This window comes from Phalacrocorax aristotelis, chromosome 11 (genome assembly GCF_949628215.1).
Source record: "Phalacrocorax aristotelis chromosome 11, bGulAri2.1, whole genome shotgun sequence".
In the NCBI taxonomy this organism is placed as follows: Eukaryota; Metazoa; Chordata; class Aves; order Suliformes; family Phalacrocoracidae; genus Phalacrocorax; species Phalacrocorax aristotelis.
Window position 1 is genome coordinate 11,434,780 of NC_134286.1, and position 112,332 is coordinate 11,547,111.

Consider the following 112,332-nt stretch of genomic DNA (forward strand, 5'->3'; position numbering starts at 1 on the left):
TCTGCAAATCAGGCATGCAATTCAAATTAGTTTAACACTCACATTACCCCAAAGTCTTGATAACTGAGCAGGAGGGAGTGTTAGATTTAGTTTGTCAAAATGTCTCCTACCTGTTTGTTTTGCAAGTCAGGTTGCTGTGCCTGTACAACTGTCACAGGTCTCGAAGGAACTGCTTGTTTAGTCTTCAGCAGGTTTAAGCACTGACAGCATTGAGAAGCCTGTGATGCAGGCTGCCCCTGAGATCCAGTGAAAAGGAGCAGGACATTGACTTAAGAGCAAAAAATGCAAGCTGTCATCTGTCCAGTCTGGCAAAGCAGCATCAGCGTGAGGTCCCTTGTGGAGAATATAAATTACAGAAGGAATGATTGCCTTGGCAAACAGAGCAGGGAAATAAGAAAACTTAAGGAAGATGGGGAGAGGTATCAGCCATGAAAGTCTAGGATTAGCAAAGGGATCTTTTGTGTATGAGGTAGGGAAACGTAAGGCGAGCTTTCAATTTGCCCCTGGAAGAGCCTGGTGTGGCCTGTTGGACATATAAGTCCTATGCATGCAGAAATCTATTCAGTCAAGTGCCTGGGCTGTTTTATGACTGCACATGGCAGTCAGTCCCTATTCAAGATTCTGTGATTTCAGCTCTACACAGATCTCGTTGTCCCACTCACTTCAGCCTGGAGGAAGAGTGTCTCCTTCAGCAAGTCCCAAACCAGGGCTAGCAATCTATGCACCATTCCTCTTTCAACATAACCTTTGCAACAAGATTTGTGCTGAGTTTTATTCAAATACATGTATTTGCCTAAAAGAATCCACCTCAAATACTACAGCTGCAGTAAATGTCAGGATCCCTTCCTCCTACAGCAATCCCAGGCAGAACGAAAGAGAGATGAGAAAGTTTACAAGTCAGTAGGTGGTCGTAGCTCTTGGCCCATGCTGCCACATATAGGTACCCATGTGGCACCATGCTGCATCAGTCAGAAGAGGTGTCCTTGCCAAGTGCATTCCCAAGCACAGTGGCTGCCAAGGGTCCTGGAGCAGCCCCTCCTGCCCTGGCTGGGCTCTTGGCCATGGTACACTCTGTGCCCAGAAGACCCAGGCTCCAGGGCTGCCTTTCAGACACCTTTCATCAGCACACTAAAGTCCTATTAGGAGAGAAAACCCTTTGTTGTCACATTGCTGGGGCAGTGCCAAGCTAGACAGTGCAGCCAACAGACCGAGAGACCTGAAGAGATCCAAGAGAAACTGGGTACAGCTTAGCAGCAAGCATGTGCCTGCCTCTTCAAGTCATAAGCAGTTAACATGCTGGAAGCAGAGGTCACTTTCCCTGGCTGACAGCTAAGCTCTTTCCATAAAGAGCCCTGATGTTGAGTTCATGCCAGCACCAGCAAAGAAGCTTAAACCACCCTTCAGACTTCCTGGGGAATCAGGACTTGGACTCCAGTGAGTTTCTGCTGGATCCCTTGTGATCTGTGGAGACCCTATTCTTCCATGATAGAGAACAGAATAACGTGGAGCAGTTTTCTCAGGAAACACTGCTCCTCCTCAGGCTCCTCAGCCATGTTCTCGCTCAGAAACATCACACAAGTGGTAAGACAACTGCACTGGGGAGGGGAAGAGGCAGGCTACGGTTCTCATTCAGTGTGACATTTTTCAGAGTCCCCTTTGATCTAAACAAATCTGAGGAAATTTTAGAGCAGTCAGGCAAATGGCAACATTATAGTCACGGTGCTCCCCAGCCACTTCCAGCCACTGATCACATTCCTCTCCCATTTGTGTCATATGGGGTCCCACACTTTGCCATACATCCCAGAGCCAGACGCGCCAGGCCTGACATTGCAGTGCTGGTAGATGAGGTGGACTGTCTCATCACCCACCCCACGGAAATGGCAGACCAGCTTGCCCAGCCAGTCACTGTCAAACCCTGAGAAATGAATCCTCTTCCCAGCCATCTCCTCTGCTGCCGTAGCTGCCATCTGCTTCATGTGCAGGCACCAGTGTGACCTGTGCAGCTCCACACAACCATAGTTGTGGTCCATGCTAACCAAGCTGCGGCCCTGGATCCAGCCTGTGGGCACCTGCATGCGCTGCACCCGAGCCCAAGGCATGGCCAGCCTGCTCATCCCCATCCCGTTGCCAGTGCCCTGTGCCAGCATCAAGAAACCCACCTTAATCTTCTTAGCCCCCTTCACATAGTCTTTGCCGTCATGAATGCAGCGGGCAGTGGTGAGGACATGCTGCTTAGACACCAGCGCGTCTGTGAAACCCATGGGGATCTTGATGGTGGCAGAGAAGGGTTAATTCATCAGGAAGTTGTTCCCACTGATGGAAAACCGCCTGTCTGCACCATAAATCTGCTGCTTGCGTCACACATGCCATCTCCGCTATCTCCTCTCTGCGCCACTCATCCAGGGGCTCACTTCCACCATGGTGAGGGTGCATGTGCCATTTGGATACACTGTCTCATAAAAGAGGTACTCCTGGAAGTCAGGGTGTCCTCCTGCCAGGCACAGGTGTCATCACAGCGTGCTGTCAGCTCCAGGAGGAGCTGTGACAAGATCCGTCCTTTGGGTAGCTGCAGTGTGGACCAGGGAACAAGAGTGGGAACCAGGTCACCAGCTGCAGCACTGGGAGGAAAGGAGAGCAAGAGAAGAGCAATCACCTGGCAGCAAGTCATCGTGCCAGACCTGCAAAGGCAAAGCAAGGAGACCATTAAGTCTGCATGATTAGAGAGTCAGCCACCTGCAGCAGCTTCGGGCCAGGAGGATTATCGGATGCCACAGCCTTGTGCCAGCTACTAGGTCGTCCATGCTTAAGGTGTTACCACAGAAAGCTGAAGGGTTGCAAACTGCCTGGAGCTGGGTGAGTAAGGAGTGATAGGAATCTCACCTAGCACTGGCTTTGATGTCCTGGAGCTCTTCTGGATGGTGAGAGCGCTGCTGCAGAAGTATATTGAGTTTGCTCTGTTGCACCAGTAACCCCATCTGCCCCAAGGTGGATTCCTCAGATTCCAGGGCTCAAGCTCCACTGATGGACACGTCCCACCCAGTAGCCTCTGCAGCTCCGCTCTGCCAGTCACCTGTGGAGAAGAGGAGCTGAGGTACCTGCTTGCCAGTCCTACAGGGAAGAAAAAGGTACGTTAACTCCTCAGGTTGAAGTATTTGGTGTTACAGAGCAGTGTGGCCCAGTCAGCCTATTTTAACTCCCAAACGGATCATGGTACCCAATTTAAAATTTAATCTGCTGCTACATCTCCATGTGCCAGGGCCACCCCTGTTCTGGCAGAGGGGCAGTGCAGGTCTGCGGTGCCAGTTCTCCTTCACATGGCTCAGTGGCACAGCCCTCCATCTCCATCCTGGCCTGAGACTGTGCAACCCACATGGGGTGCTCTCAGCAACCCCCCTGGAGGCGCTTCTTCAGTAAGCAGCTGGTGTGCAGAGAGCTGCTCCAACGCCTCTGCCAGGAAAGCCCTGTGTGCCCTAAAGGCAGCCAGGGTCTGCACCTGGACACGTAGCACTGCATGTGGTTATGAAAGCCGCAGGGGACTGCGTGGAGCCAGGCGGGGTGGGAGGCTACGAGCCACCAGCTCTTTGCACCCCAACCCACCAGCTGCATCCCCAGCATGGCCCACAGCCAGAGCATGTTGGCATCAGCTGGTGGCTGCAGCCTGGCCTCTGCTGCAATGCTGCCCTAACTGCCTGCCCCGTCAACAAGACTTGGGCCAAACGCAGCCAGAGCCAACAATGCTCCAGCTCCCCTTTAAGTCCAGGGGGGACAGCAACAGGGAGATCACAAACCAAGCCCTGGCTGTAGCAGTGGCCTGCCTGGGTGCCCCCCCCAGCACTACCGCCAGTAAGATAGCACTGAAACAGAAGCCAGCCCTGCCCATGCTCCTGCCCACGCTTGTGCCTGGTCTGCCCGGCAACCATGCAGCAGCAGAGGCACAGGCAGGGGAGCAGCTTCAGGCTTGTTTTGTTCCCTCCAGGGCTCTGCCAGCCGCTCTGCTGGGGCTGGAGCTGCCCCGGAGAGGCCCATGGACAGGCAGCAGGCAGGAACACAGCCTGTGCTGTGAATCTGGGTGGAAACTCCACAGCTGACAGAGCAAAAAACTAGGCACCTGTGTGCAGGGCTGGGGACCAGGCTCTGCTTTTTGCTGCATTTTCTCAAACTGGAAAATGGCCCCTTCCAGACTGGCATGGGAGGGGAAAGCCCACCCTGCAGCCCCCAACACCTGGCAGCCTTCACCTACGAACATGCTTCTCTCCTGGCCTCTTTCTGCATAATGGAGCCCTGGGTTGCTATCAGGGCATCTCATCAGGCCACACGCAGGCTGGCATGGCAGCAGTTAAAGCAGTGGGGGCAGCCAACGACATGCTGGAGCTCCACTGGGTATTATTCACCCACTAACAGATGCGCCAAGATGAGCTGTAACCCCAGCAGGGCCTGGGAAGCGTAGAGGCACTGCCCGGCAGAGGATGCCATGCCATCCCTGGCAGGCCTGCTAGCCCAGATGAGGTGGAAGGAGGCAGCAGGCAGAGGAAGGCAAGGTCCCACCAGAGCTGGCGCTCAGGACTGGGGCAGCCCCCCCCAGGCAGGCAGCCAAGGGCAGAGCACCCAGCACAGGGCCCAGGGGTAGACAGGTCTGCTGTGCTCCTGCCAGCACCTGCACCCGTGGTGGGATGGCACCAACGCACTGCACTGCACGGGCATGGACAGGCAGCTGCCAGACAGCTGCTTCCCCGAGGGGCTGCTATGGTGGGAGCTGCCCAGGGCTTCCAGCACCTTGCTCCATGTCCGGAGCTCTGCCAATCCCAGTCGGTGCCCAGGATGGGTTGCCAATACTCAGTGGGATGGCCTGGAGCCAGGCACTGACATGCCCATGGGCACAAACAGATCCACACAGAGCCATGGGTATGAATGAGCAAATATGCATGGGGACACCGGCACGAAGGCACGGGGGGGCTGCAGCAGTACTGAGCCAGGCAGCCAGGGCTGCAGCTGTATCGCACTGTATTGCCTGCTAGGTTTGGACAACAGCACCTGAACCCAGGTGCATGGATGCCAGGGGGACTGCGGGCTCAGGGCTCAGCAGGGGCCCATGTGCTGCTGCCAGCCAGAACATACCCACCAGGCAGGGTGGTGGGATGCAGTGCAGCACACTGAGGCACCAGCATGACCAGGAGAGCTGGAAGCACCTGTGAGGAGCCAGTGCCAGAAGTCAGCTGCACCTGAGGGCTGGAGCCTCAGTCTGTGGCAGGGCACCCTGGCCCGGGCAGCAGGGCAGGCAGTGCCCAGTGCAGGGCCAGAGCAGGTGCCTCAGCCTGTTTTAGCCTGGGCACAGCCCTGGGGCAGGGCTCACAGCTCCAGCCCAGGGGCTGAGCAGAGCTGATGGTTTGTGGCCCTTGCCACTGACCGTGTAGTGACCCTGCTCCACTGCCAGTAAACAGGGAGAGATGCCAAAACCATGCAAGATCCATCTGCTCTAAATTAGTTTATTTTGCAAAATAATCTGTCAGGGCTGATTTAGACCAGACCAGAATCTGGGAAATCATCTCACATGGATGCAGCCCAGGCTCTAGCCACGCTTTCTCTGCAGGCCATTGCTATAGCCTCTAGGAGATATTTCCAAGGTCTTTACTGCAGCTGTTGCCCTTGAGTGGTGTGGCACGCTCCCACACCGCACAGGGCCTGCAGGTGGGGCTGTGGCAGACTGGTGTCCTGCCCACAGGTACCAGCAGCGCTGGGTTGAGCTGGCCTGGAGCACTGTTCCGCAGTTCCTGGCTCACTGTCCCAGGGGACAGTGCGAGGGCTTGTGGCTCCAGCTGGCAAGTTTTGGGGAGGGAGCTCACCCAGCAGAGCCAACTGTGGCAGAGCCCTGCTCTGCGCTGGCACGGGCCTGGCACCTGAACTGGTAGCACGTGGGGTCCTGCCCAGGGGTCCACAACCACAGGGCATTAACATGAGCTGCGGCACGACTAACAGAGCCAAGCACTTAAAAAACATTTAGTTTAGTAGGTATAAAAATCAACATTAAAACACGAATTATGCAAAAGCATACGAGGTTGGACACTGGTACGGCTACATTATGCATCTTCCAGACACCCGAACTAGATGCTCACACCAAGCAGCATGGCTGGGGCAGCAAAGGGCTCAGCATGGGATGCAAATCCCAGGCACAGAGAGTGTTTTGGCCAGCTGAGCCCCATGCTGCCGGCAAGCACTGGACTACTGGCGGTACCAGAACAAGTGCCCCAAGCTTTGTCCACAGCTCCAGCCATGGTTGCCATGTACATGCACAGCACTTGGAAAGCACAGAGAAGAGGTTGTGACCACAGCCACATGGACAGACAAAACGAATACAGCTGCACCATCACGTGGGACCTCCTGTGCTCTGGGAAAGCAGCATTTCTGACAGCAGCTTCCACAGCGGGAGGGCCGTGCTGGTGTCACTGCCCCTCGGCAGGTTTTGGGGGATGGCAGAGACCAGCCCTGGGCCATCAGCACTCCCACCCGGCCTGGGGACTCATCTCTGTAACCTCTGCTCTGTGAGGGGAAAAGGCAGCGCACGACCCGGTTCCGCGGTCCTGACTCTGGGACTCGCTCCCCATGGGAGAGCAGATGAATATCCTGTGTAGATCATGATCTTGTCCCCGAGCAGCAATACTGGCAGAGGTCCACGGAGTGATGGTGCCCAGTCCCTCAGACTGCAGCAGCCCCGGGGCTGGGGTCCAGTCCAGGGTGGCCCAGAGGCTTTTCTACTCTGGCACAGCGTTCTTCTGCATTTTTCCCTTCCACGCTGTTCCGAATCCCATAGCCGAAGTAAATCATAAAACCTGCAGGACAGTTTCCGCAATGAAATGCACAGTGGCGGGCTGCCAGTGAAACAGCCCTCCAGGGGAGACTCTGTGGGCACCGCGCTTGCCTCCACAGCACACCTACCTATGCCCATCCAGATGGCAAACCGCACCCAGGTGCCACCACTCAGCTGCACCATCAGCAGGACGTTAATGAAGATGCTGAAGATTGGCAGGAGCGGGAGGAAAGGTACCTGTGGGGGACAAGAGGTGCCATGTCAGCTGTGCCTTGAGGGACCTGGCCAGGCTCAAGGATGCTCCTGGCCACAGAGGGATCCCACCCCCGCCACAGCCCAGAGAGCACCCAGAGCTTTCCTGGACAACGACTGCCTGGCAGTGAGCCATGGCAGACCCTGTAATGGCCCAGATCTGCCAGGTGTCCGCAGGTGTGCAGACACCGAGCTGCTGGGGGCTGCACTCACTTTGAAGTTCAAACGCGCGTTGCTCTGGGGCTGCCTCCAAATGATAATGGTGGGGATGAGCAGAGCCACAAAAAGCAGCACCAGGGCCGTGATCCAGCCCACATTGGCATCCTTCAGCGCCGTCACCTTGAGGGTCAGGACCACGCAGATGACCATGATCAGTGCAGCTGCAAGGGAGGGGGCACTCAGGGGGCTGCATGGCATGCGGCCTCCCTGGGATCCCAAGCCTCACCAGCGGCTGGGCTGAGGCACCCACTCCTCTCAGGCAGGTACGGGTCCAGCACATGCTGTCTCCAACACATACCCCAAAGCCTCAGGAAAGCACTTTGCCAGGGGAACCTGCTGACCAGCAAGCTGAGGGGAGCCTGAGCTCAGCTGGGCTCAAGCCCAGCTCTGACACTTACCCAGACCTGGCTGAGGCACCCGATTCTAGCTGCACAATGGAGCCATTGATGGATGCATCAAACCTCTCTGGCTGAGCCTGAGCACTCTTGGGGGGCCAGGGAACAACCCTCACTGGGTGGCCAGCCTGGTCCAGGCTTGTCACAGGGAGCTCCCGTGACCACCAGGACATGTCTGGCTTAGCACCCACATCCTCCATCAGACCCCATGTGCCCCAAACCTTAGCCATGCCCTGCACTTGGCACCCTTCTCAGGGCAGAGCAGGTCCAGTGCCTGCTGGCAATGCCAACAGCAGCTGGCAGCCTGTGCTGCCTGGCCCCTCTCGCCTGCCCAGTGTGCCCACCATCCCTTCCTGGCTCTGCAGAGACGTGCCAAAACACTCCAGCCCCTGGCAGAAGGGTACATCAGCTGCCAACTCCTGCTCACTCACCGATGACTGAGACGCAGATATAGACAATGCGCCCTGAGAGCGTGGTGGGGGTGTCTGCAGGTGGGTTGAAGAGCATTGCCAGGGTCAGCATCTCTTTCTGCTGGGCACTTGCGCTGGTGACAGTTGGGTTCATGATCACCCTCTCCTCCTCATTCCCATTCAGCTCCAGCATTTCCATGGTTTTCGGGGAGTTCAGCTGCCCGGACTGGTACCTGAGCAGATGGGACAGGCTGCAGCAGAGCCCGAGAAACTTCCCAGCCCAGAAGGGACAATGGGGAGCACCCTCATACCCCGCCTGCTCCTCCAGCCCCACATGCTGCTCTGGCAGTGGTCCCATGATGGCCACCCTACTGATGTGCCCAGAGGCACTGCACAGGTTCTTGTGAGCAGCCTCCATCTTGGGGGCTTGATGCTTCCCCAGGCTGTGTCCCCCTGGGAAAAAGCTGTGGCCACAAGCCCCGTGCTCGATGCAAGGCACAATCACCCTGGGCACTTCTACTTGAGGGGAGGCACCCACCGGAGGATGAGCACGCACACTGCCACCAGGGAGTAGGCCAGCAGTGTGCCAATTGACATGAGGTCCACGAGGTCCTTCAGGTCAAACAGGAAGGCCATCACCGCTGCAATGAGGACAAGCAGCATCAGCACGGCTCCAGACCACAACAGGGCCGAGCATGAGGCGGTAGCCAGGAGCCTTACCTGCAAGAAGCCCTGAGGTGATGGTGGCTGACAGAGGGGTCTTTGTGTGGCTGTTGATGCTGGAGAGGGACTTGAAGAGCAGCCCATCCTCTGCCATGGCATAGATCACACGGGGCATGGGGAACATAGAGCCCAGCAAGCTGCCATGGAGAGAGATGGCTCAGGGCATGCCAGGCAAGCTGTCCACACCCACCACCCAGACGGGGACGGGACCATCCCCATGCCAGGAGCCGGAGAGCAGCTGGATGGGGCAAACCCCCAGCCCAGCCAGGGTGCTGTGGTGCTGCTCCCTGTGCTGTGCCAGGTGGTGTCAGGAATGGAGCCAGTCCTACCTGGTGGAGAGGGCACAGAGCGAGCCGACAGCAACAGCGTAGCGGGCTGGCTCCCAGGCCACCTCCTTGAAAGCCTCAGGCAGGGGGCTGTCCTTGTTCAGGAGGAAGTAGGGTACCATTAGGGTCAGGGCTGCGGAGACCCCGAAATAAGCCACGAAGCAGATGAGGAGGGACACAATGATGCCAATGGGGATCGAGCGCTGTGGGTTTCTGGCTTCCTCCCCTGTGTGGAGACAAGAGGCAGCATCCGTTCCTGCTCTGCAGCACAGCATGGGGCAGCTGGCCCCAGGGGACAAGCCACAGCAGGGACTTTCCATGACAGCATGGGGCTGGCCAGCAGCAGACAGGGGCTATTGGAGAGGAGGGGTCCCCAGCAGTGCTGCTGCACTGGCAGAGGCTTCAGCACCGCCGAGAGTAGAGGCGCCTGGCTGCAGCCCTGGCTTCCAGGCACGTGGCTGTCCAGTAGCTGGGCTTGCAGCCCTCCCATCCATCTGGCCATATGACCCCACCAGCAGTTCCTGCTCTCCACAGAGCCCACCGAATGCAGATCCTCTGTATGTGTGGGCACAGCAACGCAGCCTTTGCAAAGGTGGGCACCCCCAGCCTTTGCAAAGGTGTGCTCTCCCACTGCACCACACTCTGCAGCAAGGGGCTCAGCAGCCGGTGTAGGAGGGAAGGAGGCAGGTGCTGGGCAGCCCCTGGGGGTGGAGAGGCACAGGCAGGGAGGTCAGGCAGAACAGCCTGTACCAGCCACCCACTAAGTAGATTCCTGGGGGAATGAGAGGAAATTAAGAGGGCTCCCTGCACTCCAGAGAGCAGCGGTTCTGCATGAACTCAGTCATTTAGAAAAATGTTGCTTGAGGCTGGGAAATAACCGGGAGGCACTAACAATAGCCAGCACTCTCACAGCCTTGAGTCAGCAGCAGAAAGGCTCCCCGCTGCCCTGGGAGCTGCCTGCGCAGGCATGCAGCCTTGCTCTCACCATGCGGTGCAGGGAGCCCCTTTTCTTGTGGCAGGGCAGGCTGTGAGCCCTTTTGTGCTGGCCCAGCTGGAGACAGAGCCACTACGGGGAAAACTCCCAGGAGCGGTGGGACAGGCTGTTTCCCATGCCATGGATCATCCTCCCTGGTGGGTCCCTGCCAGCCACCACCTGTGCTGGGGAAACGCTCACACTGCCCTTGACCAAGGCGGTACCTGTGGTGGCAATGCAGTCAAAGCCCACAAAGGCGTAGAAACAGGTTGCAGCACCGGTCAGGATCCCTTCCAGTCCAAAGGGGACAAACCCACCGGAGCCAAAGGCTTTTTCCCTGGAAAGGATCAAGGAGAGCAGCTGCCGTGGGGTGCATGGACAGTGGGCCGGTGCCAGCCCTGTGCTGGACCCTGGCCTGACACAGTTGCTCTCCTCACTTGGTGTCATCCAGAGGCTCCAGGTGTGAGCGGTTGATGTAGTCCTCCTCTGAGAGCTGCCAGTTCTTGATGTCTCCCTTCACGAAGCCAGCAATGATGACGAAGACCAGCACCATCAGGTTCACCACTGTGAAGATGTTGTTCACGAGGGCAGATTCACTGACACCGAAGGCCAGCAGTGCTGTGGGGATGGAAGGGGTGAGTGGGGACCTGCCGGGCTTCCATGCCACCACCCATGGTGCCACAGAGCTGCTCCTATGCACTCACCAGTGAGCAGCCCAATCAGGACCAAGGCAAAGAAGTCTGGGCGCTCAGCCAGCACCCCTGGCAAGTGCAGTGTGGTCTTGTTCATGAAGAAGGTGGAGATGTGGTTGCCAATGATGTTGTCGAATGCTGCGCTCCAGGCTCGAGCCACACTGGCCGTGCCTTGGTCGATGGCAAATCTTTGCATCAGTCTGAGCCCAGGGCAGGGCAGTGCCAGCCACGCCCACCCCAGCACCCACCTCCCTGCTGATCCCACCCCACACCCTACTCCTGCAGCACCACATGTTGCCCCCACAAGCCTCCCACGCTGCCAGTGTGGTGCTGGCAGGAGTCCGAGCACACGTGCCAGCACCCTGCGTGGCCCCATACCTATGACATAGGAGAGGATGAGGTTCCAGCCTGTTGTGAAAGCCCAGATCTCGCCGACAGTCACATAGCTGTAGAGGTAGGCAGAGCCAGTTTTGGGGACACGGGCCCCAAACTCTGCATAGCAGAGTCCTGCCAGTACCGACGAGAGAGCAGCCACCAGGAAGCAGAGGACAATTGAGGGACCAGCCATCTCCTTGGCCACCTCCCCGGCCAGCACATACACGCCAGCCCCCAGCGTGCTGCCCACCCCCAGGGCTATAAGGTCCAGCGTGGAGAGGCAGCGAGCAAAACGCGTGTCCTCGGAGCTCAGATCCACCACACGCCGACGGATCAGCTTCTTCCCAACACTGGTCATTTTTTCCCCAAACATCTTGTCCTCTTGTGGGTGGTGCTCAGCTGCTCAAAACCCCTGCAAGACAAGGGACTGTAGGAATGTGATGCTCAGTGTCGCGCAAGCAGAAGGACTCACACTGCAGGGAGCAAGGCTCACACTGTGGGGAGCAAGGCAGGTACTGATGCCCACAGAAGCTATGCCTGCTCCCAGCTGACCCATTGGCACCAAGCCCGGGCCACACTGGTGGGGCAGACTGTGGTGGCTCCCTCCAAGGCATTGTGGGGCTGTGTATACCCCACCTGTGCAGCCCTGCACCAAAGAGAGCAAGCCAGGGAGGAACCCAGCAAGTCCATGGTGGGAAACAGGCTCATTGCACAAGCCCTGTGTGGTCCCCACCGCGGGGTTCCTGAGCATGTCCCAGAGCTTGCCCACTGTCTCCCAGCAACTCCCCACTGATTTGGCAGCCTGGAGATTCCTCAGCCCAAACTTGACTGCTGGCACATCCCCCTGGCCTGCTGTGTGGGCGTGCACAGCAGCAATGGCAGGGAGACAAAGCATTCCTCCAGCAGAGGATTTGGCAGGTTGGGGTGACTCATTGGGACGCAGTCGTTACTCTTTTGCTTCCAACATCTGCACTACACCCTCGGCAGGGATGCATGGCCAGACACACAGTGTAGGCTCCTGGCACACATCTATCACTTGCCGAGCAGCCCGCAGGCTCTGCAGGTTGCAGTCACCCTAAATATGCGACACCCCCACTCCCCTTGCTCACTGCAGCCACCCATGCCCAGAAAGCTCTGGGAGATGAGCACCCTGTGGAGCAGACAGCCGGCACAGGGTAAGAGGAGCTGCAAGAAAAGCGGCTCCCAATGCCCACGGCCGTGGCTGATAGCCTGTGCTCAGCACTGGACCATCTGCCCACCAGTGCCTTCTCTGCACCAGCTGCTCCCTTCACTGGGAATGAAACAAGCTCCAGCCAGGTGCCTGCGGCAGAACCACGCTGCATGGATCACTGTAAGTACACACAAGGATAACTTTGCAACCCTTTTCCACTGAGGGGGATTTCCATGGTTGCAGTGGTAGCTACCAGCTCAGCTGCTTCCCCATAAGCAGCAAACCAGCCCGTTTCTGGAAAATCCTCCTCCTGAGCTGGCATGTGCCACATTTGGCCTTGGCCCAAGGCATCATCCCAGCCTGGAGCAGCCTCTGGGCCAGGTTTCAAGGGAACAACAAGTGCCCAGCAGTAGCACCCTCCCCAGCCACTGCCTGGACAGCTCTGGCTGCCTTGCCCAGCACTGCTCAGTTGCCCCAAGGATTTCTGATGCCCGACGTGAGCTCTGCAAACTGCAGAGAGCAGCGCAGAGAAAAAAGCGCGAGCGACACCGAACAGGAAGATGCAGGACAGCCTCCCCTTCCTACCGCCTGCGAGCCCTGGTGAAAGTTACACGTTAAGCACCCAGACCCACAGAGCACCCGTCAGAGCCGGCCTGGGGAAAGCTGCTCAGGCGGTCGGCTGGCCCCGGGGAGGCTCAGCCCACAGCCGGAGCCGCCTCTCGCAGGCAGCCGCTGTCACGCTGGCGCCCGAAATGGAGATCGCGCACCGAGCTACCGGCGGGGAGAGAGGAGAAGCAACGTGTCAGGCGACAGCTCCCGCCGGCGACAGCCTCCCGCCGCATCCCGCCACCCGCCCAATCCCGCCGCGGCTCTGGGTAGGTGCCGGGGGCCGCCAGCCCCCGCGGGGGCATCTCCAGCCCCACGGAGCTGTCAGCCACGCTTCGTCCCGCCCAGGAGCTCGGCGCTGCCCCGCGGACGGCGGGACCGGGACGGGGCGCCGCGGCAGGTCCCGGCCGCTGCCCGCACCCGCGCCACGTGGGGCCGGCGGCTGATGCAAGCGCGGCACCGGCTGCGCCAGGCCCCGCCCGACCCGGCGGCGGCGCCCGCCGCGACTCACCGGCGGCGGGGTTCTGCTCGACTCGGCTCGGCTCGGCTCGCTCCGGTGCGGTCCCGTTCAGCTCTGCTTCGCTTCGCTCCACTCCGCTCGCCCGAGACTGCCGCCGCTGCCGCCGAGGGGGTAGAAAGGCGACCCAGCTCCGCCCGCCAGAGCGCACCGCCCCGAGCCGAGCCCCGGAAACAGGCGCCCCCTCCGCTCCCCGCAAACCAGCCCCGCCACCCCAGCGGAAGCAACAGGCGAGCGGGACCAGCCCGGCGGCCGGTGCCGGGAGGGCCGTCCACCCGCAGTCCCACCCGTGCCCGGTTCCCCGCGCCCTGCCGCCCCGGGTCAGATTTAAAAAACAATATAAATTCAAGTCATAAATGCCACCGGGCCGGGAGAGCGGCAACGCCGAGCCCAGGGCAAGGGACTGTGCGGCCGGCGGCAGAGCCGTGCTCCCCCGGGAAAGGCTACGGAGGGGGAGGCTGGGGGTCCCCAAAGCCCAGACGTACCAGAGGGGGGCAAGAGCCTGCCCCGGCCCTGCCCCGCCGGGCTAGGAGCGAGGCGAGGGCTGGGGCGAAGTGGGGAGGCCAGCCCTGCCCCAGGGAGCGCGCCCGGAGCTCAGCCCCGACCCCCGTGTGCTCGGCAGGGAGCGAGTCCCAGCCAGCCCCCTCGCCGCTCCGCTCGACTCGGCTGCGGGAGCAACAGGCAGCTCTAAGTGATGGGAAACACCAGTCGCGGGAGAACTGTTTGGCACTCGGGCCGGCAGCCAGGAGCGAGGCGGGAGCCAGCACCCTTTCTCCAACACGCGGGCTGGGACCAGCCGCCCAGAAACCTGCTCCAGATGCAGTCGCGATGCCTGTCGTGAGCACCCATTCAAAAAGGCAGCGATGGAGGTGCGCCAGCCCCTCCCTAGCATCGCGGGCAAGGCCCTGCCTCAGCGCTGCTGCCGAGCTGTTCCAGCTGTTCACAGCAGGGCAGGCAGGAGGGGCAGGGTGCTACAGGCCCGGCGCTGGGTGCCTGCCCACCCCGCCTCACCCGGCGGTGCACACACCAGGGCCGGAGAGACAAAACGGCTGCGCTCAATCGGCAAAATGAGCTCAAGGTGATGGAAACAGTAACGGAGCACTCCGTGAGCGCAGCTTCCAGGCAGATGACGCAGTCTCTCCTCCCACTCTGAGCCCTTACAGATGAATGAACCGTGGCTCGGCAACGCCCGTTCCCCTCCCCACCAGGAAGGAAGCGACCTCAAGATACAGAAATCCCCCACAGCCTTGCCGTCAGCACTTCCTGCTCCTTCTTGGCTGCTTCAGGGCTTTGGCAAGGACCCCGCTGGGCCAAAGCCCTGCTGCCCGAGGCACTGCAGGCAGCACCATCGCTGAGGGTGCTCTTGGACAGGACTGGCAGCACCACGGGCACAGCAGGGCTCCGTGGGCTATGCCGCAGCCCGGCCAAGCAGAGGCTGGGTACCCAGAGTGGTGAGGGGGGGATGACACTAAGACTCGCCTACTCCCAGAAACCCTCTTGCAACAGCAGCCGTCAGGAGGCAGTTTCAGGCAGGGAGCAGCACTGGGGCACCGAATACAGCTCCAGCACCCAGACCTCACATGCAGCTCCACATCCATCTTCCCAGTGTCCCATCCTCACCTCCCAGTCTACCACCCTCTGTACTCCACCCCCCTTCAAGGCCCTGATCCAGCGGCTCAGGGCAAGGGCCGGGAGCAGGTGGAGGAATGGAACAAGCCAAGCACATGTCCCAACAGGAGCGGCTGGAAGGCAGACAGCGAAAGGGTGCACGCAGCCAGTGCCAGGGAGGGTGGGAGGTGGCTCCAGCCTGGAAAGGGGGCCAAAAGCCCTGCAGAAGCAAATCTGAATCAGCCCTCAGGGCCCCATCACCTTCCACAACTGGAACATAGAATCATAGAATATCTCCAGTCGGAAGGGTCCCATAAGGATCAGAGTCCAAATCCTTACACCTCACAGGACTACCAAAAGCTAAACCATATGCCTAAGAGCGTCATTCAGACACTCCTTGAACTCCGACAGGTCTGGTGCTGTGCCCACTTTCCTGGGGAGCCTGTTCCAGTGACCGACCACCTTCTCAGTGAAGAACCTTTTCCTAATGTCCAGTCTGAACTTCCCCTGACACAGCTGCATTCCATTTCCTCATGTCCTGTCACTGGTCACCAGAGAGAGGAGATCACCAGCTCCCCCTCTGCTGCCCACCTTGAGGAAAGTGTCAACTACCATGAGGTCACCCTTCAGCCTTCTCTTCTCCAAGCTGAACAAATCAAGTGACCTTCACCTCTCCTCATAAGTCTTGCCTTTCACCATCTTGGTCGCCCTCCTCCGGACACACTCTAATGGTTTGATGGCCTTCTTATAGTGAGGCGCCCAAACCCGCACACAGCAATTGAGATGGGGCCACACCAGTGCGGTGCAGAGCAGGACAATCACCTCCCTCAACCACCTAGCTATGCTGTGCTTGATGCACCCCAGGACACAGTTGGCCCTCTTGGCTGCCAGGGCACACTGTTGACTCATATTCAACTTGCCATCAACCCAAACCACCAGAGCTCTTTCTGTGGTGCTGCTCTCCAGCATCTTGTCCCCCAGTTTGTACATATAACCAGGATTACCCTGTTCCAGGTGGAGAATCCAGCTCTTGCTTTTGTTAAATTTCATACAGTTGGTGATTGCTCAGCTCTCTAGTCTACCCAGATCTCTCTGCAAGGTCTCTCCACTTTCAAAGGAGTCCACAGCTCCTTCTAGTTTAGTATCGTCACCAAACTTACTTAATGTACATTCCATTCCTGCATCCAGATCATTTATAAAAACATTAAAGAGTACTGGCCCTAAAATTGAGCCCTGGGGAGCCCCACTGGTAACTGACTGCCAGCCTGATGTAACCCCATCTACTATAACTCTTTGAGACCAACTTGTCAGCCATTTGCTCACCCAATGTATTATGGACTTGTCCAGTGGTGTGCTGGACAGTTTACCCTGCATACTGTGAGAGACAGTATCAAAAGCTTTGCTAAAATCAAAAAACACCATATCTACTGGCTTCTCTTGGTCAACTACATGGGTGACCTTGTCATAAGAGGAAATTAAGTTGGTTAAGCCGGACTTCCCCCTCGTGAACCTGTACTGGCTATGACCAATGACTGCGTTGTTCTCTCAAGTGTTTTTCAGTAACTCCCAGAATAACCTCCTCCATAATTTTAATTAGGCACTGAAGTGAGACTGACAGGCCTGTAATTCCAGGGTCTTCCTTCTTAAACTTCTCGAAAACTGGGACATTTGCCAGCTTCCAGTCGACTGGGACCTCTCCAGACTCCCAGGAACAATGAAAAATAATAGAGAGAGATCCCACGATAACATTGACCAGCTCTTTCAATACCCTGGGATGAATCCCATTGGGCCCCATAGATTTATGCACATCCAGCTAGAGCAGCAAGTCTCGAACAAGTTCATGGTTGGCTGGTAGTTTATCATACCCCCAGCCATGGTCATCCACACAGGGCTCTGGGAGTCCCAGGGTCCAACACTGGTGTTGAAGACAAGAGGCAAAGAAGGCATTAAATGTCTCTGCTTTGTCTACATCCATACTTGTGAGGTGACCAACCTCATCAAGCGATGGAGCAGTGTTGCCTCAGATTCTCCTTTTGGTATTAACATAGTTTAAAAAACCCTTTTTGGTGTACTTCAGAGTGCTGGTCAGCTTGAGCCTTGGCCACACTAATTTTCTCCCTACAATGGCAAACAGCATCTCTGTAGTCCTCCTGTGTTGCCTGTCCTTGCTTCCAGCGTCCATACACTTGCCTTTTCCACCTAAGTTCTAGAAGAAGATCCCTGTTCAACCAAGCCAGTCTTCTGCCCCACTTCTGACACTTTGGAATTGCCTGCTCCCGTGCTCTTAAGAGATGGCTCTTAAAAAGTGACCAGCATTCATGGACCCCAATACCTTCAAAAGCAGATTCCCAGGGGACCTTACTAACTAGTTCCTTCAACAGCCTGAAGTCTGCTCTCCCCATACCCAGGGTCAAAGTTTTGCTGGTAGTTTTTTCTCCTGTTGCCAAAGATTTGAAACTCAACTACTTTGTGGCCACTGTGACTGAGACAGCCACCAATCACCACCTCACCCATAAGCCCCTCTCTGTTTACAAACAACAAATACAAATCTAGCAGGGCACCTTTCCAAGTTGGTTCCTACCTGCACCAAGAAGTTATCTTCAACACACATGTACAGGGAACCCCTGCCAAACACTGCGCTAGGGTGCTCTGCTGTGGATCGTGCCAGCACCGGAGCTGCTCACCTCATCGACCTAGTGCCAAGCAGCGGTGGGACACAGCAGATGGAGCATCCCTGTGCAGCCACCCCTGTGCTCGATCAAGGGCAACTGCCTCAGGAAGGGGTGCGGGCTGCCTGCAGCACTCCAGGGCAGCCAGGAACACCAGCAGGAGATAACAGGGGAGTGGGAGAGGCCAGCCTTCCCGACCCAGCCTTGGGGTGCTGCCAGCACCAGAAAGCAGGACTCTCCAGGGCCTCACCCAGATGTAAGGCAGCGCAACAAGGTGCCTGCATCAACTTACCATAAAGAGAAGGCGGCAGGGCAGGGCTTCCTGCACTGGCAAGCAGGAACAGTGAGGGACTCTGTCCCAAGCACTGCTTCCCCACCACCTGCCCCCAGACACTGACACAAGTCACCAGCTAATAAAATGGTAAGTAGCAGGTAATGGCTGCAGAAGCCCAACATGCCATCAGCCAGCACTGGCTCTTCCCACCTCCAGCATGAAGATAGTTTAAGGCAGAAACCTGCCTGTACAGCTGCCTCCCACCACCACGTATCCAAGCATCCCACCTGGAAGCACCAGGTTTGTCCAGAAAGGCTTTCCCAGAGCCATGCTGTGCCTCCATCCACCCGCACCCACCTCCTCCACACAGCGGACCTCAAGTCCCTGGCTGAGCAGAACCAGCCACAGCTGGACACAGACCTGCCGTTTCTGCCCAGCCCTTTGAAAAACAGCAGGTTGCACTGGGCACTGGCCCTACCCCAGCAGACAGCAAGCATCACTGGGAAAAGACACCTTTATTTTAAATACAAGGAGTTTAAAAAAAATCATTCATTCAAGAGCTTCACAAATATCACTAGCCCAGTGGCTCAGGCAGCCAGAGGAGTGACTGTTGTGAGTCTGTCCCCGTGTCAGTCACTCCCTGAGTCACCAATCTCCTCCATTACTGCATCTTCCGGGCAGATTCCTGGGACCAACAGTAGTATCAAAGCACTGCTGCTCCCAGAACTCAGCACCTGCCCCATGGGGAAGGCTACAAGCTGGGTCCCTTCCACCTGGTAGCTCTCAGCTACACTGGCAAGGGATCAGCAGAGCATCCCTGCAGCCTGCCAAGGGGCGAGGGTTCACCCCAGTGAGGGAACGTACCTGCTGCTCTGAGCTGAGCCTGCAAGGAGGAGATTGTCTGGCAATAGGCTTCACACTGGGCAGTCTTGTCAGCTGCAGGCAGGAGGCAAGTAGGTGTGTGCTCAGCCTGCCCTGAACACCTCAACCCCAGTCTCTCTGGAGTGGCAGCTGCGATCTGCTCTACCCCTGAACAAGAAGCCAGCCCCATCCCCACAGAGCTGCAGGCCCTGGGCTCCAGATACAAGTGCTGGGGGTGTTGTCTGGATTGCAGGTATCCCATAACCCCCAGAACAGCCAGCCCCACATACCAAGCTCACCCTTCACTCGCTCCAGCTCTTTCTTTACACGCTTCAGCTCCTGGGACAGCTGATCACCTGCAGACTGGCAAGGGCAGGGTGTAAATGTGATGCAGGGAGTGGTCACCCCCACACAGTGACCCACAGTCCAGCCCCAGCACAGCCCTTCCCATGGAGGAGCATCTCTGCAGGCAACGCACACACACCAGTGGTTCTTGGGCTTGGGGAGTTCTGCTCACCCTTCTTAGCATGTTGGAGCAGGGCCCTGTTTTGACATTCACCCATTTCAGGAGCCTGGCGCTGTTGTAGCGCAGCCCAAGCTGAGTACCTGCTGGACCACTAACAGGGTGTGGTCATCGCAGCAGCGTGCCTTGGCAAAGGAGCCACTGTTCACTTAGTGAGCAACTGCCAGTGCCTGTGGGTCACAGGGATCCCTTTGACAGGATACAGCCACATAGCGAAGAGCCCTAAAACCACTGGCAAATGCACAAACATATATTGCAGGAAACTCACATCTTGGAGCCTTATCCTGCTGCAAGCTCTGCTCACCCCATCCTGGGGACAAGTCCAACATGTCAGGAGGTATAAAAGTGACATGACAAGCCACAGGGGTGAGCATCTTTCAAAAGCCCCTTAAAAAAATTAACTGGACAGAAGCCTGCAGCCCCCTGAGCAGCAGAGAAGTGGTAAAGCCACGCAGCAAACGCACAAGGTTTTGTGTAAACCCCAGGGAAAGGCTAAAACAGCTCAGGTGCCAGCCCAGAAATTGGAGGCCCCGGGTCCCATCATCTCCCCCTGCTGGCACAGCTAGCCCAAGCCACCAGCTGAACTGTCCGTGTGTCCGTGGTTCCAGGACACAAAAGGCTCTTACCTGCTCAGCAGGGACTGCATCCCCACACCTTCGAGTCGGGCTAGGCGCCAACTTGCTGGAAAATGAGGACCCCACACACACCCATGTCTGGTCAACCTTACCTGTGAAGAGAAGTGCCACCTCTTACTCTACAGTACTAGAAAACCTAACTGCCATCCCTGGCCCCACTTCAACCAGGCCCCAGAGCTGCTCCGGACCAGGGGCAGAACCTGTCCCAAGAGAGCCAAGCCCTTCCAGCCCAATGGCTGCTGCTGGCCTGGCCTGTACCAGTACTGCTGGGAAAAGGTGCTCCTGCATGGTCTAGCTCCCAGCAGCTCTGGGCTCCTGCTTGGAGTCTGCTCACACAGGGAGGGCAGACAGCTGCCCTGGGCAGGGCACAGCAGGGCAGGGCTGTCTCAGCAGAGTGGGGATGGCCTCCTTGCTTCCTCTACCCCTGCAGGGCCCAGGACTGCAGGCTGCCCAGCTGCAGTTCTTGGGGAAGGCTGTGCACCCTGCCTGCAGTGCAGGCTGGAGCACCACCAGGCACGCCTGTTCAGTGAGGACCCTACTGGGAAACAGCACTACCAAACAAGCAGCTGCCAGCTGCCCTAGGTAGCTGCACATGTTTTCCCATGGTCATCCTGACACAATGTGAGAATCCACCAGAGCCCAACGCAGAAATGTGAACTCTCCTCACTGCGTTACACTCACAGGACACTTAGTTTTCACCAGGTCTTTGGCAGTGAGGAGCCAGGAAAGCTCCAGAGGGGCTCCTTGCTACCGGGGAGCAAGCACTCCTGCGTGGGACCATGGCTCCATACTGCTCACCTGCCCCCAAGACAGTCCCTGCTGCAACCAGCTCTTCTTTGCTCTCACCGTTTTCCTTCAGCTCTTGGGTTATATTGCATATCAGCTCCTGTGTAGTTGATCCTGAAGTGGGGTCCAGGAAATGAAAGCAAAGAGCATCAAACCCTGCTCAGAGAGTACCCTGGCGGCAACATGCAGTGAGCAGGACTACTCTGTCCCACAGATGAGTTATAGCACCAGTTTGTTCAGGCTTTTTTGCCAGGTATCTCTCCAGGGAAAGGGAGTTTGCCTAGCCTTACTGCTCTGCGTTTCGCTTCCCCTCCTCTGAGCCCGAGCACCCGCTGCCCCCTCCTGTCCTTTCCCCAGGACCAGCCTTCACTCTGCAACCAAGTCCTGAATGTTCTCCCCAGGGCAGCAGCTCCCCCCTCCCACCACACCAGAGCCTCCAGGGCTTCTGCCCAGATTCACCCTTACCGACACAAAAGCGCTTGGGGGAAGACACTTTTCCCATCGGCCGCAGTCGGGAGCGAGAAGCCATGGTAGGAATCGCTGTAGAGAGCCTCCAGGAGGGCTGTCTGCGACCCCCAACCTTGACAGTGGCTGTAGTTGACAAACATTAGGCACAGAGGCTGCCACTCCAGAACAGCTATACCGCACCCCTCTTAAGGCAGCCCAGGGTTCAGCCAGGGTGCCTGTCCCAGGCCTGTGGGCACCAGCAGCCCCGCAACCCCATAAGACCATGGGGTGAGGGCTCCAAGCCAACAGGCTGCTAGCCCACATTGGTGGGAGTGCTAATTAATACAGCACTTGGGGCATAAGAGCATTTCCTGGGCTCCTACCTGTGCTTCCAGGGACTTCCCACTTCCCACACTCTGTCCCTGTCCCATGCCGCAGCCAGGCCTTCCCCCTTCTCCCTTCTAGCTACTGCATCAGTCCCCCCAGCCTTCCCCACTTCGCATGAGGCAGCTGGCAGGCGCAGAATTACTTTCCATCTCTGTGTCCCGGGGGCCGGGTTTGGGAACGGCGGAAGGTTGTGCCTGCTGCAGAGCCCCGCTGGGATGCTGAAGCCTGGACTTGGCAGCCGGCATCGGCTTCAGGTTGGTGCCTGAGGAAGACAGAAGGTTTTGCAGCCCCAGGGAAGTGGCCACTGTGATGGAGCTCTCTCCTGTGACCCGGCTCACCTCGGGGCTGGGGGAGCCTCGATCCCGGAGCACCGAGCCCCTTGCCGGCCTTGGGGAGCTCCAGACCCAGAGAGGCCCGTACCCGGGAGAGGCAGAGCCTGCCGCCGCCGCAGCCCGGGGACCGGGCAGGGGTGCGGGGGCGGCCCGCGGGGCCCGGTCCGCCGTAGGGGGACTGTCCGGCACCGCGACATGCTGCCTTACGGGACACGGGCTGTGGGCGGGCGAGGCGGGAGCTGGGCCGCGCTGCGCCGGGGCAACGGTCGGCAGCGGGCCGCGGGAGGCACCCGGGCTCCCCGCGGGTCGGGCCCGGGGTCGCGGCGGCCTCACAGCCAGCCGTGCTCGGGCGGGCAGCGGGCACGGCGCTGCCCGGGACCCCCTCCCCGAGGGGGACCGAGTCCTGCAGCGGCGTGGAGGTGACGGGCCCGGCAGCATCGGGCCACAGGGCGCTGCCTTCCCGCGGGCCCGGCGAGAGCTCCGCCGCAGCGGCGGCGCCGAGGCGCAGGCGGGTGGCGATGGCGCGGCACTCCTCCTCGAAGAAGCTGAGGTAGAGCGGGGAGAGCGGCGAGCGCGGGCCGCCTACATGCCGCAGCAGGTCGGGGCAGTCCGGCGAGCCGGAGCCCGCCAGCGGCCGCTCCGACCGCCTCATCCTCCGCGCCGACACCACCCTACCGTCGCTGCGCCGCGCCCACTGCCGCCAGGGCGGCCCGCCCGCCCCCGCGCCGCGCCCCCTGCCGCCGGGGAGGCCCGCCCGCCCCCCTCCCGCCCCCGCGCCCCCTGCCGCCGGGGAGGCCCGCCCGCCCCCCTCCCGCCCCCGCGCCCCCTGCCGCCGGGGAGGCCCGCCCGCCCCCCTCCCGCCCCCGCGCCCCCTGCCGCCGGGGAGGCCCGCCCGCCCCCCTCCCGCCCCAGCGCCCCCTGCCGCCGGGGAGGCCCGCCCGCCCCCCTCCCGCCCCAGCGCCCCCTGCCGCCGGGGAGGCCCGCCCGCCCCCCTCCCGCCCCAGCGCCCCCTGCCGCCGGGGAGGCCCGCCCGCCCCCCTCCCGCCCCAGCGCCCCCTGCCGCCGGGGAGGCCCGCCCGCCCCCCTCCCGCCCCAGCGCCCCCTGCCGCCGGGGAGGCCCGCCCGCCCCCCTCCCGCCCCAGCGCTCCCTGCCGCCGCGGCAGCCGCACGCCCCCCCCGCCCCGCAGCCCCCAGGACAAGGCAGAGACTTGGCTTCACAGTGGTTTAATGCGAACGGAACCGGGACGTTACACTGGATAGAGTTGGAGGCAGCTGGGTCGATAGCAGCCCCGCGGCAGGCCAGGCAGAAGGAAGGGGCCACCCCGAGCAGGGGCCGGCAGCGGCGGCGGGACAGGGGCTGAGCCCCACTGCAGGCACGGCCGCCTCCACCAGCACCAGACTCCAAACTGCCCCACAGCCCTTCCCGGGCCAAGCCAGCCCCCAGAGCAGTTTCCCCCCCGGTTTCAGCAACTTCTCGTCTTCCCTGAGAGCTGCCTCTCACCCAGCAGCACCAGTTCCTCACGAGAAAACCCAGGAGACATTAGGGAGGCCTCGGGGGATGTGCTTGGCAGGAACAGGAGGGCAGTTACTGCAGGCCTGTGCCCTGAGAAAGGCTGAACTGTGCCACCTCAGAGTGACCAAACACTTACAAACCAGCCAGCCTTGGCCAGAGGAGCCCCTGAGCTGAGACCCAACCTCGCTCACTGCAGCTGTGGCCGGTGGAGTAGCTCCAAAGGACAGTTCTGCTGCAGCAAGGCACAGCCTCATGGCCCCCTCAAGCTCTGAACACTTCCCTGACCAGCCTCATGTCTTCACTTCCACACAAGTAACTGCCTAGCTCACTGCAGAACAGGGAATAACACGCAAAAAGCCATTGTTACTTCTTCTGCTTCATAAGCAAATACCTAACCCAGGACTGACCAACCATTTCCTGCTGTCCCTTTCTGGAGGGGTGGCCTCACCCCAGGCCCCACTGCTGGGCTCCTCCTGTGGCAGCCATCACAGCCACAAATTACCACAGTCCCCACCAGCCCTCTCCTGCTCCTCCTCAGCCAGACCCATCTCCTCCCCTCTGCAGCTGGGGCACAGGATAAGGTCACCATGGCTCAGCTGAGCAGAGTGCTGCTGGAAACACCACCACACCAGCCCATGGCAGAGCAAGCTGTGGCGTTTTTTTAAACCCTGGGCCAAGGCATCACAGCAGACACTGCTACAGCCCAGGCTATCCCAGCTTCCACATGCCAAACTGCCCACGCAGAGTACCATGAGAGCTCACATCATGGAAACCCCTCGAGCTGCCAGCAGCACATTTAGAAAGAAGGGGGATTAACACTAATACACCAAACGGGTCTGTAATGCAGGAGGCTGAGAGCAGGGTTAGAGCAGGTCTTGGGTCTCAGCACTTCCCGACAGTGAAAAATGGGGGTTTCATGCAGGGTGAATGGGGCGGACAAGAGACCAACACACCCAGGCACCTACTCACTGTTTTGGATAAGCCTTACTAGAACTCTAATACCTGATGCGGTCACTGACCAACATGACAACTGCTATTCTTCTGAGACTCCTGCAGAGATGCTTGGGGCTGCACAGACAGGGGAGCGAAGGTCATCTCATACCTTCCTGTACAGGGAGAGAGGCAGCTCCTACACTGTAACGCCATAAGCAAGTTCCTGCTCCACACCTATTCCCATCTGCCCCTAGGTGTGGGACAACACACTCGCATAAATCTTCACACCTTTAGGCCAAGACCACAGCCCAGTAGAACAAGCTGCTGCCGGTTACAAAAGAGGAAAATACTGAACAAACTGGAAGGTTCAAGAGAGGAAAAGCTGGTTCAGAGAAGACAGATTTAGTGTAAAAATAAATGTCATTTTTGCAGGAGGGAGGGTGGAATGGAGGAAGACAGTGCCAGGTGCTCCTACTGGCGCACTTTCCCAGGGACGTAATTCCTATCAATAGTCTCCTCTTGCAGGAACATATGTAAGCAGCGCTCGTTCTGTGCCAGTGGGTGTCCAGCAATTCTGGAAGAAAATCATATGTGGAGGTTAGCACAGCCGCCACCAAGACTCCCAACCTCTGCTCTCTGTAGGCAGCGAGTAAGGCAGACGTCCTCGCTCACAGGTAGCCAGCTCCAAGCACACCCGCACTGGGCTCAGGCCAAGGTCACCGGATTGGTGTGCAACAGAGCCAGCAAGAGGTGCTTGAGCACAGGGTGTTCCCTCCCACACCATGTCTCGCAGCAGGGCACGAGCATCCTGAACCAATGCTACCCTGGCGGTGGGTCTCTGCAGCACAGCTATTCTGCTAATATTTGCTTCACTCTCAGAAGGGAGAGCTGAGCAGAACCCACCCTCAAGGCAGGACTTGCTTCAGAACCATGGTTTCATTACCCAGCTGCAGGCACCATTGTGCAGCAGATCAAGACTCCTTCCCAGTCAAGGCACAGCCCTCTTCTACCAGCAGTAGCCGGGAAGGCAGCACGCAGCAAAACCAAGACATCAAGCTTACTTGTTAATAAACTGTTCTAGTCCTTGTCTTCGCTCCTCAATGAAGGACTCCTCAAAGATGCCTTCGTCTCCTCGGAAGGGAAGCTGTCGTTTCAAAGCTTTTCCAGGCAGCGGTGGCACTACAATCTGAAAGCACAGAATCATCCTGTCAGCAGAATGGCCACCTGCAGGCAGACATTCTTTGCTGTTTGACACTGATCTCCAGCCCCATTACATGGATAGAGATCAACCCCAACAGCTGCCTACCACCACAGCCTCTCTTCTGAGCAGCTCAAGATTATCACTCTAACTCTTCCCATATGTCCTGGTTTCAGGAATAGGGAGGTCTGAGACAGGCCTCACCTTACTGTCTCGTTCCAGCTCATTCTTCAGCCATTCAAAGTCACTGTATCGTCTCCTCACACATGACTCCTTCAATTTGAAGATTGGGAGGTTTGTCTGTAACAAAGAGTAGTAGTTAATCTGCAGGTTGCTTTGGAAGCCAGATAGTGTTTCAACACATAATTGAAACCTGAAGCTGTGTTTAGAAAACCAAGCTCATTGAGAAGGAAGCATCACAAGAACACTCAGCTTCTTTATTCAGGACAGAGCACTAGAAACGAAGCCCTTCAGAATCAAGCAAGCACTTGCCAGGCTACTCAGAGCCAGCCATTCCCTCCCCCTCAAGTGACTATTTCAGGAACACACCCCCTCCCAGGGGCATGCGCTGGAACCAGGGCTCACAATACAAGAGAAGGCTGACTCTTTCTTTTTTTCCCCCGAGTTCACTCCATTTTGAAGTGATCTACAAGAGAGCTTCAGAGCAGCCTGCAGAGCAAAAGAACCTCTGACCCGACACAGGCATTTCCATAAAAGAATTAAGGGAGGAAATCTTGTCCCAGAAACTGTTCAAGGCCAAGCCTCTTGCTACAATCTTCTCTCAGAACAGATCGCCTACCCTAACAGGCGAGCAGCTTTTTCATTTCTGGCTTGTGTCACTGGAGGAATGTGCAGCAATTCCCCACTCTTCTCCCCCACCACTAGAGCCTAAAGACTGACAGCTACTTTAACTTCACCATTACCCTACTAACGCAGCCTGAAACATTCAAGGAACTGAGGCAGCAAAACCTTCTGACAAGCAGCACCCAGGTGAACACAGGTATTGCTGCTACGTGTTTAACTATATTCTTCTGAGGTCTGCAAAATAAAACCAGCTGCTTTCAAAGCATCTCCGCAAGAGCTAGTTTCAGTGGGACTAAGAGGTTCTCACTGCCACCTGCCAGGCACCCTTTGGCAGGCTGATGGAAACCAAGCATCAGAATAGGAAAAAGCAAACACCCAATTCTTCTGAAAGAGGGTGGAAATTGAGCAGTTAAATCATGCTACGAACAGAAGTCAATGCCAGCACCGTAACATATGCTGAAGTAGCTTGTTTCAGGGGAAGCTCAATTTTACTTGCTTCAGCTATAAGATACAGAACTGTGAAGAGGTCCCCAATTTGGCTTGGTTAAGGCCCAGTGAACAGAACCCTGCAAGAAGTCCTCAGCCTGCTACGCACACGGGCATAGCTGGATCACGGGCTCTTTGTAAAGTGATCAAGCTGACTCAGAAGTGATAGCTAGACTGCACTGTGATCAGCACCCAAGACACTGCTAGCTAGCTTTCCTCCCCTGCTTGAGATAACCAGCTGCATGCAGTCACACCCTGCTCAGCAACCACCCATCGGTGCCCAAGTGCCAGGCCTGGGGCTCTAGAGAGGGGACAGGAACAGGAGCCTGAGGCAGCACCCTCCTCGTCTTTGTGCATACCAGCCTTCGCTAGATGCCGAAGGACCCCGGCAAATTCACCAGCTGCGAACGCTCTGACCTTGAGCCCTGGCCCGCCGGAGAGCCGCAGGCAAGCTGCCAGCCCCAGCCTAGCACTGCCCGCTCGCAGGGCCGGCGCTCACCTCCTCAGCCCCCACCACCGCAGGCAAGCACAGCCCCTGCCTGGCTCCCCCGAGCCCCAGGAGCTACGCCCGAGCCGCAGGGGGCCGCCCGGGCCGGGCTCTCCGGGCACACACCGCCGCTCCCCGTCCCGACCGCGCAGGCCGCGCTCGGCCGCAGCGGCGAGACCACCCCAGCGCTCCCCCGGCCGCCGCGGCACCGCGCACCAAGGGCTGTCCCCCCCTCCCCGGCCGTACACTCGGCCACCGGGCAGCCCCGCCCCACCCGTGCCCCCCCGGCGCTCGGCAGCCCATGGCGGGCCCCGAGGCCTGGCACACACACAGAGACACCCCCACCCCCCCCCCGCCCAGGGACCGCAGGCCCCGTGGGGGCCGCACCCGCATCCGAAGCTCGTAGCTGGTGTATCTGGCGCGGCCCATGCCCACGGTCTGCGGGTTGAAGATGTCGATCTCGAGGAAGTTGCTGGGCGGCCCGTACGCGTCGGTCAGGTCCTGCGGCTTGGCGTTCAGGCGCCGGGTGTCCGCCACCGCCGCCTCCGACATGGTGGTGCCGCGCCCGGCCCGCCCCGCCCCGCCCTCTGCCGCAGCCCGCCCCGCCCCGCCCGCGCACGACGCGACGCCGCTTGCCCGCCGCCTGCATAACGCGGCGCGCATCCAGGGTTCCGGGCCCCTCAGCCACCGCCCCGCCCACGCATGCCAGCGGCGCCGCCTGCATAAGCAGAATGGGTATTCAGGGCGCGGGGCACGCCATGGCGCGGCCTCGGAACCTGCACGCTAGGCCCCTCTCGACGCTGCCCGCGCCGCCCGGGCAGCCCCAGGGGGCCCCCGCGGGGCGGCGTAGGGCCCGAGGCCGAGCCGGCTGCGCTGGGAACCGGGGCTGGGAACCGGGTCGCGATGCCGGAAAACGTGCATAGGGACTGCGCCATACAGTGTCCTGGGCGGGGCTAGCCCAGGGCGCTGTACGGCGCGGGGAGTGCAGGAGCCCCGGGTGCTGGTTGCCGCGGTTCTGAGGGACGGACGGTGATCGGGGCGCGGGCCCGTCACACCTTGCGCTGGGGCGTGTCCCGGAAACGTGCTCCCGTCCGTGGAGGGCTGGCGCACGAGAGCAGCACGGCCGGACCCGCACAACCCAGAGTGCCATAGCGCGATCTCGTACAGGCGGAAGAACAGTTCCCCCCGCAGAACTCCCGGCCCCGCCCGCGCGGGGGCAGTGGGCCCGCAGGCGGCTAGGGCTGTGCGCGGGTAGGGCAGATTATGTAAGCGCGGCCGGCGCGGTGCCCTTTGGGGAATGTAGTCGCGCGGGCGTGCCGTCTTGCCACGCTCACCCTCGGGGGCCACGCCACGCCCCCGGCGCGGGGGACGCTGGGTACTGTAGTCCGTCGGCCGGGACAGGCCGCCTACCGCCGCCACGCCGAGACTACCGCTCCCGACGTGCCCCGCGCGCGCAGGCGCGGGGCGCGGAGCTGCTCCCTGGTAAACAGAGCGGCGCGGCGGTGGTGGGGCCCGGGTCTCACAAAGGGGTGGCAGGCCGGGCTGATGCGCGGCGGTACAGCGACTCAGACCTGGCGGCGCTGAGGCGGGCGCCTATGGCGGAGGCAGGCGGCGCCGCGGCGGCGCCGGACATCGACCCTGACTTCGAGCCGCAAAGCCGGCCGCGCTCCTGCACCTGGCCGCTGCCGCGGCCTGAGCTGCCGGCGGCGCCGGCGGAGGCGGGCAGCGCGGCGGGCGCGGCGGAGGAGGGCGCAGGTGGCGCGGCGGCGGGGCCCGGGCGGGCCGAGGGGGCGCGGGCGGGCGGCGCGGCGGCGCGGAAGGGCGGCTCCCGGCGCAACGCCTGGGGCAACCAGTCCTATGCCGAGCTCATCAGCCAGGCCATCGAGAGCGCCCCCGAGAAGCGGCTCACGCTGGCGCAGATCTACGAGTGGATGGTTCGCTCCGTCCCCTACTTCAAGGACAAGGGTGACAGCAACAGCTCCGCCGGCTGGAAGGTACGGGACGGGACGGGGCGGGCGGCCGGGCCTGGCCTTCGGTGGAGCGCCCGCGGTGCGCTGGGGCCGGGGCGGGCTGTGCGGCCGGGTGGGGAGCGGCTGCCGGAGGCGCCTTCCTGCTGCCGAGCTGGTGCTGCCGCTTGCCCTGGCCTGCTGCCCTCCCCGCCGCGCAGCCCCGGGCTCACCTGTTGCTACTCGTCGCCAGCCGGGCTCTGCGCACTCGGCGTTGGTGCCAGCGCCTAATCCCCACGCTGCAGCGCGGCGGCCTGGGGTTCAGCTCTGCCGAAAGCCGCTTGGCTGGCGCGGGCTTGTCTGTCCGTGAGCGCGGGGTAGGCTCATCTCAGACCCAGCCCAAGCTCCAGCTCTGTGCAGCTGGAGCAGAGATGAGCGGGCTTTGGGTCGCCAGTTATGGCATGGCCCTGCGAGGCTGCTACTTGCATCCTTTGAGTTTGGGAAGTTTTCTAGGAAAGGAGCAAGGGTCATTTAAAAGGCCGTAGCGAAGCTTCTCTGTAAAGCAAAGCATCAGTTGGAGGGCTTTTAAATATAAGGCCGTGATTCTATGTCACCTGACTGTGCTAAAGCTCAGTATAAATCACTGTTTCATAGTAGGCATTCTTGGCTTCCAAGAGGCTCCCTTTAAAAAGGGTGCTGTGTCCCGGAGCAGTGCTGGTGGTGCGGCTGTGCAGGGACTAGGGAGCTCTGCTGGAATTGTGAAAACGGAAAGCAATATACTGCTCCAAAGTCACAGCATTGTCTTCTCCTCTTGCTCTGGAAGTAGGCACATGTGAAGTTCTGGTAAAAGAGCTAAACTCTGTTTCCGACCTCTGCAGGTGGCAGCCTGGTGTTCCCATTTTCTTTAGTCAAATGAAATCCAGCAAAGAGAAAGGGAGATGTGAGAGCTGGGTTGCGAAATAATGCCCCAGGCTATCCTGATATACGGCCGTAGATGCCACAGTGACTGGAGTCTGAAGAGTGTGATCTATCACTCTCGCTGCAGACTGGAGTTGCACTTAACGCTATGCTCTTGTTTGCAGTGTACCTCTCTGTTTGCGGTGTTGGTTAGCAGTTTGTCCATGCCGCAGTTCTGCGGCAGCTTGAGCCAGTGTGGTTTGGGGCTTCGTGACTCCAGCCATGCATTCCTCTACCTGTGTGACAAAACAGTAAGTCAGCACAGAGAGTTAATTTGGGGGTGGGGGGAGGAAGATAGCTTTTTCTGGTAAGTTAGCTTTCAGCTGGCTCAGTGGTCTGAAGTGGCACACTGTGTGCTTGCATGAGTGAGAATGTTTGCTTGAGGGAGGGTAGGAACTTGGTGAGGGAGGTGCTGCTGGTACAGGTCAATACAAAACTTTTCACCTTTCCCATTTATCTGGCTCACTGGCAGTCCCCAGAGAGTGCGTGTTAGTTTAACTAAAATTGGCTTCTTTTGTTTTTTGTTTTTTTTTTTAAATCCTTTGTGCAGGTTGAATCCTCCATATTAAGTCCTGATTTGGGATGGTGCTTGGGTGCATTTTCTTCTCCTTCAGAAGACTGTGTGGTCTCGCTGGAAAATAATCCTTGCTTCCTCAGCTAGGCATGCTGTCCTGGTCCTGCTGCTGCTGTGTGGAGTCACATTATTTTGGCAGACGGTTTATGGAACTGGTGCATTATGTCTTCTGGAATGTATCTGTATCTGTTTGGCAGTAGTGCCTGAGAGTAAAGCTCAGTGTGGCTTCCAAAACGTGTCCCCAGATATCGTGGGGAAGGTGGAATATAGTGAAGTGTCTTGCCAGACTGGATGCTGGAATAGGTAGACTTCTGTTTTGATTCAGTATGGCTATTCTTCCATTATATTAATTCCCGTATAATGGGACCATCAGTCTTTGGTTTTACTCTGTATTTTTATCACGTATGCTCTTGGAAAATATACAGTTGGATTCAACTTGCAGAAAGGCAGAGATGAGATATTGCGCACATATGAGAGTTAAGGTCCCTGCTTAGGTGCTGTTCCTGTAGCTGTTCTGTGATGACTTTTCACTGTGAAATTTGTTTGTAAGTTTTTCAGTCTGGGAATGGACTAACTCAGGCTGGCTGTAGTAGGGGAAGAGAACAGAAACTTCTTGCCAGGAAAGATGAGGGAGGGCAGAACAACAGCAGCTCTGGGGGGAATCAGCCTGCCTTATGATTAGAGCAGTTAAAAACTCTTGACTTTAACCAGCAAACAGAAAACCGTGCTAGAAATACAGTTGAAACTGTTTAAATGCCAGGGGAATTTCTCATTAAAACTTGTTTTTATTATTACCAAAAAATGTCAAAGTTTGGGTTGGTATGTAGGGGTATATGGTTAATCTTATGTGCCCAGGAGGGGCAAAGGGGGCTGTGGTGTACTCCCTCTGCTCCATTTTCTTCCCTGCTCACTCTCTCAAATCCTGTTGGCAGGGCTCGGCAGGATGCGTGCCCCATCATGTGTGACCACAGAGCTCTGACTTCTAGCCTTGCTATATGTTAACGTACAGTTATATAGATTTGCAAGAGGCTTTGTTTTACTTCAGTCTATTTGCATCAAGGTGCATTAGATGAAGGCAGGTTACACTTTTACAGTTTTAAAGATGTGGAATCAATCAAATCAGTTCAATTTGGTTTTGTGTACTTAGAGTAAATTTAATAGGCGCCTGTTTTATGGTTAAGACAAACTGAATAAACAAAAGATGCCTCTTCAGTTGAGGAATGGACCTGCCTGTTTTATGGACCTGCCTGGTTTTTTTTGTTTTCACTGTTCCTTGTTATTTTTAGAGCTGTGAAGCTCTGCTTGCATCTTTTTTTAACTTGTGAAGTAAAGGAAAAGCTTCTTGACTTTTCTTAGCTTTATTGATTTCTCAGTTTTGAACTGAATGAGTTTGGATAAGGGAAATTAATGTGGACCTGATGCTAAATGCTGAGGTAGTATTTTGATGCCTGTTAAGATAGTACAGCTCCTAGAATTTCAGTATTTCTGTGTTGTTTGGGCAGAGAGATACTGATATGTCCTATTCGTATGCAGTGTAGTTGTAACAGAGAATTTTAAATAGGAAATTAAAGAAAATGTCTTTAAAAACTTTTAAAAATCTACTTTAGTTAATATAAACCCCATAAACTCATTGTTGCTTCATAATTACTTCACAGCTGTCCTACTCCAGTATACAATTGAGGGAAATACAGCTGTTACAGACTGCCAGGGTGTAACCTCTGTGTATTCCGGAAGAATCTGTGTTTTCGAGGAAGGTGGTGTTTGCTGTTCTTGAACTGTTTCAAGCACTTTGTAAAGGACAGACTTGCTGGGTGTGCAGTCTGTCCTTTCCCTGCAGTAATTCAGCTGAAGTTAAGAATTAACGAGCCTGAAAGGCAGAAGTGTCCTTGCCAGGGGTGTGTCACAGGGCTTCTTTGTAATCCTCCCCATGGTGCTCTGCAAGCTGCTCCGTGGATAAGAGGATAATTCCTTCTGGCTTTGAGATTACTTGCAGGAGGAAGGTGTTGAGGATTTTTAATAAAATAGAAATGCATAAACCCCACTGAAGCAGTTTGCACTTGGTTGCTCATACTCATGGATGAGAGAAATACAACAAGTTTGAAGCACTGAGGAGCAATGTTAAGGACTAGTCTTTCTCAGTGAAATATTCTGTGTATTCTCCCAAAGCTGTTGTCTTTCCCTTTGTAGGAACAGAGTGACCTTTAAAACCATCCTTTTCACCCTCTAAAGACACTTCACTGAAGTGAAAAGCAGACGTTTCCTATGTGTGCAATGTAAAGGAAAGAACAGATAATTCTGCAGTATTACGTTACTCTGCATTCTGGTACTTCACATGCACTTCAGTTCAAACGTGTACATGTATGTACGTGTACTTATGTGCATCAACTCAAGTAGCTGAATTATGAATTAAAAATCACTAAGCATTCTGCTTGTCTGAAACAGAAGGTGTCATGCATCTGGAAACTCAGCTATCTCTTAATCTTCATTACAGTAGGCAGCATTTTACTTTAAACTCTTCCATTCCATGCTTGTGTTATATGCATATTGCCCGTAGTTGATGTTAACAGTTAACCAGATGGATCAGGAGACATGACTGAGGACTCTTAGGTGCTTCCTTGCATGTACCCTGTAATTCAGTTTGACTTTGCTGGCTTCCAGTGTCACAGGGCTGGCTCTGAAGGTCCCCAGCCTCTCCCAGAGCTGTGGATATCTGACCTTCTGGTAGAGCATGTGCAGAGCTCCCTCAGGTTGGAGCAGCTGTTCATCCTGCGGCCCTCTGAAACTCCTCTGTGAAAGAGTAATAGGCCGGTAGACAAAAGCAGGCTTGTCCATCTTCTGGATTCTGCTGTGCTGCAGCTGATAGGTTCTGCCAGGTTATCCTTAGACTTTGCAAATAAATTCCAGTTCAGTGGATACAAAATTATGTGAACATTTGGTAAAGATTAAAAGTTTAGCATTCATTGGTGTGTTGACTGCTGTTCAGCCAGCTTTTTTTCTGTAGTTAGATCTACAAAAAAGCAATGGTCAGTTCCTAAAATAGTCACATTAGCTGTTTGCTTATATCCGTCTGGACTGTGCTGGAGTGTCCCTGTATCCTTGAAGATATTTTAGGCTCAGACTTGTCAGAATTGTAACTTCTTAACATGGACAGGTAAGGGCCCAAATCACTATCAGGAGAGCTTTCTTTAGTTTCACAAAGAAACCCTTTATCTGGAAAGGAACATCTGGTGGGTTATGCAGCTTTGCTTTTTACTTTTGGTAATGATAATTTCAAGATTATGGTTTCAGAAGACATTAAAAATATATTTCCCCATCTTTGCTCTCTGAGGCATGACTGACTTACTTGATGCCATAAAGCAAAAGGAAACATAAAATTTAAACTCAGCATCTTAGCTCTGAGCAAAGTATAGTTCTGCCCGACCCTAAGCCTGATGCAGGTTTGTGCATAGGGGAGGTTCAGTCTAGAGTCTGGGTCTCTCTGCTGCACAGAGCCAGCAACCTCAGTCTGTGAAGAAAGGCTGCTACTTTCTGTTGACTGTGCTGAGAAAGCCCATAGTGTTTACTCCTAAGTTCACATGCCTGAAATTATACAATTCCCTGACATTAAAAATGAAGAATTTGCATTCTAAATTGAATTGGAATAGTGATGTCATTGTTGGTACTTAATTTAAGTCTGTTAATCTTTAGTGGTGTTGTTGGTGCTACTTCCTATTAAATTGGGATTATTTTGATTTCTTGGAAGCTGCTGTTCTGCAAGGGGAGGGGGGGTCTGGCTGTTTGAATCTAGAATAGCTGGGGGTGGGTGGAAGCTGCTGGACTCCTGACACTACCTTGTATGTCCCCAAATGCATCCATATGGTGTTAGTGGTGTGCTTAGTCCTGGCAGCTGGGACATGTTATCTGTCCCAGCTGCTGACAACCTAGCTGGGTTTCCTTAAAGCAGAGGGGGAAATAGCCAATGGAAGCTGAATGACAGTTGTTCAGAGGTTGCAGTGAAGAGTCTAGCATGGAAACCTGAGGAGCACGGGTGGCTTTTGTCCATCAGTCTTTCTTTTAACAGAATCATTTACTTTTTAATCCTGTTAGTCTTTAAATGGTCTGGCCACAGCAAGTAATCTGGCCTAGGTGAGGGCCGAGGAAGGCAGCTGGGCATGGCAGGGTGTTGTGGATGGGAGGATGGTGAAGTGCTGGGTGTGGAAGATGAGGCCGGTGGCAGTGCATAGGAGCAGGATGATGGTGCAGGTGTGGGGTCACTAGGTGTCTTATTTTTTAGGTGGGATAAAACTTATTGATGAGTGGTCAACTGTGGTGAGGGCCCACCATTGCAATGTAGTGACTTACACTTAGCCCTTGTTAAAGTGACATTCACGGCCCTTTTTCCCAAACAAGGTGTAATGCCCTGAATATGTATGGAAGTACAATTTTTTTTTTTTTAATTTGAAGCCTTATAAAGTGTAGTTGTCCCCTTCAGAAGTGGGGGAGAGCTTGTCTTCTGGTGGAGGTCCATCTGCCCTGTGCAATGCCGGTCAAATTACCTGAAGATTTTGCTACTACTCTTTCTTGCTCCCCACCAGTTTGTTCTGGAAACTGCTTTCCTGAAAGATCATTCCTTGTAGCATGGCTTAATTTTCGAGGCAGTCATTGGAGAAGGCTGTTCCTGGGCTGCTGGTATTACTTGTTCCAACAAGTTTTTTCTGCTCTATCTAATCCTGAACAGCTTTTGTTGTATATGCCTGCCTGTCTTGGTAAACTTGTAAATTGCCTCGGTCTTTGCTAGGATTTTCTTCTTCTGGGCTGCCATTGAAAGATTACAGAAAGGAAAATGTTCGTCCTAAGATGCAGCTCCCCGTCTGCCAAGCTTGACGTCTGTGCTCACGTGTGCCTTCTGGAAGAGGACTGCTGGGGAAATGTTTTAGCTCCCTGGCTCTGGAGCAGTTGTTTACTTGCTGGAGTGTAACTTTGCAAAATCTCTGCAACGAAGACTTTTTCCTGAAGCCTCCAGGGCCAAGTGGCTGGGTGAGTGCCGAGACAAGTGCTGACAAACGCAGCAGGTGGGGCGTTCTGCCCTTGCAGCCTCCCAAGAATGCCATGGGAAATGATAATTCGGCACAATTATAGGCCTGGCTTTGGAACACAGCCCTGTACTGGGATGTGACCATGTTCTTTGTATGCCTCTGAGGCAGTGAAAAGTGTATTACAGGCAGCTGCAGTGATTGCACATCTCTTCCCCCCGCCCCTGCCAGTCATTCTTGAGAGAGACTTTTTTTGTCAAGAAATCTGGTGCCTCGGTGTTTTGTAGTAGAAACTTGACATTTCCCAGGAGAATGGCCCTGGTGCTGGGGAGCAGTGATTGAAAATCCAGGCAAATGTGGGCAAGCACAAAATTTTCGAGGATAGCTACTGTTCTTTGTGTCTTTCTCAGCATAGCTTGTGCTTGGCCTGGAGTGCCCTGTTAGCACAGTTCATGCACTGCTGCTGTATGGATGAGCTCTTCCGGGCAAGGGTACAAGAGCCTACTTTTCTGCTTCTGTCACATGGTGCTTAGAAGAAAGTACATCACAGGAGGGTTAGCCTAAGCTTGTTTTTAGTGTGAAGGACCTTCAAGTCTGAACAAACCATCCTGAGTGTTCTGACCTGCTCTGATTAAAACTTCAGTTTTATGGTAGATAATCTCAGCCTTACTGACAAAGCCCTTTAGTCCCCTGGAAAGGCTGTCACCGGTATTCTGTCTTCTATATGACCCACTTGTGCATTTTCCATAGTATCTCGGTGTCTATGGCAGTTGTTCAGAAGGCTGACCGGGCAGGGTAATTGCTTGGTTGTGCTGCCAGTTCCTGTGGCTAATTCCCCATCCTGAGACCAAAGCACTGTTTGGTGCTGGGCAGGGTCCATAGCAGCACTGACACTGGTGTGGGAGCAGGCCTGCTGCAATGGCGAGGAGTGTTCCTGTCCTTTAAATAGGGCTAGGAGATTTTATTGAGGAAGATTTAATGTTGTAACTGAGGTTTAAGAAATAGTTTGGATATGCTGCTAGCCACACTTATATGGCTGGTCCATATATCCTAGCTTATACACACAGTGGTTGGGAGCTAGTGAATGGTCTACCCTTCAGCATACAATAAACATCTAGCCAAACTTTAATTTTTTGCGTAATATCTGTTGTTAATTTGAAAATGCTTTTGTCACAATCTGTGATGGATTAGAGATAAAGAATGGTATTTTTTCACTGCAATACTTAACATGCAGCTATAAAAACCTCTATAAGATATCTGAATAAACAGCAATAACAACCCCTAACTAGTTGTTGAAGGGGACCCTCAGCATTTAAGGATTCCTGCCTGTGCCTTTTCCTTCAGGTTGTGCTTCCTTACAGTCAAAGATGTTACAGAGCCAAGACCTTGTGTGGATTGCAGGTTCTCAGGCCAACTGGGATCCTCCCACGCTGCTGAAGCTGAGCATCTAAAAAGTTAGTCATCTATATGTTTCTGGTTTGAGTTGCTTAACGTGAAGAAGGGAAATACGTCAGGGTTGCCTGGGTGACTGAACTCTGTCATTTCCTCTCCTGTCAGGTTTGACCAGGAGTTCTGTGATTATTTTAGCATACTTGATTTGTCCCTCACTTTCTCCATGAGATTTGAGGGTGCCTTTCATATATTAGGTGTATGAAATCATTCTAGCAGATGCATTCTTGTGCCAAGGAGTGTGCAGTATGCAAGTGTGAATCTCTTGTGCTGTCTCACAGCACCCAGGCTGGTAGGTGCATTGGTTCAGTTGTACTTTGGGACTCGGGACTTGAGTCTCTGGTATGCAGGTGAGCTCAGTCATATGCAGGTGTGTTACAGCTCTGGGTGCCGTGGCGGTGGGCTGCCTTGCAAAGCGTGCAGGAGAGGTGCAAAAGTGGTAATTTAGGCATTGCATTTTTGACAGCATTTAACCCTAATATATGAAGCATTTGGTTTTTTTCCTCTGCCTCCAACCACACATGCTGTTCTCTTCCTTAGTTTTCAGTGCTCAACCCCTGCAGTGAGGTAGTTCAAAAAAACGGGCAGGAAGAGTAATTTTCAAGGAAGGGTTGGGCTGCTTTTCAGTTGGGTTAGCTCTCTGAACCACCTCATAGGGTCACAGATGCTTGTGCTTTGGGAGGAGGAGAGTTTGAAGATGAGGAAGAAAGGTGAGGGACAGCAATTGTCTGTTTCTACACCTGTAAGCCATTATGTCAGTTTAGCAGTAACATGTAAAAGCCCTCTGAGACTCTTTCATAAAAGATACCAGGCTTCGCATATCTGTGTTCATGTAAATCCTAGTCTTATTCCAAGATGTCTTATTTCAAGCTGGTTTTTGGCCAAAAAAACTAGAAAACTAGTTACTAAAATTGTCACTTGTATCCAAAGTCATGCTAATTTTCTTGTGGTTTCAGTGTTACTGAAATGCTTGCAGCAGTGCAGTGTGCTTTTGCTGACGCAGGAATTGAAACCTGGCTATAGGCACACATGAGAAGGAAACAGTATAGTTAGTTTTGAAATTTTAAAATCCTGAACCTATTGGTTTAAAGTTCCATTTTAGTAAACGCAGCTAAAAAGTGGGTGGTTATGAGACTCCAAGTGTATACTGTGTGTACAAGATATTGGGTCATTCCTGACAGGACTGGGTGTCATTCAGAGTTCACAGGTTACTTTCAGGAGAATAAATGAAGAATTAGTGACCACCTAGAGGTTCTTATTGCTGCAGCAGTATGGATTCAAAGTCATGCATTTAGCTGGGAATCAGGCAGGATTCTTCGGAAATGAAAGCAGCAGCCTTCTAGGAGACAAGATACCAGTCTTAATTACTTTTTTGAGACTTGAAGGCAAAGAAAGCTTTATTTAAAGAAGATGCCAGGCAAGAGTGTTGTATACCTATTATTGTGAACAACTCAAATAATAAATTTACTGACACATATTCCATCAGGCCCTGGCTCTGCAGTTATCCTTGGGGTGCTCTCCAAGTAAGAGCACATGGATCTTTTGGTACCAGTCACAACAAGCAGCCAGTCTTCTCCAAGTCCTCAACAGCCAAAGGTTAAACTGAAAGCTAATGCAGAATGATTGTCACATCTCCTTCCCTCTCCATGAAAACTTTCCACTTTGCCTGTATTGTTTATCTACATCTGCTTTGTTCTAGGATAGTACTTTTGGTGAGGTGGCCAAAATTAGCATGGTGAGGACTTGTCTGAGAGGAAAGGGTGGGGAGAGCGAAAGCAGCAGGCAGGAAAGAACTGTGTTCAGAGGTGGTGGGAAAGGATGATTCCTTTAACTGTTAACTTTATTCAGAATTAAGAGAGCATGCATGAAAACTGAAGGCTGCTATATATCTCTTAGTTTATATGGAAAAGATGCTGCTCTTGGACTGCTGTTATGCTACTAGTTAGCACATTTTAATGATGTATAATTTGACCTGAGCAAATTAAATGCAAATATCAAACAAATGTGCGACACAGGCCTTAAGGGGAGTTTATGGAGGAATGCGTTCAAACAGTGAGATTATGGTTTGCTGATTCTAAAATACCAGGTAGTTTATTAGTGGCAGGATGAAAATTCCATTTGATGATGGTGTACAGATATGTCAGCTTGCATTTTCCAGCAAAGCTAAACCAGAAGAGGGGAGTTGGAAGAGGCAAGGAACGTGTGCCTTGCCAAACAGAGAGGTGGGAGAGGCTAAAACTGGCACGTACTGTGTGGGAGTGCACTATCTGCTGAACATCTTACCCCCTTAGAAATGCACAGAGAGGAAAGCATACTGCTTCCTTGCAGTGAGGCTGGCAGGCTCCAGGATTACCAGGAGTCTTGTTCCATGAAGTTTCTCTTGTTTCTCTGGTTTTGGGATGAAGATGGTAATGGGCATACTGAATTAGAACTGTTTTGCCATTTCTCTTCACCCAGTCTATTTGATTCACTGCTATGCTGTGCTTGAATCTGTCTGAAAGCTGGCTGTATAAAAATTAAAAACTTCAGCCAGACTTATGCTGACTGGGGTTGGCAGAAGGGTAGGAGCAGCATTAGCTCAAATTCAGTTAGGCTCATGCTGAAGTTGCAAGCTGTACTTAGGAAATTGCTTGCTTGGTATATGGTATGCTTAGTTTTTGCAGACTCTGTATGGTCTTGAAAAGTTCTTTTGTGTTAGTATTTTGCTAGTTGGAAGCTGCTAGTTGTCATGGTAGTTTTACCCTTGGTACTGCCATGAGACATGGCACTGCTTGCTAGTGTTGTCAAGCATGTTCAGGCAGAAATAGCAGGTTTTCATGGGTATGTCTTTGTTATAACTTCCCTGGATACTGTCTGAATGCATTTATGCTTGTGAAGTTTCTAGGTGGCAGATGTGTCCTCATATCTTGGTGGTTTTTTTGTTTTGTTTTGTCTTTTTCAGAATTCTATTAGACATAACCTGTCCCTGCATAGCAAGTTCATTAAAGTCCATAATGAAGCCACAGGGAAGAGCTCTTGGTGGATGCTCAATCCTGAGGGTGGTAAAAGTGGAAAAGCACCAAGAAGAAGAGCTGCCTCCATGGACAACAGCAGCAAACTTGCAAAAGTCAGAGGTAAAGCATCCAAAAAGAAGCCTCCTCTCCAGTCTGCTCCAGAATCCACTGCTGACAGTCCTGGCTCCCAATTCCCTAAGTGGCCTGGGAGCCCGTCCTCAAGAAGCAATGAGGACTCTGACGTGTGGAACACCTTCCGGCCTCGAACCAGTTCTAATGCAAGCACCATTAGTGCCAGGCTTTCTCCTATCCTGACAGAGCAGGATGACCTCCATGATGAAGAGCTGCTTCCTTCTCTAGTGTACTCCAGTGCATCCAGCAATGTTCCACCAACTGTGACTGAGGAGCTTGAGCTCATCGATGGGTTAAATTTAATGTCTCCCAGCTCATCTGTGTTATCTACCCAGCAATCTGCCTCAAGTGGTCAGATCCAGAGAGATTCCAGCTTTTCATTGCAGAGCCCGAATGCAGCTGGTCAGACCACTACTTTTGGCAATTCCCTGTTTAACCCTGTTGATATCTCACTGCAAAGTTCTGTCAGCCATTTCTCTGCCCCTCAGACCTTGGAAGCCCTTCTGACACCCAGCTCTCCGCCTCCAAGGGATGTTATGATGACTCAGGTGGATCCAGTTCTCCCGCAGACTGGTAGCAGGATGAGCAGCCGAACTCTTCTGCTTCTAGGTGGACAAGCCACCCAGAGTAAGCTGAGCTCAAGCAATCCACGAGGAAAGCCTACAGAGCAGCAGGCAGAACCAGTCAGTGCCAGTGTTTTGCCATCAACGCTTCCCATAGCAACGTCTCCTCAAAACACTGCCAGCATCACCAGTTTGAAGGCTCCAGTTTCTGCAACAACTGCGCAGTCGGTCCAGCTGGGCAGTCCACTGCTTCTTTCTTCTGCTGGCCCTGCTCCCTTGGGATTGAACCAGGACAGGCTGCCCATTGACCTGGACATTGACATGTACATGGAGAACCTTGAATGTGATATGGATTACATAATCAACAGTGAACTCATGGATGGAGAAGGACTGGACTTTAATTTTGAACCCATTCTATCTACTCCCAGCTATCCCAGCACCTCGCAGGCCTCCAACCATACCTGGGTACCAAGTTAACTTCAGGAGCACAAAAAGGTAGGTGTAGTTATGTAAAATGCTACAGCTCTATAGTGGGAACAATCCTGTCTGGGATGATTTCTGTGCCCAACTCTGCAGCAGTTAAAGATACCTCTTTGGAAGTGCAGGTGCTCTTCTAGGAGACAGCTTCTGCAGGAGCCACATTCCCTTTTAGGAGGAGAAAAAGCTGTGTAAAGCTAGGTAGATTTAACTTACCAGGTAGTAACTTCTTTATGGAGTAGAGCAGCAACCTGAATGGAACTCTGTCTGTCGTTACCAAAGATGACTGAGTTACAGGACATTGGTCTCTGCCATGCAATGCCTATAGCTCAGAAGTTGACACGAGAGCATATGCTGATTCCATAAATAAAGATATGATTCTGTATATACAGAATGGTTGAACTGAGCTAAGCAAGCACATGCAGTGTTTCTATCCAGGTTATTATTATCCTTGCAAAGTTTTCTAGTACGTATAATTGCAAAGCATGTCTGTGTCATGACTGCCTGCTTTGCCCTATGTGTAGCAGGGCACAATCACTCTCAGTGATCAGACCTTCTGCCCTTCCCTTATCTGGGATAGCGTCTGTGAAGTCTGGTAAGCTGGTTCATCAGCAGTAACTGCTGAATTGCTTAGGTACCCATTATTGGAATGGGAGTGGGAAATGGGAGTCTGCAGTGTGGATGGAGATGGAAGAAGGAAGGATGTGTTAGTGCTATCCCATGCACAGCAAAGCTGCCTCTTCAGCAATCTTTCGTATTTGACCAAAATTTCTAGAGTCAGTTTGCAAAATAGTGTATATGAGAACAAGAGTTTAAAATGTCTTATTCTCTGAGGGTGTGACACCCTGATTTGAAGTTGTTTAACTGCTGAGGCAGTTGAAGAATTAGACAAATGGAGCCGAGGGCATACTTCACATTTGGAGCTCAGTTACCTAACAAAATGGACAGTTGATTTTATGGGCTGGAGCATAGGCTGGATATTTGTTGGCAAGTGGAAGTCTTGCCAAGAATAATTCCTGTTTAGGAGACAGATGCGATATTTGTTAGTGTTGCAAATTCAGCCCCTAATACTGACCAGCTAAGCAGTCAGAAGTAGGGGTAAACTGCAGATACTGCTTCAGTTGTGGGAAGCCCTTGAGCTTCAAAATGATGGAGGCTGAGTGAAATTATCATGTACTGGACCTTAATATTCTTTCCTAGGCACCTGAGTAACCTGGAGGTAGTTTGGACCAGGTGACCTCTGGAGGCCCATTTCAACTTAAATTTTCTGGTGATTGCTGCTGTGGTTTATGCTGGAGACCAGATATTAAGTTAAATATTTTTCTGCTTTGTCCCAGTACAGCCACTCTAGACAAGTGTCTTGGGTCCAGACAAAGTGAAACGCTGTCCTTGAGCTGGTGGTACTTAAGCCCTGTGAACATACTGATACACTATATATTGGCTTTTAAACATGGTTTAACTCCCTCTTATTCCAAGTCCCACCACACCGGTTAGGATTTCATTTATTAGTAACATTCTTCTGTCTGTATTTAACATATGCCTTTACTGTAGAAAGAGAGGATCAGTCAAGGTTTTCTGTTTCATTATAGGGATTTTTATAGTCTTGTGCATTGGTTAACTGTACTCTTGCTGAATTATTGAGTGGCTGTCTTAAGCTAAATATCCTAACTTCAGGTAGAATACGGAAACTCAGCTTTGATTTCAAAGACAAGTTTGGTTGACAAAACATGGGCATCCTTCACCCGTGTTACGACTGTTTGCAAGTTAGTGACAGCGGCTGTGTCCTTTTGAGTAGTGTTTTTCCTGGATATTGTTCTGAGCTTTTGTGTGGGTTGTGGGGGTTTTTTTTTTGTTTGGTTTTTTGGTGTGGGTTGTTTGAGGTTTTTTGGGGGGGTTTTTAATGCCATGCTAGGGCAGGCCATCACATCTAGGGAATACATTGACTTTGCAGGGGTGAAATGTTTTTCACAGGAGTGTTTTCAAAACATATACAAGCTGTCCTGCAGTCCTGAGTGCATTAATTACCTGGGCTGGATAGGTAAGACCTCTGTCTACAGAATATCAGGTATAGGCTTGAGGGTTTTTTTGAGAGTGTAAAGCAGAGAATCTGAGAGAATGTTTTATCAAAGGGTAGGGTCTAGTACTGGTGAACATGTGGCTATAATCAAATGCTTAAGAGGGAGAACATGAGCTCTTGACAGCATGGTTATGTTCTTGTTCCATGTTATTATTCCATATTTAACATGTGAATTGCTTAATCAAAACAGAGGGGCTATCCTGGATTTGCTTTGTTCCCGGCATGAAGTTGAAGTGATACTTTCTGGGAAATATGCTGGACACATGCTTACTAAGATAGGAGTGAGATCTGGAACAAGTCTTGAACCAGTATTGTGTTTCAGCAGAAAGCGTAGCTCCTACACGCCCCTCTGAACAATTCTTAACAGCAGTACTGCACTTGGAGAAGTAGTGATGCCCTGTTCAGTGAGCTTTGTTTCAAGCCTTTTATTATTCTATCCTTAGATTGTTTCCTTTTTGAGCTTTGCAAAGCTTTTCAGTTTTGCCTGTATCCTGGAATCCATGGAGCGGGATGAAGGGGAGCTTTCTCCCCAAAGGAGAGCATGTATTGTGTATAACGCTGCCAAGACAGAGAGGTGGGTCAGGTTTCTAAGAAAGCGGAAACAGGGTGCATATGGAGAAAAATAGGAGTGTTCCTGGGGGCCAGGAGGGACCCTGGGAAAAGAAGGCAGAGTGTTTTCTCAAATTTACAAGTTGCAAAACCAAGTAAGCTGCAGACATCAGTGTCGGTGAGGAGGTGAAGACTCTGTCATCTCTCCCTTCTCTGACTCTGTTCCTGCAGTGAGTTATTAGGGTCCCTGTTTGGAAATAACTGTTCAGGGAAAGCATGGCTTCCACTATATGTTGTTCTAGTGTGCCAGGCTTTTTCTCCTTTCATATCTTTTCTCTGAATGTGTTTTTTCCATGTTAAATTCACATTGGCAAAAGCTACTGTAAGTGATGGCTCACCTAAAGTTGTCCTTCTGAGGAGTTAATGTGGCTTAACCAGTAGCCTTCTGGGTCAGTTGTGGGTGTAACGGCAAGCAAAAATTGTTCATCAATAGATGTCAGTGATCACGCTCTGTAAATTGAAGAGCCAGAATGAAACTGGAGCTGGGGAAATATTTCTTTTTGTGGGCGGGAGAAGATCTTTAGGAATAAGTACTTGGTTTCTCTGCAGCACTTGGGAAGACACAGGCTAGTTGATGTTACCCATGGTGCTCAAAGCTGATGTGACTTTATTCCCTTCTTGCAAGTTAAATGCTAAAGAGCTTGTCCACAGCTTAACCAGGAGTCTCTTTGAACCCTGTGTCTCTTTACTTGGAGGTTAGAGATCAAACATGGAAACTTTGCCTCCGCCCAGCAGCGATGCAACATCCACAAATCTAGCTATTAGCCATACAGGAGAAAAGTCAACGTGTGAATACTTCCCTTGACTAGGAAAAATATAAATGCTGCAATTTCTGCTGCGGTTATCTGGTAGCTGTGGCTCACTTAGTTGTAAGCCTGCTGCTCACTGGTTGAGGCACTGGATGCGCAAGCCTTACAGAGTGACTTACGGGATCCGTAGTGAGCAAGGTCATGGAAGAAGGGTAGCCACAGCTGGAATTAGACCAAGGCATGCAGGTGCTCAATCACAGGCAACCAGTCTTGCCTTCAGCACTTAATGCATATGACCTTCATTCTGGTCCTGGGAAGTGTGGCTGGCCACCTGGCTGTCTCTGTGCAGCTCAGGGACTTTGGGCTTGCTCATCTACCTCTGTTATGTATTTCGCCAAACCAGTAGGAGGAATACTTGGGAATGGAATTGCCTCTTTTGTTCAGTGGTACAGTTTGTGCCTCATTGACAAGTGTAAAGTCCATCCACTCTTCTGGTGGACATTAGTTAATGACCTTTAGTTGTTCAGTTAGACTCCCTCTAGCTTCATAGCCTGGAGAACTCTCTATCCCTTACCCATCTTGGTCTGGACTCACAGCAAGAATGCTGTGCTCTAACTCCCCTTGGTCCAAACAGTGTATTTTTGTATACCAGGACATTAAATAAATAAAACCTCCATGAACTTGCAGTTTCCCAAAGTAGCCTGTTGCTCTGGTTTCTGTTTTAAGTTACTGTCTTTCCTTGTTCAGGGCTGATCTCCTCTTTTGGCTTCTTTCCCTTTCCACAAATTTATTTCATGCTCACTATTACTGAATGCAACTGTTTGGATGTCCTACATTTATCTCGCTATTCTGCCTTCCAAGGTGGATCATAGACCTATGGCAGAGGTTTTATGTCAGTGTTTTAGGTCTGCTTAGACCTATTCCAAGGCTTGTTTGAACAAGTTGTGGCAGCTTTGTTGAGGTGAGGCAGAAGACCTGAGAAGGGACCTTTAGGCTTGTGGGGGAATGAGAGATCTAGAAATGCTTAATTATTTGTAGGTAGATACAGGATTTCTTTAAGTGGGTGAGCATAAATGATTTCAGTGTGTGATCTCTAAAAATCCTGTTTTTAGGCTTTTCCTACAAATTTATATTTGTGGTTGCTTGAGATGAAGAATAATTTTCTTCTTCCTTGCTTTTTTCCTGCAGTGCCTCTGGTGTTAGCCAAGTCCTTTAAACCTCCTTATCTTGCAGAGCTTTGTTGGTGCTGTCAGCTTACAGAAGTCCTTACTTTTGACCTTTGTTCTTCCATTTTGTCTTTCTGTCTCAGTTGTACTCTGAAGCTTGGAGCTGAGCAGTTGCATCCTCCTCTTGACTCTCCATTGATCAAGGTCTCTTGTGATCTGTGTTTGTCTATTGCTGGAAGTCGGCATCCTCTGAGCAGCAGGGGCTGATTGATAGTAATTGACGTCTTATCTATGGATCCACAATTCCCACTGAAGCTGCAATCTAACCATTTACTCTTTATTTCTTCCTAGTGTCCTTCAGGTTTTGAACATCGGGTTCTGACTTCACTTCCCACCCCTGGCAGAGAAAAGAATGGAGCATGTTGGATTTGGTTTCCCTGCGCATCACGCCTTGGGCAGAAGGGGCTGCCCACCTGGGAAGAAGGGCCAACCTGCATCTGGCTGCAACAGGAAGAGTTTAAAAATCCTGTTATGTGCCACGGCTCTTCCTACAAACCTGACTCTGCCTTGGACCATCTGGAGAAACCCTGGGCTTTACATGTCCAAAGAGGAGCCCTAGTAAAAACCTTGGCCAGAAGACTCTGTGCCAGGCAATAGTGTTTTCCCATGTGAAGAGTTGGGTTTGCTGGAGGAATCCTTCAATGGCTGTCCTCTCTCTGCTATGGCAGAAAGTCTCCCAGTGCCTCGGACTGGAGGAGGGCTGGCTTTGCTCTCACTTGGCTTGCCCTCTGGGGCAAAGTGGTTGGATGTTTTTGTTAAGCCACCAGATGTGCACTTGGTATCCCACAGACTCGCAGAGGAATTGGAAGGAGCTTGTTGGTTGAAGCCCTATGGGAAAAGGGTGCGCTATTTCAGGGGTTGGTTTCATTGTGCCCATCTCTGGAGCACTCATCGTTGTTCTGCAGGGAAGGGTGGTGGTCGTGGTGTAGAAGGCTTCCTCTTGTCTACCTGAGTGGAACAGGAGGGCATTGAGTTTTTCACTGTGCCAACTGAGCCCCATTGAATCAGAAGCATGTTTTGAGAAGTCCCTATGCTGTTCTCAGCACTTTCCTGGTAGACCAGGCTGCTGTAAAATAAGCACAGGTGCTAATAGCTATTTCTGGGACATAAAAACATCATTTTGTTTTTTTTCTGATCTGTCTTGCTACAGCAGAGAAATGGAAAGCCTGGGTGTGGCCTTAACAGAGCCCTGGTTGCTTTTCAGAAGGGCATTTTCTATAGATGAAATATTTTTTTACTAATCTGGGAACTTTCTACAGTGAATATGAAACCAATGTTAAGTGTGTCCCTATTAGGCATATTAGGCATCTCTGCCTCTGAGAAGGTATCAGTGACAGACTTCTTTTTCAGAGCTGTATTAGCAACAAACACATTTGATGTTTGATAATGTATATGATTGAGGGGAAAGAATTGGCAGGTCCCTGTGGTTTCAAACCACCTTGGGGAAGAGTTGTACATTATTGTAATCTATATGTAAAAGTAGCTGCAAATTACCTAGAAGCTTTTCTAAACCTTTTTAAATATATATTATATATTTTAATTGAAAATGAGATTATTGGATTAAAAAAAAAACAACCCACACTTGCTGCATCTGTCCCCTTGATACCAGATAACACTACAGTATGGGAGGGGACAGGCCCAAGGCATTTTGGGCCAAGAAGATGAAAATGTAATTGGAAGAGTGGGAAGGGCACCACAGTATTACTGGGGAATGGCTGCTCTCCCCAGCACAGGCAGAAGGTGGCTGCGTGGCATGGCATTCAGCCACAGCTACTCGGTCTCTTTCCTCAGTTGGGCACTCCTGCCAAGCCACGAGCATGATGTTAGGGAATGCTAATCATTAACAGCGCACTCATTCTCAGCTAATCCCTTAAGTAGCTGGACTGCAGCTGATACAGATTCCCTAGTCTGCTAAGAAGAATGTATGGACTGGATTGTGCTAGATCTGCTGACACTCTGGGTAACCCTTATGGAGGGCACAATCAGTTGTATTTGGTAGCTCATTTTTTGGTTTCCAAAGGTTTTTGTTTTCTTGCTGAAGTTTCTGCTACTGCTGGGGAACTTGAAGCCGGCAGGATCCTGCCCTGTCTCTCTTCTTGCAGGACAGAAGCTAGGAGTTGAGGCTAGTTCAGAGCATTAGCTGGCACGTTCCTATCACCTTTTTGGTGTTTGCAGGGGCAGGTTCTGTGGGACACATGGTGCTTTCATGGTGTTCTGGTAGACTTGGTCTGGCAGGAAACCCCTCCAATCCTTTCTGAAGGTGGTGGTGGCTTCTGTTCAGAAGGTTTGTATCATGTAGTGCAGTGAGCCGTAGTGTTTTACCACCTTGTCTGCTCTGTTTTTATGGGGTTAATTTAATTTTCATTTGAGTGGAGATTGGAACAGGAGTGGTTTGTCTGGTTACCTGCAACAAGGGGTCTTCAACAGTCTTATTTTTTAGCATGCTGTGCCATCAGAGCCTTTGAATAGCTTGATAACCTTTTCTTTGAAGACTGTCTTCATGGCAGATCTCATGGTGATATGTTTCAAATTTATCCACAATCTGCCTATCTGGCCAGACCTCATTTTAACAAACAAACTTTTTTTTTTAGGACAGATCCTAAGCTGGGATCCCAGGTCTTGCAGACTTGAGTCATGCATGCACATTCTCACTGCAGTTTGTTCATTACACAAATGGGCAGATACCCTTTCCACAAACACCTGATGGCATGTGCCGTACATAAGAATCAGCCGTTCTGACCTGTATCTAATAGTTCTGGTAGGATTTGTGTTATTTGGCACATATGTCACTTTGTCAGCTTGGGCCCTGAGGAGAAATGAATCCCATGATCTCCAGAGCAAGTTGACTGGCTGCCTGTGCTTCACAGCCATGTATCAAAGGACAAGACGCCGGTACGTCTGGTCATGTTATATGTGAATCTCTAGCTCATTTTTCATGAAAATGGAGCCCAAAGCAATAGGAGAGACAATATTAGTAACCAGTGCTTCAGACCTACAAATCCAGCTTGAGCTGTTTCTGGCTGGGTTGATCTGTGGAGAAGAGGTGCTGTCTTCAGGCTGTCCCCTAGGTGTGACAGCACTGGGGACCTGGCCTGTTCTCTGGCTGCAGAGAGCCTGGCCCTGAGCAGTTGGGTAGTGCCCCAGGGAGATCTGACATACTCTCAGCTAGTACATCTTCACCCTGAAGGAGCTGCAGCCCAGGTACACCAAGGCTCATCATAGCTGGTGCCCTACAGTAAGAGTTCATAGGAGACCCTATACTTTTATTAAGGAGTAGAGCACCTATCTTATTTTTTTTTCCCCCCATATTCCCAGGCCAGACTCCTGGGGAATGGCCTGTCCTGGGGACAGCACTGGAGACAGGAGCACCTCTAACTGGAGTCCTGCTGTACCAGTGTGCTGACAAGGACGTCTCTGTCTTGTGGCAGTCTGTTCAGGTGGTGCTCTTGATCTCAACATAGGAGCTGTCAGTGGTTAAAGAAGAAGCCTGAGAGCATGCTAGTGCTGAGGATGGTGTCTGGAAGACTAATGGTGTTCCAGGAGTGCTCAATGAACCATAAATGTAATGTTGCAGGCTCAGGCAGGCAATTTAGCTTCTCGTTTGTATGTGTAGCAGGATAGCTTGGATCTTGGGCGTGGAGGGCAGGAATACAGAGAATTCAGGAGTTCTCCAGCCCCTTCTCAAATAACTTCTTTTCATAAACCTTTAGGTTTTTTAGCCTGGGATATTTCCTCATAGGACATGGGAGACTAAAGTTCCTAAACTGCTTGTTGAAAGGCTGTACCTGGCAGGGAGTTCCTCAATACTTGTCCAGTTTTTTGTATTCTTGCCCGAAGTGTTTGCTACTGACTGCTGCTGGATTCAGGATAGTGTCTTGGTGGATGTTTGTTCTGTGTTACCACCGCAGGCCCCATAGGCTAGTTTTTGCTCTAATGAAGGATTGGGCTGGGACTTTGAGAGCAGCTGTGAGCTGAGTGGGGAGGGAAGGGGCCAGTGACATGGGGAGTGATGCTCCTGGATAAGTGCCTGAGGGGAGTGGGCAGGGGATTCTTGGCATGAAGCCTTACATTGTGCTGTATGCATTTTCCTTGTCCTCACTGAGCTCAGGTAACAAGTTTCTTCATCACCAGAGGATCAAATGCCATTTTTCACAGCGTGAAGCCACGATGCAGCTCTGGGCTGTGAAGGATTCAGGTAACTAGGCCCATGGAGCCTAGGAGGGAGGCAGACTTGTTGCTTTTATTTACACCTGGGTTTAGCAAATTGCTTGAGCCTTCTTTATAACTTAAGCATATTTTACTATATTCCCAGCTTCCTGTGAGAGCTTGGAATATTGAAAGCTTCTTGGAGCCCTTAATTTTCCTTGTTGGTGTGTCTAAAAACATGTCATCCCCTACCCTGTGCTGCTTTAAAAACATCAGTTGAGTCATCCTGGTAAGTGAGAGGAATGAAAGCAGTGGGAGCGTTCCAGAGCCCGGGTGCATTCATAAACGAGGCTCATACTAGAAGCAAGTAGCACTAATCAGCTTTTCCAAAGGAAATGCCTAGAAAGCTTTTATGTAGATCATCATTTGTTAATTTTCTTACTTAGTTGCGTATTTATAGCCACATTCAAATGCTTCAGGGCTAGCCTTGCTCCAAGAATGAGAAACCTGTGTCTGGTGCCATGGGTAGGAGTGCCTTGGGGATGGAGTCCCGGACTGTCACCAAAACAATGTGCAAGTTTGGACCCATTATCAAAAAACCCACAACAAATCACTAAACTTTGGGACAGGAGCACGAACAGGGATAGCTTAGGGTTTGCTTCAGTTACATGTCTAATGAAAAACATGTTCTAATTAATGTGGGGAAAGGCAAGCAAGAGATGACTTCTGAAGCCTGAAAGATTTGGCCGTGTGAAAACGGTAGCATGTAGTAATCCATCACCACAGTTGCTCACCCTTCAAGAAAGGGATCCTCTCACTTCAGTAGCCTTTATGTCTCTCCCTGCATGCCGATATGTCTGTAGTCAATGGAAAACAGTCTCTGACGGAATCCAAATCACATCCAATATTGTGGTGTATAGCAGGGAGAAGAGACAGCAGAAGCTGAAGGTGAAAGAGCTGATGGTGTTGCATTTATGGTTCTCTGGCTAAGGCAGCCTTATGGTGTGTGGTAGAAGGGGATGTTCACAGCTGATACTGTGGTGCTACTCTGTGGTGCTCCCCAAGGTGACTTGAAGAGGTTTGGCTACATAGAAGATAGGTCACTTCTCCTGAAAGGAGCCTTCTTCATAAGGCAATGGGGGTGGTTCTGTGAAATGATGCTTCCAGCACAGTGGAGTCTTCACCTGGTGCAATCCCAGGAAGGGTTTCTGCATTGCTAGCACAGACGTCTGCTGCACGCAGGGCAGGCACCACTAGCTGACATAGTTTCCACCCCATAGCCTCTGCACTCTTTCAACCATTTCTCACAATAAATTTTTTTACATAATAAATCTCTGCTTTTGTTTGCTCTCTGTAGCAGTGTAACTTCTGAACCATTACAGGCTCTTTGTTACCATCTGTGCTAGCAAGACTGTAGAATGTGCTAGACTAGGGGGGAATGTTTGACAAATAAAAACCTGTAATCCTCTGCTCTGTGTCTCATGCAGTTTGTTCTGTTTCCCTGGTGAGGACCAGTTATTTTTGACTTGCCCTTGACTTCTTTCATCTGCCCTCCTCACCTGTTAGGGCAACCCCTTGGTGAAATGCTCCTTAGCTGCCCAGAGGCGGAAGGGTTGCAGGGTGAGAGCCCGCAAAGGCTCTGGTGTGCTCTGCAGCGTGTAGAGCCCCTTGTTACAACTTCTCACAAGCGGGTGGGGACCCGTGGGGTTGCTGAGCCCTAAAACTGACCCTGGGGAGCTTTAACTTCCGCAGGACTAGTCTAGGGTCATCCTAACTCCTTCATTCCTTGCCCTTCTAGACCTGAGTGCAGAAGATGAATTTTTTCATTTTATATAGCTATATTCAAACATCTTTGAGTGTCAGCATCTCTACTAGTTATCTCTAGGAATAAAGAAATGGATTTGCTGCTACTCTCTCCTTTCAGCCACCCCATCCACAAGCAGCTCTTGACACTTAATTAAGACAGATTAGCATATGAGTGACCTTTCATCTTTGCTTGCATACCCCAAATCCTCCATCAGAAAAAGGAAGGTTACTACAGATAGGGAGCATTTTTGATATTAGAAGATAATGGCTTGAAGCTGCCCATCAAAGGGGATGTGAATGTCAGAGTGGAAGCCAGGAGCTGGTCATTCCTTGGTTCTGCTTAGAGGTGTGTAAGTGGTAAGAGGCCCCTGGGCAGCAGAAGGCTTCAGCTAGGTACCTTAAGGGGTCCTTCCTTGACATAAAGCAAGTAGGAAGGCAGATACAGTCTGAGCCAGTGAAGCAGTTTGGAAGAAGCATGGTGGGACCCTTGAATCAAAATGGCATGTCATTCCAGCAGGTCTGCCTTCTCACAGCTGGGATGTGGCTGGAAAATTGCTGTCCCCTCTGCCCTGGGGGTGCTCTGTGCACCACAGATCAGAAGAGGCCTTGCAGAAGATGAGACCAGTTCAGAGCCTCCATCATATTGCTTTGGAGTGGAGGCTGGCAAGGAGATCAGCAAGAAATGGAGGAAGGGGTATAGAACACAGATTCCACTGGCCTGGTTAGACACATGGGAGAGCAAGTCAGGGATGTTTTTAAAACTATTGAGGAGAAAATCTCATTCATGAAGTTGCGTAGTATGTGTACAGCCAGAAAACTTGCATTTAAAACCTTGGATATCCAGTAATATCTGGTAAAGAATACCACTGAAAAATAATAATGTTAAAACAGTTAATGTGAATAACTCTGGAAGAGATCTTAAGGCTTCAAGATTTAAGCCAATCCCCAAAAATGGGGAATTAGGAAGAGATCCTTAGGGGAACTGTCTGTCCCTCATCTGTTGCTTGGGTACTTCTTAGGGCTTCCTGCAAGCACATAACAGAAGGTGCTGTGGGAAAAACAAAATGCCGAGGGTGGATTTTGCAGTTGTTGATTGGATCAGAGTGGATGCATTCAAAACTTGACATAGAACAGGGGACAATACATTCAGCTGATAACACTTTTTATGCTGATCTGAGCATTGGCCAAGGAGTGCAAAGCACAGAATAGATGCTAGGCTGGGACCTGGATGCCTTGGCTTAGGGTCACTGTCAGTGTGTGTCACAGTAGTCACCCAGTGTCCTGCTGTGTTCTGTCCTAACAGCTAGGTGGTTTCAGCACACCTTATTTGCAGGAGGTCAGCCTTTTCTGTAGTCTTAGAGACCTTGTAGGTCACCTGAGTTGTCACCGTAAGCATTTTGGCCTATGGAGTAGTTGCCTGCAGAGCAGCAGTACCTGAAGCCAGTGCAAAAACTTCACCAGCTTTTCTGCTCAGCTTAGTTTCTGGCCAGAGAGCTGCTTTGCCCTAGATGCTTGCTGGTTGATGAACACTTTTCCTGTGCCACTAGTGATGGGACCGCATCTGAAAGCATAGTGGGGAAGCCTGTTGCCCTACTTCATTTGGCTTTTGTGGTGGAGTAGCTGGTGTGTGGGGAAGGCAGGCTGAGGAATGGTGAGATGGTGGGTGCACACTGCCTGCTCCAGAGCTGTCATGGGGAGACAGCCTGTCCCCGGTTCCCATGTTTTTCCCTCTCCACTGCTATGGTAAGGTCAGTAGCCATAGGCCTGCCTTTTAATGGGTGGGTTGTAGGAGCTGTGATAGTAACCATTGCTGCAGCGCAGCCTGCTGTTCTCTGCAGACTCGGACACACCACTCCTCCCACGACACAGCTCAGGGACAGCTTGGCTGTTAGAAAAGCAGTCCTGGCTGTGCCTGCCAGCACGCCTTGCTGCTACAGACTGTTGCAAGGAACTCGGTGGCCACTTTGGACATATGCCTGCATCCTCCCCTCATTAATTCCAGGTAAGGTCACAGCGGCCTGGCTCCCATGTGGGTGTGCTGGACATCCTGGAGGGTTCCTGCCAAGGAGAGGCACCCCAGGCTCTGGCAGCTCTCCTCCTTCCAGCTGCAGAGCAATAGAGAGGAATATCCTAGTCTGAACAGATGAATGGTGCAGGGCACGCCAGGGCAGGGCCTCAAGCATTGAAGTTGCCAAACTTGTGGCATGGCACATGGCTTAGAGTCATCTGCTTACCTCAAATGGTGTAGTGTCTGCACTGCCTTTCCCAGGAAGCCTCTAAGTGTGGCCTCAGTGAGTGCAACAGCCCCAGAGCCTGGCTGGGCACAGGAAAGCAGCAGGGGGCATTGATAAAGTGAAGGACCAGCTCACAGGTTTCAAAAGCTAAGCTGTAGTTGCTGGTGTGGGTGTATAACTGCCCTCAAGTGTCTGGTCAACAAGACTCTTACAGGCTTCTCCAGTGACACAATCCCCCATACTTGAGTTATCTGCTACAAGACCTACTTGGGACATGCTTTGCTGGCTCCACAGGGATGGCAGTAGATGGTTGCTTCATCTTTTACTTTCTAGCTCTGAGATTATGTGAGGATGTTTTCTTTGTGTAGGGTAGCTGAGGCTGGTAGCCTCCCCTGGCCTTGCCAGCAGCTGTGCTCATTTCTGGTCAGGGTTGACAGACCACGGAGCCCTTCATCTTGCTGCTGTGACTAGTGCTTTTTCTGCAAGCTGGAGCAAGCGGCAGCTGCCTCGGCTCCTGCAAGGCCAGCTCTGCGCACAAGTGGGGGGCAGCCGCTGCGGGGGAGCAAAAGGGAACCTGCTTCATGTCTCCTGGGGACAGGCAGCCCTTCGCCCCCAGCCAGGACCATGCTGTTGCTGCCTGCTCCCTTCTCTCTCCCCAGCAGCATGGGGTAATGGTGGTGGTGAGGATGCTGCTGCGGAAAGCACACTGGGAGCTGCAGATGTGCTGCTTGCTTTGGGAGCAGCGAGTCCTGCAGAGAACCAGCTTCTGCAGCTCGTCCCAGCCCTGCAGCGGACAGAGCTGCTTTCGCAGGGACAGGGGAAAGGCTGGCAGAAAAGCTGGCAGGCAGCCAGGCTGCCACGGTTAATCAGAGTGCTGTGCCTGACAGTGAGTGGGACACCCAGCTGCCCGATTTGTGCCCAGCCCTTGCTGGGGCTCAATGATGGTAGAGCAGCACCTGTCCCAGTATTGTTGAGCCAATCTTGGTGGCAGCTGTCCCAGCACCTGTCATCCTGGCACTGGTACCACTGTCCTGGCACAAGTACTTACTCAGCCAGTACTGCCCAGCACCAGTCGTCCTGGCATTTTACTGCCCAGGCACCAGCTTGGCCCAGTACAAGCTGGCCCAGACGCAGTGCAGTTTCCTCCTGCCTGTGCTGCAGGGAGGGCACCTGCAGCATGGCTGGAGAAAGAGCTTGTCCTGGTTTCTGGCCTTGCTCACTGAGCACTTTTGAGTGTGAGCAAAACACTTCTTGCTGAGCCGCAGTAGCGGCACCTGCACCTTACCCGTCTGTGCCCAGGCACCTGTCAGGGAAGAAGCCAGCTCCTTCCTCCAGCACTCTCCTCCTTGCCAGAGCACCGCAGCCCCTTGAAAACCTTCCCTCTTTTTCTATTGAACATGCAGTGCTGCTGGAGTCACTCATCTGAGCATGGGAAGACACAGCTGACCTGAACAGGATGGGTCCAGCCTCAGTGACCAGCTGCAGGCTCTGGAGCAGAGCTGTCGGTGCAGGACCCTGCCGTGGCTGGGAACATTGGGTTTTCTGAAGCTGGAGCCATCTCTGGGCTGCAGTCAGCCAGGCGCTGCTGTACTGCCTTCAGAGCAGCTGTGTAAGTTTGGATCCCCTTCCCAACATCTGGCAGAAATAAAGCATGCATCCATGTCAAACATAATATATTTATAGCAAAAATAGGCTTTTTCTGTAGCTTCCATACACAAGGTTTTCTCCCCGCACATTTATGCAGTAAACAGGTCGACTGAAGCAGCGTGCACTGGGCTGACTTGACAGCTGCCCTTGCTTCAGGCTCTCACTTATTACAGGTGGCCTCATTCCTCCTTCATGGCTGCTCTCAGGAGCCTGCACTGGATCCCTTGTGCCTCCCCAGCCAGGGGCTGCAGCACAGGCAGGAAGCAGCCGTGGGACGGGGGGAGCGGTGGTGCATGCTCCTACCCACCAGGTAGAGGGCAAGGCTGGGGCATGGGCAGCCTCTGTTCAAACAGAGACAGCCCAGGAAATCCCCCCAGCCCAAGTTCAAGGAGAAGCATCTTGTAGCTCACCTGTGCCAACCACAGGCTCCTCCACCATGCTGCTAAGCAGCAAGTGACTGGGGACAGGGCCTCAGCCCTCTCTTGGTAAGACACAAGCCACTATAACTCAGGAAGCCTCCCTTGTTCTTCCTGCTCCCCAAGGACTGCCTTAAGTCCCCTGCAGAAACCTCCAGAGCCTGAACACTGTCAGAGACGGCAGAGCACTAGGGCACCCTGCCAGCAAGAGCTTCACAGTTTGGAGTTCACTGGGGTCATCGCTTGTTCATCCCAGAGGGGTTTGGCACATAGACCTGAGGGCAGGACACGTGGGCAGCAAGTGCATCCCCCTCCCATCCTGGGCTGGGGAAGGGCCTTTGCTTGGAGCCAGTGCTCCTCCCTGCCTGACCATGCAACTCAGGACATTGTGATGCACCTGCAAGCTGCCCACACTGTTCCCAAGCAAGATGCATCTCCCCAACAAGGCCAAGCACCAAAGGGTGGCTTGCAAGCAGGGCAGCCACTGCAGCACAGGGAAGGAAACCAGCTCTCCCCTCTGCCCTCCCTGTGGCAGCTGAGGCTCCCCTAGCACCTGGGCAAGGGGAGCATCCCTCTAAACTGGCCCCAGTCCCCTCCGGCCTCCCTCTCCTCCCTTGTCTTTGGCAGTCTTCCTTGGACATGTTCAAGTCTCCAGCATCACACTGACATCTCAGCAGCACGGACTTGCCTCACAGTTTGGTAATTGCACGTAACGGGGCCGCTCAGTGAGCCCCACGGGGTGGGGGGGTGGGGAAGGAACAAGACAGTCAAGTAAACTAAATTGAGTTAATCCCTTGCCATCCATCCCAGCATGACAGGTCACGCGTGAGTTCAGGTAGAGGATGCTGCCCGGCCCTGCCGCAGCACAGCTCCCCACTGTCTAGGAGATCATGTACTGCGTGATGGCCTGCAACGCATACAGCAGCTCTGCCTGCATTCGGGCTTCCAGGATGAGCAGGTTCACGTGGACCTAAGGGAGAAGCAAGAAAGGTTCAGGCAGCTGCAGTGTTCTTGCACAACTGCCTGCAGCAAGCATCCACCCAGGCTAGTGAGTCTTTTGGCATGGGACAAAATGCCACCAATTTTTCCAGCACAGGCAGCTGCCCCTTCCCCCTCCTCCCAGCCCTGCAGGCTATGGCTGCCTCCCAGAGCTGTGTGCAGGGGATTCCCCAGCACACTCAGCACCAGCATGCTGGGCTGGTGCTGGCACGGTCCCTGCTACCCACAGCAGCCGCTCCTGTGAGTTAGGGCTGGACTGTGGGCTCGCCTGGAGGCACTCACCAATGGGAGAAAGGCCTTGGAGATCCCCATGCTGCTGGTGGCCCCTTTGCTCATCACACTGCATGCAGCCCCGTGCCACACAAGGCCCAACTCCTTACAAATAGCCAGTTTTCATTTTCCTCCAACCTGCCTTGGACTGGTTTGGTCACTCAAAGGTTTCCTACACACCCCTCTAAGCACCCCAGCCTGCAGCCCCTGCCTGCACCACACTGGTCAGAGCCAGGGGCCGGCCGGCCCACCTTTTCACTGTGCTTGAACTGCTTCCAGAACCTGTCAAACATTTCTGAGTTTGTCTTCTCTGGGTAGCAGGTTACAGTTTTAATGTAAACTTTGAGCATTCGCTCCAGGAGCTGATTCACTTCTGCGTAGTCATAGTCGTCGTACCTGTGGGGAGCACAGTGGCGAGTCATGGCCAGTGCCACATCCCTGTGGGGCACCTCGCCTGTGGTCTGTCCAGGGCACAGCCCAGCCATGGTGCAGGGGGACACACAACAGCAGCCATCAGGCACTGAAGCCGCATCCCCAAAGTACCTTGCCCTGGCCAGAGAAGCTAAGCATCTCTTCCCTGCCTGGCCCAACATCCAGGCAGGCAATGTACCTCCATCTCTTTTCCAAGCCCATCTGCAAGACAGCCTGAGTGCCCTAACCCTACTACCACCTGGGTCAGCTCAGTTTTCTCCCCTGGACCGCAAGATTGGTTTCCCTACCTAATGCCAAACATGCAGTGGATATAGTTCCAGATGCCCCGCTTGAAGACAGAGGGTTCACAGCCCTGCCGCTTGGCCATGGCACTGCTTTGCAGACCATCCACCATCCGAAACTTCTCATCCAGGAGATGCCCAATGTCAGAGTAGAGCCGGTTGACCAGTGAGAAGCCATGATCTTCCCAGGAGTAATCCTGTTGAGCACAGCAAGGGGCTTTTGCAACTGCAAAAAGGAGCTGAGGGCATCTTCCCAGGAAGAAGGGCTGGAGACCTCGGGATGCAGCAGAATTCAATAGTTTGCTCGGGGGGCAGCTCTACCATAAACCACAACATCCTTCATCAGACAGCTTTTGAATGATTTTGACCCTTGACTCCTGAGGGTGATGTGAAGGAATTTACAGCCCTTGGGGACAGAAGCGACTGGTCACCTCCCTCTCCCCAACCCTGGTGGGGCAGGTCCCCTCTCAGAACTGAGCTTCTCCACTTAGGCATTTCTGCAAAGGCAGTTGCACCAGACCCGGGCTGCATGGGGCCCCCCCGTGACCATCTGCTCCCCACCAGAAGCAGAGAGGAGAGGTGGCAGCCTGGGCTGCTGCCCACCAAGAGAGCAGGAACCTTACCTGGACTCTGAATACCTGCGTCTGATCCTCGTCGCGCCGGGCAAAGTCCTGGTATCCAAAGTCAGGGTCCTGCATGTAGCATGCAAGATTGGTGGCACTGGTGATTTCCCCGTCGGTATCTGCAAAAGGGGAGAACCCCACGGACAGGTCAGAGCAATGCTCAGCTGCCCTGTTCTCAGCTGCAGCAGGGGACAAGAGCTGGGCCTTGCTGGGCCTCTTTGGGAAGCACCACTGCCTTCTCTCCCCTCCCTGCCAGCATCCCAGGAGCCCCTCTCAGAACTGTACATCACAGAAAATACAAGTATAGACATGGAGAAGCAACATCCAGGTATGCTATATGAGCTCCCATCCTGCACACCCACCTCTGCTTCCTGCCCCTCACCTTCCTCTCGGTCCTGCTGCAGGAGCCTTGTGTCCTCCCTGCCCTCTGTCTCCACGTGGATCCGCTGCATGCGTTCCCGAAGGGAATCCAGCTCCATGCAGGAGTCCAGGGACTGCACAGACACAGGCTTGGAGGTGAGGGCAGCGGTCCTGGCCGCACCCCGTTTCCCCATGGACCCATGCTCAGGGGCTCACCCGCTTGCGATTGATGCGCAGCAGTTCCTGGCTGAAGCCATTACTGGCAGTGGCTTCACAGAAGCACTGGTTCCCAGGCGACAAGGTCTTCAGCGAGCCTCTGCCTCCTGGCCCCTCATCCTGCTCGCAGCCACAGCCGAAGACAAAGCTGGCAAGCGCATGGCAGTGTGCCAGGAGGACGACAGCATGCACCAGCTCCGCCAGCGACCAGCTCCACTCGCTGATTTTCAGCAGCTTCTGCAGGACATGGACAGACCAGTGATGCGACACAGGTGGGCAGGGTGCTGGCACCCCCTAGGGATGCTGCTCTCCCTGCCGCTGCCCTGGTCCCTGGCTGATAGCCCCACAACAATACCTCAATGTGCTCCTTGGTGATGAGCCACGGCCGGTGTGCCAGGATCTTGTTGATCTCATTGAGGTTGCGGAGTTTGGGGGGGATGAAGTCGAGGCCACGCAGCCATTGGGGATCACCCCCAGCCCGCAGGAACTGCAGCATGTGCAGGTTCACCAGGTACCGGCACTGGTGCCGGGCAGCTGCCTGCAAGAGCAGCACGTCAGCATCTCTGCACCATGCTGGCGGGACAGGCATCCTGGGACCCTGTGCCCACCTCTCGCCCATCCTCCAGGACCCCATGATTTTGGCCTCTGCAGAGAAGCCAGTGGCGCAGCCTGTCTGGGGGAGGGAGAGCAGGAAGCCTCGCGGGGCTGAGCAGAGATCCCTGTTCCCTACAGCAGCTCCCAGCGGGGCTCACCATGATGGCGATGTAGTGCCGGCAGTCAAAGGGCAGCGGGCCATCCATGTGCATCAGGTAGTGCTGAGTCTTGAGGAAGCTGTCGAGGTACTGCGGGTGGTAGCCCATTTGCTGGGTCACTGCCTCTAGCCACCCCCGGCTCGCCAGCACCTTCACAAAGAGGAACTGGGGGCGCTCGGGGTCGCTGCCGGACATCTTCACTACCTGTGGGGAATGCACCTCTACTTAGCTCTCCCCGGAACAGCTCCTGCTGCAGCAGCCCACCCCAGCCAAGCTCGGGCTCTATGAGGGGCTGGGATCCCCTCTCCCAGCTTGGTGCTCCCAGAGAGAGACCATCAGGTCAGAAGCCACCACAGAGGCCTTGGGTTGGGGAGCTGGGCACAGCACTGCTCAGTGGGGCCACTGCTAGCAGGAGGATAGACTGCAAGAAACACAGGCTGGTCTCTGTCTACGAGAAGGCATTGCCTGGTCAGCAGAAGCAAAGGGCAAATAGGAGTGATGTTTCCTTGCAGTCTTAGAGGCAAATGCAAGGCCAGAACAGGAGAAACATGACAGATGAAAGACCTCCCAAAATGGAGCAACCCATCAGCCTTACCACCAGGCTCCTGCACCACCAGCACCAAGCCCTCCCACCCAGTACTGGGATGGGGGGAGAGCTGTGGAGCTGTCTGAGCTGCTCCCAGGCCCCTGCCCCAGAAAGCCAAGGGCCAAGCAATGTCCTGGCACAGCCACACAGTCGGGAGCACACAGAGGGGCTCAGAGGAGTCCCCATGCACTGCCCAAGGAGACAGCATGGGAACAGGTCCTGCAGCACACAGGTGCATGGCACAACTGGCACTGGGTGCACCCAACGGTGAAAACACAAACAGGCAACTTGGTGAGGGGGGTCCATATATCCTCAGCAGCACCTTCCCCAGCCCCGTGCTGATGCCCCAGCCAAGCACAGCCCTGAGCCATACCACCCCAGTCTCTCCCAAGAGGGTGGGAGCAGAGGGCGGGGACGTGCAAAAGGCATCCGGGCAGCTGCTGTGCCCCAACAGCCCTGTTCCCACACTTCCCACCCAACAGTGGGGTCTGCACCTACAGCCCACCCACCCTGAGGCATGGGTGCAGAGGGTGCTAACCCTTGCCACACAGAAAGTCACAGCTCCTTCTCAGTTGCAGGAGCCCAGGCAGCACCCTCAGATGCAGAAGGTGCATGTCCCATCCTGGGCTCAAATTCAAATCTCCCCTGGGAGCAACTGGCTCCACTAATGCTACCGTCACCTTCCTCCCACCAGCCTCCCTGGTACAGGCACCCAAAGGCTGGTGACCAGGGCACAGCAACCACAGTGGCATGGCAGCAAACCAGAAACACACCTGCAAACCAGCCCCGGCTCCACCATGACCCCAGGTTGTCACTGCCAGCCAGGACATACACGCAGCCCTCAGAGCCCCAACCAGGAACTCCGATGCCCTGTGCACCTTGCCTTGCCAGCGGCTATCTTGCCAATCAGGGAGCTGTATCAGACCTTAATTTCTGTAGCAGCTCAGCATGCTGCCACAAGGCGACCCAGAGTGTCAGGGCAGCACCAGTAGGGACGGCAAAGCCATGGGGCATGGAGCAGAGCACCCCAGGGTGAGGAGGAGGCAGAGCGGAGCTGAGCTGCGCAGCAGCACAGAGCAGTTGCACCTGCCCAGGCAGTGCAAGAAGCAGCTTGAGCTGTTTTCCACCACCCTGCACTTCTGAGGAACACACCATTGCTCAGGTGTCAAGAGATTCACTTGCTGCCATTTGGAACTTCCTCTTCACTTTTGGCCTAATAAGTCCAAAAAAACCCAACCCCCAAATTCAAATGGGGATGGATGAAGAGCACCAGCTTCTCTGTCCCACGGGAGAAGGTGCAAACTGGAAGTGACCTGCAGAAGTCCCTCACAAAGTCCCCCTGCTTGGGGAAAGGAGCTACCCTGAGGATGCCCATGGTCTTCTCTTTCTGGTGGGCAGAGGTGGAGAAGGCAGGGACCCTTCCACTCCCCCCAGGGGAAGGTGGTCCCCAGTGGGGAGCTGTGTGAGCAGCCAGCAGCTCAGCCTCTGGGGCCACCAGCTCTTCTCGTTTTGCTTGTCCAGGTGATGGAGTGAGCAACCAGGCAGACATGGGTTGGGAGGATGAAGGAAAGTGCAGGGCAGCCACCCGCCTTAGCCCTTGTCCTGCAGCTGGGCTCTCCTGCCTGCTCGCACAGCACCAGCTCAGCCCATGGTCTCTCCTGCCAGCACCACCAGCCACATCCCCCCCAGACTTGCCTCCCCAGCCACTAGCATTGCCCCCGGTGCCACCTTACTCACTCTCCCCAGCCACAACCCTCCTCCTCCTCCCCTGCACCCACTCGCAGCCCTGGGTGATGGGAGCATTGCCTCCCTCCCTGGGGGTGTTTTCGTGTGTCCAAGCCCCCTGAACCCCAATAGGCACACCAACCTCGTACCCACCAGCACCCTCACCCCCTCCCTGCCTGGGCAGGTGCTGCCGGGGGAGCGATGCCCCGGCGCTGCCCGGGCAGCCAGTCGCCGGGCAGCGGTTAGCATGTAAAGCAGGCAGGAGGATGGAGAAGTAAGCCCGGGCACCGCCGGGAGACGGGCCGAGGGATCCCGCCTTGCCCCCGGCCCGGCCGGGCAAGACTCCACGGTGTGAACATCACCCCTCTCCCGGACTCCATCTCTCCGCGAGGCCAGACCGCGGCTCCGCCGGTACCGGTGGCTCCGCCGGTGATGCTCACTGGGTAGGCGGCCGCGGCGGACACCTCTCGCCCGACCCACCGCCCCGGTTCTTGAGGGGACGGGGAAAGTGCTAGTGCCAGCGGCAGGGGTCCCCACGGCGGTGCCGGGCCCGGTAACCGGGGCCCCATTGTGCGGGCGGCGGCAGCGCCCCCGGTGCGCGGCGCGGGAAGTGCAGGCGGAGAGAGAGAAAAACAAGTTTGATTGGCAGCGATGGAGGCACGGCACCTCCCGCATCCCGCACAAAGGGGACGGGGACGGCGCCGCCGCACCGGCACCGTTACCGGGCCGCCAGGCACCGCCTCGGGACACCGCGGCCCCGCCGTCCCTGCGCACCGCCGGCGGGCGGCGGGAGTGCCCTGGCAGGAGCCGGGCCGGGCCAGCGGTGGTGAGCAGGGCCGAGCCCGGTACTCCGGCACGGGCTCCGGTGGCGGCGGGGCGGGTCCTACCTGCCCGGGCAGCCGCTGGCACCGGCTTCCTCGGGGGTGCTCCACGTTCTGGGGACACACGATCATGGTGAGCCCGTGCCGTGCCGTGCCGTGCCGTGCCGTGCCGTGCGCAGTACCGGTGACCGGCGCCGGTCCTGGCCACCCCCCCTACACCGTCCCGGCCGCCGGCAGCGCCGAGCCGGGCACCGCGGCAGCCCGAGCCGCCGGGGGGCGTGCCCGCCTCTCCACCTCCACCAATCCCACGGCGAGGGGGCGGGGCCAAATGGCGCGAGGGGGCGAAAGCCCGGCGCACCACGTGGGTAGGGGTGGAAAGTTACCCGTCCATCAAGCGCGGAGGCCCCGCCCACCGCTGGGGGCTGCTGCCACCACCTGCCCGCCGCTGGGGAGCGGTGTGGGGCCGGGGGGTGGTTGTCCCCGGGTCCCCCGTCCGCGTCCCCTCCCTCGGCTGCCGCCCGCCCTGTCCAGGCCCTGCCCATCCCCAGTGATGGCCACAGCCCCAGGCAGTGCGTGGTGAGGAGGACGGCCCCAGGGCCTCTGGTCCTGGTAGCCCAGGACACCCGCTGCACCAGGCGCCCTCTGTCCCTGCTCTGCCTCGCCCTGATGCCTTCCCCTGCGCAGAGAGGCATGGCACTGGGGGCTGCGGTGGGGCGTGGGGACAATGGGCACGAGGACGTGGTCACAGGGACGGCGGGGCAGGGGGACAGAATCGCAAGTGGTGGACAGCGCAGCGGGCCACGAGGGTGATGGGGCGTGGGGGACAGCAGGCGTGGGGATGGGGAAGTGGGCCATAAGGACAGTGGGCATGAGGACAGGGTAGCTCTTGCAGTGAGCCACGTGCCCACATGGTGCTGGAGGCCACAGGGGTGGGAAGATGCCCTGACCAGGGCTGGCCTGTGGCTGACAGTGTCTCCCTTTCCCCAGGACAGAGATGTCCTTGGTGAAGGTAAGCAAGGCCATGCTGGCCATGCTGGGGGCCACTGGCAGCTCCTTGCCACTCCTTGGGCTTGCATTGTGGAGGGCAGTGTCTCTGTGTCAGGCATCTACCTCTCCTCCAGCACCATTGGGGCACTGGTCTTGCCTCCTATGCAGCCACTCGCCCTGCAGCCACAGGGGCTCTGCTGCCAGAGATGGGGCTGAGGGCTCTGCGGCAGCCCCTGGCCCCAGCTCTGGGCCCCCACGCCTGTGCGCACTCGCCCGGCTGCTCCCCATTCCTTTGCCCACCTGTCAGTGCTAGGCTGGGGTGCTCCAGGAGGGGCATGAAGGACCAGCACGCGTGCTCCTGCTTGGTCCATGTGGGACAGCCCTGCAGTCACTCCTGCCTGCTGTGCACTGTCCGGACCCCCAGGGATTGGGGGGCTCCACTTGCCTGGACACCTATCAGGTGCTGTGAACTCCACCCTGCACACACAGTAGATGCTGCATGCCTGGAGGAGCTTGCTGGCCCTCTCGCTCAGGCTGGTCACCTGGAACACAGCTTGGGAGTGCCCAGCTTGTCACACAGATCGATGACATCTGGAAAAGCTGGGGGTGATGTGGCCTGCCAGCGTGGTAAACTGGGGACCCCCCACCTCACCCATTCCCACGCCACAGGGAGCCCGTGCAGCATCCCACTGGACAAAGTGCTGGTGCTGCTGCCAAGACTGCAGGGAGCTGCAGCCCGTCAGCCAGGGCTTACTGGTGTCAGGGACCCCCACCATCCTCCTTGAGTAGGAGAGCAGCCACAGGACAGCGCAGTTGGCCAGAAAGTTCTGGTCATCCACAGGGAGAGTGGCGGTCGCTGAGGGCAGCAGGTGGCCCTGGCAGTGGCTGCAGAGGCCAAGCCTGCTGCCTGGCAAGGCCACAGCACATCCCCCCCAATGCTGGGAAACATGAACATGTGGGATGGCCAGGAGGGGACACATCCCCATGCTTGATGCAGATAAACATGCTTCCAGTGTGAGCCCAGGACAGTGGGGCTGGACCCCACCCCACAACATCTGCGAGGTCAGAGGTGGGTGGGGTGTGGGGCTCTGCCAGCACTTCCCCCTGACCCTGCAAGATGAGGCTGGACGAGCACCCAGTGCAGCAGAGCTTTATTGCAGCAGGAAACCCGGGGTGCAGGCGAAGGAGGGGTGAAACCCTGGGGGGACAGCTGGGCTTGCTCGGTGCTCTGGGGGCAGCAGCTCCCAGGGCTGGGGGTGACACGGTGGCTTGGCCCCTCTGGCCCTTGGCACGCCTCAGCCCCAGAGCCCCTGTCAGTCAGGTGGCTCCTGCCCGCTCAGTCGCAGATGCCCCCTTGCCAGGACATGTCCCTGGGTGTGATTGTGGGCATGTTGCAGTAGGGAGGGAGGATGGACAAGTCCCCAGCAGCTCCAATGCACACCCAGTGCGGGGGCCCACAGGAGAGCGGTGTGGGAGCTCGTCAGCCCTCCCACAGCTCTGCTCCACCACAGCAACCCTGCGAAGGACCCTGCATGTGGCAGGACTTGTGGTCGGACGTCACCCTGCCCTTCTGGACACCCCAAGGACAGGGCAGGTGCTGGCACACTGTGCAGTGCACCCAGGATGGTCCAACATACCCAGAGCAGCACCCGTTGCACTCAATGCACACGGAGCTCACAGTGCAACAAATAGTGCACTCAGGGTGTATGTGCTGCACCCCGTGCACCATGCGGTGCACCCATTGCACTGCCCAGTGTACCCAGCACACCATGCTCACCCAGCACCCTGCAGTGCAGTACAGCCGCCATGTCATGGGGGACTGAGGGTGGTCGTGGCAGGGAGCAGAGCTGAGGGTCTTTGGGCATTTGATTGAGGCAGGGTGGGAGTGGGAAGCAAGGCCTGGGGGGCAGTGAGGTTTTGGGTAGCGGAGGTGCGGAGCATGCAGTGTGCAGGAGTGCATGAGCGCATCACACTCCCACATAGCTGTTCTTGTATGGGCTGTGCTCACGGGGGGCGGCCAGGGTCCCAGCCGTCACAGGTGGTGGGTGGTTGCTGTTCTCCCAGAGGGGCTCATAGCTGTCCTTGGGGGGTAGCTCGCTCACGTAGCAGATGTTCTCACTGTAGTTGGGCTTGAAGCTCTCCACAACATCTTTGGGGACTCCGGCCCATTCCTCCAGGGAGCAGAGCAGGCGTGAGAGGAGCCACCACCCAGCCTAGCCCCAACCCCAGGGGCAGGGGGTGAGCTCAGGGCAATGGTGCCCACAGCCACCTTACCTGGAAGTTACCATTGTGGGTGATGAAGAGCTCATCGAAGTTCTTGCTGGGATTGGGGATTCGGGGCATGAGGATGACCCACACCCTGTGTGGGAGAGACGTGTTGGAGGGGAAGAGCCACAGCGCTTGTGCCCCCCACCAGCCCCCCACACTCACCTTTCCATGCGCACCAGCAGGACAATAAGGACCAGCAAGAGCAGGCAGGAGGCAACGGGGATCAAGACCGTGTGGATCCAGAACCAGTGCTGCAGCTGCTCCTCCGTTGTGTCTGGAAAGAGCCACGGTGACATAGACCCCCAGCTGGTGTACTGCCACAGCAGTGGGGTGGGCATGCCGGTGGCCCTTTGTGGGTGGCTATGGGAGCTCAGCATTGTCCATGCCAGGGCTCAGCTGGGACTGGAGGAGGGAGAAGGGTTCCATCCCCAAGCCTTGCCACGCTGTCAGCACAATTGGCTGGTGACCCTGTCCTGGACCAGCTGTGCCAAAGCAGTCCTTCAGGGCTAAGAAACCCCTGGCAAAAATCAGCAGGTCCTGCTGACAAGGTGTTTGGCTTCCAAGGGGTCAATGCAGCTGTCTGCACCCCAGGCGCTCGGATGGATCTCGCCCCTACAGCTGCTGCCTCGGGCCAGTTTTCCACTTGCTTGGCCGTCCCTTCCCTACTGAGCCCCACCATGCCCCAGCCTGTCCCATCCCGCCGCAGCACCTAGGACCTACTCTTGCTGCCCCAGACCACAGGGACACTCCACTCGCTCCAGAGCTGGGTGCTTCCACAGTAGCTGTTGATCTTGCTGCGTACGTAGAAGGTGTAGTACTTTTCATAGTCCACGCTGGGGAAGGAGAAGACATCTCCTTTCACCTGGTGCTCCTGCAGAGAGATGTGGGCCATGCGATGAGGGCCAGCACTGCCTTGGAGGCTGGTGCCCAGCTTGTCCCTGGGCACAACCATGAGGGTGCTGCGTCTGGGGGACTCTCACCGTCCAGCTGGTGTCCTTGTTGCTCTTGTACTTGACAGCATGCTCCAGGCACTGGGATTTGGGGTATGGAGAGGTCCAGGTCAGCTGCAGCTGGTTGCTGCTCACGTTGCGGATGGTCAGGTTGACAGGAGCCTCTGGTTTCACTGCAAGGCACAGGTGATGCCTGGTGAGTGCTGTCCCCACACACTGGTGGCCCTGCCACCAGCCGGGATGTGATGGGGCAGCCCTGCGGATCCACAGCCCCTCTCCTGCCCTACAGAAGCCCCACAGTGGGTGCCCCCCACCTCTCCATACCCAGGTCCTGCAGCTCCATGCGCTCACTGCGGATCTCCATGGTCTTGCCACCAAGGCTGGCATTGATGAGGACATGGAAAGGCTGGAACTGGATGATCTCGCTCTGGTTGAAGTGGCAGCCGATGCTGATGCCCTGGTCCTGGAGGTAGTGCCTGCACTCCACCACGGGGGACCTGTTCTCATACCTGTGCCACAGTGGGTTACTGGGGCTCCCTGAGACCCTGCACACCCCAGCCCTCCCTGGGACCCCTCTCCCTGGTGCAACCCATCCCGCCTTTTCTGGAGACAGAGCCTCCCCCATCCTGGGCTCAGAGAAGAGGAACAGGCTGATGCTGGGACCAGCAATGCTGGTGGCACTAGCCCCTTGCACAGGGACCTACCACTGGTCACCCTGCTGTGGGCTGGTTGTGGGGCAGGAGCACCTACCAGTAGTAGAGGGAGTAGTTGGTTGTGAGCGTCTCTCTGCTCCCCCACGTGCAGGTCATGTACTCCTCATTGAAAAGGACACACTCCACCCCTGCAAGGGACAGACACTGCTGGGCACCACAGTGGTGGGCGACTGTGCCAGGGCACGGGGGTGCACTGGGGAGACATGGCACATGCCAAGAGTTCCTTCATATCCCCCATCAGCCTTCCTCCATGTGAGCCAAACAAGCCCAGCTCTTCCTGGCAGAGGCAATGCCAAGCCCCCACCACCCTGTTCACACATGCCATGCGGTGATGCCTGGGCTGCTGGCAATGCCACATCTTCCTTCAAAGGACTGCTGGCCAAGCAGCCTCCTGCATCTGTGCCGTCATGTCCTCTTGCTCCAGATATGCTGTTTCACCCCAATTCCTCCATCTGCTCCCCTTAGTCACCCCATAGGTGCTGTTTGCAGCCCCTGGAACTGTGCGGCAGGACAGAAACCCCTCCCTGCCAACCTCATTTGCTTGTCCCATGAGAAATTTGGGGGTTTTCCAGGATTTGTGCCTAATGTCTCCATTCTGGCTAAATCCGTCTGTTCATTCACTGTTACCCTTTTGGGTGCTTGCAGGTGCCCATGTGTCCCTGTGTCTGGGTGATGGGGGCTATGCTGGGATGTGCTTCTCACTTTGGCCCCTGCACCATAGGGCCGGGGGCTGAGCCCTGGCAGTTTGATCTCTGCAGGAAACACCATCGAGCCCTGGGAGGCCGAGCAGCTGCTCCCAGCACCCACAGCAGCTCCTCTGCCCCCTCCTTCCGATACGCTGTGCATGTCCTGGTCCTGCCCACACAGGTGGAGGCCACATCCTGGGCTGGCTGGGGGTACAGGACCAGCGGGGCAGTGCTGGTCCCCACCACAGTCCACTCCAGCAGCCGCTGGCATGGCTTGCTGCAGGACAAGTTCTTCTGATGGACTAAGGCGCCTCACAGAGCCCTTGCAGAGGCTCCCAGAAAATGGGATTTTTTCCCCCTAAAAATCAGGCAATGGGACACCTGGTCTCTTCTGAGGTCCAAACTCATCAGCCAGCACTGCAAGGGGCAGGAGAAAGCTGGGCTTCCCTGGGTTGTAATGTAACACAATGGAGGGCACCTTCCTGGCAGCCCAGGAAGTCCAGGGTTAGAGGGGCTGCGTTTCCACAGAGAGCTGTTTTTTTAACTGACAGCTGGGGTGAGGGTGCTACGTGGAAAGAGTAACCGCTGTCCCCCGTCCCCTGCCTGCGTGCAGCACTGCTGTCATGCCCGGGATTGAAAGGGTGGCAGGCACAGGTCCACCAGCCTGCCTGGTTGATGCATGGGGGCAGATAGGATCTGCACGTCACATCCTGCTGCTGCCCCCTGCCCCGGCCTGCCATGGGGGACCTGTATGGCCAGGGTCCCTCCTGTCAGCACTGCCTGCAGTGCCAGCAACCCCAGGGCTGGCAGAGCCACAGGGCTGGGAGCTGTGGGGCCAGTAGAGCCATGAGGCCAGGAGCCGCGGGGGCCAGGAGAGCTACACAGCTGGTAGCCGTGTGGCTGATGGTGCCAGCAATGCTCCAGCACTGGGACAGGAGCAAGGCCAAGGGGCTCCGTGGCACAGGCCAGCTCTCCCAGCAGCCCCACTGCAAGGGGCCATGTAGGTGCCAGGGGTCCCAGGGTGCATCAGGGGTCACAGGGTCTCTGGTGCATGCCCCAGTGGCTCACCGGCCCACGCAGCCCTGCATCCTGTCCTCCTCACCCACCATAACCAGGGAGGAACATCCCCAGCCCAACCACCCATGGGGCACTGTGGCCTCCTGCCCGCCCTGGGGCCCATTTGTCCCCTTACCTGGGGGGCTGTGAGCAGCAGCAAGGTAGGGTCCCAGCCGGCAGAGGAAGAGGATAATGGGTGTGAAGAAGGCGCTGGGCACGGCCATGGCGGGTGCGTGCGAACAGCCTCTGCACACAGCCCACTACGCAAGGCTGCCGGCTTCCGCACCCGTGCTGCTTCCTGCCCCACGTCACTGCCTGCTGCCAAGGGGCCCACCCCACGCAGCACCCTATGGGTCACCCCAATGGGCTCACCACACTGGGGCCCCACTGGCATGAGCTGTGGGGCCCCACAGCTCATCCCGCTGGAGCCCCACCACCCTTCCTGCTCAGGCCCCACGGCTCACCCCTCCGGGCCCCACCACCTGCCCCACTGGGACACCCTGGTGCCTCCTGCCATGTTCCCATGGCTCACCGCGCCATGCCACACGGCTCATCCCCACAGGCCTGCCCCCAGGAGCAGGGCCATTGTGGGAAGCCCGACCCACATCCTGACCATGGGTGTCTCGGGCTGAGTCCCTGAGAACTGCACAGAACTGGGAGTCGCTGTGGCAGCCCCAGGGGGCAGCTACAGGGAGATGGTCACAGAGGGGCTCATGGGGCCAGTTGTTGGGAGTTGGGGGCAGTTATGGGAGGTGGTCGCGGGGGCTAGTGATGGTGCCACCGATGGGGGTAGTGACGACCATGGGCGCAGCGATGGGGGTGTGGGCGGGGGGACGACGGCCGCAGGGGGAGGCAGCGAGGGCGGCGCTCAGGTGACGAGGCAGGCAGCCGGCGGGTGCGAAGGCGGCGCGGTCACGCAGCGCCTCCGCTAGGGGGCGCCGCACGACCCTCCCCGGGACGCCCCGTCCGTTTTCGACACTTTACGCCTGCGCTCGGCGCGGGCTCGGGCCTCTGGCGGCGGCGCTCGGAACTCTTCGTCTTTCCTCGGCCCGGCTTCGGGACGCTCCGGCTCCCCTCGGCGCCGCCCGTGACAGCGTCGCGTCGCTCGGGCCTCTCCGGCGGCGCTCGGGGGGGCCCCGGCGCAAGGCGCAGGCGCGGGCGGCCGCGGCGGTCCTTGTTGTGGCCCGGCCGCCTCTGCCCGTCGGTCGGCGCGGGATGGCGGCCTTCGGCGTCCTCAGCTACGAGCACCGCCCGCTCAAGCGCCCGCGCCTCGGCCCACCCGACGTCTACCCGCAGGACCCCAAGCAGAAGGAGGTGCGGGGGCTGGGCGTGTGGGGGGACGCGGGGTGCGTAGCGGCCGTGCCGGGTCTTGCCGTGAGGAGGCCGCGGGGGTGCGCCGGGAGCCCCCGGGGTGGGGAGCACTGCGTCCCCACGGTGGCTGGGCGTGAGGGGGTCGTCCCGCCGGGCCCCCGGGTTGGGTCGCGGGGGCTGGCCGAGGGACCCGCGGTTCCTGTGTCCCAGCGCTTGCCTGGGCGCTGCCTGGCAGCGATGGCCTGGGGAGGCCGGCTGGGGCTCGGCGGGCCCTCGCCTTGCCCTGTCCCCGCGCTGGCTGAGCGGCCGTGCCGGGGGCAGAGGCCGCGGGCGTTTGGAGTGGAGGGGCCTTGCCGGGCCCTGCTGAGTGTCCTTCCCCTGCAGGATGAGCTGACTGCTCTGAACGTCAAACAAGGCTTCAACAACCAACCGGCGGTCTCGGGGGATGAGCACGGCAGTGCCAAAAATGTCAATTTCAACCCAGCAAAGGTGGGACCCATTGGATTGCGGGGGGGGGGTGGGGGCAGGGCCTGGTGCCTTTACGGGCCCACTGCTGGGCCCTGGACAGTCCTGGGTCTCATTCCTTCCCTGTGACCAGAACCAGGAGACGCTTACCTATGGGATGAGTGTTTTATGACCTAACACTTTGTCCCTGGAGAATCAAAGTTCTACGTTCTTTTGAAACTGTGTTGTATCTCTGAGAGAGCAGGTTCTTGTCTTGCTCCATACAGCTTACAGGCAGGTCTGTTTCTGCAATGTCTGTTAAGCCAGCATCTAGAACTCCTTATGTTCTGCAATTAAAGCAGAAGACTAGGGTACCAGAAGCCAGAAACTTCTTCTTACTGGTTTGGTTACATTATGGCCATAGTAGAAGAGAAATAAGATTTCTTGAAGCATTTGGCAATTTAAAGATGGGAATTATATAATGGGCTTCAATGCCATTTTTCCAATCTCTAAAATCAAGATGTCCTGTTGTCAGGGAAGCCAGGAAGGTAACTAGAAATGACGTGGGATGGAAGGCAATCAATAAGCACAGTATGTTTGTTTTCCTTGGCTGACGTCAGTCCAAGAAGCCTTCTGTCTGGTTTGACAAGTATTTATAAGGAGATACGCCTGTCTTTAGCTTGAGTTCCTGCTTGGTTATTATTTGAGTTGTCTAGAAGCATTCCTCATTGCACATATAACAAAGGGAATTATTGGCAGGCTTTTTGTGTGTCAAAAGTTGATACTGGTGAGACTTCTGGTAGGAATGATAAATGAGTTTTTAAGCACATAGAATAGATCTTTGACCTGTGAATTGTAATTCATCCTTTTTTTTTTCTTTTTCTCCAGATCAGTTCAAATTTTAGCAGTATTATTGCAGAAAAGCTGCGGTGCAATACACTGCCTGACACGGGAAGACGGAAACCCCAGGTGAATCAGAAGGATAACTTTTGGCTGGTGACAGCGCGTTCTCAGAGTGCCATAAACAACTGGTTCACAGATCTGGCTGGAACTAAACCCCTCACTCATCTTGCTAAGAAGGTATGTTACAGAGGGGCTGCCTGACAGGACAGAGCATTTAATCTATGCTTGTTACTGAAATGTTTGTGTAGTAGAAGGTTTTCACTATTTGGAGAAGTTTCTGCTCTCTACATTTCTTGAAGCTTTCAGCTTGATGAGTATATCCAGGATTTGTAGTGGACTGGCTGTAGTTGTCTCCACTCAAAGAGCTGGTCCTTTGTCTGTCGTTTGGAGGTTGTGTTCAACTTTGCCTTTTGGCTTTTATGATATGACTGATTTATTTTAAGGCTTGGATGTTTTTCAGAAGAGCTGCCATTGTTGGTTTTGGTCTGTTGTTTAGACTAGGACCAATCCTATTGTGGAGGGTTTTTCAAGTTCTCAAAAGGCACGCTGAGAATTACTGGAAATAATCAGCTGAGGGACTTCCCAGACTTCTGTTGCAGTGACACATGTTTCTGGTTTTAAGCTGAGAAAAGTATGTGTATTGTAGCTTGGTCTCAGCCAGGCTAGAGCATTTCTGTGCCCTGGGGTCTAGGGCTAGATATTTCCACGGTAGCCTTGAATTCTGTAGAGTATGAAAGAAGAAAGAAGAGTCTTACTCTGCCATTTTATTGGGCCCAATAGAAGGGGAGCTAACTCTCCATCAGGGTGTGCCTATAAACACGGAACTCGGGAATCTAGCATGCATTGTGGAAAAATATTACACCCGCTTGCAAAATGGTAGCAGAGCATGTAGATTAGAAGCTGGAGTTTGTCTGGTCCTTGGTGTTCTGAGTTGCTTTTGGGGGAAAAGCAAGTAATTGGATTTTTCCAGAGTCTTGTCTGTTTATAAACTTAGTCCTTGTGTCCTCCTTTGCATGTTGGCTGTCAGTTTCCTGAGGTCATTGTGAAAGCTTTAACCTTTCAAGGCCTTCCCTAGTTTCCTGTAATGGGCTTCATCAGTTTTCATGGGCTTAGACATGAAAGCAGCGACTGTTGGTAGCTGAGTCTTTGAAACATCAGAGAATAACTGGGAAGAAATGTAGCAAGTAAGCAATTGAACCATCAGTAGTTGAGGGACTTTGAGATACCTACCAAGTGGACCTGTTCTCTGTGAATTTGTGTCATTCCTCTGTGAACACATCCATGCTTTTGCTCTCGTGTGGAAATAAGCCCCACAGCTGTACTTTTTCCTGTGATGTGCTATTGCTTTCTTGTGTGCAGATCTGCTGTCTGATGATTTCACTGGTATCCTCCCATGTTGTATCTTGAATTTTGAATCTTGGATTAATTAATTCTTCCCTACTATGGTACTCAGTCCCTGTTTCCTCACAGTCTTCTGTTGGCTACTCACGATATTACGAGACTTTTGTAACCTCTCTGGTTTTTGACAAAATAGAGAGTCCTGTCTTCAGTCTGTATAGTAGATACTCTGTGTTTCTGACTCAGTCCTTAGCCTGTACCTTTTGTAGTTGTTTATATCCTCAAAGCTGTTTGCAGGATTCAGGGTGTGGATATACAGCAATGTAATTATGTTTTCTGTCTTATTTCAATTTGTTTTGTTTCCATTTATACTGAAATGCAGTACTGGTACTGTTGCTTTCTGACCACAGGTGAATTCTTGCGGTAGGTTTTTTGAGATACAGAGCAACACAATACCTTTTCCCTTTTTACATTTTTCACAGCTTGCAGCACCCACAGTGTGTGTAGTTGCTTTGGAATGGTTCCCATCTAAGTCCTTCATTGCAATTCTCCCTCTCAATTCTGTTACAGGTGCCCATCTTTAGCAAGAAGGAAGAAGTCTTTGGTTATTTGGCAAAATACACTGTTCCAGTAATGAGAGCAGCCTGGCTCATAAAAATGACTTGTGCCTATTATGCTGCCATCACGGAAACCAAGGTGAAAAAGCGTCATGTCATTGATCCCTTCATTGGTAAGCACTTTGTGTGGTTTTGTCCATCCCAGATGTTTCCTTCTCAGCCTGCTCTTGAATATTAAGAGGTAGCCTGGAAATATATATAAACTTGTTTCCTGCTGGTAAGTCCTAGTGCTCTGACATGCAAATTGTCTAAAACAACAGGACCCACCTGTGAGAGTACACTGTTGAAAAACAAGTCTTAGCAGCCACAAATACTTCCTGAGAGCCTACCTCTTCTTTCTCCCTGTTAAGTTCTACTGTACTCCTCTGCTATATAACCTGTTTTTTTTTCTTACCCTACAAAGACTGTAAATGTTATAATTTAGCGATGACTGATTAGCGTCTTCTCAAGTAAGTATGTTTCCCAGAGAATTTTTGTATGTTATTCCCTGTTTGTGTTTCCAATTTCATTAAGCCTTACTGGATCCCATATCTAATACCCTTTGCATCCAGGCCTGCTCCAGATTACTGCAGTTTAGGAGATCTCCCCTGGCTGTTTTCTGGTTTGTACGGCTGTGACTACAGGACCTGACCACACTCCTTTGAAAGAGCAGTATTATTAGCTGAAGCCCATGGATTTTTTTTTTTCCCTTCTTGTTTACCTTTGGTATAAAAATTATACAGGCTTCTTAGCTATATTTCTAGAGGTTGATTGGTTTATTAGATGTATTTATTCATTTACTTTCCTGTTCCTTTGGTGTTTGTCCTACTGCTGACCCTGTAAATTTTGTTTGTTTCACATTCTTGCATATTTTGCCTTGGGTTTTGCCATCTGCATTGTCCCAGAGGAGTGTAATCGTGCTGTCACTTTATGTATTGAGTTTGTCTCTTACACAGTTAGGTTTTAGTAAAAACAATTCTTTAAAAAAATTGTTCATCATGGCTTTGCACTGATAGCTGAAAGATATTAAGAACAAGTTCAGAGTTGAAGTGTTTCCAGTGTTTCTGCTGTCTGTCAGATTATTGAGGATTCTAAATCAGTCTGGCCTAACACTGCTCCCCACTGGAAAGCTTCTCTCTGCCTGCTGATTTTCAACAACTGCGGTTGAGGAATCTTTTTTCCCAACTTTTCTTGTGCAAAGTAACCCTGCCCCCCAAACACAGAAGTCTTTCCCCTTGTTCCCTGCTTCTGTGGATGCCTCTTTCCCCCTATCAAACCCAGGCCACAAGCAAAGCTAATATTTTGGCACTTACTTCTCTTTCTTTGTCTTTCTATCCTTTTCAAATGACAGGAGCTTTTTTGGGTTTCCATCTGTGCAGCAGCCTCGTTCTTTACTGCTGCTGTTTACCACAGCACTCATTGCTGACCTGTTTCCTCTTCTCCAGAATGGACACAGATCATCACCAAGTACCTGTCAGAGCAGCTGCAGAAAATTGCGGAGTTCTATAGACAGCTCCCAGGGCAAGGCTGTGGTTCACCGTCTGGGCCAATGCCCCAAGAGGTGGAACAAGCTTTGAAGCAGTGGGACTACAATGAGAAGCTAGCTATGTTCATGTTCCAGGTGAGGGACTGGAGGGGGCTGCTGGGTGGGTGCATAGCAGAGGAGGGCTAGGGAAAGTGGATGCGAAGTGATTTGCAGAATATTCTCTTTCTGTGAATAGGCCATTAGGGCTGGATGCATTTTTGAGCTCAGCAGTGTAACAGGGGTAGTACAGAACTGTGCAAACTTCTAGAATTATTTCCACTGTTAGAAAGCAAGCAGCTGCTGCTGCTCTGCCTTTCCTTAGTGGATGGCGCTTCAGCTTTTGTCTGTTTGCTCTGCCTTTATCTGTGTGCAGGATGGCATGCTGGACCGGCATGAATTCCTGACGTGGGTCCTTGAGTGCTTTGAGAAGATACGGTCAGGAGAAGATGAATTTCTGAAAATGCTCCTACCCCTGCTGCTGCGGGTGAGAAATATGTACCCAGCTTGCTTCAGGAGAGCACTGACTTCCACTGTTGTCAGTCCCGTTCCTATTGCCTAAGGGAGGATGAGCTATTTTGCACTGAGAACACTAGGGAGTGTCCCTCTGAGCATCCTTCGTAGCTCATACAAGGATACCTTTTCTGTCCTGCTCTCTTCTGTTTCTTTCACCTTTACCCTGTTTCCCTGCACTGGACTTGGTAATCCCTGCCCGTGTCATAGCTGTGATAGTTGGACTCATTGTGCGCCCCTTCATGGGAACTGCTTTTCTTTCTGTTGCAACAGATTCTAGGCAGACCTCTGAAGTACTGGGAAGGCTGGGATTTTGGTAAATGAAGTAATTGCTATTGAGCATTTGAAGGGTTTTTTGATGCTTAGTAGCCAGTGGGTGGTGGATGGTGCTAAGGAGCTCTCTGTAAAAAGGGACTCTCTCTACAAGGCAGTGCCACACAGTATATTACTTTGGGAGGGTCAAGGGTTTCTCTTGTGTTGCTTGTAACAAGGATGTTTTCCCCTCTTCCCTACAGTACTCTGGAGAGTTTGTGCAGTCTGCATACCTGTCCAGACGTTTGGCCTACTTCTGCACCCGCAGGCTCGCTATGCAACTGGATGGTGCTGGTGGGCACCCACCCCACATCCTGTCTGCCCAGACAGGGAACACTCTTCCTTCAACTCCCACTCCTCAACCAGCTGCAGGGAATCCTCCTCCCAGCCCTTTCAGTGACTTACTGCTTTGCCCTCAGCACCGGCCAGTGGTATATGGGCTCAGCTGCATCCTCCAAGTAGGTTTGAGTAGTGGTTGGTGATAGTAGGGTCAACAGGGACAGTTTATATTATATGCCATCCCAGAAAAATCATTGTGGTCTGAGTCAGCAACTTCCTGAGTACAGAAATATCAAACCATGATTGTTAAAGGGTAGGTCTTTGCTGATGTGTTACAGAGCTTTCATACCAGACATCAGTGCTGTAGCAGTGCCCTTGACTGACTTGCATAAGAAAAATGGATTGGAATAGAGCCATTTGCTCTATTCACAGGTGCCTCAGAAGGCTGGGAAGCCTTTACAGAAGATGGGATGAGAAAAAAGGATTATTTCATCTTGTGTATGTCAGTAACAAGTTGTCATCTAGGAAAGGAAATTATGCCAGAAATGAGAGTGCTTTGTAATTTTGTGAGCTTTTGAAAACAAACAACCCCTCATAAGAAAAAAACCCACCTCCACAGAACAAAAAAGTCCAAACCAAAGAACCAGCACACACAAAACCCAACCCCCCACACTTCTTGATGGAAGAACTTTAATGGTTTAGGCAGACCAATCTCCTCATGAATGGCAGCAGGCTGTGAAAAGGAACAACTCTAAACTCATAATTTTGTACTTGGCATTGATTAAACCTTACCTGTGGTAAAAGGACAAGGTTGCTGAAGCCTTATTGATAGATGTTTGAAGGGCAAATGCTGTTGCATCACTGTGGGGCTCAGTCCCTGCTGCCCTTGTGAGTTCTGTTTGGTGTGTGTGTTCATGGCTGTGTTTTTCTCCTTCAAGGGAAGAGTGACTAGGTCAGGTGGGTTCCTGCAGAAGGAGTGGAGGTTGTCCCTTCCAGGGGAGGAAAGGAGCATGTTAAAGCAGAGGAGATTCCAAAGAGTGCAGGATGGAGCAGGAGGTAGAGAGAAAGAGATCACAGAGCTTGGGAACCTGCAGCTCAACAGAGAAACTTGAGATCAAGGAGCCCTGACAGGATCAAGAAGAAGCCAACCAGCTCTGATGTAGGGTAGAAAGAAAATTCCTAGGGTACAGCTGGCTGGAAGTCAGGATCTGTCTTCAAGGGCTAGAGAGTAATGTGGGGATTATAAATCACCCCTTTGTATTTATAGTAAGTCTTTCATGGTAACTTCCAGTTTAAAAAGTTTATGGTTTTTTTTTTCTAGTTTCTGTGTGATAAAACATGTATTTTTGAATACAAAAATCCTTTGTTTGGGGTGCTTACTTTAGGGAAAATACATGAGCATATGCACCTCAAAGATTTGGCTGATTTGGGGTTTGAACACAACCGGCTTAAAAACTTCAAATTCGTTAATGATGGTCTGATCTTTTGTAGTATGTCTCAGAATAGCTCTTCTGGTAGATCATCTTCTGACCTGCAGATAGTAGATAAGACTAAGGCAGAATAAGATCTAGTGGTTGGAAGTTGGAGCTGGGTAAAGTCAGGCTGGAAACAGATGCATTTCTAACAGTGTGCATAATTAATCTTTGCTCAAATGTTCTTGAGATATGTTGGATTCTTTGGTGTGAGTGTTTAAAGCAGTCGTCTTAATGTCTAGCTCCTTGTAAGCCAGAAGCTGTAGGGCTGTATCCTAGGAATTGTTCAGTGAAGTTTTGTCTATGTTTGTGTGGGTGTCTGTACAAGATCATAAAAGAATGAAAAAGCATATATAATACTATTGTTAGTATAATAATTACTATAATCATACTTGTAATTATTAAATAATATAGTATAATGAATTTGGATTCCTATTTCTTCTCACACTTTACTCTTGATGAGGACTGTAAGTAATGCTGATCCTGGACCAGAAGGGTTGGATTGTGTATTGACAGTGTGAGTTGTAGAAAATAAATTCCGTTCAGAAGCAGCAGGGAGCTCTGCAGCAACATGTTGCTGCTTTTGGGTAGCATAGAACTCTGATCTTGGCTTCCTAAGTGAAGGAAGGCAAGAAACTCAGTGTAGCAAACATACTAGTTTACTCCTTTCTACTCTAATATGGTCTTCAGCCCAAAGACTCTTTCAGAGCTTAGAACAAAAAAGCCCCGAATAGTGAACATGTATACAGGATGGTGAATGCCAGGGCAGTAGGATAAAGGAGTGGTTATTTCTGTAGGAAGTAATCTAACTTAACTGTTTTGACCTTAATTTGCTCAATGATACTGACTTCTCTATCTGTTGCAGAGTATAATTTTGTGTTGCCCAAGTGCCCTTGTGTGGCATTACTCATTGACTGATAGCAGGATAAAGACCGGCTCTCCATTGGACCACCTGCCTATAGCCCCATCCAACTTGCCCATGCCAGGAGGGAATTCAGCCTTTACACAGCAGGTGAGCAGTCTTCAAAAAAGGGAGCTGTTGTGGTCCAGGATAATAGCGGTATCTTAGCAGTTTCAGGATTTTCTTTTCATGTTGTGCCATAAGCAGAGCTGAAGGTGCTGTCTCACTCTGAAGGAATTAACTGCTCCTATTCTGCTATAAGCAAGACAGTGATGTCCTTGGAAGACAGGCTAAACCTAACTTTGAGTAGAATTACTGTCATGCTCTTTGTTTTCTGATAATTTTGTACACAGGACTTCTAAGGCATCCTTTTGTATGTTTACACAAGTCCATTGCTTTTAGGTTCGGGCAAAGCTGCGTGAAATTGAGCAGCAGATAAAGGAACGTGGTCAGGCTGTGGAGGTTCGCTGGTCATTTGACAAGTGCCAGGAAACCACAGCAGGTAACTTGCTGTAGGTTAAAGTTTTTCTCCCCGTTTCACATGTTACCCTGAGAAACTTCCTGTCTGGCTATTTTCTTAGATTTTTCCTATTTGCTGCCATTGGTGTTAACTGTCAGCAGTGAAAAAACCCATATAGCTCTTTTTCTTTCCAGTGCAAAATCTTGTATGCGTCTGTTTCCCCAGGTGTAGGGGGAGTTTCTGTTGCTGAAGCTGGAAAAGCATACCAGAGAACTATACTCTTGTATATATGCCATATTCTGATGCTTTCCCCTAACATCTGCTGTTGGCTGCTGTGAGAGTCAGGATACTAAGCTAGGTGGACTCTTGTCTGACTGGTACAGCTTTCCTTGGGCAGTCTCCTGAGCAATGAGCTCACGGAATCTTTTGCTCCAAAGTCTGTTGTACCGGTTGCCAAATACGCATTTCTCTTTTCTGTTCTTTTCTAGGTTTCACTATTGGCCGTGTCTTGCACACTTTAGAAGTTCTGGACAGTCACAGCTTTGAAAGATCTGACTTCAGCAACTCTTTGGATTCCTTGTACAACAGGATATTTGGGCTGGGTCCAACCAAGGACAGTCATGAGGTACCTTGGAACTTTGCTGCTGGGCCCCTGGTCTTGGACATGGCTATGTTCTTGTTTATATTCTGTGGTTACTGTCCTCTGTCTGCAGAGAGCTGACTGGATAGTGGCCTTTGGCCATGAGATGTGGTCTTCATGGAAAAGGATTTCGTGCAGCCTTAAGTTAGGGAGGTACTAAAGTGAGAATGGGGGGGTCTGTGCTCTGGAAAGTCTATGCTAACAAATGTGTATAAGCTTGCGAGAGTCTACACAGCTAACTGAGGAGAGTGTCCTGATGGAAGACGTCAGTTCAGATAGCAGATTGATGATAAAGACTTGTTACATGTCTGAGAGAAGTAAATGCTAGCCTTGCCAAATTCTGGGCTGACAGCTGCTGCCTGGGAGTCTGGGAGCTCATGGTTCAAGTTCCTCTTAGCCTGGGAGGTGACATATTTATGATGTGTAAGACCATAGAGCAACCAGTACTGCATTGGTTCCTGAAAGTGAGCTGCAGGACTGGTAGTTTGCATACTTTATGTAATGTTCTCAAAAAGCGTTTCAGTCTGTGCTAAGATTAGCACTGCATAGATGTGCTGCTGGAAGAGGTGTGATTTTTCTGAAGCAAAGCTAGCCTGGAGATCTGTCAAGGGCTGTGGATCACCTCATGTTACAAAGTGGAGTCAAAGCAGAGACAAAGCAGGAGGGCTTTAGCTTGACATCTGTCTTCCATGTTAGGAGGAGGGGAATGTAGCAGTCTTCAGGGTGTGCTCTACTAGGAGTAGGCTCACTGTTATATCTAACCGGAGGCCTTAGGACTGCTCACCTCTTCTGTTTGGCTCAGGTTCTCACTGTAGTGCTTACCTCTCAACAGATCTCCCCAGATGATGACGCAGTGGTGGCCTTGCTGTGTGAGTGGGCTGTCAGCTATAAACGCTCTGGACACCACAGGGCTATGGTTGTGGCCAAACTCTTGGAGAAGCGTCAAGCAGAGATAGAGGCTGAGGTAAGTCCTTATTCCTGGAAGGCTAGCAGTGGTAAAGGAGAGCAGAGGTTACCTAACTACGATTATCTAACTATCATACCAAAAGGCAAAGGCTGATCAGCACAATGCCTCTTAATGCTGGTGCTGTTAATTATGGCGTTTGCTCCATATAACCCAAAATAGGTTATAAATGAGCCTGTGGGGTGGTGTGTATCCCATTTCCTGGATATGTTTGAAGGCAGGTGATTGCAGTGCAGAAACTCTGGCATATTTGGAGACTGTGAAGTAGCTTACAGAAACCTGTGTGGTGGCTTTCCTATAAGTGCAAGATAAGAAAATTCTCTTGAAGACTTCCGTTTTGGGATTTATGGGTAGTGAGTTTCTCCTCTGACAGCAGCTGGTACTTTTTTCTGTTTCTACAGAGATGTGGGGACTCTGAAGTTGTGGATGAGAAGGGCTCCATCTCCTCAGGCTCTCTCTCAGCAGCCAGCGCTCCTGTCTTTCAGGATGTCCTTATGCAGTTCCTTGACACTCAAGCTCCTATGCTAAGTATGTAATAAGACCTTGTGGTCTCTCAGTTTCTAGTTTTCCCTCTCCTGCAAACTTTGAATTTGTGTGCTGTTCTCTTGTGTGTAGGTCTTGGATGTACCTGAATTCTCTCTCTGGTTTCCTTACAATCCAGGGCATACCTTGGGGAGGGAGGGGAAGCAGCCTGGAGGGCCAGATGACAGAAAGATAATGCAGAAGCGCTTCTGTTACAGAGCGTTCACCAAGAACGAATGAGTGTAGCCTAATCGGGAGTTAATTCAGGCTGAGAGCTGTAAGGGAGGTTTCTAACTAGTAAGTGACAAACCTCTGTAATAGCCTCTCAGTGCAAGTACTGCACACAGATTAAGGGGGACAAGATACAACTGAATGATGCAGGCAACTGTACACCCAGGAATGGCACTTCCAGGCTAAAGTCTTATGCTTCTTGTCTGTGAGACTAACTGCAGAACGTTTGACTTGCTTAATTGCCACCTGTTAAAACTGAGCTTTCTGCTTTTAGTCCCTGCTGTAATCTCAGAACTGTGTGTCAGTCACACTTACTATACTGAGATCTCTGGAAACACTTCTCTAGCCCTAGGTTAGGTGGCTAGCATTGCAGAAGAACTCTGATAGCCCTGACTGTGCTATCCTTTCAGCTGATCCTGGGAAGGAAAATGAGAAGGTGGAGTTCTTTAACCTGGTGCTGCTGTTCTGTGAGCTAATCCGACATGATGTCTTCTCTCACAACATCTACATGTGCACGCTCATCTCCCGGGGTGATCTTGCCATGGATTCTCATGGGCCTCGTCCACCCTCACCTTTCGATGACCCTGCTGAGGAGCATGACAGGAAGGAGACAGAGGGAAACAGTGGCATCAAGCTAGAGGTGAGAGCACAAGCACCACGTCCTGTACAAGTCCCTGTGTTATGCTTGCCCGTCTTTACCAGCTTTGCAGCCTCCTTGCTATTACCTGCTGGAGGATGTACCAGTGACTCATGATTCTTCTTCCGCCAGCCTATTTCCTTAGCATTCGAGTTTCAAAAGTAGAAGGAGATGTTCTAAGTGGCTGGAAAGGGCCTGAAGAATGTAAAGGGGTAAATAGGAAAATCTTACACTGCTTGGAGCAGAGCTGCATATCATGGGATGCTGTGTGAGGCCTGTCCATGATGTTTGCAGTGTATTAGGCTCCATCTTGCCAGGCACCATGGGTGTGTTGGCGTGTTGCTGTCATTGTCCAGCATGGACATAGAGTGCTGTAGTAAACAAATATTCTCTTGTTCCCTGGTGCATCGGTAAGGTGTAAAGCTGCTCTGTCTGTTCCCAGGACACAGGTCTTTCTGAGCCCATGGACATTGACCACAACTCCAGCATGCTCTTTGATGACATGGAGAAGACAGACTTTTCGGTATGTTCCTGCATTTTCTACCTGCTATCCAGTAAGTAGGTCGCTATGTTTTAGTGGGACCAGTGACAGCATGTGCCTCGCTTTTCTGTGAGTACTCCCTCTCTACTCTAGAGCCAGTATACTGGAAGTAGCTGGGTTGTAAAGTAGCTGACACTGTAAAAAGGTCTGTAAAACCTGTTTATGTAGGTCAGGGTCCATCAGAGTAGAGTGAGTCCCAGTCATTCCTGGGATATCCTATGCTCTGGCCACTGCCAGTGTTTGGGCAGGGTAGGAAGTGGGCTGCTTGGAAGTGGATGGGAAATGGATGACCATGATGGCATTCCCAATCTCCTGGTGCTCACTTACTGTTGGCAGGGGTTTTCTTGATCACCTGGGAGAAGACACAGGTCTGCTGTCGTCATACTGCATGGTCTCCAGTACTTCTTCAGTTTTACAGTTCTTCATAATATTTATGGACATAGTTCATGGTTGCAGAATGCTTTGAAACACTTAGTAATAAAAATAACTTGTGGTGGTTGAAAAATCCCTGAGTACCTATGTTCCTCCACCTATTTCTGGTGTTTCAAGGTACATGTTGGGTAGGTGTGATGTGCAGAGCTATGTGGCTTTCCCGTGGCTTTCCCAGGATTCTCACTTGTTCTGTGGAGATAGCTGTCTGCAAAATACTAAGTCATGGTAATTTATTTCTTATTGGTTTTAATTCGGTATACAACATAGACCAGAAGCAGAAATGGGAATAGTGTCTTAGCACATTGCCTTGGTCATTGCCCTAAGAACTGAATGTTTCTCCAGTCCTCCCTCTTTCTGCTCCTTTTTAGCCCTGAGCATATGTATCTTCCTTCAGCAGTCTTCACTGTTGCATGACCATGTTCCCTAACTATGTTTCCTTGTTCTTATGTCTCCCTAGATGTTTTCTCCTCCAATGCATTGTGAATCTAAAGCCAGCCCTTCCCCTGAGAAACCAGATCCTGAAAAGGAAGCAAAGCCCCTGCTGAAGGATAAGTCTGTGGAAGGAATGCTGGCATCCCTGTATGATCAGCCTCGGCACATCCAGTATGCAACACACTTTCCTATTCCTCAGGTATGAGACCCGCTCATAACTGCTTCCCTGTTGCTGCCTTGTGCTCTGGTCATGAGGCTGCTGTGTTTCCCAGTGGTACTGCTGTGGTTGGGTAAGGAGCAGTTACGCTTTCCTGCACTGCTGCAGGAGGAGCAACTTCTGAGATGAAGCTTTCCTTTTCCTTTAAGAGCTCCAGATGTGAAACAAGATTAAAGCATTTAGCCTTATAGTTGCTAATACAGTTGTCTCTTCTGGTTCCCTAGGAGGAGTCATGCAGTCACGAGTGTAACCAACGGTTGGTAGTTCTTTTTGGCGTTGGAAAACAACGGGACGATGCTCGGCATACGATCAAGAAAATAACCAAAGACATTCTAAAAGTCTTAAACAGAAAGAGCACTGCAGAGACGGGTTAGTAGAGCTTGAGTCACTCCTTTCTGAAGTAGGAGCGTCTTTACAGGTGGCTGGCTCCTTTGTCTGGAGTCTCACAGTAAAAGGAGTTTATATAATCTACAGTGCCTGGTAAGCTGTATCAGTCACAGAGTCTGGAATGGTGCTCTGTTCCCAAACATACTAACCAGCAAGTAAGACGATTGGTTTCCTGCTGACAATATCTGTTTAAATGAACTTTATTGAGAAGAGGATTAAGTCATATCAGGTTAAGAGTGAGACCCTGGCCAAAACTTTGGCTTTTCAAATTTTATTTTCTTTAGTTCTTGCATTTAGATCCTTGCACAAGAAGCAAAGAGGACTTTGCCTATGCGTATTTGGCAAAGACCTTGATTAAATGTAGCATGCCATTATGCTTGGGGCACATGCTAAATGCATAGGATGGGAAATTTGGATAGCTGGGTTAAAATCAAGAGAAAGCCTCTGACCTCCATTAGCTGAAAATCTGGCTACAATGTTTTTAGTGTCTTAGTCTGATTAGTGAAAGGCAACTTGAAATCTGGTAGAAAGATGATTCTTTAAAAGATAGGGTGCTCTGGCAAGGAAATTTTGAGGCTGAACATCTCCAGTCCAGAATGTCTGTTCTCACCAAGGAATCAGTGTACCTCTAAATTGAGAGAGAAAGTATTTTCCCCCTCCAAGGAGTACTTTCACTTGGGATAAACTAGATGTTAACCCTACTGTTTGGCTATGTTGCATGGCAGGTGCTGATGGCTGATGTCTAGTCCTCCTCTGATGAGGAAAGTAGCTTAATACTGTTTTCCGATCATCTGAACTTTGGTAGGTGGAGAGGAAGGCCAGAAGAGGAAAAAGAGCAAGCCAGAAGCATTCCCAACAGCTGAAGATATCTTTGCAAAGTTCCAGCATCTTTCTCACTTTGATCAGCACCAAGTCACATCTCAGGTATGAAAGTTTCAAGACTGCTGTCCTTCTTGGGCCCTGGCTGTGTCCCTTTCCATTACTGAGAGCAGCTTCCCGAAGGGGGAGAGAGATGGGCCTGTTGAGGGACTTCTGCAAGGGGAGATAGTACTGTGTGTCCTCTTGCACTTGCAGGTATCTCGCAATGTCTTGGAACAGATCACCAGCTTTGCCTTGGGAATGTCATACCACCTGCCTCTGGTACAGCATGTGCAGTTCATATTTGACTTGATGGAGTATTCGCTCAACATCAGTGGTCTTATTGACTTTGCCATCCAGGTAAGTGCAGTGTACTCAAATGCTTCCTGGGGAGGGGTTCATCAGCCTGAAAGGCAGCAGTTCTGTGCTGTGATAGTTGGGCTGCTCTCAGAATCATTGGTGACCCTCTGACCTGTGTCATGGAGGTGATCAGATTAGGTGGTCATTGCGCCTGTGCGCAATGGGCTGCAGCCTTTAGGAATAGATGGTTTGTGGCAGGTAGTCCTATGTGATCTGAGGATAATTTCTCCAGAGGCTTCAGAGTCGTCTCCAAAGGACTTGCTTTGTATCTCTGTCCCTGGGTGCAGCAAGGCCTTGTTCTGAGTGAGGAGGGGATTTTCTGTCTCTGGCAGCTCTCCCACCTCGTTTCTCTGAAAGGATCCTTGGCGCATGGCAGTGCAGGCTGCCTTCTGGCTCCTGCTAAAATCCTGTTGCTGTTTCTGCAGCCTGTGCCAGGTGTCACTTGAAGCCTTGCTATGGTTGCTGATGGAATTGAGGCTGTTAGCCTTAAAAAGGGAGCCAAGTGAGATTTATGCAGGACAGATTGACCAAACAAGCTGCCTGCTACTGTCTGTGGCCATATCCCAATCGCCCTCTGATACCCAAGCACTGACAGCCCCTTGTACTGCCCGAGTGAGACTTTATGCCTAAGTATGGGAATGCCAGCTGTTCCAGGGGTACATCTCTAGGCAGAAAGTGCCTGCTGGTCCCTTTCCTGGCAGGTCCTATAGGCTGTGGGTGTGGTGTGCCTGCTCCATTTCTGACCATACCTTACCCCTGTGGCTGTTGAAGGGTTTTTCTGTCATTGGGTGCAGTTGCTGAATGAACTGAGCGTGGTGGAGGCAGAACTGCTGTTGAAATCCTCCGACCTTGTTGGCAGCTACACCACCAGCTTGTGCCTGTGCATCGTGGCTGTGCTGCGGCACTACCACTCCTGCCTTATATTGAACCAGGACCAGATGGCTCAGGTCTTCGAAGGGTAAGGGAATCTTCCCCTCACCCTGTGGAAGGAAGCAACATATCTTCTGGGGGCTTGTAAGGGGCAGGGATGTATCTGTGTCCTTCCTAAAAGGCAGCAACTTTGTGCCTGAGGGTTCAGCTCATAGAATTTGCAGGGGATGGGATATGTTACCCAGTGAGTACTGTTGCTGTGAGGTCAGGAGAATATCCATGTAATGAGATTATTCCTTCAGATTTTCTTTTCGTGTTGCTGCAGCATTTTTTTGTCTCTATACAGTCTGTGTGGGGTGGTGAAACATGGCATGAACCGCTCAGATGGCTCGTCAGCAGAGCGCTGTATCCTGGCCTATCTCTACGACCTGTATACCTCCTGCAGTCACCTCAAAAGTAAATTTGGGGAGCTCTTTAGGTGAGTCTGAGGCAGGTGGGATACAGTGGGTGCTGACCAGTATTGCACCTTGGCTTAAGCTTTGCTTGTGATCTTGTTTGACAGAATTGTCCCTGAGATATGCTCAATGGGGAACTGAAGTCTTGAGAGTAGTGCCTGTTTTACAGGCAGTAATGACCCAGTGAATAATCTTGACTCGTAGATCATCAAGTTGTTTTTGGTAAATTGCCTTCAGTAGTCCTCTGCACCTCCACAGATCTGTTCTTACCCCACTAAGAAGTAGAGAGGTCTATTCCTACCAAACTCTGATGACTGAGCAGTTCATCCTAAAGGTTGTTCTCTGCTTGTGCTCAGCTCCCTAATAATCCTTGGCCTGATTCTGAGCCAGCTCTGCTTGGTTCTGGGTTTTTTCCTGTGCTACTTTGCATTCCTTATCCTCTTTCTGCCCCTGTTGGCTCTTCAGGTTCTGCTCTGCTGATGTTGCCCCCAGACTTTGTCCTGTGTGCTTACTTTACTCTGTGGCCTTCTGCCCTTTGCAGTTCTCTCTTTGGGAACTGTCCCCCAACCAGCTCCCTGTGGAGCTCCTCCCTTAGCAGCCCAGAGGTGGAGTCCACAAATCTCCCTGTCTTTTTGCTTACATGATCCTGTGAAGGGGTAGTTCTCCTGGCAACTCTGCCTCCCAGTATGGAGCTTTGTCTGCTCTTGCAGCCTGTGCTCCCTGTTAGTGTTTCCAGTGTAGGTGTGCCATAGGGACGTCTAACCCTTGGTGTTACTCGTCATTGAGGGGCTGTGAGGTGGCTTGTGCCTTGGTGTTAGCTGGCTAAACTCCTGGCTGCTGAGAGCCTTTGAAATATCTCTATTGACTGAAATTAGACCAAGAGGGAGTGCTATGGTCACAGGTGCATTGGTATTTTTGAAGGAGTTACCACACATATGGAAATGAGAAACCTGATATTAATCTAACTGAATTCCCAAAAGCTGTTCAGCAAGGCTTTAAAGTAAATGGCCACAGATAAAAAGGAGTATCCTTTAGCAGGCAAAAAACAGGTTATAGGTGGAGACAAGGAGTGGGAAGGAGTTTGTATTTTGAGGGCAATCCCTCCCTGAAGAGTCCTATAGGACTCTGCTAGTGCTTGTGCCGTTCTGTGTGTCAGAAGCTGTGTGAATGGTGATATCAAGACTTTTCATATAACTGTTATTCAGCATATAACAATACACGTCGGCTGCAGATTGTTGTAGTAGGGCACAGTGGTGGTGGCTAGATGATAAACTGGCATATGAAGTTTAGTGTTTGAAACATAGGATTGTCCTTGTTCCCTTCCAAACTCTATGCAGTGATGGATATGTACTACTGGTTGGATAAAGGATCTTTGAACTGTAACAGATACGTAATTGAAAATGTCATCATAGTGTTCAGTAACAGTCAAAAAGCAAATTAAATGTTGGATATTGTTTGGAAAGGAATGGAGAACAGAGCAGAGAGCATCATTAGGCCACCATTTAAGGCATGGTACAACTGTGCCTTGTGGTTTGGGGCAACAGACTCCAAAAAGCATGTAGTGGAGTTAGGCCCAAAGGAGGGTGAGTGGATAGATGACCAGAGGTTAGGAATGACTGACTTAGGAGAAATTGAATCTCCTCCCTACGGAAGAGTCGGACTGACGGGGGAGTGACAGAAGTTTGTAAAGTTCTGGTTGATATGGAAAATAAACTGAATGTTCAATATGCCTTTTACAAGTACAAAAAGGAATGAAAGAAAATAACAAATGGTAGATTCAGAACAAAACAGTAAACTTCATAGGACTCATAGTTAACATGGAACTCATTCCATGATGTGAATGTCAAAAATCTACTGGATTCAAAAAGGAGGTGGACAAATTTGCAGGAGGTGAATCTGTTGAGGAGAGCGTTATCTTTAATTCTGAAAATCTGTGAGCCCTGAGTTGCAGAAGGGTGCAGAATGATGCTGGAGCAGTATTGCCATGTGCCTGCCTCTCTCTCAAACTCTTTTCTGGGCATCAACTGTTCTGACACCAAGGGCTGAGCTAGGTGTTTCCCTGAGCTGACCTGGAATAGCCATTCCCATGCTATGTATGCTGAGCTCATGGGTAACTTCCAGGTGCTTCCACAACAAACAACCAGCTTCAGTCTTTTAGGAGAGTCTTTGGTACACAGTGATCCTGAGTTTCCACGTGTTCTTGCCCAGGGAGGGCTTGTCTTGCACAGGATTGCTTTGCTTATCAGACTTCAGTGGAAACTTAGTTTTTTATGTTCCTAATCTCTATCTCCTGTCCTGTTTAGTGACTTCTGCTCCAAGGTGAAGAACACAATCTACTGCAATGTTGAGCCATCTGACTCCAACATGCTATGGGAACCAGAGTTCATGATTGACACTATTGAAAATCCGTCTGCACATAACTTTACGTACACCAACCTGGGCAAAAGCCTCAATGAAAACCCAGCCAACCGCTACAGTTTTGTCTGTAATGCACTTATGCATGTGTGTGTGGGACACCACGATCCAGACAGGTGAGAGGCAGAACTTTCATGGTTCTACTGAGGTAGTCAAAGCTTTAGGTTAGGGTAAGAAAACCAGTAGCCATTCCTTGGCTGTCTTGGGGTGTGAGAAAGAAGGAGCCAAGGCTGGGGTCCCTTAGAGAATCACTGACCTGATGGTGTGCATGAGTAGCAAAGCTGACCCTCTGCTTTCTTCGTTATTTATTTAACAGGGTGAACGACATTGCTATCCTGTGTGCTGAGCTAACTGGCTACTGCAAGTCTCTAAGTGCCGAGTGGCTGGGTGTGCTCAAAGCTTTGTGCTGTTCCTCCAATAATGGGACCTGTGGCTTCAATGATCTCCTCTGCAATGTTGATGCAAGTGCAAACATTCAAAAGGGGAAAAGGAATTGAAGCAGGAGTGGAGGGATCCCTTGGGAGAAAGCAGAAATGAACAAGGGATGGAGGCTTTGTCTTCTGAGAACAGGGGAAAGGCTTTGAATACCAGGGCTACCTTTTGGTATTTGTTGCAGCCTGGGCTGATCACGGACATTGATCTGGGGTTATGGGCCCTTCTACCCCCAGCTCCTAGGCAAGCTGAGGAATTGCTGACAGAGGGAATGAGGCAGAGGCTCTTGTGATCACTGGCTGATCTCCTCTCTTCCAGGTCAGTGACTTATCTTTCCATGATTCCTTGGCCACCTTTGTTGCCATTCTCATTGCCAGGCAGTGCCTGCTGCTGGAGGACCTGATTCGCTGTGCCGCTATCCCCTCACTCCTCAATGCTGGTAAGCGTATCACTGCAGAAAGTTGGTCTTAGTCTCAGTTCTGGCTTAATGGATACTTTGTGAAACATGCCTCCAATACTTCTTTTATAGTATGGTACTTAAGAATTGGACATTTTGCTTTAGAGAGTTTCTGGCCTTTTGGTTTCTATCAAAAACTGGTTGTACTAAAGTTTTTCAATGTATTGCTCTCTGGTATTTGTGTGCAAGCTGAAAGACACATGGAGAGATGTTATCAGCCCCACCGTCTGACCAGTGTACTCAGCTCTGAACTCCAGCAGTACACCCCCCACTGCTGATATGATTCAGCTTAGCATTTTGACAAATTGACCAACTGGGCCTACAGGGCCTGGGTCACGCTGCCTTTACTCCGCCACCAGCCTTCCTAGCTTTGCTCTGGAGATTGCAGTATCCAGACTCTGGCAGGGTGAAGTCGGGAAGATGGAGCAAGCAGAGTGCAGTGCATGTCATTGGAGATAATACTGATGGATTTACTCACTTGCACGTTAATTGCTGCACATGCTCCATATTTGTAAATACAATAAGGCTGCTGCAGCTTCTGAACTGGCTGCTCCAGGGCAGTGCACTGTGAATAGCTTTTGGATTGAGAGTCAGCTGTCCCAGTGCTTAAGAAATCTCAGTTGACTGTTTTCTTTACATAGCCTGCAGTGAGCAGGACTCAGAACCAGGAGCACGTCTGACCTGCCGGATTTTACTCCATCTGTTTAAGACTCCACAGCTGAACCCATGCCAGCAAGATGGCAGTAAGTGAATGAAAGTTTTCTTTATTGTGAAAGTACTGAGGCTCTTGCACCCCAAGAAAAGAGATACTGAACCCTATGATTAAAGATCATATCCGCTTGCTTTGAATTAAATAGGCAAAGCCTGGTACACTGCTTTCTGCAGAGGACAAAGAACAATATCCTTCCATTTGTGTCACTCCATGGTAGCCAGGCATGTTGGGGAGGAGGCCCTTGGAGGCAGGAAACCAGCCAATAGAGGTGGCCTTGCTGTCACTAAGCCATTAGAGTAATGATCACTTCTTTTTTTTTTTTTTATGTCTAGAGCTTTGTATAGCCTCTTGGTGCCAGATTTTACAGCACTCCCTTTTTTTTATGATGGAAATAGTCCAGGAAGCTCTGTTCTTGGCTCCTCGTCAGTATCCTGATAGCTCAGATCTCTAAACCCAGCCTGTATTCTAGGTTAGGGTACTGTTGGAGCTTGGAGTTCGTGACCCAGGCACTGCTCCCCATTTGAATTTCATGGTTCAGTTGTCACAGTGTGATTGGCACTATGCTTTGTGAAACTTAATTAAACTGACCCCACGTTACAGTTAGGAAAAGGACTAGTCTCAGGATTCTCTGAGTTGGATTCTATGGTACTGGCTGGCACATAATTCAGCAGCTTTGGAGCCTGCACCTTTCTTTCGCTGGGTATTGCCCTTCCCCATTGTCCTCTTTGCAGACAAACCCACGGTGGGAATCCGCTCTTCCTGTGACCGTCACTTACTGGCAGCTTCCCAGAATCGTATTGTGGATGGAGCAGTCTTTGCAGTGCTGAAGGCTGTCTTTGTTCTGGGTGTGTACCTGTGTTAGCCTGAACCTGTAAGAATGTTTTTAGGGGCATGGGAGAAAGGCACTGTATTTCATGTGTTGGCTGTACAGAAGGCCAGGGGAGATCTTTTTTTGTGGGTATGTGGCTTGTCTGAAGCCCTTTGGTTGAGCCGTAAACGTGCTTCGTATCTCTTGGCTGCAAAGCGATCGCTGGTCGCAGAGAGAGTTTACAAAAGCTCATGGTGTTTTGTGGATCAGGCTTTGGGTTTAGCATTGATGATTAAGTGACATTTGTGCTTTCCTTGTAGGAGATGCAGAACTGAAAGGCTCTGGCTTTTCCCACCCTGGAGGTGTCGATGATATCATGGATGATGAGCTGGGCACCAGGAAGGCTGGTGGTCGGGTAGTAACTGTAGAAACAGCTAGCTTGGATATTTATGCCAAGTATGTACTAAGGAGTATATGTCAACAGGTGAGTCTGTCTCATCTCTAGGTGGGTCCTTATCACTTCTGCAGACAGATATATCCCATATGACTTTCTGCAGATGGGGTTTGGCTGGTATTTCTTTGAAAGATTAGTAAAGAACCTGCGATGGTTCTGCCACGTGATGGCGCTAAGGATTGCTCACCATTAGTGAAAAATAGAGAGGCAAACAGCTGTCAAGACTTAGGTGTTGCAATATGCAGGGACTGCACATCCCCTTTGCTTTGGCAACAGCATAGGGCTTATGTCCAAGGAGGGGAGTGCTGGGAGTGGTTTGCTGAGATGTGTGCTGGAGGCAAAGAAGATAAGCATGAGAAAGACAGCTTGTTGAAGTGATAAATGGTGCCTTTCAGAATGCAGCTTAAGTGTTGCTTGCAGCTAAGCAGTTAATGTATCCCTGGGCTATGCAGTGCACTGTTTAGTTAATTAAAGGAACAACCACAAAAACCTTTTGCTTAGCCTAATCTGACAGCACCAGTATTTCTGTTCCTTTGTGGAAAATTGACATTTGAGGAACTGAAACCTGCCTAATAAGGCTCTTAGTTGCCGAGTGGAGTGGCTGTTACTACTACTGTATGAATATGTGTGTCAAAGTGTGTTCTTGGCCTTGGTTGCAAATTTATTCTATCAACAGGAGAGATGCAGAGTTACAATTTGAAACCTATATTCTGTATTGCTAATGTGTAAACACAACGTGTTAGTGCTATGTTGTCCTCATGCTTTATGATGCTGTTGTTTATTTGGCTCACTATAATAGCAATGTTACTAGCCTACCAAAGAATTGGAGCCGCCTATTTACGAGCATAAGTTCAAAATATTTGCTGTTACTGAAACCTGACTGTAGCATTGACAGAGGTAGATATTCCCTTGCTGGTCCCAGTCTATGTAGGAAGGACTCACAGTAGGTAGAAAGTGTGTGTGTGTGTACACAGGAGGCAGTAGCAGTGTCATACCAATTGTTGACAGCACTGGTTATGTAGGAGTGAGTTTTCCAATAGACATGGGTGAGTACCACCAAATTGTGCTAGACCTCCTGCAGGGTTCCTGCAGATGTAAAGGTGTGGTAAAATGATGTGTTTAACATTAGCACCTCCAGTGTGAGCAGTGGATGCTGCAGAACTCACACTATCAATCCTGAAATGTCTGTAGAATGCCCTGAACTATAGGTTGTGATTTCTTAAACTCAGAAAAGGTTGCATCTCATATTCAGGTGTATATTTTATAATAGACGTCATCGCGAGGAGGTAGGGAAAAGGAGCAGATTATAGAATTAAGTTAAAGGTTTCTGAGGTGCAAATGGTTATGGCATAGTTGCTGGTCTGCCCTTTATCCTGTTTAATTTAATAAATGTAATTGTGACTGGCCTTTTGAAAAAGGTTAATTTCATGAGCTGTGATGAACCAAGAGGGAGGCTTAAGTCAAAGATGCTAACCTGAATTTGATGACAGGGATGGTGGAGTTATCCATAGTGCTTGGAAAATGTGTTCATAGTGCTCTCCTTTGAAGAGGCAGATGAGGGATGATGTTTCAGTAATATGAAACCTGCAGAGGTGGCTGTTCTGTAAAGAAATATTGCAGAGAGAGGGAGGCTAGGAGTCCCTCAAGGCTGAAGATGGTAGTTGACTTTGTAGTTATTTGTGAGATTATACCAATAAAGTGGATCAGAGATGAAGTCTGAATTCTTGTAGGAAACTGAGCAAGTGACAGAAAGGGTCTTCCCAATGATATGCATATTACATATGCAAGGAAGAGAAATTTCAGGAGATTATGATGTGATGACACTGAAGGGGAGAAATGTAATAGGCATTGAAGAAATCACCAGATCACATGTATTGGCAAAGTGGAAACTTCATGTGATATGAAGTTGAAGATCTAGGCTGTTGTTTCACAAGGGTTTCAAACCAGAGATTTAGCCTTCCTGATCTTTGTGCTCTACCTAGTGCTTAGAGTGCTGTCTAGTGCTGAGAGGGACTATTCCTAGCTTTCTAGTCTTAGCACCAGCACCTGTACTTCATGAACTGGATCCTCATCTCTTCTCTGGTTGTCACTTCTCAGTGGAAGAATTCTCTGATCAGGCTTGCTCTGCAGCTGCAGAAGTGCTTATATAGCAGTCCTCTGTAGATTTTAATTCCATGAATTTGCCTAATTGATTTTCAGTATGAAAAAAATCCTTCAGTAACAAATACTGCAGGTTAACTGTAGATTGCATGAAGAAATACTTCAGGTTTGTTTTGGAAACTGCGGCCTTTATTATTATCATACATTTAGGGACCACTAAGTGCAATTGAGAGGCTGACAGTAATTTTCTGTCTACCTTCTGCTCATGATTAGTGACTTTATAAATGGCTTGTGTCCCATCAGTTGTATCCCCTTCCAGGCTTGGAGAAGTAAAGTCATTGGTTTTTACTAAGGATGGCAGTGTGTTTTCCATCACTATTTGAGAATTAAGGGGTGTGCTTTTCCCTAAGAAGTATTCTAGTTTAGCCTTAGCTGCAACCCTGAATTATTTAATTTAGGACAGCTCCAGGGCTTTGTTGTGCAGGAAATAGACCAAATAATTTTAAGTGATCCCTTCTGATCTTTTGAGCCCAAGCAGCAGTGTTGATGGAGCCTGGGCATGGCAGTGTCTATGTACTGTTAAATCCATACCAATATTTTATCAAAAGAAACAGCAGCTACTGTGTTTCACCACTGCTGACTTGTCAAAGTTGATGTTTCCTCTGTTGTGATTGCTGTGCTGTGTCTGACGCCTGCTGAATCAGGATAGTACAGTTCATAAAGAGAAATGATTATCAGGCATAACTGCGTACTAATAAGGTTTTTATGAGTTTGACATATTCCTTGCGTCTCTCTGAGGTTGAAAGGAGGGGCACTGGTTTCGAATCAGACATTAGTTTGACTGTGCTGACTCTGCCTTCGTCTTGCAGGAGTGGGTAGGTGAGCGATGTCTGAAGTCCCTCTGTGAAGACAGCAATGACTTGCAGGATCCTGTCCTGAGCAGCACACAGGCCCAGAGGCTGATGCAGCTGATTTGTTATCCACACCGGCTGTTGGACAATGAGGAAGGAGAAAATCCTCAGCGGCAGAGGATTAAACGCATCTTACAGGTGCAGGCTCCTGGCAGAATCTAAGCGTCCTAGTAATTGCCTGACGTAGCAGTAGAGTGCTGTTGTCCAAAGTGCAGCCCTCTGATGGGTCTGACGCTAGTTATCATGAAAGTTGAGAATGTGGGTTGACGGAGTTTAAACTGAGATAAGGACTCACATGAGGTATGCATATGTGTGTTGCAGAATCTGGACCAGTGGACGATGAGGCAATCCTCGCTGGAGCTGCAGCTCATGATTAAGCAGACGGCAAACAATGTGAGTTTCTGCTCAGAACAACCATACAGGGATGTGTGTTGCCAGTGTTGAAATGGCTGCTTGTGAGGTGGTAGGGAGGTGGCCTGGCAGAAGTGGGAATAGGGAGAAAGTAAAGAAAGAGGGAGTCAGGCCTGTGAAAGCCAAGCATGAGAAGGATGCAATGAGTCTGAGACCCGAAGAGCAGCAGCCGTGGGGAAGTTGGCAGACCGGGTTTGTACTGAGTTGTGTTGAAATGTGCCAGCCCTGTCAGTGGGTGCTCTCAGAGGAGGACTTAGCTGTCTTTTCTTCCCTATCTCCAGGAGATGAACTCCTTGTTAGAAAACATAGCCAAGGCTACCATTGAGGTATTCCAGCAGTCAGCAGAGACCAGCTCTGCTAGCTCTGCTGGCAATGGAGTCAACAATATCAGTAGCTCAACAAGTGCTACACCTGCCAGCAACAAATCTAAACCCATCCTCAGGTAGGTCTAGTCCCAGCATGCAGCTGCCTTGTAGACAAGTCTGAGTCATAGGTTGGAGTGCACACTGCTTTTCTGTCTTGTGTTGTCACAGCTCCCTGGAGAGATCAGGAGTGTGGTTGGTGGCCCCTCTGATTGCCAAGCTTCCAACATCAGTGCAGGGCCATGTGCTGAAAGCTGCTGGAGAAGAACTAGAGAAAGGACAACATCTGGGGTCATCATCCCGCAAAGAGCGGGACCGCCAGAAGCAGAAGAGGTGAGTCCTGGGGAGAGGGCAGGCAATTCTTATTGAGCTGATACCCCAGGCTAGCAGTGTAGCTCCATCCCTGTTCTCTCTGCAGCATGTCCCTCCTGAGCCAGCAGCCATTTCTGTCACTGGTGCTAACATGCTTGAAAGGACAGGATGAGCAGCGGGAAGGCCTCCTCACCTCTCTGTACAGTCAGGTGCAGCAGGTAGGTGTCTTGCTTCTCCCCTTGCCTTCCTCAAGGGCTCACTCCTGCAGCCTCCAGGCTATTGGGCATGTCCTCGAGGATGTTGTCTGTCTGATTGTATGCTCAATAAGGCAAAGATCTTACCCTGGTTGGTATAGGGTGCTTGAGCTGACCATCTGTGAGTCACTGGACAGTGGGCAGTACAAGCTGCTCTCTGTGAACTTCAGCATACAGCTTGCGAGGTCTGTCCTGTCTTCTAAATTTCTTAGATTGTTACAAATTGGCGGGAAGATCAGTACCAAGATGACTGCAAAGCCAAGCAGCTGATGCATGAGGCCCTGAAACTACGTCTGAATTTGGTGAGCAGCTGCAAAAAAAAAAAAAGAGCTTAACTGTATGGGGTGAAGAGTTGTCTGCCTTTTTTCCTTTTTTTGGAACACGCACACACTGGCGGGGCTATACATGTCTTGAAGCAAGGAGGTAGGAGAGGCACTGTGCTGCTTCTAGATCTTGAGCCCCGACTGGGATAGGGTGCCTGGAAAAACTCCCTTGCTTTATTTTGCCAGGATGAAATCCAGAGCCTTGGTCTCTGTTTTGGAGACGTGCCTTCCCCTTTCATGCTTTTGCTGTCCACAGCACTACTACTTGCATCTGAGATTTGTCTTGCTGACTGCAGTCTCCTTCAGCTCTCAGTAGGAGTTCCTGTAGCACACGAGTTGCTCTGGTTTAGGCTGCTTTCTCACTTTTAAATCTTAAATGTTTCTTCATGGTGTCTTTGTGACTAAACTACTTTTCTCTGCCAGGTGGGGGGAATGTTTGACACAGTTCAACGCAGTACACAGCAGACGACTGAATGGGCTGTGCTTCTCCTGGACATCATCAGCAGTGGCACGGTGGACATGCAGTCAAACAAGTAACTTTGTGGCTGACTTCTGATCCATACACTTCCCAAGGGAGGCAGTCGTTAGCATGGCCCCTTTTCTCATGTGAGCTAGCTGTCTCTCTAGACAATCTGTCTAGTACTGTGACAGCTGAAAGAAACTTTGGAGGAATAGCAGGCTACAACCTATGTCCTAGTACCCAAGTGTACTCTGACATATCCAGAGCAAACTTGGCTTTCCACATGCAGAGAGATAAGCAGAGCAGAGTTGAGTCTGGACCTACTTTTTGGGGAAGCTGAATGGATAGACGGGAGGGCAGTCTTAATCTGTGATACTGCACTTGACTCAAGTGTGAACACCCTGTGTTGTATAAGCAACAGGAGGATTAGTCTGGGAGGTTAGTCTGAAGAGCGCTTGGCACTTCTGACTGTAGGCAGTACTCTCGGCAATTTAATAATGTTTGGTGTTACTATGATGGCAGAGGCTTTGTATCTGCTTCTCAGGTGACTTTGACCTTTCTGCTCTGACCAACAGTGAGCTCTTCACCACCGTGTTGGACATGCTGAGTGTTCTCATCAACGGCACCCTGGCTGCTGATATGTCCAGCATTTCTCAGGGCAGCATGGAGGAGAACAAGCGAGCATACATGAATCTTGTCAAGAAACTCAGGGTGAGGGACATCAGGCCCTGTATGGGGAGCAGTGTATGCTGTGTCACAGTTGTCAAACTATGCGGATTTACCTGTCTCATGAATGGTACTTGTCCTGTTGCTGCTGTTTAGATGAAGTGGTGAGGGTGGCCTCAGTGGCTCTGTAGGGCTGAAGGGTGCAAAGGTGAGAGGTAATGCAGGGATGCTGGTTGACACCAGAAGAGGCACAGGTAGGCTTTGGATGATTTTTACTGAGCAATTCTTCAAGTCTTCTCTATTCCACTTGTGCAGAAAGAGCTGGGGGACCGGCAATCTGACAGCCTGGAGAAGGTGCGACAGCTACTGCCACTTCCCAAGCAGACCCGAGATGTCATCACCTGTGAACCTCAGGGATCCCTCATTGACACGAAAGGCAATAAAATAGCTGGGTTTGACTCCATCTTCAAGAAGGAGGTAAGTGAAGCTTTTTTGTCTGCGTCACAGCTCCTGAGTGCAGGTGTCACCTTGTCCTCTGATGCCTTGAGTCTACACAGCTTGTGAGGCATCTGTATGCACCACCTTGTTGCCTGCTGAGCTTGAAGTGGCTGGCTGCACATGGACAAGCTGGCACATAACCATGCCCAAAAAAGGCAAAGCTGGGTGTTAACACTAAGTGATACATGCTGCTATGGCCTGAGAAGTTATCTAAACTTTGCTTTTCTACTTATGGCTATATAAAGCATAAAGGGAAACCCATAATCCCTGCCACTTGAGTTACTGGGCAGTACCAGCGTGCAGAAGACTAGCAGAGATGGAATGGAGGAGACTGGCAGTTGTTGATGTAGGCCTTTAGAAATGACTGCTTTGACACGTGGAAGTGCAGGGACCATTAGTAAGGGCTCAGGCTGTTCACTGGAACAGATAGAGTAGAGCCTGAAGAAAGCATAGAGTTTCCTATACCCTCGTAGGAGAAACAACAGGGGCTTGGAGGTTCTTATCTTTTTTGCTTTAAAGGGTTTGCAGGTCTCTACAAAGCAGAAGATTTCCCCATGGGATCTGTTTGAGGGCTTAAAGCATTCAGCCCCCCTCTCCTGGGGATGGTTTGGGACAGTCCGGGTGGATCGCAAGGTGTCTAGATTTGAGGAGCAGCAGAGGCTTCTTCTGTACCACACACACTTGAAACCCAAGCCCCGCAGTTACTACTTGGAACCATTACCACTGCCCCCTGAAGAGGAAGAGCCTCCTACACCTGTGGCTTTAGAGCCAGAGAAGAAAGCTGCGGAACCAGCCAAGGCTGATAAAACAAGCTCCAATCCTGCCACCTCTACTGAAGAACGCAAGAAGAAACAGAGCAAAACCAAGAAACGCAACCAATCTGCCACCAAAACTGAGGTAACTGACTGCCCAACAGCTATGGATCTCCCGTATCCACTCCTCCTAGTCACAGAACACTTGAGTCTTCCTGAGGAACCTGAGAGTGGTGTAATGGTGAAGATGGGATGTGTTTCCTTTCAGCTGGGAGTGCTGGAGCTTTATCCTGCTCTCTGTAGCCTGGGGCAGGGCAAACATTTTCTTAAACCCTGATGGGAGGGAAGGAGACTACCTAGCTCAGATAGCACCCCAGGCTTCCTCCTGTGGACTTTGCAACCCTTTCATACTCTTCATCCATTCATGAATTCCCAGTGCACATTGATCTTTCTTATTCCTTCTTTGCAGGATTTCGTGCTGGGCCCTAGCCGAGGGGTTTCGTATGGAGTTGGTATGCCTACAGATCTCTTGCATCACCAGTCAGGAAGCACTATGTCGAGGCTGGCATATGGCCAATCACCAGTGGGTCTCTATGCCCAGAATCAGCCTCTTCCAGCAGGTAGGTGCACAGAAGAGGTGAGCATATTGCACCTCCTTGGGAACTTCTTGTAAGAGTTCCTTCTGTGAGATGATCTGCGCAGGTCTCTACACTTTCCCTTTTTGCCTGTCATGTGTCTAGGTACAGTGATGAATGGTTATTCTGGAGCTACAAGGTTCAGCAATAGCATGTGACTAGTCAGCCTATTTCTCTTCCTCTTGCAGGTGGCCCTCGCCTGGATACATCCTACAGACCTGTACGCATGCCTATAGGAAAACTTGTTCAGAGTCGTCCTCCCTACAGTGGTGTGCTGCCTCCAGGGATGGGAAGCATGATGGGCATTGACCCCTCCTACAAGCCAGCAGTGTACAGACAGCAGCCTCCAGTGTCCCAGGGACAGATACTGAGGCAGCAGCTTCAGGCAAAGTTGGTAGGTCGGAGCTGTGGTCTTGCTGTTGCTGCACCCCACAGTACAGCGAGCCCAGGCTGTTCCCTGGGGCTATCCCTTCTAGCCAGAGTTCTCCAACCCTGTCTCCTTTTCTGCCCTGGAAAGATGTTGTCTCTTGTGTCTGTTTCTCTGGTGCAGCCCTGTGTTTGCCACCTGCTTTGTGGGCCCATGTCACTGACGGTGGAGGCTGTCAGTGAGGTGCACTAGGGCATTTGTGGCCGTTGCACAGTGAGAGGGGCACATATACTGGCTGTGGGGTGGTAGGGATGTTAGTGGCCTATTTGTCCCAAGCTGGGGCGAGGCAGAAGTCATTAGCATCTGTGTGCTGTGCAGCAGCCCTGTAGGTTTGGCAGTGAAGCTACTTGTCTGGCTTGGTGGGAGCTGACAAGAAGACAGCAGCAGTGTCCTGCCCTTTGGAGATGTTTAAGAAGAGTGGTTTTTTGTTGCCTTCCAGCAGGGCCAAGGCATAATGGGACAGCAGCCCGTGCGCCAGATGGCTCCAACCCCATCCTATGGAGCGCTGCAGCCCTCCCAGGTAAGTGGCAGTGACCACAGGTAAGACTGGAATCTGGCTTCAGCACAGGGCAGCATCTTCGTTTCTGCTGCTAAATTCTGAAATCTCTTGGCTCTTCTCACTCATTTACTGGACAGCATGAATCTGAATCCCAGAAATTAGGTGCCTTGTGACAGCATTTACAAGAGGCTGATGTCCTGTGTTCCAAATTGTCTTTTGTACCTTACCTGATGACTGATAAAGGCCTTTTGTTTCATTTCAGGGTTGCACACCTTATGTCTCCCACATAGGCCTTCAGCAGCACCCCTCCCAGTCAGGTACCATGGTACCTCCTACCTATTCTGGCCAGCCCTATCAGAATTCCCACCCCAGCTCTAATCCTGCCTTGGTGGATCCTGTTAGACAGATGCAGCAGAGACCAAGTGGCTATGTACACCAGCAGGCCCCTGGCTATGGGCACACCTTGGGCAACACACAGAGGTACCTCCAACCCTACTGGATGTTAATAAGCTGTATTTCATCAAGGGATTTTCTGCTCACACAACCCAGACAGCTATCTGTGAAAAGCCTGTTCTCCATGCTATGTTATACAGCATCTGAGTCCTTCACACCCTCAGGGGAACATCTTTATCCATCTTTCAGTCCTGGGAAGAAAAAGAAAGACAGGATGAAATTTGGAGATGCTAGCTGCAGGCAGGAGACAGTGCTACCAGCCAGAGAAAAGTGGGATTGGGAAGTATGACTTTCCCAGGTCATTTTTCTCATAGTTTTTATTTTAAATTTAACCAGCAGCTCACCATCAAAGGGCTAGATCTGAGATTTCCACTGCTCCCGAACAGACATAAATCCAGCAGGGAAACCATGCAGAACAGTGGGCCGAGGACTGTTACTTAGGGCGCCTAGAAGAACAGGTTGGATGAAACCCTTTAGAGGCCCTGGTGTCTGTCACCTTTCTGCAGAGAGGCAGCATGGGTTGCAAGGGGCTGCTCAGTCTGTCTGTCTTATTAACGGCAGAAGTTGGGTTTGGACTGAAGAAGCTGACTGCCCATGAATCTCTTACTCCATGAGCTTGTCCTTTTCTCTTGCAGGTTTCCTCACCAGTCAATACAGCAGGCCCCCATGATGAGTGGGATGAACCATTTGGGTCCACAAGGAGTCCCCTCAGGAATTCGACCCAGCCAGATACTGCCTGATCAGCAGCAGCAGCAGTACCTGAGGCAGCAGCAGCAACAGCAGCAGCAGATGCTGAGGGTGAGTGGTTGCTGACAGGAGGAAGGCTGCTGGAGCTGGAGGAGGCTTGCCCAGCACTGCTTAGCTCTGTGTCAGCAACACTCTGCTCAGCCCCTCTGTGCCAGGAAGGACATCAACTCTGGGGGCTGTCTGTATTAGTTCTCCCTTCCTTAGAGCTGGCCACTCCTGGTGGAGACATCTGCTGCGCTGCCTTTTGCCGGTTGCCCAGCATGAGCTAAAGGGAAGTTAGGAGCAGTAAAGGTTTGTTTAGTCCTCTGGCCTCCATCCGACCTCTTCCTGCTCTAGCTGAGCCCATAATATTGTACAGAAAGCTAGCTGTCTTGGAAGCATTGCAGGAGCTAGAAACAAAGTGGAAGTCCCCCTGTCCACACAAGAGCAGGTAGAGTTGTTCCTTACAAGTTCATTTTTAGGGGCATATCTGCATTTTCACAAGATCAAAGTAAGCATTGATTGCAGTTTCCAATGGCAGGAGATGTGTGAATCAGTCCGTGTACTCCACAGCTAACAGCGGATGGTGAAAAACTGATCCAAAGTAAGCTGTTATACACAACTCTCTAGGTTTGAAGAAGTTCACAGGTGTGTGCCAACAGACGTGTATTCCATGGATTTGCATTCTGGTCTTAAAAATATGAAGTACTTACATGATATACAGGTATGAATACATTCCTTGGAGTTACAGAAATTAATTGACAGAGAAATGCAGAAATAGTTTGGGTTAATTGGTGAATGGCATACCTTGTGACAAGGCCTAGCAAACCTGTAGAATATGGAGAGACTTTACGTGGCTTGGAGTGCTGAGGCTTTGTGTTCCGAGAGGGTCCTGAGTGAGACAGTGGTTCCTGCAGGGAGCTGCAGTCAGCAGTATTTGAGAATTGCTGTCTTGCACTGGACAAGAGACTGCCTGTAGCATGGTCAGCAGCTTTTAGTCCTTTTGATGAGTAGCACCCCCTGACTATTCACTTAATTTCTTTTAGCATTCTCCATCACTCGTATTTAGAAAAAGAACATGCCTCAGACAAATTGCTAGAACTTCTCCTAGCTCAGTAACTTCATGTATACCTTCAGCTTTTAGCTGACATTGCTTGGTTGCTTCAAAATAAAAAAGAAAAAGTGGAGTGCCCAAAAATCTCCCGTTACCACGACTCCTGCTGCATTATCAGAGGTATACCAGATGCGGAACAGACTCCTGGTGCCTGAGTTGACTGTCATGATGCAGTGGTTTGTAGAAAGGATGGATGTCCTTTTGGTTTGTCTTGCATGGGTCAGCTGTTGCAAGAAGGTAGGACATGACATCAGGAGGAGTGTCCTGGCTCATTTAGTCAGTCGTCGTCTTTCCTGTCCCAGGTCATAACCAGCTGATAGCATCCATTTCAAGAACCTAAGTGGCCAGACTGGTTTAAGATGGAAGTTAGGAGGCTGTTGTAGAAACTCGCTCCCTTTGGGTTGAATCCTTGATCCAAGCCTCAGTGTGTTTGTGACTGATTCTTGTGTTCAATTATTATTGTCCACTGTGTCCTGTTGTTTACTGGCTCTTCTTTCTCTTTGCTGTTTAGCCAGTGTATTCCTAGGGAGCACTTGCAGCTTCCATAGGCCAGATTTTTCTAATCTCCTCTCATAAGATACTGTCCCTTCTCCTGATTGTATTTTTGTCTGTTCAAGGTTTGAACCTTACCCTTCTGAGCCAGTGATCGGAACTGTACCTAGCATCACCATGCTGGCTTTTTATGATACCGTTAGTAGTTTTCCATTTCTGCTATATATTCTTCTGTTGATCTAGAGAGTTAAAAACTACATTGGCAGATGGGAGAAATGTCTGAAAATCAGGAGAAAAGAAAAAACCTTGAGATTCATGGGTATATTCTGACTCCAAGTTTAACACATGGAATATTCTTCTCACCGTAACTAGTTCTATCAACATCTAGGTTGGAGCACTGCATCCAGTTTTATCTGCATCCTTTTACTGAAGTGCAACACCAGCTGGCATGAGTTGCAGAGAAGGGCAGCAAGATAGATTGAAGAGCTGGGGAATGTGACTGAGAAGGAAAGGCTGAAACAGCTGAATGCTGAGTTAGAGAGGCAGAGACAAGAGGGGAGAGAAGTCTCCCAAATTTTTTGTCTTCAGAAAAAGCAAAAAGAACCCTTATATGTTCTTGTCCCTTGGCTGTAGGATGAGAAATGGCTTTAAATCATAACGTGATATTCAGGGTAGAGATTAGGGCAAACTCCAGTAGTAGGAGTGACTGTAACCTGGAGTGCATTGTGTTGGGAGTTTATAGGAGCTCTGTGGCTTCCTCTGCAAAAATTTTGAGAACAGGTCAGGCAAATACTCAGTGAAGTCACTATTGCTGATCTTAACCAGGAGGCAAGAGATGAACCAGCCAATCTCTTGAGGTACCTCTTGGTTGTTTTCTGTTCCTGTATCTTGTTTGCTCCTAGTCATTCCCCATCTGACCAGTAGACTCCTAGTTCTCCTCCTGCCATTTGTCGATACTTTGTCTTGCAGAACATCTTTGTTACTGTCCCTGCATTTCTTGCCATTTTTCAGCCAGGGGGAGGGTCCTGGTGAAATTTGGGTCATTTAGGTACCTGTAAGGAAAATGGTGTAAGAGGGTATGTTACTGCATGGAATGTCCTTCCTCCTTCAGCCCTTCCTTTGCCCTGTTGCTGTGTGCATTGCCCAGACATTTCCCTGATGGTCCCTTCTCTTTTGTCTTCACAGCAACAACAGCAGCAGCAGCAGCAACAGCAACAACAGCAGCAGCAGCAGCAACAGCAACAACAGCAGCAGCAGCAGCCACAGCCGCCGCAGCCACAGCCACAGCAGCAACCCCAGGTCTCCACAGTGCCTCAGCCACAGGCGCAGGGCCAGCCCCCAGGGCTGGGGATGCAGGCTCTTCCCCCTCAGCAGCCCATTGTGAGTGTTCCCTCGTAGGTAGAGGGACGTGATAGTCCAGCACAAATCCAACGGTGCTCCACCTGCATCCCCTCTTTCTCCCCCTGCACTTCCCAGGGCTTGTATGAATGCCGAGGCTGCCAGCCAGGTGGTGTGGCTATAACTACATTTCTCTCTTTGCAGTTCCAGCGCCAGGGCCTTCAGCAGACACAGCAGCAGCAGCAAACAGCTGCTCTGGTTCGACAGCTTCAACAGCAGCTTTCCAGTAAGCCTTAGTGTTCTTGATCCCATCCCTAGTCTCCTCCCCGTCATTTTCTATTGCACGTACCCTGGTGTGGAGAAGTAAGGCCAAGCCAGATTGTCTGAGGTCATAAATGATGCTGGCAATGAGGTGGCATCAGCACTTAAAGCTCCTGGCCCAAGGGGGTACAGCAGCAGGGCAGGCAGTGCTTGCCAGCTTGTGAGCAACCTTCCAGACCTTCCTTCTGCTGCCTGCACAGGGATGAGGGAGCTGAGCCTTTGTTGGGCAGCCATGCAGCTTTCTCAAAGGGATCCAGTCTGTAGTTTTAAAGCATTCAGAAGTATTTCCTCTGCTGCAGGTGACCTCTGAGGGGCATAGAGAGGCTGTAATCCTGGGGCATTCACTTGGTAGATGACCCAGAGATACTGTGTTCATGTTGTGGTCAGGGCAAGACTTTGTAGAGGCAGGGAGGGTACTCTGAGAAGTGTTGCTGCACTTCCTGTGTCTGCAGTGTTCTGTGGGCTTCCGTGGCTGCCATCACAGACAGGTTAATGGCATAGGTGGTGTTCAGTCTGGCACTGTATTCCTATAACCTGCATTGAACTACTGGCCGGGGGATCTAGAAACAGAACCCAGTGCCTGTGCTGTTCGCTTCTGAATGGCCTGCTGTTTTACTGTCACCTCACTGGCTTTTCTGCCATAAAAATGGCAGGCATGCTATGAAAATGCCCAGAAACGGACTGCACAGGGATTTTTTTGGTAGTGCGTTAAGTGTGAGCCTGTGCTAGATGTAACAATGTGTGGAGTGGGGGCCTGGAAATTGTACTTATACTTGTTTCCTGAAGGAAAATTCTTAGTCCTTGTGACCAAAAAAACCTCCCCAAACCAGAAGTTTTAGTGTGCTAACTTTCCCACTAGCCTGATTCACAAACCACAAGTGTGTGCAAGGATCCCAGCCAGGACATTCAAGTATAGGCAGACCTCATATAAGAGTCTGAATATAGCAGAATAGCCGTATTTTGTATCCTGTCTGTACAGCAAACGGAGCTGTTTTATATGGAACACATGCGTGGGTCCAGTGCAGCCATGTGTCAGCATGCAGCTTCCATGCTCCCTCATTGGGTTTGCATCAGTTCCACCAGGAACCATCTGGAGTTCTTATTTGTAGTGTCTGGGATAGAGTGGAAAGCAGGGCATAAACCAAGAACAGCCTGTAGGAGGGGGACAAAAATACTTCGGGCCCAGGATAGGCTGTGTTAGGAGGCTCCAGGGCATCCCTGAATGTGCTGCTGTCCAGCAGAGTTGAGGAGGAGAGCAGGCTAACCAGGTTACACTGGTCGTCTTTTACTTAGTCTGACTTAGGGTCAAACATGCTGATGGAGTTTCAGGAAAACTATAAAATATAGAATTTTATTAATTGGGCAATACCCAAGTATTCTGCGAGCACTATACATCACAAAACATCAGTCCCAGCAGTTTGGAAGGTCATGTCATTCTTGAATATAACTCTACCATGTGTCCTACCCTTTTTGTGCCATGTAGAAATCCTTTGGGCATGTCCTTCATTGGTACTGAGATACTGACATAGAGCCAGCATAGGTGTCTGAAACCTTCACTAACTCAGGTTTCTTGATGTGCCTCAGGATGAGTGTTTGACACTAGCTGACTGAGCAGCCTGTATGGCTGCAGGTGAGCATCTTGCTCAAAATAAGCCATCTTACAGGGCTGATTTTCTTTCAAAATCAGAAATAATTAATCCATAAACATTGTCCCAGTTAGCTGCCACCTTTCAGGGCTTTTTTATGGTGCACCAATTCCACTAGGAGGGATGGAGAGATCTCCTCTAGAGAAGGTTCAGGATTGGGACTGGCACATATCTATCTCTTCCTCAAAGAAGGTCCTGACTTTGCTGCTGCCTAAAGGCTCAGACAAATGAGCAGAGCAGGGAGTGCCATAAAGGTTTTATTTTTCTTCTCACAGCCTGAGACACACTCCTCATATTGTGCTGGTGATGTGGGGAGAGGGATCTCTTTCCTGAACCAGACCTTGTGACTATCTAACACTGTCTTGACCTCAACAGATACACAGACACAGCAGAACAACAACCCATTTGGACGCTACTGATTTGTGGCACTTCAGCCTGATCCAGGAAGGAGACATCACTGTGGACTGGATACAGCCTCTTCAGCCTGCCCCCAACCTGTGTCCTTGGGCCTGTGCCCCCAGTGCTGCTGCTGCCTGTCTCGCAGGGAGGTGCCAGGAGGATGGTTTTATTGTACAGAGGAAGTGTTTTTACTATCCAATTTCTACAAATGTTTATGGAGATCCCTTGTGGCTGATAGTCTCCCTTCCCACTTCGGTTTCAGTTTTTACTCGGTTTTTAGTATTTTTGTTAAAATAATGATTAAGACATTGTAAAATTTTGTATTTTATTTATACCAGATGAACCCCATACTGCAGACATTCTCGGATGAATACAGAGAGCTTACTTTGCAAAAGGAGTGTGTATTCAGAGCCTGCCTTTCCTCTTCAGCACTCCTCCCAGTACAGCCCAGCAGCAGCTCCACACACGGTCTTTACCTCTTTCTCAGCAGAACTGATGTCTGCATTTTCAGCTTTTGTGAACAGCTAAACAATTTGGTTTGGGAAAGAAAGCCCTTCTTCCCTGTTTGTTTCGTAAGCTGGTTGCAAGGGTTTGTGCAATCTTTGTAGGATTTGAATGTTGATTAAGAGCTTTACTAGTAGTCTGTGACATGTTCCACCAGGATGAGAGGTATAAAGCAAAGAGGGAGTTATATTGCAGGGTAATTCTGAGCCATAACACACTCAACAGTTACTGAGATGCTCAAGCTAGTACCTCTGCAATCTAGGAGGAGCTGCAGACCAAGTGCACTCACAGCACTACTTCTCATTGCAGCACGGTTTTGCTGATGAGCACCAACGTTCCTCTGCTAGCTCCTTCCTGATGGCCACAGGGTCTGGGTAACACGCTCCATCCTCAACTTTATGCCAGCAGGTCCAAAGTCTCATCTCTGTAGGAGGCTGCTTTAGATCAGTGCTTTCCATTCCTGCTGTCTGTTGAACCTCAAAACCACCATCATCAGCACCTTTTTTCTCTCTTTGTTTCTTCCTCGGCAGTTTGCTTGTGCATTATTTGACCTGTGTGAGATATGGTAAGGCTCGCAGGGACTCATGGAAGAGCTGCACTTGATCTTAATCTAAGGGCAAATAAACAGACATAGCAAGAAGGCAGGCTTAGGGAGTGGAAAGCTCTAGCCCTCAACGCTGCTCAGACTACTGTGAGTGATGTCCGTGGCCCAGGGCACTGGTCTGTATGCTGGCTCATGGCCAGTGCCTGCTGCCCCAAGGACTGGAGCTGAGCCCTTTCCTCCCTGGGAGCAGGTGCATGTCTGCTCTCTTAGTGACAGCAGTGTGGGCTGCCTTGCACCGCACCCACCTTGTGCCCTGCTCATCCCAAACTGCACTGCCCTTGCACCTGTGCAGGGCTCCTGCTGTGTTGTTGCAGGTGCGTTGGAAGGTGTTGGCCAGGCCTGATGGAGACAGACTCCCTCATTCATGAGAACAGACACCTGTGGGTGCAGGGCTGCTTCCTCCGGGCATCCCTGCTTGCCCCCTTCCATGAGGATCAGGCTGGGGAGCAGCCTGGAGCTGGCTGTTAGGAGCATGCCTCGGGGCAGGCCGGTGCCAGGGGCTCTGCTTGTCCACAGCCTGTGCTGCATGACCCCGGAGGGGGAAGCCCTGATTGTGGCCGTGGCCGTGCCTGCTGGCCCCTGCTCTGAGGGACCCCGGGCTGGGGCAGGAGAAGGGCTGTGCTCCCTCTACCCTGCCCGGGCTGTGGGCAGGGAGTGCCCAGGGCCAGTGGAGCCACAGCCTGGAGGAGCTAGGCACTGCCTATGGGCAGAACAAGCCCCTCTTCCTGGCATGCATGGCCACGGCTGGTGGCCCTCTCCTCTGCCGCCCCTGGGAGGCAGCTGAGCCTGCGCCAAGCAGCATCTTGGATTCTGCCTTCTGCATCACTGCTGTGCCAGAGGAGGGCAGCTATCTGCAGCAGCCAGCACCAGAGCGGGGCGGCAGAAGGCAGCATGGCCATGGGCAGGAGCGCAGTGGGGTGCTGCTTTCATGGCAGCTGTGACAGGGCTGGGATGCTGCAGCAGGAGAGTACGGAGTCAGGTGCTGACCTGCTTTGTGCCCTTCAGAGCCCCAGGGATCTGGTGAAAGCACTCCAGGGACCGGCCTGCCTCCCTGGGGGAAAGGGAATGGTGTGTCCCCCTGTGGGGCCAGGTGCTTGCTGCCAGGGGACCCTGCTTTATTGCATGGCCCAGCAACGGGGCTGCCCCTGCTATTTCCTTCTGCAAAAGGCTCCCCCCAGCTGTGCCAGCGGCTTGGCAGGCTGGGTCTGTGTGGTATGAGCAGGACTCTAGAGCTCCATCATTGTGACAGACCCAGGGCTGCCACTGTGCAAGACCCCACAAGACCCTCAGGCTGGCCAGAGGTTTCCAGTGGGTGCAGGAGGCTGTGGGTGGGGTGTGGGGACTGGGCTGAGACCTGGTCACAGCACAGGGCACGTCTGGGGAGCTGTGCTCTGCCCAGGCTGGCCGCATGCCTTGCAGCTGCTGCTGCTGTGCTTGTATGTTAGCACTGAGCCACGGCAGTTTTAAGCAGGTCTGACAGATTCCAGCCCTTCTGCTCGTCTCTTGAGTCGTGGCTAAACGCTGCTTGTGACAGAGCCAGAGGCTACCAGGGGGATTTTATTACATGCTGCCCATTGAGTAATGCATGCGGCTGTCCTGCTGTGGCCACTGATCTGGGGTGGAGTGTGTGTGTGTTTGATGCGGGGCTCCCTGGAGCTGGGGGCCAGCTGCAGTGGGTGCCTGGGCAGGGTCCACGGGTGGTGTATGCAGGAAATGCCGCACGGTGTGTGCCCAGCCCATGGACAGAAGCCTAAGGTTGTACTAGGCTTGGCACAGTGGGGTGATGGGTGGGCAGGAGTAGGTTGTGCCCTGTGCACCCACCCCACCTGGCAGCCTGGCACAGGTGGTCTCCATGGACTATGCCACAGGCAGAGGCAGTTTGTCAGGCACTGTCAGAGCTGGTGATGTGCAAGAAAATTGCACAACAGCTGAAGCTGGGAGTAGAGCAGCTCCACAAGGACCCAACCCTCCCACGCAGTGCCCATGGTGGGGAGTGGGCCATGAGGCACTGTTGCAACTGTGCAGCACGACCCCATCCTGGGCTGGGTTTGCTGAGCAGTGGGACACGGAGCCATGACTAGAGCTCTGCCTGCTGCAGGGCAGCCTGGCACCAGTCCTGGGGCCCCTTAAAGGTGCTTCTCAGGGCTGATGAACCCTGGTGGGCACAGGGCAGGGTTGTGCATCCATCCCATGGGGCTCTGGGCCATATTGTCTGCTCAAGGGCATACAGGGTGGCAACACGTAGCTCACCCTGCATATAGCAGGCCAGCAATAAAATTGGTCAAGCTGCTATCCACCAGTGAGCAGTCCCTTGGAGAGGGAGTGTGGCAGGAAAGCTCTAACCTACTCTGCAGCGGCAGCCAGAAGGCGCTGGGGCAAGTGAAGCCCAAACTGCATCAGGGTGCGGGGATCTCTCTGCAGCTGCATGTTCACTGACTCAGTGCATGTGCTGGTGGCATGCAGGAGAGCCAAAATAAATACCTGCCCTTCACATGCTGCTGTAAAAGCATCTTAAACAGGAAGTGGTGGCTGCTCTGCAGAGCCTGGATACGGTCTGGGATGCAGCTCTGGCAGTGGGAGGGAGGCAGAGCCCAGCTCCCCTCTCCCAGACTGGAAAGCATAGAGGTGTCTGCTGGTAACTGCACGTCCTCCTCTTTGATCAGGCGTCACAGCTGATGCTGCCCTGGCTATGGCAGAGAGATGCAGAGACCAGGCGCATCCAGCAGGACCCAAATCCATGCCCTGTTTCAAATGATTTCTGTAATCCCAGCAGGCAGGACTGAAACAGAGAGGGGGCTCTGCCATGGGCAGAGGCAGGCTGGAGGAGAGGTGGCTCCTGCCAGGAGGCTGTGCATGGGGGGAGAAGATATCCCCACACTGGGAAGGGGCACACCAGGAAGAAAGGGGAATGACGGGGTGCTGGGTCTTGCTGCATGGTACTGCTGGGGCCTATGGGGCTGTGGCTGCTGAGCCAGCAGCCCGGTGCATGGCAGAGGGTGAATGGGTGGCAGGGCTGCGCCTGGCCCCAGGGATGAGGCTGGGATGGGGCATCCCATACTGGTACCTGGTGAATCCTCTCTGGACCAGCTGGGTGCTGCGGAGCAGTGG

The 112,332-nt window shown here is 52.3% G+C and overlaps 8 protein-coding genes and 1 pseudogene across 21 annotated transcripts; 2 read left to right on the forward strand and 7 right to left on the reverse strand.

Annotated features, from left to right (window-relative positions):
- Positions 1-766: 766 nt before the first annotated feature.
- Positions 767-2,975, reverse strand: LOC142063213 (serine protease 23-like; annotated as a pseudogene).
- Positions 2,976-5,983: 3,008 nt separating this feature from the next.
- Positions 5,984-13,623, reverse strand: SLC7A3 (solute carrier family 7 member 3). 8 transcript variants are annotated; one of them, XR_012662734.1, is made up of 13 exons: positions 13,456-13,623; positions 11,171-11,579; positions 10,805-10,963; positions 10,538-10,718; positions 10,325-10,437; positions 9,131-9,353; positions 8,799-8,938; positions 8,617-8,719; positions 8,100-8,311; positions 7,268-7,434; positions 6,931-7,039; positions 6,213-6,824; positions 5,984-6,140 (listed from the first exon to the last, which is right to left on the reverse strand). XR_012662734.1 is itself a non-coding variant. In XM_075106884.1 (12 exons), exons 2-12 carry the CDS (start codon positions 11,538-11,540, stop codon positions 6,691-6,693), a joined length of 1,911 nt encoding a protein of 636 aa, XP_074962985.1. In that variant the 5' UTR covers positions 11,541-11,579; positions 13,456-13,623; the 3' UTR covers positions 5,984-6,690. The 8 variants fall into 8 exon arrangements, 6 of the variants coding, with proteins under 6 accessions (XP_074962985.1, XP_074962989.1, XP_074962987.1 ...); XR_012662735.1 differs by lacking the exon at positions 10,805-10,963 and having other exon boundaries at positions 13,456-13,554; XM_075106884.1 differs by having other exon boundaries at positions 5,984-6,824.
- Positions 13,624-18,512: 4,889 nt separating this feature from the next.
- Positions 18,513-22,700, reverse strand: LOC142063297 (uncharacterized). 4 transcript variants are annotated; one of them, XM_075106893.1, is made up of 8 exons: positions 21,990-22,700; positions 21,794-21,913; positions 21,283-21,408; positions 20,878-20,931; positions 20,023-20,123; positions 19,164-19,236; positions 18,877-18,948; positions 18,513-18,746 (listed from the first exon to the last, which is right to left on the reverse strand). In XM_075106893.1, exons 1-8 carry the CDS (start codon positions 22,633-22,635, stop codon positions 18,658-18,660), a joined length of 1,281 nt encoding a protein of 426 aa, XP_074962994.1. In that variant the 5' UTR covers positions 22,636-22,700; the 3' UTR covers positions 18,513-18,657. The 4 variants fall into 4 exon arrangements, with proteins under 4 accessions (XP_074962994.1, XP_074962995.1, XP_074962993.1 ...); XM_075106894.1 differs by having other exon boundaries at positions 18,513-18,697; positions 21,990-22,699; XM_075106892.1 differs by having other exon boundaries at positions 18,513-18,697; positions 20,830-20,931; positions 21,990-22,699.
- Positions 22,701-23,191: 491 nt separating this feature from the next.
- SNX12 (sorting nexin 12) lies at positions 23,192-27,993 on the reverse strand. Its single transcript, XM_075106898.1, has 4 exons — positions 27,792-27,993; positions 25,832-25,927; positions 25,491-25,615; positions 23,192-25,003 (listed from the first exon to the last, which is right to left on the reverse strand). Exons 1-4 carry the CDS (start codon positions 27,954-27,956, stop codon positions 24,901-24,903), a joined length of 489 nt encoding a protein of 162 aa, XP_074962999.1. The 5' UTR covers positions 27,957-27,993; the 3' UTR covers positions 23,192-24,900.
- A 797-nt stretch (positions 27,994-28,790) lies between these two features.
- Positions 28,791-51,785, forward strand: FOXO4 (forkhead box O4). 2 transcript variants are annotated; one of them, XM_075106896.1, is made up of 4 exons: positions 28,791-29,398; positions 30,433-30,558; positions 40,284-41,525; positions 46,460-51,785. In XM_075106896.1, the coding sequence occupies exons 1-3, from the start codon at positions 29,000-29,002 to the stop codon at positions 41,505-41,507; spliced, it is 1,749 nt and encodes a 582-aa protein (XP_074962997.1). In that variant the 5' UTR covers positions 28,791-28,999; the 3' UTR covers positions 41,508-41,525; positions 46,460-51,785. The 2 variants fall into 2 exon arrangements, with proteins under 2 accessions (XP_074962997.1, XP_074962998.1); XM_075106897.1 differs by lacking the exon at positions 30,433-30,558 and having other exon boundaries at positions 28,803-29,398.
- Positions 51,786-56,010: 4,225 nt separating this feature from the next.
- On the reverse strand, positions 56,011-63,779 carry LOC142063300 (sestrin-3-like). The gene is made up of 9 exons (XM_075106899.1): positions 63,549-63,779; positions 60,351-60,554; positions 59,954-60,136; positions 59,599-59,835; positions 59,405-59,516; positions 59,023-59,141; positions 58,406-58,596; positions 57,938-58,082; positions 56,011-57,387 (listed from the first exon to the last, which is right to left on the reverse strand). The coding sequence occupies exons 1-9, from the start codon at positions 63,612-63,614 to the stop codon at positions 57,298-57,300; spliced, it is 1,347 nt and encodes a 448-aa protein (XP_074963000.1). The 5' UTR covers positions 63,615-63,779; the 3' UTR covers positions 56,011-57,297.
- An 850-nt stretch (positions 63,780-64,629) lies between these two features.
- On the reverse strand, positions 64,630-65,474 carry C11HXorf65 (chromosome 11 CXorf65 homolog). The gene is given in 5 exon segments (XM_075106664.1): positions 64,630-64,838; positions 64,927-65,019; positions 65,022-65,060; positions 65,224-65,374; positions 65,376-65,474. Coding segments are annotated over 5 exon segments (591 nt in total).
- Positions 65,475-65,603: 129 nt separating this feature from the next.
- On the reverse strand, positions 65,604-70,439 carry IL2RG (interleukin 2 receptor subunit gamma). The gene is made up of 8 exons (XM_075106900.1): positions 70,279-70,439; positions 68,438-68,528; positions 68,012-68,196; positions 67,718-67,860; positions 67,458-67,608; positions 66,900-67,011; positions 66,744-66,828; positions 65,604-66,640 (listed from the first exon to the last, which is right to left on the reverse strand). Exons 1-8 carry the CDS (start codon positions 70,364-70,366, stop codon positions 66,437-66,439), a joined length of 1,059 nt encoding a protein of 352 aa, XP_074963001.1. The 5' UTR covers positions 70,367-70,439; the 3' UTR covers positions 65,604-66,436.
- A 698-nt stretch (positions 70,440-71,137) lies between these two features.
- Positions 71,138-108,513, forward strand: MED12 (mediator complex subunit 12). Of its 3 annotated transcripts, none has more exons than XM_075106901.1 (44): positions 71,138-71,456; positions 71,838-71,942; positions 72,786-72,977; positions 74,709-74,868; positions 76,180-76,355; positions 76,633-76,743; positions 77,285-77,539; positions 79,698-79,844; positions 80,136-80,235; positions 80,682-80,818; positions 81,666-81,797; positions 82,199-82,325; positions 82,961-83,190; positions 83,630-83,710; positions 84,618-84,791; positions 85,034-85,178; positions 86,002-86,120; positions 86,271-86,414; positions 87,209-87,372; positions 87,631-87,762; positions 90,043-90,270; positions 90,471-90,615; positions 90,905-91,025; positions 91,685-91,786; positions 92,487-92,600; positions 92,884-93,047; positions 95,987-96,166; positions 96,350-96,421; positions 96,721-96,881; positions 96,973-97,134; positions 97,220-97,331; positions 97,580-97,669; positions 98,114-98,223; positions 98,726-98,861; positions 99,132-99,293; positions 99,834-100,211; positions 100,536-100,686; positions 100,890-101,095; positions 101,568-101,648; positions 101,890-102,107; positions 102,716-102,878; positions 105,598-105,792; positions 105,955-106,036; positions 108,093-108,513. In XM_075106901.1, the coding sequence occupies exons 1-44, from the start codon at positions 71,358-71,360 to the stop codon at positions 108,134-108,136; spliced, it is 6,507 nt and encodes a 2,168-aa protein (XP_074963002.1). In that variant the 5' UTR covers positions 71,138-71,357; the 3' UTR covers positions 108,137-108,513. The 3 variants fall into 3 exon arrangements, with proteins under 3 accessions (XP_074963002.1, XP_074963003.1, XP_074963005.1); XM_075106902.1 differs by having other exon boundaries at positions 105,607-105,792; XM_075106904.1 differs by having other exon boundaries at positions 105,610-105,792.
- The last annotated feature ends 3,819 nt before the right edge of the window (positions 108,514-112,332 follow it).

What these genes read in the sequence shown, in the direction of transcription:
- SLC7A3 (XM_075106884.1), bottom strand. Translation starts at nt 11,540, where the DNA reads ATGTTTGGGGAAAAAATGACCAGTGTTGGGAAGAAGCTGATCCGTCGG. An exon ending in TGACTGCATTGCCACCACAG is followed by an intron (nt 9,354 to 10,324) that starts GTACCGCCTTGG and finishes GTCTCCACACAG; the next exon opens with GGGAGGAAGCCAGAAACCCA. An exon ending in CTCTGTGCCCTCTCCACCAG is followed by an intron (nt 8,939 to 9,130) that starts GTAGGACTGGCT and finishes TCTCCATGGCAG; the next exon opens with CTTGCTGGGCTCTATGTTCC.
- LOC142063297 (XM_075106891.1), bottom strand. Translation starts at nt 22,635, where the DNA reads ATGAGGCGGTCGGAGCGGCCGCTGGCGGGCTCCGGCTCGCCGGACTGC. An exon ending in ATGCAGTCCCTGCTGAGCAG is followed by an intron (nt 19,237 to 20,022) that starts GTAAGAGCCTTT and finishes TGCCCTTGCCAG; the next exon opens with TCTGCAGGTGATCAGCTGTC. An exon ending in GCGAGTGAAGGGTGAGCTTG is followed by an intron (nt 18,949 to 19,163) that starts GTATGTGGGGCT and finishes TCCTGCCTGCAG; the next exon opens with CTGACAAGACTGCCCAGTGT.
- SNX12 (XM_075106898.1), bottom strand. Translation starts at nt 27,956, where the DNA reads ATGTCGGAGGCGGCGGTGGCGGACACCCGGCGCCTGAACGCCAAGCCG. An exon ending in AGCTGGAACGAGACAGTAAG is followed by an intron (nt 25,616 to 25,831) that starts GTGAGGCCTGTC and finishes CTGTGCTTTCAG; the next exon opens with ATTGTAGTGCCACCGCTGCC. An exon ending in CTAGAACAGTTTATTAACAA is followed by an intron (nt 25,004 to 25,490) that starts GTAAGCTTGATG and finishes ATTTTCTTCCAG; the next exon opens with AATTGCTGGACACCCACTGG.
- FOXO4 (XM_075106896.1), top strand. Translation starts at nt 29,000, where the DNA reads ATGGCGGAGGCAGGCGGCGCCGCGGCGGCGCCGGACATCGACCCTGAC. An exon ending in ACAGCTCCGCCGGCTGGAAG is followed by an intron (nt 29,399 to 30,432) that starts GTACGGGACGGG and finishes TCTTGTTTGCAG; the next exon opens with TGTACCTCTCTGTTTGCGGT. An exon ending in TCTACCTGTGTGACAAAACA is followed by an intron (nt 30,559 to 40,283) that starts GTAAGTCAGCAC and finishes TGTCTTTTTCAG; the next exon opens with AATTCTATTAGACATAACCT.
- LOC142063300 (XM_075106899.1), bottom strand. Translation starts at nt 63,614, where the DNA reads ATGATCGTGTGTCCCCAGAACGTGGAGCACCCCCGAGGAAGCCGGTGC. An exon ending in GGCACTACATCGCCATCATG is followed by an intron (nt 60,137 to 60,350) that starts GTGAGCCCCGCT and finishes CTGCTCTTGCAG; the next exon opens with GCAGCTGCCCGGCACCAGTG. An exon ending in GCAGCAGGACCGAGAGGAAG is followed by an intron (nt 59,142 to 59,404) that starts GTGAGGGGCAGG and finishes CCCCTTTTGCAG; the next exon opens with ATACCGACGGGGAAATCACC.
- IL2RG (XM_075106900.1), bottom strand. Translation starts at nt 70,366, where the DNA reads ATGGCCGTGCCCAGCGCCTTCTTCACACCCATTATCCTCTTCCTCTGC. An exon ending in TGCTGCTCACAGCCCCCCAG is followed by an intron (nt 68,529 to 70,278) that starts GTAAGGGGACAA and finishes TGTCCCTTGCAG; the next exon opens with GGGTGGAGTGTGTCCTTTTC. An exon ending in TGTGGTCTGGGGCAGCAAGA is followed by an intron (nt 67,012 to 67,457) that starts GTAGGTCCTAGG and finishes GGCTCTTTCCAG; the next exon opens with ACACAACGGAGGAGCAGCTG.
- MED12 (XM_075106901.1), top strand. Translation starts at nt 71,358, where the DNA reads ATGGCGGCCTTCGGCGTCCTCAGCTACGAGCACCGCCCGCTCAAGCGC. An exon ending in TAAGGAGTATATGTCAACAG is followed by an intron (nt 93,048 to 95,986) that starts GTGAGTCTGTCT and finishes TTCGTCTTGCAG; the next exon opens with GAGTGGGTAGGTGAGCGATG. An exon ending in GACCGCCAGAAGCAGAAGAG is followed by an intron (nt 97,135 to 97,219) that starts GTGAGTCCTGGG and finishes TTCTCTCTGCAG; the next exon opens with CATGTCCCTCCTGAGCCAGC.